This window comes from Pteronotus mesoamericanus, unplaced genomic scaffold (assembly GCF_021234165.1).
Source record: "Pteronotus mesoamericanus isolate MK-2021 breed Mesoamerican mustached bat unplaced genomic scaffold, CSHL_Meso_final scaffold_31, whole genome shotgun sequence".
NCBI classification, from domain to species: Eukaryota; Metazoa; Chordata; class Mammalia; order Chiroptera; family Mormoopidae; genus Pteronotus; species Pteronotus mesoamericanus.
In genome coordinates this window covers 7,755,981-7,900,159 of record NW_026555312.1, presented here as the reverse complement: position 1 = coordinate 7,900,159, position 144,179 = coordinate 7,755,981, and the positions used below count along the sequence as shown (strand labels likewise).

Genomic DNA, 144,179 nt, shown 5'->3' with positions numbered 1-144,179 from the left:
CATATATCAAAAGGTTGCAGGTTCAATTCCCAGTTAGGGCACAAACCTGGATTGCGGGTTCTATCCTTAGTTAGAGTGCACGTGGGAGGCAACTGATGTTTCTCTTACACATTGATGATTCTCCCTCTCCTCTCTCTCTCTCCCTTCACCCCCTGCCAACTCCTTTCTCTCATATCAGTAAACATATTCTTGATTGCAGATTAAAAATAAAAAGAACTGATGTATGAGTAAGTGAGAAATACATGTATGCGTATAGAGGCATCTCTCTGTATTTAAATATTTTTACATCATGTGTTCACATATCTGTGTTTCATACTAGAAATTCCCTTGTAATAAAGATGCTTTGTTTACTTCAAGCTCTTTACACTCTCATAATACTTAGTTTAGTGCCTTCACTATAATTAGTGATCAGTGAAGATAATGATAGAGAAGATATATATGACTTGCTTTTAAGGATCTCAGAGAGACCTAAAAGTCCAGATTGGTTAAGTTGGCTCTATTGACTCCAAATGCCCATCCATGACTTTAATAATGTATATTGCAGATAAGTTCAGTCTTCCTCCAAGAAAGCTGGAACCCCTGCCAGAGTGTAGAAAGCAGATATGTAGTCCTGACACTAGGGACTGTGTTGCATTTCTGGGTTAGATGTTCATTAAGGGAAGGTGATATGAATGAGCTTTATACTTAGGATTTACTACTAATGTTTTACAGACCGGCAAGGATCTTCTCCACTTATTTTTCTACACTAAACTTAAGAGACTTAACAGCAGTTCTGGGACGTCTGAGACTAGTTCTGAGTCTCATTGATGCAGCAAATTTGTCACCTAATTTTCTAACTGACTTGAAGCAGAAGAATAGCCTAAATAAAACCTTGTTCGTGTTACATGTGTCATTTACCCTGAGCACAAAGGTGTAATCCAGAAAAATAGCTGCAAGCACAGCATTACTCCCACCCCATATTACTGCAGTAACACTGCAGTGCAACAGGCCAGCAAGGACTTGGAGTTCATGGGCAAAGTGTTTAATTCCTCCAAGTCTCTATTGCCTCTTTGTCTTGTAAAAATAGAGAGAAGATGGCTGAAGTGTCTTACTGGACTCTTGTGACAAATACCTAATAAAAATCCAAGCAAAAGCACTCTATAAGTACAAACAGTGCTATATGAAGCATGCTGTGTCATGATGATATGGTCTATGAGCTTAAATGTTTTTAGGATAAATAGTAGATTTTGGCAATGTCATCAATATCACTAATGTCTGCATAATCTTATCTTCGAGAAATCCATTCTGCATTGGACCCAGGTGCAAGACTCTCCCAGCTTAACAAGGGTCTACGTTATTACTTTTTGTGTGGCAAGACCAATGTTGTTTAATTGAGTCAGGTTGCATGGTGCCAATGGAACATAGTGAGTTAGGTAACAAAAAAAAAAAAAAAAGATCCAGACCATTTTAGTCACACTGACAGACTTTTGTCCCAATATCTTTTTACTCTGCCCATTTGAATCCTTTTGAATTCTGCTTTGTGAATGATGACACTTTGCCTTTATCAAGTAGAGAAGATTATTGACTCTCAGCCTGAATGTTTTACAGATGTATCTCTATACAAGGTAACCCTTGAGTGACTTGCTTATGCACCTCTATACCCCAAAACACAGGCAGATATGTTGGGTTGAAATATTTTAAAAGTTCTGTTTAGGAAACAGAATGGAGATGGAAGGTTTTGATCATATTTGATTTTGTAACACCCTAAACTTTCCTGATATATATGTTTTATGACAACATATTTTTACTAAACTGAAATTTATTTTATTCTGAAGTGTTGGAAAAGGGTTAGGAAATGGGAAAGAATTGTGTTAAACTGTCTACAATAAAAGGGAATTTTTCAGAAAGTAGCTTAGTAACATGGAAGGACATCAGAATTGGAATCCCAGTTCTGTCGACTATTAACTGTGTAAAATGAACAAGAGGCTTATTATTCTAATTTCATAAATAAGAAAAATGAGACATAAATGTGAACATCTACCTGTGTAAGGATTAAGTGAAATAAATTTGGTTCTCTATTTTCAACACTTTGAAATCAGCAATAAATTGGGGCTTTTAAAAAAATTAAATGGGCCCATCCACATGTGTGATTAGAAATGCTCAGAGGTATATTTTGTGCTATTTACAGCAAGATAAGAATGCATTTTAAATTGATCCTTGATCATATTTTCATTTTTTAGGCCTTGTTCTGCCTCATTCTCTCTGTGATAATAACTATAATTATATCCATTCCTCATTATAAAGATGTTCTTTTTTTTTTCTTGACATTCTGCCTCCATTGACTAATGACGGTGAAGCTTTTCCTGAGATTATTTATAAAATTCAGGAGATTGTGCCAGAATGTTATATGCAGTCTGCATTATATGCATTGTTCCACTTTTCTTGCCTACAAAATAAATTTGTCAAAATTAAGCTAAGTACCTATTTCTACATGTGCTAGCTTCTGAGAAGGAAGAGGAAGCTGTCCTGCCTAATTTGATCAATGCTTCACCATCATCTGTCCTTAAAACATCAAGATAAAATTTTCTTCTTCTTCTTCTCTCTTTCTTCCCTTACTCTTTGTAATGATAACTGGAGTGTTTTTTGTTTTGCTTTTAAACCCCTTTCCTTTTCCTTTCTTTTCATGCACTTACGGTCTAGCATTTTGTAGTTAAAATCAAATTTCATTAAATGGAGAAATGTAGAATATTATTCACACTTTTAAGGCTTTGGGGAGTTAGATTGTAGATAGAAATGACTTTTCATGTTTGCTTATAAATAAATAACCATGTGTCTATAATCAATAGAGATCCTCTATATGTAATGTATTCTTTTCTTATGCACTTCCCATTAAAGATGACCTTGTGTTTCCTGACACATTTTCAAGTGAATGATTTTATAAGAATATTTCTGTATTCCTACATTATTTCATTCAGTTGCATGACAGTTTGGTATTTTCTCTCTTATAATCGTAACCTTTCCTTTATTTGAAGTAATTGTCTAGTTCATGTAAAATTATTTACTTTATTTTAATTACTTTAAAGGGAAAGAAATTCTAATGTACATTGATTTTTTTTTATCTTTTACACTCAATATACACTTTACTATTATGAAGGCCTTTCCCTACCTAGCTTGTGTGACCTCCCACTCCTAATCAATGACCCCCTAGCTTATTGAATGTACTAATATTATTGTAATCCTTTTCAGTGTGTATTGTCATTATGTGTTTTTCTACTCTCTTCCCCATAGTAACTATGAATTCTTTGAGGGCAGGGATCCTATTTAATTTAACTATTTTTAACATATGTCATTGTGAAATGACCATAATTACTTTAATAAATGTTTGTTGATGTATAAATAAATAAACCAGCTTATTTTTATTTAAAGTTTTATTTATTGCTATTGTTGCCTTTATCTAATCTCATTGTTTTAGTTTGTTTCTAATAACTACATCAACCAAAAAGTGGCAAAAACAAATTCCTTTAAAGACTAATACTAAACTTTAGAACTAGTATTATTATGTAGTTAATTTTTTATTCAAAACATTTATTTCTGTATTAATTTCCTTCAAAGAAATCTTTGAACTAAATGTTGATTTATTAAAGTTATATTTAGTTATCTTTAAGATATTCTTAAAATCCCAGAAACCCATCTCAGTGGAAATTAATTGAATTACATCCAAAAACATTAGAAAATCCTACTATTTAAAGGTACCTTAGAGTCCATCTAATACAGTTTTTCAAAAACTGATAATAAAACTCATTTAGATTGATGGATATTTATGCACCCAGGAAAGATAGGTAGAACCATTAGTCCAGTTTATTCATTCCAAAGAGAAGCTGTGGAAATAAACTAGGGCATATCCAAGTTTTCGGAAGTAGACTCATGTTTACAAGACTGAGAAATGTGTACCACAGTGTGATACGGTAGTGTAATATTAGTGTAGATAACAAGCCTCAGCTACTTACTATATAAAGTTTATTTCTGCTTCACACAAATTTGATGCATTTTGCAGAGGAGCTTTTCTCTAACCCAGGCTAAATCCAAAATACATCCCCCAGTGTGGACGTGGCAATGTAAGCGACCATGTAGGTGGCGTGCCAGCCTTTAATCACCTTGGACAAAAATTATACATGTCACTTTAAGTCGAATCATTTTTCCTGGTCACCATGCATAAAATAAATTCTATGTACAGAATAGATTGATTTGTCTCCAAGGGAGCCAATACAAAAGCTCTCCAGTTTCTGTATTCCAAGGGCAGTGTCACTCACTGTGCCCAGTAAGAAGGAAAGGTCGAGAACTGGGAATTCACTGGCAGTCTCTACATGTTTGCTCAAGTATGCTACATTAAATGTTTTCCACAATCAAAACACTGTACTAAATCAGGGATCACAATATCTGACCTCAAACTATATTACAAGACCACTGCAATCAAAACAGTCTGGTACTGGCATAAGAACATAAACATAGATCATTGGAACAGAATAGAGACCCCAGAAATAAACCCATGTCTGTATGGTTAATTAATATTCAACAAAGGGGGCAGGGGCATAAAATTGAGTAAAAATAGCCTCTTCAACAAATGGTGTTGGGAGAGCTGAACAGCTACATGCAAAAAAATGAAACTAGACCACCAACTTACACCATACACCAGAATAAACTCAAGATGGATAAAAGACTTAAATATAAGTCGCAACACCATAAAAGTCCTAGAGGAGAACATAGGCAGGAAACTCTCAGATATTCCACGCAGCAATATCTTTACCAATATGACCCCCAGAGCAAGGGACATAAAAGAAAGAATAAACAAGTGGGATCTCATCAAAATAAGATGCTTCTGCACGGCTAAAGAAAACATCAACAAAATGAAAACGGAACCAACCTTATGGGAAAATATATTTGCCAATGATACCTCAGACAGGAATAGATCTCCAAAATGTATATTGAACTCACACATTCCCACTCCAGGAAGACAAACAATCCAATTAAAAAATGGGCAAAATACCTGAACAGACACTTTTCCAAGGAGGAAATAAGCAGGGCACAGAGATGTATGAAGGGATGTTCATCATAACTAGCCATGAGAGAAATGCAAATTTAAACCACGATGAGATACCACTTCACACCGGTCAGAATGGCCATCATAAACAGATGAAAAAACAATGGGTGTGGTAAAGTTGTAGAGAAAAGGGAACCCTAGTACACTGTTGGTGGGAATGCAGACTGGTGCAGCCACTGTGGAAAACAGTTTGGAATTTCCTCAGAAAGTTAAAGATGGAATTGCCTTTTGACCCAGCAATTCCACCACTGGGATTATACCCTAAGAATCCCAAAACACCAATTCAAAAGAACCGATGCATCCCAATGTTCATAGCAGCACAATTTACAATAGCCAAGTGCTGGAAGCAACCTAAGTGGCCATCAGTAAATGAGTGGATCAAAAAACTCTGGTACATTTACACAATGGAATACTACGCAGCAGAAAGAAAGAGCTACTACCCTTCACAAGAGCATGGATGGAACTAGAGAGCATTATGCTAAGTGAAATAAGCCAGGTGGTAAAAGCAAAATACCATATGATCTCACTTGTCAGTGGAACCTACTCAACAAAGCAAACAAGCAAGGAAAATGTAACCAGAAATATTGAAAGAAAAAAGAAACCAACAGGAAAGAGTAGGAAGGAGGGAGAGGGGTAGCGGGGAAAGGAAGGGGCAGGGTCAAATTAAGTAACATGTATGAAGGACACACAAACAGAGCCAAGGTGGAGAGGGATTGAGGGAGCAGGTGGGGGTGAGAGGGGCAGGGGAAAGTGGTAGTGGGTAAATGGAGACAAAAGTATTTGAACAATAAAAATAAAAAAATAATAAATAAAAAAACACTAAACTAAATCAAATTTTTATATATCACAATTCAATTCTCTGTAGGTACTAAAAACAAAAACAAACAAACAAACAAAAACAACAATAGCACTGCTTTTTAAATCAATTTTTATAGGAAAATGTCAGTATTATTGGTTCATAGCCTAAAAAGAACTAGATATAGTCAGCAAAATTTAATATCCTTTGAATTAAGACCTTTGGCTTGCTTAACTGTTTTTTTTTTTCAGTAAAAACTCAATGTGCATTTTTATTAACTAAGAAAAGAGTAAGCTCATATCATCAGTCATGAAATGATCCCAGCATCCCTCCATGCACGTGCTGCTGTCCAAAATGAGAGAATGAAGGCATAATTAAAATTCATACTTCTTTTATGGACTTTGAAGTAATAAAATTCTCCAAAGTAGCCTGAAAATAAATTGCTTCATGGTTTTTGCTTTCCTTCACTTTCAATCTGATACTCATGATATCTGGGAAAATCACAGGCTGCAAACTGAAGCAAGAGATGGCTCCACAGCAGTGCATGTTTTAAGGTTTATCTTCTCTCAGCTTTTTGAGGACGAATAAACATGGTTAGCAATGGAATATTTCTGAGCTTACATTTGACTAAAATGTAGACTTAACCCAATCAGCAAAAATCAGCCATACATTGGTAAGATTAGAGAAATGACTACAGGGCCCTTTGACTCCTACTCAGGAAAACAGCAGCTATCAGCCCATATTCACCACATAAGAGGACTTTTCTAAGAATAACATCTAACACCAAATAGAACAATCTAAATGTTTAGGTGTAACAGGTTCTCCTTTAAGTCATCAACTATATTTTTAAATGTAAATAGAACTCCTGCATTGAATTGAAAAGCTGCTTAATTTATTAAGGTGGCAATAGTGTCCCCTGTATAACCCAAGAAAATTTATTTTATTTTCTATGTCTGCTTTTGTTTATTCATATGTAAAAAGGCATTTTTTAAAACATAATTTTCTAATTGTTATAGCATAATTGGAAAAAATTATAGGGCCTAATTCCAAATTGCACAGAGTTTTAAGGACTTTGAAAAATGAAATACATTCATTTAATAATTTACATTTTGTCTCATTTTACAAAAATAATCAAATAAAAATTAAAGTGAGGGTCTTTTGAAAAGACATTCAGAACCAAAAAGGCAAGAAATTGGGATAAATATAAAATATGATGTACCCAGGGATTACGTTAGTCAAGCAAATGTGTCTGCAAATTTAGGTCTTTGTTCCTTTGTTCCACAGCATCCGTAAAAGGAAAAAAATTTCAATTAGTACATAATAATTAATCAACTAATTAAAAGTGAAAGAAAAAAACAGAGACAGAAAGAGGAAGAAAGAGAAAAGAAGGAGAGAAGGAAGGAAGGAAGGAAGAAAGAGAAGGAGGGAGGGAGGGAGGGAGGGAAGGAGGGAGGAGGAAGGGAGATCCCGCTGAAAAAAATGTTTGCCATGGATGTACATACAGGGAGATTGAATTAAGTCTCTAAAACATCTTGGTAATAATTGTGATATTAAGTTCCTATGACTTGTTTAATGTCCCATGTTTATAATCCTAATGTATTATAATATTCCATAACCCATTTATTCAACCATTGGTTGCATATATAATTAGTGTTTGATGTTAAGGGAAAATGCTGACGCCTTGTCCCTAACCTCATGACTCACAGCCTAGAGAATATATGGAGATACAGGCAATTAAATCATATTGTTAGAGAAGCCAATCAGAGAAGACAAAAGAGAGTGGTGATCAGAAGAGTCCTCTAAGCCTCTGGGCAAAATCTGCAAACATCTTGAATGGAAAGTCATGGCAATTCTGAGAACTGAAAGTATGAACAGTGTACAGGGTACATGGAGGACAGATAAGAGATGAGATTACAGATATAAGCAAGTAATTAATTAGATTTTGAAAAGCTTTATAAGCCATGTTGAGGAATGTGGCCTGCATTGTGAAGACAGTGAGTCAAAGTGAAATTTGTGGTTTACCAAAAATAAATAAATAAATACAAACCACAAAACACTGAACTCCAAACTTGCCATTGTGAAGACCTTTAATTAAAAAAAAAAAAAAAAAAAAAAAAGGTTTACAAAGTGCCAAAACGTCAGGGGAATTTAATGGCTGTTCCATGTGCCCTCTACCCAGTTCCAAATGGAGCAGTTCATTCCTACTCCAGGAGAGACTGAATTGCAAGGACATAGCAGTTCCCTTATTGTCCTGAGTCTCTTATAACAGATACACACTATATCATACTGACACTGGTCACACATCTGTCATGGCCTTCTGCCAACCAGGCAGATGATTTGGTCCTGTCTAAAATGCCCACATAGACCTTTGGTAAATTGCATAAGGTCCTTTATAGTTGATTGTGTTCAAACTGTCCAGGAACAACTTGGTCTACAACAAAAATATTCTCACCTGGTCTAACCAGCCTAGACTATAAGGGTTATTATAGGCATAAAGGTTTATTGGAAATACAGCCACAACACCATTAATGGACCAATAAATCATGATAGTATTTCTTATGTATTAATCTTGCAAGACAAAAATACAAATACAGGGGTTTCTGATTAAGATGGAAGAATATGTAAATACTGTACTCAAATCCTCCCTCAACCACATCAAAATTACAACTAAACTATGGGACAAACATCATTCAGAACCACCTGAAATCTAGCTAAACAGAAGTCCCACAAATAAAGATATAAAGAAAGAGCCATAGCAAGGCTAGTAAGAATGTCAGAGATGAAGAAAGTCTGGTCTCACACCCAGGTGTGTAGGATAAAAACCAGGAGGCATATCCTGGCTTCAGTGGTCCACTCTGAGAATCAAGGGTCCCAGTCCTTCACCAGGCCCCCGAGCCCAGGTTTCCAGTGCTGGGAAAAGAAATCTTCACAACTTCTAGCTATAAAAACCAGCAAAGATTGAGGCTAAGATGGAGGCTCCTGGAGAGGCACTCCTTTTAAAGAGCCCACACACAGATTTATACACACTTACCTGATCTGAGTCCAGCACTTAAGTAGGAACTCGAAAGGTCCCAGGGATATACAGGGCAGAACTTAATTGTCTGACATCTTGGTGAGAGCTGGAGGGACAGACGCTTTCTCCCGGACAGAAGTGCTGGCACAAGCCATTGATTCTTTTCCGGGCCTTTCCCCCATGGAGCCAGCAGGCTGAGGCTGTATCTTAGTTTCCATCAACCTAGCTAACACTGTTGGCCCCAATCTAATGATTCCTTGAGACCCCCTGCAACTTGCAGCCCCACCCAAGCCATTTCCAGTTGCTTTTCCATACAAATAGCTTGTCTTGACTCATGCTTTAAACTTTCCTAAAAATCTCCCAAACGAGTAGCACCTGGCTTCACTGTACCCCATACATTTTGTTAAGTGGTCTCAGACCTGGCATTACCAACTGCCAGAATTGGCTTGCAGCTGAGTCTCTCCTGGGTACCTCCAAGCCCAGCACAAATAGCAGCCATCCTTAGAATGATTTGTAGCTCAGGTGGTGGTGACTCCTGGGCAGAACACAGGTGGCTGTTGATCTTGAGCCATACCTTCCAGGAGGCCTGATAGCCACCTCCACTAGAAACACACCTAAGAGGCAGACCCAGTGAGCACCAGAGCCTCACTAATGTAAGTCCTGCTCCATAGGGTCAACCCCTGCACAGCTGATCCTCCACAGCGGTTATAGCATGTTCTCAAAGTTGATCTTCCTGGGAGTAAATTCCTCCCATTTATGTGCCAACAGCAATCAAAGCTTAATTACAGCAAAAAAGTGTACACAGTCCAGATGGGGTAGGGGGGCACACCTTGAGTGCCTAATTCAGGTGCTTGAGAAGACTATACCACTGGACCCTACAGAATACAAGGCTATTCTACCAAGCCCAGGAGACATAGCAGCTTAACCTAATACATAGAAACAAATACAGGGAAGCTACCAAAATGAGAAGACAAATAAACATGCCTCAAACTAAAGAACAGAACAAAACTCCAGAAAAAGAGCGAAACAAAATGGAGACAAGCAATCTGCCAGATTCAGAGTTCAAAACACTGGTTATAAAAATGCTTAATGAACTTAGGGGAAGAGTAGATGAACTAATGAAACTTCAAAAAAGGTGTAGGAAATATAAAAATAGAACAAGGAAACATAGAATAGAACCAGTTAGAAGTGAAGAATATATTAACTGGAACTAAGAATTTATTATAGGGAAAAAACAGAATTAGATAAAGCAGAGGATCAAATCAGATATTTGGAAGAAAAATAAGCATAAAAAAACTAAAAAGAACAGCAAAAAGAAAAAAGAATCCAAAAAAATAAGAATAGTGTAAGGAGCCTCTGGAACAATGTCAAGCACACCAATATTCTCATCATGGGTGTACCCGAAGAAAAGAGACAGCAAGGAATTGAAAATCTATGTGAAAAGAATAATGAGAGAAAATCTCCGTAACTTGGTGAAGTAAATAGACAAGTCCAGGAAGCACAAAAGAGTCCCAAACAAGATGAACCCAAAGAAATTCACATCAAAACATATAATTAAAATGATGTCATAATTAAAATGATGTTAAAGACAAAGAAAGAATCTTAAATGCCACAAAAGAAAAGCAGTTAGTTACCTATCAGGGAGCTCCCATAAGACAGTCAGCTGATTTCTCAACAGAAATTTTGAAAGCCAGACGGTAGTGGCAAGAAATATTCAAAGTAATGAAAAACAAGGACTTACAACCAAGATTACTTTACTCAGCAAAGCTATCATTTAGAATTGAAGGAGAGTAAAGAGTTCTCCAGACAAGGAAAAGCTAAAGGAGCTCATCACCACCAAACCAGGACTACAAAAACTGTTACAGGATTTTCTTTAAGATAAGAGGGGATTTTGGGGGAATGAGTAAAAAAGGTGAAGGGATTAAGAAGTACAAATTGAAAGTTACAGAATAGTTAAGGGGATGTAAATACACCATTGGGAATATAGCCAATAATATTGTAATGACTATGTACAGTGTCAGATGAATAATAGAGTTATCAGTGTCATAACTTAGTAAGTTATGTACTGCCTAATCACTGGGTTGTACACCTAAAACTAATATTATATTGGATGTCATCTTAATTGAAAAATAAAAAATTATTTAAAATAAAAAAGTATAAATACATATTATGGGTTGTTTGAATGCAGGGACACTCTCTAAGACATTTTTGACAGAACCAAATATCAAAGACCATTTGGCACGAATCAAATATGCTCATAGACAGGACCAAATTTCAAGAATCTTTTGCCATGGACCAGATGTTCATTAATTGGTTACTTATATCCACAACAGTAGTAAAAAATATACTGTGGACCCAGGAACATCTGTTTGTCTTGATGGCTTATGGTGATATTGGATGATTTATGTTTGTTTGTTTGTTTGTTTTCTGCCTTAAGACAACAGCTTTACAAACTAACAGCAAATTATTTGTTATAACTATATGTTCAGTGAACTGACACAGAGAGATTTTCTTTCCTTAGAAGACTTGGCAACTTCTCTACCCTGTATGTCAGGAGAGAGGTAAAACACATGACTTCAATAGGTGAGCCTCATCTTTCAAAGGACGCAACTAAGTCTCCTCCATAGAACAACCCCACCCCTGCCCAGACACATCCATCCAAAAGAGATTGCTCTCTCACAGAGCTGGAATATAATTTCTTTATACAATGAAATATTAAAATGCTTAAGTAATAACATTCCCTAACATTGTCCGCTGTCTGATAATGCACAGAAATGGGGCAATTATGCTTCACCTCGGGTGGCTGATGAGTCACTTCAGACTGCAGGCATTATCTAATAATATCCCTGCCTGTATCTAAGTGCATTGCTATAATTATTAGCCATAAAGAAAGTGGAGTGTATGTTCAGGGGAAATAGTTTTAATTATTTAATTTAATGGTACAACAATACAGCCTTGCCATTGTTATTCCTACAGATTCACATTTCACAACAAGCACATTGCACTTCAGTAGTGTACTGTTTCTGTGCATGGATTCTAATTTAAATAAAGGAAACCATATAATTAGCACTGAAGAGGGCTTCGGGGTACAACTGCTCTCAAGGATATTTTAAAATAAAAGTGAAAACACACTGAGGGATCAGAGAGAGTGTCTTGGGCAGTAGGACTGCATCAGGAATTTCAGTTTGAATCATTCACAGATTATTTTAGAAGCTTTCTTTTTCATTCATAGACAATGCTTCTCACAGATGTGTCTTTAATTTCTCTTTTAGATATGGTTTTGGGAATGAGTGATCTTTAATAAAGTGACCGTATGTGCTAAAGAGAACATGTAATAGTATAAAAGCACTTGACTTTGAAACCAGTAAGCATGGTTCAAACCCTACCATGATCCTCTCAATGGTCTCAGAAGTCTTAGGACTTTAGAGTATTTCTCCAGGACACTGAATTTTTAAATGCAGTCTGTCCCACAGATATCTGAGGTTAAGCTATTTGGGTCATACAAAAGAATTGGAAATAACTAAGTTATGCACATTAAACTTAGAAAAAGGGAACTTAAAGGATATAATTCTTGTCCTCTATCATCTGCCAGTTCAGTCAAAAAGCATTTGGAATTTGATTTATTGATCTTCACTGCTTCAGTGTGCAAACTATTTCCAAAAGGTAAAAGATAGCAAATTTTTCATTAATATAAGATTTATATATTTTAATTTGAGTCATGTATCATAATTATGTTATAGAGAAGTATATTTTTTTCCCTGAATGGGAAGTTGCTTAGAACAACTGTAGCACCCTTTCTGATTTAATACAATTCAAAACTGTATAGAACGGAGAGGGGACAAATAGAATGGCTAGTGTTCAAAATGTGTTAGCAAGTTTAAGTCTATTTGATTGAAATGAGTCTCTGAAGGATAGTAACCCAACTTTCCCCATCTGTACCTCCACTCCCTTCTCCCACTACACATCCCACTAATGATTTCCAGTGGCAGAAGTCCAAGGTACAGTAATCCTGTTTGTTTGATGACTAAACATCGTTTTATGTCTGGAGGATCAACTCTTACAGTCAAACAAACTAAATTAGTTCCTAATGCTAAAACCAGAGCACTCTCTGGACTTTAAAGAGTGGCCCAGATCACCCATAGTCCAGGCTGATTGGTGTCTCCCTAGAGGAGCAATCACTTTGTTTCATTTTAGTTGGTTGTGACAAACTTTAGGGGATGTAATTGACCAAAAGGACACTAAATTTAAAATGCATGTTGAGGTTTTTGGGTAGCATGAATCTGCAACTAGTGTACATAGAGGCCATGAACTGACATATGTTTCTCAATTTCGAAAAGCAAATGTTTGATTTGACTTGATTTGCATTTGGGGTAAGTAAAGTTGAAACAGAGATGAAAGTCTAAGCTTTTGGAAAGAAGAAACTAAGTCTGATTTGAATTTTACCTAATGTAAATTAACCCTCTAGGGAGAATAATTTAGTATAATTTATTTGTCCTGCTTATAGCTTTGCTAGACTTTATGGTTGACAATATAACAATATTTCACCAAATAACCCTTATACTATCTGCAAATCTTTCATCTGTTATCCTTATACTATATGAAAATCTTTCATCTGTTAAGATTGCTGTCCTCCCAGACATCAGTGAGATAACCTCTCTGGGAACATGGCAATGAATGAAGACCTGACTTTGAGGGATTCCATTGCTGCCAGCTATTAGAAACTCACTGGCTGTCTGTGGGTCTGGTAGATGAAAACAAAGTGTACACTAGGAGTAAAAAAGATAGGATGAGAGGAAGCCAAAGACCACAATTTCTACTTCATAATATAGCTGCAGACAGACTTTCATGGTACAGTCCTAATAGAGAGATTAAAGATTTATAAAGGGGAAGTATTTGAATAGTATTCCTTTCCTTACTCTTCTTAGGTGCTTTTCAAATTCCAGTAACTCTAGCATCAACTGATTATTCATTATTTTAAAAAAATGAAGACCACATAGACAGAAATAATATGATCATGGCTGTTAGCATAGTAAGATCAATATTCAAGAGAAAACATTTATTTTAGATATCAGACTTTATCGCATTCCTTAATATGCAATCAACAATATTTAGAAGAGTATCATACATCATCACTTGCTACAGACTCAACCTTCACTACTGTTAAAAATGGTGGGACTCCAATTGAACCTGTTCTAAATTAGTCAATTTTTATTGAAATACAAAACAGTGCTTAATAATCTACGTCTGGTTCTTGCCAGAAGAGAGCACATTAAGGAAGTTTCATTTTTAGTACAGGTAACCCTGAATGTGTTACATCCTATTAACATTATGTTATACAGTATGTTTGGAATATATCTTCCTTCAGTAACCTTTCCAAATACTCACTCTGCTGTGAACTATCTTTACCACTCCAGAAATTTGCATAGTATCTAAAACTAAGCAGATCTGTTTTGCTTTGTTTGTCTCTCTGTATTCTGAACTGAGTAGTTTGTTTAGTTATCAAAAGGAGAGGTATGTAAAAAATTGAGTCAGAGTAATATATCTAAGTATCACCTTCATTTATAATATGTTGCTTCTTAATTTCCAACTTAATATTTATTTTTAATTAAAAAGAAATAGTGCATGTGTTATATTACCAGATCAAGGTAATTTTTCTTTTTTTTCTTTATCCCTATCCATTTTAGAATAAACTTTGTACTCCATATTTTTGATATTAAATTAATTGGACAAATCTAAAAAGCTATTAAAATTTAGCTTTGATTTGGGAGAGTGAGTGTGATAGGGAAGTAATAAAACAAATGGAGTGCAAAATGGAAGGAGTGAAATTCTGAACAATGCACTTATCTCTTTAAGCTGTGTCAAATATCTATTTTAAGTACAGAATATAGTTAAGCATTTATGAATATCATTTTATGAGCACTGCTTGCCACAGAAGCCAAATTCTGAGTTGCACCCATCCATTTCTGTATTTATGTATCTTCTCTATTACCTTACAGACAGCTCGAGCATATGTGCATGTATGGTCTGGTTGAAAAGTATTATTCATTCGTTCATAATTAAGGGTTAATGAAACCACAGGGTACTGTTTTTTCTTTATTTTAAAAAGTGAGATATCTCATTGTATAGCCTTCTTCATTTTCCTTCAAGAGAAATAGTATTAAAATATGAATCTGATTAGAACATGGTAATTTTAGACTTAGTTTGAATTCAATATTAAGTATCAATAAGTGACTCCTCGTGTTCGTATGCAGCCTGCAGTGTAGTTTCAGGTTCAGTTGTTGCACAATTCTGCTATTGTATATTTGGACAGCTGAAATTTCCAAAAATATTTTAAGTGATTGACCAAAATGAGTGTTTTTAAGCTATTGCATAAAATTTCTAAATATAATGCAGTAAATAATAATCCTTATCATTCAAATAATCATCAAAAATATATAGTGAATATAAACAAAGAGTTTTGGAAATTCAAAAGCACTTATAGCAAAGACATCATAATCCATTAAATTATTTCTCTCTCTCTCTCTCTTTCTCTCTCTCTCTCTCTCTTTGGTTTAGCCCTCATAGAGTTTATTTTTAATTTTTCTTATTGTTTATGCAATTAAAATCGTCTCAGTTTCTCCCCTTCCCCCATCTCCCTAGCCATTCTTTTTATCCACTCATCTACTGTTGGCACTTAGGCTGTTTCCACATCTTGGCTGTTATAACTAGCACTGCTATGAACATAGGGGTGCATAAGTTCTTTTGAATTGGTGTTTTAGGATTTGTATGGTATATTCCCAGAAGTGGAATCATTGGGTCAAAAGGCAGTAAACTACTAGACCTAATAAATAAATTTGGCAAAGTAGCAGGATACAAAATCAACACTCAGAAATAGATGGCATTTCTATACACCAAAAATAAACTGTCAGTAAGAGAAACTAAGAACAATCCCATTTACTACTGCAAAAACAACAACAAAATGAGGTGTCTTGGAATAAATTTAACCAAGGAGGTAAAAGACCAAGGAGGTATTTGGAAACTATAGGGCACTGAAGAAATTGAGGAAGATACAAATAAGTGGAAGAATATACTGTATCATGGACTGAAAGAATTAACATCATTTAATGCCCACACTACCTAAAACAATCTACAGATTCAACATTAATTCCTATTAAAATACCAATGGCATATTTCACAAATAATCCAAAATTTTATATGGAACCAAAAAGACCCTGAATAGCTTCAGCAATCTTAAAAAAGAAAAACAAAGATGGAGGAATCACAATACCTGATATCAAGCTATACTATAAGACCACTGTAATCAAAACAGTCTGGTATTGGCAAAGAACAGACACATAGATCAATAGAACAGAATATAGAGCCTGGAAATAAACCCACACTTTAGTAGACAATTAATCCATTTATTTTCAGAGACATAAGGATAAATATAAAAATTCTCTCTTATCTGAGATGGTTAATACAGTTGTAATAAAAAGATATTTAGGCTTGTCCATCAGATTAAAAAAACAAACAAACAAGAAATCTCACTCTGAAATGTGACCAGTCTTTCATGTTTTGCTTTGAAAAGTTTTGTGACAAAAAAGAAGGGGCCCCCCAGAATCCCAATTTACCTCCCATAGGCCAGGCCCCTTGTAGTACAGGCTTTCCCTGCTAGGTGAGTGTTCTAGGAACACACCTGTATCAGTGTACCAGTTGGCATTGTTGTGAGAGGCCATGGTAGGCTTCAGTGAATTTTTTCTGAAGACTCTTTCAATGTGTTTGACCATTTCATGATGGGTGATTTATGAACACACCTGAGCACACTGTCCTGAGTGTTTAGCAGCTTTTAACCATAAATGGCATGATCCCTATGTCCCATCCTTTCTATCCACCTGATCACCCCAAGTGACTTTTTTGTTTTTCCCAGATGAAAAATATCCTCAAAAGGAAATGTTTCACTGATGTGGAAGAAGTCAAATAAACAAACAAAAAACAGCAGAAGCACTAAAAGACATCAAAATCAACAAGTTCAAAAACTGTCCTGAGCAGTGGAAAAAATGTCTCGATAGGTATTTTACATCAAACAGAGTACTTTGAGGGTGACTGAAGTTTAAACATGTAGGAATAAATATACATTTTTTATAAGCAAATTCTGTTTTTTGGAGGGTCCCCTCTTGTAAATTAACCAGATTAATAAGTCAAACTGTTGTCTGGGCTCTGAAGAAATATGTCATAGTGAAGAAATTAAGAATGAATATGTTCCTTCTCCTTAATCACTTCGGTTGTCTAATGTCAGGTAATGTTGCCAATAAAATTTTCTTGAGCCAGGTTCTCAAAAGAGATCCAACCTGTTTTGTTGTTGTTATATTTTGTTCCTTAAAAACAAAAAAGTCCCCCATTGAGAGCAAATATTCTCTTAGGATTAATGTTTCTATGCTGAATTATTATGTTCCATCTCCCTTTCTGTCTACAGGCCATACATCCTCATTCTTATTTCTTCAGCCTGCCTTTACTAGATATTAAAGGTAAAGGTAGAAAGAAACAGTCATTTACTTAGATGGGCAGATACTTTTGAGAAAGGCAGAAGAGAAGGGAATACATTTCACTTTCCAGAAAAGGTCCTGAAAAATGGCATGCATTTCTATTCAATAAGTAGATGATTGATTGTGAAAATTACAAGGCAGTTGTGGTTTGTGAGGGGAACAAGAGATAAGAAACTAGATATTGTCATGGTCTATTTGTTTCCTTTATTTTTCAAAAAACTCAAGAAATTTATTTATTTTAAAATTACTTTTTAAACTGTTGAACCATGTTTCTTGAATATGACAGAGATTAAAATAAGAGAATATAATTTATTAACATTACAACTGTAAAAGTAGTCCCTGATACTGTTTATCTTCTAGTAAATTTATGGCTCATTTGTTAAATTGCATAGCATATTTATAAATAGAATGCTTTGCATTGTATATTATACAATTTCTTGATTTTCTTTCAGAATTTTGTTTAATGCCTTGAACAATGCCTTGTACATTATGTTCAATAATTACATACAACTCTTTATTTTCACTTTTTTTTTAGAAAGCCCCTTAAAAAGAACAAGTATACATTTCAGTGAGTTTTATTTCTACTAAAAATTAACAAACTGATTTAACTCAGCTTCATCCATTTATTTAAAAGATAAAAACCATTTCTTGTTCATTTTTTTTGGTTGTTTTTTTTGTTGTTGTTCCTCATCCAAGGTTTTGTTTGTTTGTTTTAGTAAGAAATATTTTAAGAAAAAAAAGCTACATATCCTCTGTAATTTTATAAAATGTATATGCCCATCTGTTCAAATTAAAGTCATCAGACATATACTATATATTGCATGTATCTATAATGTATACTATAATATTCTGGATGTTGTTATGTTTATAGAAAATATAATGCAATATATTTTTCAGTAAATACTGTACTTTTTAAAAAATAAGCCACTTAAAATGAGAGGCTATATAATTTTTTATATTTTACATAAGATATATCATTTGTAGTTTGTTATATGTGTCAAGATTATAAATTACTAAAAAATAAGAATAAATATTTATATATACTTATTATTTAGATAACTTAAATTTATATTATATATATAAGGGTATTTATGTGTATACATGTATATCTTATATATGTATATATAAATTTAATATATACATGAAGATATATCTGCACATATATATATTTCAAAGATATGTTTCTGTATATACATTATTTGAATATAATATTGAAAAATAACACTTTTCAAAAGCCTTGAAGTAACACATTTGTGAGTATCTGTACTGTAAAACTATTTACCAGGTGCTCATCTACATACATTGAGTGAAAACAAATATCTTGATCTGACATAGTTATTTCATTCAAGCAGGTCTAATAAGTGAGCTGTGAAAGCTTAGAACCATTTGGTTTGCTGAATTTAATTTCTATTTCTTAAAGTTTGACACAGTCCTTCATCTAAATGAAAGTTATACTGAAATTACATTTTTAAATACGTTGGCATCTTAACAACATGTTTTATAAGAAGACTTTTGTTTGCTGTATTTTTTTTAACATCAAGAACTATATAGAAGTGCTCGTGGTGGTGATAAATTGAATTAAGTTATAATTGTCTTTGGCTGGCGTCATTTGATAAAGCCATATAGTTTTATTTCTTTCTAGTATAAGTATCTAAAAAGAAAAAAAAGCACAAAGAAAACCAAGGGCAACTGCAGAAGTAAACAATCAATAAAAAGTGTTTTTCAAGTGAGTTTATTTTTTTATTGTTATTCTATTACGGTTGTCCGAATTTTTCCTCCTTTGCCCTCCTCTACTCAGCCCGCCTTCCCCTTGTACTGTCAGTCCCCAAAGGGCAGCTGGAATTGCTGATCAAAAATACCAACAACAGTCCTGGCCGTGTGGTCCATTTGGTTAAAGCACTGTCCCAATGCACCAAAGATACGGGCTTGATTCCTGGTCATGGCATATACAATAATCGATTAATGAATGCATAAATAAGTGGAACAAAAAATTATTGTCCTTCTCTCTCTTTCTCTGTCTCTAATTAATAAATTAAAAAAATAAATACCAATCATTTATATTTTTGTATAGTGCTAAATATCAAAAAGTCATAAACTGAAGTGAAAATCCATTAAACTATTAAGCATTAATTAAGTGTTCACTGGATTTTCTTAAACATGTGGATATTTTATATTATATAAACTTGTAATACACTTCCTACTATATCCATTGGAGTTTAGGAATTATTCATTTTATTGTTACATTTTCTATTAATTTTACTGAATTGAATATAAAGTGCTTTTATGCCATTTCTCTAAGGGTCTCAGTTAAATTTATTATAAATTTATTTCAGAGGATTTCAAAATGCTTTTCAAAGGACTGAGGTCTATGTCCAAGCATTTTAGCTCTTGGTCCTTCTCATCACTGCTCCCTGTCACCTGGATTAAACCTGTAAATTCATAATTCCCACAGATACGAGGCTCTGACATCAACTCATTACCTAGTTTTTTCTAACACTACCTGAATGTAACAACTAATATAAATTCTGATTTTAAAAATGTATTTAATCATGAACTCTGTTGTTAAATGCTAAATAATAATTTAAAAGAAATTTTGTTTTTTAATCCATTATTTTTGCAGCATGTAGTACATTTTAAGAAGGATAGAAAATTGTTTATGCATCATGAAGATTAAATTATAAAATAATGATAAGATAGTAATTACAATTGATGGGTTATTGACTTAATTATTCCAAATAAATCACTATTTTCAATAATGGAACAAACTTCCAGGTTAATGTTCATAGTGCTCATGCAAATAGTTTCTGATATTGACAAGGGAGTGTGAGTGTGTAAAAGAATAGAGGGATAGAAAGAGATTTCAACCAATTGGTGTAATGTAAGCAGAGAAGATTAAAATTAAGTTTTATCTTATTTACCAGTGTTTTGATACATACAAGTATGAATTCTTATTTTCTATATGTTTACCTTTTATCAGGGCAGATACAAAAGTTATATCTGAATTTCAGATATAACTCAGAATTTTTTTCCTGGAAAAATTTTATGATCTCTGCCAGAACACATAGAATGTCATCTAAGGATGATTGCATTTATTGTAGGCTGAATTGTGTCTTCCCAAATTCATGGGTTAAAACCTGGACCCTCAGTACCTTAGAAAGTGACTGTAGGTAGAGACAGAGTATTTATAGTGGTAGTTAAGTAAAATGAGGTCCCTAGAGTGACTAGTGTCCTTATAAGAAGAGGTTAGGACACAGGTACCAGTGTCAATCATATAAAGACACAGGAAGGAAAACTGGCCATCTATAAGCTAAGGAGAAAGACCCCAGAAGAAACCAACACTGCCTAAAATTTGATTTTTGAAATCTAGCTTCCAGAACTGTGAGAAAACAAATTTCTGTTGCTTAAGCCACCCTGTCTTGTACTTTACTATGGCATTCCTAGCAATCTGTTGATAAGACAGTGCCAATTCTAAATCGAAACCAAGGTAGATAGACTTGTGCAGGAAAAGAAGAATAGAATCTTAATAAAATCATCACAATGATCTAAGTTCTTCTGACAGATGAGACATTAATAATTATTTTCTTTCTGGTTTATGCTATATTGCCTCAATTATATCATGCTGAAATGGTAAGCCTACCCAATGATCTATAATTATTGCTCCTAAAATATTCATCTCCTTGAATATTAAGCTTTGGGTATTTCCATAGAGTTAGAAATGCCTTGATATCGATCACTTTGCACCACTAAAACTTCAAAGCTTGGAATGATGTTTAATGTAATGATTTTTTTTTCTGGCTCTACTATAATATGAAAGAAATAGGAATACCTGCCATGAAATCAAAGACAGACATTGATTTATGCTCTGGGAAGAATGAATTGAAAATTGAATAAAGACAAGAGAAAATAAAATTTCCTAGCCCAAGAACAAATGGAAATTGATTTAATTTACTGAAAAGAAATCACCTCTTTGAGTAGTCGAGAAAAGCATTAGGATCTTGCTGACTACCAGGAAAGGGCAAATTAGAATTAGAAGAATCTATGAGTATGTGGACTCCAAATTACTGTAGTACCTTTCTGGTAAATTTCTCCATTTTAAACAAAACATTATGAAACATTTCAGGGAATGTTTTTCCCACCAGTAAAGTATAATGATGTTAAAATATTTCCCTTGCCTTGCCTTTTAAAGAGATATTAAATTATATTCCATTTTACAGACATACAATACATGCTTTTTTGATAGTGGTACATGAAACATAAGGGCACTTACTGCCTATGGTTTTCCTAATAATTTTTGATTCCCCTGAAATAAACTTCATTCCAAGAGGCATGGATTGAAATCTTTGGACAGTGAGAGATGGGGATGGTTGCAGGCAGATGATAGACTTCTCGATAGTACAGGACTGACCTAAGCAACACTTTTAGACTGACAACATGAAAGGGTCAGAGCAACTTGGCAGCCTGCAAACTGCAAGAAGACAACACCGGAAACTAAAGAAAAAGTGTAAATTTAAATACTCCCTGTTCTGAGGAATTATATGGTACAATTAAAGTACATAAAAATCCTAATGACTTGAACTTCTTTTTTAATTACACCTTGGAGGAAAATTGCAAAAAGAAACTACACAGGACTTAGCATAGTACAAAATGTATCGAAGAGTTGGCATCAAGAGTGTGGTGTAATTTTAGACAGAATGGGGCAGGCATTTGGTACACATATGTTTCTATTTGAAGGCCACCCCCAGGCTCTTTGTTTTGGGGTAACTCTCCCTTCGGGAAATGTCTAGTCTCATGCCAGTCATTTGGTCGGAAAGGATGGAGGGAGATCAGCTTTAACTGGTTGATTGGAGAATCGCCTCTTCTCCTGGTTAGATGCAGAGGACAGGTCCCAGCATTTATAATCACCCTCTGTATTTTACTTTTGTTATTCCTCGGCCATCTTTAAAGTGATTGTATAGATAACTTAGAGAAAGCTATGCGTTGGAGAATTAAGGGACTAGTTACACCCATGGTTGAGGCAAAGCAATTTCTGGCAGAGCAAGTGGCAGAAATGTGGAAGAATTCACCCACAAGTGTTCAAAATGAAACGATTTTGCAGAGCGGGAGACTAAGATGACCGTTGACCACCAGCATGGACTTTGAGAGTTCACAGTAATTACTTCTCAAGAAGACTCTGTAGAAGAATGAGCTTTTGAAATCTGTGGCATTGAAGCTGGCATCCCTGATCTCTGGGCATTGCACAAAAATCTTCCTAAAGATTTTAGGAAGGCCAAAGATTATTAGCTTAATTTATATGTTTATACAAGAAGATCATCCTGTTCCCCGAGAACTTAGAGAATGGAAAATAATTTACCCTCAATTAAAACGTAAAAGCTAAGCACAATCTCTTTGAGCCAAGTGAAACAGGGATGGTCAGTCTGATGTAAGGATGGACAAGCTCTGAAACTGAATTCATGGTAGTGCCCATTTGAGGACTGTTTCAGATGAAGAAAACCTAAATTAAGATAAATCTTATTCTGGGTTTATATATGGTCATCTTAGCCTGACATACTTGGGAGATTTTACACACACACACACACACACACACACACTTAATTCATCCAAATATTTTTCTTCTAAATACATACTCACCAAACAACATTTCATTATGTATTTTCTTCTCATATACATTTATAATATTTCATTAGTACTTTAAAATTTCAATATAAAAAGATATTAGAGGTTATGATATAGTTGGAAGTATAGAATTAAAGAGATTCAAGGCTGGGCTTTCATAGTGTACATATCTTTAATCAATTTATTGCATTTGTAATTAAGGAAAGCTGCAGAAGGACTAATAAAAATTCTGGTAGGCTAAAGCTGTCCCTCCTACCCTCTACATGGCATTACCTGACACTGAAATTATTTACAAAGAGAGAATGGTTGGTCCTATCCACTGACACTTTATATTCCCATTTATTTTTTACTATTTATCCTTTGTTCTTATCACTGTTCCATGTACTAAACATTTTATTTAATAATTCTGGCATTGTTGTTCTCTTGCATTAGAATACTGGCACCATTAAGTCAAGGAATTTTGTCTGTTCAATATTTCCCTAGTACCCAGTATTTTACCATGGACATAGTAGATGTTTATAAAGATTGGTAATTTTGTAATCATATACCTTTTAGCAATAGGTGTCATCTGTGATATGGGGAGATTTGGACAAGGTATTCCAAATATTTTGGTTTCAAATAGGATCTCTCCTATTTTGAGGTGGTTCAGAATAACCTTAACATTTTTGTTATCCAATGTTGAGATATTATACCCACCTTGTGGTTACATAGAGATATGTTTAATTTTATAATTCTAAATAATATTTATTGACTGATATGTCTTAATTTCTTCAGGCCAAAGATCTTTCCTGCTTTCTTTTTCTTTGTTTTTATCCTTACTTTTACTTACTTTAGATTGAAGATGTGATTATTCCAGACTATATTTGGAAAATACCTCTTGTCAATCCAAATCTCATTTTCCCAATAATTTTGAGGGGATGATGTTTCTGTTATGACTTCTTAGTTATTTCTCATTCTTTTTGCCTTCTAATTACTTGAGAGTTTAATTTTCATAATCTCACAGGAAACTCTCAATAATCTATGTATCTCAATATTGATCTATAACTGTTAATTTAGTATTTAAAGACTAAGATGCCTACATGGAAATTTATAGAAATATAAAGATAATTCTTAAGCCTTCTTTAGCTTACATAAGGTGGCTGTTACCCCAAAGAATTCAGATATTGAATACAGCACATTCTTCTTCCACACCTCCCAAAAAGTGCTTAAGTCCATGCCATCACATCCCTAAATTGAAAATCACCTTGAGCATTTCTTTTGTCAAGAAACATATTACTCCCTAAGTAGTCCATTTCATCGTCAGACAGTTCTGAAGGATAGAAAGTTCTCAATATTGAAACAAGATCTCTTGTCCTTATTCCTCAAGATAACATAGTCTGTTTTTGTCCTCACAATTTCTCTAAATTGGCCACTTATGACTCTGATGACAGTAAATCTAAAAGATCTATGCCAGAATCATCTTATTCACTTAGCAGCATTTGTCCCAGTTGTCATGACTTCCAGTTCTTTACTTCTGGAATGTTCCTTCTGCTTTTTTTTTTCCAAGTATAGCTTACATTCAATATGATTCTACATTAGTTTCAGATGTACAGCAAAAATGGTGGGAAATCATATACTCTACAGAATGGTCTCTCACTGCTTCATGTTCCCACCTGGCCCCATACACAGTTATCACAATATTATTGGTTATATTTCCTATGCTATAATCTACTTCTCTGTGATTATTCTATAACTACCAACTTGTATTACTTAATTCACCCACCTTTTTTTTCTGTTTCTTTACTCTATGTCCCTTTCCCCTGAATGTTTGCTTGTCTCTGGGTGTTGCCTCTCAGTTTCTTTTGCCAGTATATCCAATTCAGTTCAAAAATAAAAATAATAATAATTTCCAAATATGCTTTGGTACCACATAGGACACATACCAAAATTTTAATTTTTTCTCTAAGTTTAGATGTAATTGACTTAGAAAAGCATCTAATATTTGATCTGGAACATACAAGGAACTCAATAAATTGAAATAATTCATTTTTCTACTTGGAAGGGTAATATAATTAAGATGATATTTTAAATAAAAATATGAAAGCAAAAAATCAAATCTAATTTTCTATGTTTGTTACTGAATTTTATTGAATAATATTTAATATCTGCAACATTTTGAAGTATTTATCTTGGCTAGCTGTTGATTTAAAAAACTCATTGATGGTTAATGATTTAAACAGATTCAAGATACATGCACTTAAACATTTTCTCAATTTTCAAATATAGTCGTATTTTAACTGTAGTGATTAAAAATAAAACAATCCTTCTGTAATGAAGAAAAACTATACCTGTTTTATAATCCACAAATGTGGCCAGATTTGCTTTAATGGGCTATATGTCTTGAGAAGATAGCTTAATGCAAAGTACGTGAAAGATTTAAAGGCAAAGCAAATTCCCTTGTCCTTTTCTTTAATAAACACCATCACAATTGACCTTTAAAGCTGATAAAGCTATAAAGAAAGACAAGAGCAGATGCAATATTCTGCCAGACCTCTTTGAATATATTTAACAGATGGCCAAGGCAATGATTCTTTATCCAAAGAAATTTCAACTTGAGTTTCATGGCTGTACCGGTACTTCATAATATAAAGTTTTTTTTTAATATAAAATAAATTGAAACAGGAAGTTAACTGAAAAATAGAAGTTTTCCTTCTGCTGGTCTTAGAGAGGTTTATAGATTATGAGAACTATTGTTTCTAGGGGCATAAGGAAGTGAAATATGCAACCAAGCATCTGTGTTTGTTAATTCTATGTCAAGCCTTAGGAATGATCTCAACACTATCCACAAGGTATGGGAATTAGGTTGCCTTTTATGTGACCTCTATGTTTTTGATTTGTTATATTGTCATTTAGTCTGTGAAAATATTCAACCCAATCTTTTCAGGCTCTTATAATCAACTAGAGTGGTATTGATCTTCCTATCATTCTCATACCTTTGGAAATCATGTGAGTAAGATGTGCACACTCTTACAAATGATCTAAACCTATTCAATATGTTCTTAGTTATAAATAGCTTCTTCCAAATTTACTAAAGCTATAAACATCCTATAATGACATATACATATATATCTTTTCTCTTATCTACTCATGCACATTTATATTCATACTTTTATAGTCACATATGCCACAAATTTCACTCCCAGATGTCTCACTGCCATATCTATCTACTCTGTACTTACCTTCTAAACAATCTGAAGCCATTAATAGACCCCTGGCTATGAATGAATTGCACACACATCTCCCTGAGAAACCCTGGAAGGAGGTTTCCCTAAGCTGGTTTCAGTTCATTTGTTTTCAAATCTTTCAGTTATATGTAGGAGATATCACTCAGGATCTAATAAATAAAATGTTGAAATACAACATTCATCTGCTCTTCACTATTTTTACAAATTATTGATATTTTGCCATTATTACATCCCTTTTATCTGTATGTTTTAATACGTTTTGTTGATGGTGATGGCTAACCCTTTGTAAGTAATTTGCAGACATTATGACATTTCACTGTAAATACTTTATCATGCATTTCTTGAGGATGAAAATATTTTTCTACATAATTACAATACAATTAAAACATGTAATTTAAATAAATTTAATTATACCCCAGTTTAATCCATAATTTTGATCTGTGATATGAATTTTTTAAAGAATGAGGCCAATTTTCATGTATATTGTCCTATAGTCTGGCTCTCTTTGTTTCTTCATGGCTCATTACATTCATATTAATTTTTTCTTTGGCTAAAACATTACATAAGGGATGCTGTGTTTTTTTTTAATTGCTTCACATAGACTGGCAGTTAAGTTTTATTTCACCATTAGTGATGCTAAATTTGATCACTTGGGTAAGGCAGCATTACAAAGTATGTCTACTATACAGGTATCCATTTAATTTATTATAAGTAAACAATGGATGATGACATTTTAAGCCCAGTAAATATGTAATATCCAGACATTATTCATTCGATGGTTTTTGCATCAACTGATAACTGGTAATTGTCTTTGTCAAAAAAAGTTTAGTTTACAAAATTAATTCATTGACACAGTTTAACAACAGACATAGATACACACATGACAAATAAAAAGATTAGCATAAAGTTCTTAATTTATTCATAAAACTATCTACTCCAAGACCACCTAAAATACAGAGGCCAAAAACACATTTAGTTGTTTGTTTGTATATGGATGAAGATGGGAATGGGTAAAGACTTGGGGACTAGAGCTGTGTTGTTTATGGACCTGCTTTAATTAGAAACCAAGCATATGCTAAATATCAGTCTATTGATGAAAAAATACTGTTACCACATTGAAATCACTCAAAAAGTGGTGGGGGGAAGGCAGAGATAAGTGTAGTTGGAAAAATAAATAAGTTAATTTTAAAAAACCCCAGCAGATTACACATTTTTTTCTCATGTGCAAAGGGAACATTTTCCAGAATAGATCACATACTAGGCCACAAAACAAGACTTAATAAATTTAATAACTTTGAAGTTATGTGAAGCATATTTTCTGAATACAATAGCATGAAACTAGAAATCAACTAAGGAAAGAAAACTGGAAAAAACACAAATATGTGCAGATTACACAATATGCAACTAAACAACCAATGGATCAACAAGGAAATAAAGCAGAAAATTGAAAACTACTTTGAGACAAATAAAAATTAAACACAATCTTACAAAATTTATGTGATATAGCCAAAATAGTTATACAAGCAAAGATCATGGCTTACCTCAAGAAGTAGGGCAAATCTCAAATAAAAAATCTAACATTATACCAGGAAAAGAAAAACAAATCCAAAATTTAAAAAAAAAAACAACTTAACTTTATACTAGGATAGAAGGACAAACTAATATGACAAACAAGAAGATAGAAGAAAATAAAGATCAGAGCAGAAATAAACAAATTAGGAAAAAAAATGAAAGAAAGAAATCACTCAAAAATTACCTGGATTGTTTTCCTTTGTTTCTCACTTTCTCAAGCCCTGTCCAGATTGTTTATTAATTTAAACAGAAAATGAAAACAAAAGTGGAGTCAGGGAGGGGATGAAGCATCTCAGAAGCACAGCTATAATGTCAAGGCCCTCTATAAACCATTTTTTTCCACCCAGCATAACTAAATAATGTATTTGAAATCAGAATTAAAGGACCATTTGACAGTTGTGAAATGTATGTCTATTTTGATACTTCTGATTATTTGTACAACTCCTCTAGGACAGATTATGAGATTAATTATATATTCAAAACTGGGATTTTTCTGTGATTTCAAAATTGGGATCTTCAAATATGAAGCTAGGGAATGTCTTCATGTCTGTTTTACCATACATCATGTCTATTTAAGCTTCAAAATGCTCCCTCTCTAGCTCCAATACCAGGTCCTCCACATGACTATTGCTTAGATTTGTATTCTGTAGTCCATGAAGAATTTATATAGGATCAAGTTCTTATCAAATGCCACCGTTGTAACCAATGCTACTCTGCAAGTGAACTCAGACTGCCAAAGGAATGACAGAAAAGAATTTGAACAGCCTCTGAAGATGGCTCCTCTATTCCTTGCACTCAGTACCAAGCTACCAGGGCCACTGTTTCTGCCTACTTTCTGATTTTGGCCCTGGCTCCACCTACCCATCTACTTGCCTGTCACAATACATTATGGACCACCACTTCAGTCCATAGGCACTCAACAAAGAGATAACATCTGGGAGACAATCAACTTCCATTTTTTTAATTGAGGCATTTTTAAGAGCCGCATTAGAAATGATACCAAATGCATTATCTTACCCAAATATGAAAAAGTAAGAAAAACGCTATAGACAAACACTTCTTAAGGAGATGTCATAAGCAACCTTATTGGGGTTGTTTAAATTTTCCTAGAGAAAGCAAATATAATTATTAAGGGGTTGAGCAGTAAGAAATTACACAGAAAAATGAAAGGGAAAACTTTCATTTTGTAAAGTCAAAGATTAAATGAAAAATATAACAGCAGCACAAAACATTATGATAGGTGACCAACTCCAAGATTATTAAAAACATTGGCAGGACAGCAAAGGAGGCAGTTTAAGGGTCAGTAAAGTTTTGAATAATTGCAAGTAAAAAATCTAAAATATATTACATCTCAAAGATAGGCTTAAAACATAAATTTAGAGAGAGAAAAAAAGATGGCGGAGGAGTGAAAGGGAGTCACGCTGACCTCCTCCCAAAACCAAACTGGAATTGCAACTAAATAATGAAGTAATCACCTGGAAAGCAGTGGAGCGATAGTGGGAGAGGAGCCTTGGTGCCGCGGACAGTGGATTCGACTCTCACACATCCCAACGGGTGAGAATTGCGGTGGAGGCTCGAGAGGGTGGGCTGGGTGCGCACGGGCACTGGCACCAGAGGGACATTGAAACGGCCAGTTAGCGTCCCCCCGAGAAGAACGGGGTCTGAATCATAAACAGGAGCCCCTAAACTACAGCAGCTAAAGCCGAGAAAATACACACAAAACGCAACCCCAAAAAGTTTAGGGGCGCTCTCTGCCAGAGACAGGTGGCTGGGGATGCAAAAAGACATTTAAAGGGCAAACGCAAAAGTTGCAGCGGCAGCCACCCTCCTTGATCGCTGGGTACAGGCGGCAGCAGGGCTGGTGCCTGGGAAAAGACTGGTGAGGAAAACTTTGTGAAGAGAACTGACACGGTGGCCGGTGGAGCCCGGGTGATAACGCACTTCCCACTCTGCAGCTACCATCTCGCTCAGGCATAAGGGAATCAATTAACCTGCCTTTTGGGCGCTCTGCACACAGCTTGTGCATGTGAGCTGGGGGACTGAGTGCAGACTGGCTGGGAGAGCCTTGAGGAGAGACTGGAGACGGAGGCATTGGGGAAAGAACGGGAGGAGGAACCGGGGAGTCCCGACTCCCTCCCCGTTCGGTAGTCTCCATTGCGGGCTGGAAAGGCGCGACCCCAAAGAGGCAGAAGCGGGGCGCGCATGAACCAGACTGCCTGCGATTGAAACGCAGTCCGCACAGGGCTTGGATCTTCGGCCGAAGGGGTCACAGAACTGCCCAGAGGCCCCTGAGGGGAGACTAGAAACGGAGGCATTGGGGAAAGAACGGGAGGAGGAACCGGGGAGTCCGGACTCCTTCTCCTTGCCGAAGTCTCCATTGCGCGGGAAGAGGCCACACCCCGAAAGAGCCAAAAGCCGAAAAGCAAACATAGACACCCCCAAAACACCCAGAGCAGGCGCGCACTCTTGCGCCGAGTGACTGGCGAGGGTTGGCGAGCGTGTGTGTGACCCACGCGGGCTGGTGAACGCTTGCACCTGCCGGCAAGGCCTCACACAGACTGGCACCCATACGGCCTGCGAGGGATTGCACAGAGGGGCAAGGGCAGGCATAAATTGACCTACCCGCCGCGATTGCGGAGCGGCCCACAAAATAAGTAGAGCTGCCCAGAGTCCCTGGAAGAGAGACCAGAAACAGGATTAACCGGAGAGTCCTAGAGCTGATTTCCTCCCATTTCCGTAGTCCCCATTTGGTGAGGGCAAGCAACGCACCCAAAGAGCCAAAAGCGGGGAAGACACACAATAGAAGACCCTAAACTGACCAGTGCCGCGAAGCTCGCGTGCCAGGGAGGCCAGATGAGCACGGGAGGTCGCGAATAAGCCCCCCTGGTCTGGGGCAAACACATGCGAGCCCAGGCAGGTGGGGGGACCCTGCCGCGCTGGGAACGCGCTCAAGGAGCTCTCGTGAGAGCGCAGAGAGATCCCCAAAAATAGCCCAGCCCTGACCGAAGGGGTCACAGAGCTGCTCCAAGCAGGAGTCAGACACAGGCATTAGACTCCTGAAAGGCTCAAACAAACAACCCAAGGCCCTATAGGGTCAACAACTGACATCATCAGAGGCAAGCCCAGAAAGAAAAGTAAAGGACAAAAATACTTAACAGACTCTCACAAAAATGGGAAGAAAAAGAAGTTCCCCCCAAATGAGTGGAAAAGGGGACTCCCCACAGAGAGAGCTCAATGAAATAGAGGCAAGAGAACTATCAGATATGGAATTTAAAACAATGGTTCTAAGGAAGCTCAATGAGCTCAGCCAGCTCAAAGAGAACTATGAGAAACTGCAGAGAAACTATCAGGATCTTAGAGCAAACTATATCAGCCTGGAAAAGGACATAGAAATTATCAAGAAGACACAAGAGGATATGAAGAATACCATTTCTGAATTGAAGAACACAGTAGAAGGAATCCAAAGCAGGCTGGATGAAGCTGAGGATCGAATCAGTGAGATGGAGGACAAGGTAGAAAAAAGCTCCCAGAAAGAACAAGAAATGGAAAAACGGCTCAAAAAGAATGAAGAAGCATTTAGGGAAATGCAGGACAATCTGAAACGCAATAATATCCGTATAATAGGGATACCAGAAGGAGAAGAAGAGGAGCAAGGAATAGAGAACCTCCTCGAAAAAGTAATGATGGAAAATTTCCCTAATTTGAGGAGAGAAAGGCTCTCATGGATCCAGGAGGCACAGAGGACCCCACTCAAGAGGGACCCAAGGAGGTCCACTCCATGACACATCATCATTAAAATGGCAAATGTCAAAGACAAAGAGAGAATCCTCAAGGCAGCAAGGGAGAAGGAGAAAGTAACATACAAGGGGGCCCCGATACGCCTAGGAGCTGACTTCTCAACAGAAACACTCCAAGCCAGAAGGGAATGGCAACAAATATTCCAAGCCATGAAAAGCAAGGGCCTACAGCCAAGGCTGCTCTACCCAGCTAGGCTCTCCATTAAAATAGAAGGAGAAATACGGAGTTTCCCAGACAAAAGAAAGCTAAAAGAATACATCTCTACCAAACCAGCACTCCAAGATATGCTAAGGGGACTGGTTTAAGCAGATGAAGGAAAAGAATGAGAGAGAGAGGAACACAGGTACAAAGAGAAAAGATGAGTAAGTTTCTATCAGTAATATCTCTCAATGTGAATGGACTAAATGCCCCAATCAAAAGACACAGGGTAGCTGAATGGATAAGAAAACATGACCCATACATATGCTGCCTACAAGAGACCCACCTCAGAGCAAAAGACCTACACAGATTGAAAGTAAAGGGATGGAAAATAATATTCCAAGCAAATGGACATGAGAAAAAGGCTGGCGGTGCCATACTTGTATCAGACAAAGTCAATTTCAAAGCAAAGGCCATAAAGAGAGACCCAGAGGGGCACTTTATCATACTTAAAGGAAGAATCTATCAAGAAGACATCAACATTGTAAACTTATATGCTCCCAATATAGGAGCCCCCAAGTTTATAAGGAAATTGTTGGATGACTTCAAAAAAGATATAGACAGAAACACACTGATAGTAGGGGATTTCAACACCCCACTGTCAAAAATGGACAGATCTTCCAAACAAAACATTAATAAACATATCGTGGCGCTGAATGACACACTGAATCAAAGAGACTTAACTGACATATATAGAATCTTACATCCCAAAGAAGAAAAATACACATTCTTTTCAAATGCTCATGGTAGTTTTTCAAAGATAGACCACATGATAGGACACAAAGCAAGCCTCAGTAAATTCAGGAAAATTGAAATAATACCAAACTTTTTCTCAGACCACAAGGCCTTGAAACTCGAAATCAAACTCAAAGAGAAACTTCAAAAACTTGGAAACTCATGGAGACTGAACAGTACACTATTAAACAATGAATGGGTCAATAATGAGATAAGAGAAGAAATCAAAAAATTTCTGGAAACAAATGAAAATGAACAGACAACTGTCCAAAACCTATGGGACACAGCAAAGGCGGTCCTGAGAGGGAAGTTCATAGCAATACAGGCTTACCTTAAAAAGATAGAAACATTTCAAATAAAAGACCTAACACTACAACTTGAAGAACTGGAGAAACAACAACAAATAAATCCCAGAGCAAGTAGAAGGAAGGAAATAGTCAAGATTAGAGCAGAACTGAATGACATAGAGACAAAAAGAACAATTCAGAGGATCAACCAATCCAGAAGCTGGTTCTTTGAAAAGATTCATAAAGTTGACAAACCTTTAAGCAGACTCATCAAGAAAAAAAGGGAGAGGACCCAAATTAATAATATCAGAAATGAAAGAGGAGAAATAACAACGGATACCACAGAAATACAAATGATTATCAGAAACTATTATGAACAATTATATGCCAAGAAATTTGAAAATCTTGATGAAATGGACAAATTTTTAGAAAAGTATAATCTTCCAACACTGAAGGAGGAAGAAACAGAAAGCTTGAACAGACCGATAACAGTTGGGGAAATTGAAGCAGTAATCAAGAAACTCCCAGCACACAAAAGCCCAGGGCCAGACGGTTTATCAGGAGAATTTTACAAAACATTTAAGGTAGAGCTAACCCCTGTCCTTCTCAGACTATTCCAAAAAATCCAAGAGGAGGGAAGACTGCCAGACTCCTTCTATGTGGCCAGCATCACCCTGATCCCCAAACCAGATAAAGACCCTACAAAGAAAGAAAACTACAGGCCAATTTCGCTGATGAACATAGATGCTAAAATCCTCAACAAAATATTGGCAAACCGCATCCAGCAATACATTCAAAAGATTATCCATCACGATCAAGTGGGATTCATCCCAGGAATGCAGGGATGGTTCAATATACGCAAATCAGTAAACGTGATACACCACATAAATCAAAGAAAAGACAAAAACCACATGATCATCTCGATAGATGCAGAAAAAGCATTTGACAAGGTTCAGCACCCATTTATGATCAAAACACTCAGCAAAATGGGAATCAATGGGGCATTCCTCAATGTAATAAAGGCCATATATGAAAAACCTACAGCAAATATCATACTCAACGGGCAAAAACTGAAAGCTTTCCCACTAAGATCAGGAACACGACAAGGATGTCCGCTCTCACCGCTTCTTTTCAATATCGTATTGGAAGTCCTAGCCACAGCGGTCAGACAAGAGAAAGAGATAAAAGGCATCCAAATAGGAAAGGAGGAAGTAAAACTATCATTGTTTGCAGATGACATGATAGTGTACATAGAGAACCCTGTAGACTCTACCAAAAAACTCCTCAACCTAATAAGTGAATTTGGCAAAACAGCAGGATACAAAGTCAACATTCAGAAATCAAAGGCGTTTTTGTACACCAGCAATGCAATAGAAGAAGAAGAAATCAGGAGAAATATACCATTCGATATAGCACGAAAAAAGATAAAGTACCTAGGGATAAATTTAACCAAAGACACAAAAGACCTGTATGCAGAAAACTATACAACATTGAAAAAAGAAATTAAGGAAGACACAAATAAATGGAAGCATATACCGTGCACATGGATTGGAAGAATTAATATCCTTAAAATGCCCATACTACCAAAAGCAATTTATAGATTCAACGCAATCCCTATTAAGATACCAATGACGTGTTTCACGGAAATAGAACAGACATTTCAAAATTTATATGGAACCATAAACGACCTCGAATAGCCCCAGCAATTTTGAGAAAGAAACACAAAGTAGGAGGGATCACAATACCGGACATCAAACTCTACTACAAAGCCACTATACTCAAAACAATCTGGTACTGGCACAAGAACAGACCCGTAGACCAGTGGAACAGAATAGAAAGCCCAGAAATAAGCCCAGGTCTCTATGGACATCTAATATTCGACAAAGGGGGCAGAAGCATAAAATGGAGCAATAACAGCCTCTTCAACAAATGGTGTTGGGAGAGTTGGATGGCTACATGCAAAAAATTGAAATTGGATCATCAGCTGACACCATACACAAAAATAAACTCAAGATGGATAAAAGACTTAAATATAAGTCGCAACACCATCAAAGTCCTAGAGGAGAACATTGGCAGGAAACTCTCAGATATCCCACGCAGCAATTTTTTCACTGATATGTCTCCTAAATCAAGGGACATAAAGGAAAGAATAAATAAGTGGGACCTCATCAAAATAAGAAGCTTCTGCACGGCTAAAGAAAACATCAGCAAAATGAAAAGGGAGCCAACCGTTTGGGAAAATATATTTGCTCATGATACATCAGATAGAGGTTTGATCTCCAAGATATACAAAGAACTCACTCGACTTGACTCCAAGAAGACAAACGATCCAATCAAAAAATGGGCAAAGGACCTGGGCAGATGCTTTTCTAAGGAGGTGATACAGAGGGCCCAGAGGCATTTGAAAGGATGCTCAGCATCACTAGCCATCAGACAAATGCAGATCAAAACCACCATGAGGTACCACCTCACACCGGTCAGAATGGCCATCATAAACAGATCCACAAACAACAGGTGCTGGCGAGGCTGTGGAGAAAAGGGAACCCTAGTCCACTGTTGGTGGGAATGCAGACTGGTGCAGCCACTATGGAAAGCAGTGTGGAATTTCCTCAAAAAGCTGAAAATGGAACTGCCTTTTGATCCAGCGATTCCCCTGCTGGGACTATACCCTGAGAACACCAAAACGCCAATACAAAAGAACCTATGCACCCCAATGTTCATAGCAGCACAATGTACAATAGCCAAGTGTTGGAAGCAACCTAAATGCCCATCAGTAGATGACTGGATCAAAAAATTATGGTACATATACGCAATGGAATACTACGCAGCAGAAAGAAAAAAGAAGTACTAAACTTTGCGACAGCATGGATGGAACTAGAGAGCATCATGCTAAGCGAAATAAGCCAGGGGGCGAAAGACAAATACCATATGATCTCACCTATAAGCGGAACCTAACCAACAATGCAAAGAAGCAAGGAAAATATGACCAGCAACACTGAAAGGAAAAGAAATCAACAGAGACAAGAGGGAAGGGGGGGGGCAGGGAAAAGGAAGGGAAGGGGAAAGTCAAGGAACATATAGCAAGGACTCATGGACAAAACCAAAGGGGAAGAGCTGAGGGAGGGAAGGTGGGAGGGGGCAAGGGAAAGAGGTGGGGGGAAGGCAGAGACAAATGTATTTAAAAAGTAAATAAATTAATTAAAAAAAAATAAAACATAAATTTAAGAAGTTCGACATATATTAATGGGTGATGTATTCAAATCTGGAAGTAAATATAAACTAAGAATATTTGAGAAGAACTGTGTGAAGAGCAACTACCTTTTTTCACAAGTGCTGGTGAGGATGTGGAGACAGAGGAACACTGTAGCGCTGTTGTTGGAAACATATATTGGTGCAGCTGCTCTTGAAAACAGTATGGAGAGACCTCAAAAAATTAAAACTGGATCTATCTTTTGACCCAGTGATCCTAAGTCTGGGAATATATGCGAAGGAACACAAAACACTAATTTGAAAGAACATAAGCAACCTTATGTTCACTGAAGCATTATTTGCAATTGCCAAAATATGGAAGCAGCCCAAGTGTCCATCAGTAGATGAGTGGGTAAAACAACTAGGGGACATTTCCACAATGAAATACTACTTGGCCATAAAAAAAGAAGAAAATTTTACCCTTTGTGACAGTATGGATGGACATGGAGAGCATTGTGCTAAGGAAAATAAGCCAGCCAGAGAAACGCAAGTACTCTATGATTTTACTCATATGTGGAAGCTAATGAACAAACTGAACTAACAAACAAAATAGAGACAGACTCATACATAGAGAGCAGGATGACAACCAAAGATGGGGAGGCGGGTAGAAGGTGGAGGTATTGAGCAAAAAGGAAAAAGGAGTAAAGGATTCGTGCGCATGGAGAAGAGTGTGGTGACTGCAGGATGGAGGGGGGTTTATGGGGACTAAATGGTGATAGAAAAAATACAATAAAAAATTAAAATAAAATGAAATTATTTTTCTATATTCAGAGATAGGCTTCTATAATAGTTAAACATGGGTGTAATATAAACAACATTAAAAGCCCTGTAGTTCTATATTTTAGACCATGTAATTTCCTATTTTTGAAATATATGTTAGTCCTGCTTTCAAAAAAAAAAGAAAAATCACAATTATTCTTTTGTGTGTTTTTTCCAATTATTAGTATTTTATTTAATTCTAAAAATAATACATAATTCATTTATGAGAATAATAATAAAAAGGTTAATGAATTATCACTTAACTAAACAATTGCTGCTAATATTTAGTGTTTTTTTCCTATTTATTTTTATATTTGGTTTACACTGTGTAAGTATTTGTAAACTCCATCTCATAATTTTCTTTTTCATTTGTGAATTTAGAATCTATAAAGGCAATATCTGTCTATATCACATATCAGGACTCTTGACAAATAAAATTTAAAAATGGAACAAAACCTCCCTTAGGCCAATATTATAGTTCTCGTGGAAAGTAAACTCAAAATCAACCTACCTCTTCTCTATTTATCACTATGATTGAAGATCACCTGGGTTCAAAACTTCTTTGACGTATTATAAACCTCTAAATGATCTTTTCCAATTATGAAAATGTAAATTTAGAAGGCATCATTTGCCCTCGTGAAAGTTCTGTAGCTTAGCCAATGTTATCATTCCTAACTATTCTTCATTGGCATAGTTTTCAGCAGATAAGAGGCAATTTTTTCTTGGATTCAGGGGACCTTGGGGGTGGGAAACTTCAAAACTGACTTACATTTGGAGAATGGGTTGGAGTAGCCATGACTGAAATCTGGAGGCAGGAAACAACAAGGAAAGCCCTGGAGAAAAGTCACTGTGAGGAGATCTGGGCCACCTGGGTTTTCTAGCAGGCCTGAGCATTTCACAGAGAAGGCCTGATATCAGAAAAGTGGGTGGCGGCAGCTGGTTTCCACCCAGGATTCAGCTGCCCTACCACATTATCATGTTTGAGAGGTAACAACCAGGCCTAAGAATATGAACTAAAAGACCTGCTTCTGTCCTACCCAATTCTGGGGCACTGCTGGGGCCCATACAGAGCTCTGGGTTGCCAAAAGCACTGTAGTGCACACATCAGCACACACGGCACCAGGATGGAAGCAATGGAAGCAAGACCGCTAATCACTGATTCCAATTTCATTTTCTCTTTCCTCTGGCTTTTGAAAACAGGCCTAACTCCTTTAAACTGAGTATGACACCAACGGTCTTTGACACTTCAAGTGAGCAGCTTGAGAAGGAGATCTTGGACTGCCTGCCAATAACAATTAATTATTAAAGGTGTAAAAACAAAAGCAAACAATTCAAACAACAGCAAAACAATGTCATGGAACCTCAAGGTAATATATCCAATGATGTAGATTACACGATTCCCCTCAGGCATGAAGCAGGGCCAAGAAAGCCGACGGCCCCAAAGAGCTATGCTTTTCTTAGTCACTACTGCTTGGAGTACAAAAAACCTAACCAGGTAGAACCACCGGACATCATGAACGATCCATTCTCTAGCTTACATTTACTATTTATTTTAATCTTGATTTTTTTACAGAAAGAATTTAACCATTCAATGCACAGAAAGTAAGATTTTCATTTTATTTTGCTTTCTTTTTTAAACATTTTTTGAAGACTTTTTTTTTTTTTTTTTTTTTTTTTTTAGAGAGAGAGGAAGAGAGGGAAAGAAACATCAATGTATGGTTGCCTCTCGCACATCCCAATTCAGGGACCTGGCCTGCAACCCAGGCATGTGCCCTCTGGTTTACTGGCTGGCACTCAATCCACTGAGCCACGCCAGCCAAGTTATTTTGCATTCTTATTGTTAGCTAATTAATGTAATTATTTATGAGGAGGAATGCCTAGTATTTTACTTTTTAAGGACATAAACAATCGTTGCTATACTGTGATGTTTAAATCCACTTGAATGAGAATATATATTTGCCAGTACATAAAAATGTGGCACTGGTTTTGGGGCCAAGTAGAACCCTAAGTTAGAAGAAGGGGCTTGAAGAGTCTGCCCTGTCTTTTTCTATTCACAGTCCTCACGAAGCACTCATGAGTGTCTGTGGCTATGATCATGTCTTGTGCTTCCTGATGTGATGGGAAATAGGAAGATGGAAGTTTGGGCATTACACAATATATACAATATATATAAAATATATACAAATACGTGTTTGCCAAAATCTATACCACACTAATTCTGAATCTTCATTTGACTGATTCACAGAGTATTGGTTTTAGCATGGCCAATGATCTATGTATGTTTTATTTAAGGGTAAGATTATAGCCTTGCAAATAGCTCATTGTTACCTTTGCTTACTGAATGATTGTCTTGGTAAATACAACTCTTACTTTTCAGACAATTAAACAAATATTTCCCTATCAATAAAGCCTTGAAGTTAACTAAATTTTTAACTCGTACAAGTAAAAGACTAATATGTTTCTATGCTCCCCTACCCCCTAGCCTATGTGAATAATTATTGTTTAAGGAAAAAGAAAAGAAACTCTCCTACACACTTAATCAGGCTAGACTAGCCCATTTGGTAGCTGTCACTTGAAATGGATGTGGTGTCACCTTTTTGTAAATGGATGAAAATGTACCACTGATAAACATGAACCAGCAGTCACAGAGTGCAAAGCAGTGGGTGAGGGAGTAGGGTGGGCATAATAAAAATAAATAAATAAATGAACCAACAGAGTTTTTACAAAGTGCAATGATAAATCTCTCTGGGCCATTCTTGTGTTTATATGAAAGACAGGAGGCATCATTTGGGTGCTCCTTGAACCCTTTTATTTTTTCCTGTACACAACTGCATTTTTACTTAAAAGACAGAGAAAAGGATGGAAAAGAAAAATCAAAATAAAAGAAGGTAATAAATCAAGCGACAGATCCTACAAACTTGAGTTATTGCTAACATCATAATAATGTCCCTTTCAGCTAGCCATTTACTAAGAGAGGATCCAGAAACTGGGAATCTGGTGGGAGTTTTGTATCCATTGCTTCTGCAACTTTTAAAGGTGGAACAGTCAAGCTGAGTTACTATTTAGATAGAAAGAAAATGAAATGTTTAACTGCAAAAAATGGTAAAGCTGATCAATTATTTTATATCCCTACCAGCTATTTACTTACTATAAACTCTGGGACTGAAGTAGATTTGTTCATAGGGTAAGAGAGCACAAAGAACTTAAAGGAGATGAAAACATTTATTGGAAAAATGGTGGAATCACATATGGGAAGAGATCCCATCATTTGAGAAGGCATTCAAAATATTATGTTCTTTTTTCCAAAATAATGATTAGTTTAGAGTATTAATGTTATTTCTCCTGTTTGTATTAAATACTATAACTTTGTACCAAAAGTAGACAAAACAGAGAACCCCTCCCAGTGGGACTCTCCATTTGACCTCTTTACAAGAACTAGCCTGAGCTTCCTTTAGCATAATGGCTGAATTTCAAGAGAAAATATCCCAAGAGAAAGAGAGAGTACCAAGAGGAAGCTGTATTCCCTTTTCAAACCCCACTGTGGAAATCATGCAGTATTATTTGTGCTACACTTTATTTATTGGAAAAGTCAGAAACTTGCTCAGGTTTAAGCAGGAGAAGGGGAGGGTGAGAGGAGGCTTTGTCTCTTCATAGGGTTCTGGAAGAGAATGAAGAACCAGAAATATTGCTACGACATTTTTGAGGAAATAAAACTTGCTCCAATAAGGAAGCTAAAGTACAGAGTAGTTAAGGAATTTAGTCAACAGATCTATGTCTGGCAGGGGGAGAGGGAGAGAATCAATCCCTCTTTCTCATACTCAAAATCCTTTCTTCTTTCAGTTCCACAATAGTGAGGAAATATTAACCCCAGCTTGAATGAAAGTTGCCCCCAATGGGGAAAGGGGGATGACATCTTCAGAAAAGTAAAGGTTTATAAACAGACAAGAATTAAAATACACTGTGCTACATCACAGGACTGGCATCATACCAGCCTGGCCTGCAGGGTTGAAATATTATTTGAATGTAATTTTGTAAAGTAAAACCATGATGAAGTCTTCAATTGTAAAACTCTTGAGACATTGATAGACATTATAGCAAAGGTAACTGAAGATGTAAACTGTACTACTGATTTTAATAGGTGAATATAAAAGAAATAGGAAAAGTATGTATTGTAACAAATCAGGATATCAACAATATAATGTGATAGGAGATATTTGCCAGTTTGAAATGAGTTCCATTAAACAAAACAGAGAATGCTGTGGTTACTTTAACAAGCTCTAATATAAATCATGCTGAATTAAATCTGACCTTTAAAAAGCTGTTAGTGGTTTTCGATTATGACTCTTTTCATTATATATATCTGAACTATATACATAAGTTTTAATCAAAGTATTATCCATAAATATTATACTATTAGGACAACTTCTTTATTAGAAGTACTATACTGTAAGAGTCAACGTTAAGAAAAAAAATATGTATGTCTCTCTCCAAAGAGAAGGAGTTAAGATGATGTCTTATCTTGACTTCTCCCCAAGCAGAGCAGAAGACAGAGTTTTGTATTCAGTTAGTTTATGTGAGAATGTATTCTAAAGAAGAAGGTATAGAAAGAGTGGAATAAAATTTTATTGGGGGGAAAAAAGACCGCAGGATTAAGTTTTTTCAGTAGCCATCCAATCCCAACAGAAACTCCTGAGAACACCTACAGAATGGATCTCACATCTCTCTGCCTGAAGAATGAAATCCCATCCTTCATTGATAATGATGTTCAAATGGGCACTCACACCCTGTTCCTCTCCTGGATTTCGCATGTTGAGAGTAGGACAAGTTCCCAAAATGTCCCACTCATCATTTCAGAGAAGTCAAAAGACAGGGAGTGAGAGGGTTGTAGCACTGGTGTGAGGCAATGTGCTGTCCAAATATACACAATCAAGGTGAGCAGCATACTGAAGTATAATTTACATTAAATAAAACGCACAAATCTTAAGTGGTTGCTTCAAGGAGTGTTGACTCTTTCATAGGCAAGTGAAACCATCACTCTAAACAAGATTTGACTGTTACTATCATCCTCAAAGATTTCATGAAGTGTCTTTCTCATCAATTCTCCTCAACATCATGGCAACTACTTTATTTCTATCACATTAAATTGGGAGTTTAACTTAAATTTAAATTAATCTGATTTATAACATTATAAATATAATAAAAATATATACTCCATTATCTGACTTCTTTCACTCAACATAATGTTTCTGAAGATCATCCATGCTGTTGTGTATATCAGTTTTACATTTGTTTTTATGGTTGGCTAATATTTTTAGTTGTGCTACTCCACTATTTGTTTATCCATTCACTCACTGATGGTATTGTGTTTTCCAGTTTTAGGAATTATGAATATGGTTATTATTAAAATTCTTGTACAAATATTTTGTGGACATATATTTATATTTCTCTGGGATAAAAATTTAGGAATGAAAATGTCATAAAGTATTTAATTTTATTATAATGTTGTTGAGATGTTCTACACGTGAGAGTGACATTTTATAGTCATACGAGCTGTTCCACATCCTTGTCAATTATCTCAGTTAGTGTGGGCTTCTTACTATAGAAAATGCCATGGACTGAGTGGTTTAAAAACAAATATTTATTCTCACATTTTTGGAGGCCAGGAAGTCCAAGATCAAGGTGTCATTTCGCTTGGTTTCTGATGAAAATTTTCCTCCTGGTTTGCAGACTGATACCTTCTTGCTGTATCCTTACATGGCAGAGAGAGAGGAAGAGAGAGAGGAAGAGAGATAAGGGGAGAGAGAGGGACAGACAGAGAGAGAGGGATCATCTTCACCCTTATGATCTAATTACCTGCCAAGGGCTCTACCTCCAAGCTCTCCTATTAGGGATTAGTGCTTCAACATATGCATTTGGAGGAACACAAACATTCAATCCATAGCATCCACGTTGTATATTATCTTCTTTGTTTTGCTGTGTAATTATACTCATCCTAGTGGGTATAAAATGGAATTTCACTGTGGGTTTAGTTCGCATTGCCCTAAAGACTAATGAAATCAAGACTTTTGAGGTGCCTCTTGGTCATTCTTTTATGTCTTGTGAAGTGTCTGCTGGAGACTTTGAATGTTTTTAACTGGTCGTGTATTACTTTTCTAATACTGCTGTAACAAATTAACACACAGTTAGTGCTTTAGAATAATGCAAGTATATTTGCTTAGAGTTCTGTTAATTATAAATCTGACACAGGTCTCTTTGGGTTAAAATCAAAGTGTCACAGGGTTGTGTTCCTTTTGGAAGCTCTAGGGAAGAACAATTTTGCTGTTTCCAGCTTCTAGATGCTGCTCTTATATCTTGTCTCATGGCCCCTTTCTCCATCTTTAAAGCCAAAAACAGTGCACTATCTAACCATTCTTTGTAGTCACACCTCCTTTTCTCTCTTACTTCAACACTCAGAACATTCTCAGATTTTAAGAACCCTTGTGATTATACTGGGCCCATAACCTAGTATAACTACATAATGCAGCATAATCTCTTCATTTGAACCCTTAATATAATCACACTTGTGAATTCTTTTTGGTGTGTAAAATAACATAATCTCACATTCCAGAGACTAGGAGATGAGTATCTTGGTGGCCATAAGTCGGCCATACATTTTCTTACTGTTGATTTGTAGGAGTGGTTTTATTTTAATATATTTAATTTTCTAAGTCATTTTTGGAGACTAGAAATTTTTGAGTTTGATGAAGTCTAGTTTACCATTTTTTCTTTTATGCCCTTTTCATTTTTGTGCTTTTCCATTGTATAAAAGCACTTATTTACTCTAATACTGTGAAGATATTTTCCTATGTTTCCTTCTAGAGGTTTTATTTTTCCAACTTTTATGGTTAGGTCTATGATTCTTATTGAATTAATTTTGTGTGTGAAGTGACATAGTGGTCAGAGTTCTGGTCTCTAATAAAAATATCTACTTGTTTCAGCACCTCTGGTTAAAAAATACATATATCCCTACTAAATTGCATTGGTGCTAAAGCCATAATTTAGTTCTGTAAGTCTATTTGTGGTCTGCAGTTCTGTTATATTTATCTATCTGTCTATGCTTACTCCATTACCACACTCTCATGATTATTGTAGCATTAGAGTAGTTTTAGATGCAGGAGTGTAAAGCCTTCAATTTTGTTCTTCTTGTAGAAAGTGTTTTGGTTATTCTGGGTTGTGTACATATTGATGTTAATTTTAGAATCAGCTTGTCAATTTCTTAAAAAACCATGTTGAAATTTTGATTAGGATTACATTGGATCCCTAAAGAAATGTGAGGTCTTAAATAAAATCCTCAGTCCACATACATGTACATAGTGTTTCTCTCCATTATTTAGGACTGAGAGTAAACACCTTTTCTTATTAACGAATTTGAAAAAACTTTCAATATTTCACAATTATGAAGTTAGCTGTAGGTTTTTCATAAATGCCCTGAATTTTATTATGAAAATTTCCATAATTTTCTAGTTTTCTGAGAAGTTTTATTACTAATGGGTGTTGAATTTTGTAAGGGTTTTTGTCACCATCAGTTGAGATAATCATATATATTTTTCTTTTTTTTTTCCAGTTTCTTTGGTAAATCACATCAGTTTATTTTTATAATGTTAAACTAAGCACACATTTATGAGGTAAACCCCACTTGTCATGATATATTATTCCTTTTCATTTATTGGTGGGTTTAGTTTACTATTGTTTTTATAGAAATTTACATCTGTATCATGAGTGTTTATGATCTGAAATTCTGAAATCCTTTTCTTTGCCTGAATTGTCATTATCAGATTTTGTTTCACAGTTACACAAATCTCATAAAAAATGAGTTGAGAAGTTTCCTATCACTTGCTAACATTGTTCTCACTTCTCACTTTTTAAGGTAAAAACAGAGATATTTGTTTTTACATCTTTCTTCTGTCCTAGTAAATATACTCACAGCTAAAAATTTCCTCCAAAGCATTAATTTATTATTCTACAATTTGTGATATGTTCATTCATTTCAAAAATAGTTTTAAATATTTTTTGTGATTTCTTCCTTGGCTATAAATTATTTAAAAAGTAATTTTGTTTAATTTCCAAATATTTGAAAATCATCTGCATCAGTACAATATACAATAGAAATATAATGTGAGCTGCGGATATATTTTTTAAATCTTCAAATAGCCATATAAAAAGTTCAAATAAAATAAATTTAATTTAATTTAATAATGTATTTTAACTCAATATGTCCAACATAAATCATTTCAACATGTAATCAATATAACATTATTAACAAAATATTTTACATTATTTTTGTACTAAGTCTTTGAAATTTGATATGGACTTTGTCCTTACAATACATCTCAATTTGGTTTAGTCACATGCAAGTGTTCAACTGGCACGCAGGCACGGATCACCATATTGGACCTCATAGCCCTAGCAGCATGGTCTTTTCCTGAGAATCCCCATCTTAGGTCTTTGTCTATGTTAAAATACTTGATATGAAAATGTTAGAAGAGGAACATGAAAATAATAGTCTATCTGTGCTGGGGGGTCGACCTAGGAATGAGTCTTCATTTTCCCAAATAAAGATGAAAATAAATGCCTCTGTAGACAGTTGAATGACAAAGGTATCATCTGCAACTTAACACAGGAAGTAGAAGATGGAATCCGTGCCTCAAGAAGTCGAGCCTGGCTCATTCATGGCACGCTAAGAATCCTCATTCACCCTTTCCCAAAAGATAGAGATAGTTCTCTATTTTAAAATAATTCATGAATCAATTTTTCCTGATAGAATCTATCATCTATCCATCACTTACTCATCTGTACTTACATCATATGTGAACACATGCACTTATTTATAGATACACATAAGTATATTTACCAGCATATCTCTATCTCAGTGTGTGTGTGTGTGTAAAAGATTCTCAGACTCACTCACTTAAATATGACTATTTCAGTTCCCAGGTCACATTTTTGTCTTATTAAAGCCCTGACTTTTACCATAGCTTCTCTCTATGGAGATTATGTTTTCAGTTACTTTTCAAGATCTCCCAGACTTACGATTAGATCATGGGTTATATTTTCAGCAGTCAGCCCCTTGACTGTATGATACAGGGATTTGCCACCATGGAAGCACTTTGGTTTTAAAATATAATATTTGACTAAACTTGGCTTATCATTTTCTTTTTTTCAGAGCTTTCAAAACAATAACAAAAACCATCTAGCTTCATAATCCTACTTATGAATACCCCTTTACTTTTGAAGTGCCACAGCTATCATGTAACCTAGTGCATCTGAATCACCTAGATGATATATAATGCTAAAAATGGCTGGACTCTACCCCGCAGAGTTCCTGATTCTATAGGTCTTCTGTGGGACTACTTAGGAGGGACTCCAAATTACTGACTTAATTCTTATATCCCAATGGAGAAGAAACATACTAGAGTTAGGTTATTGCCTTGGATGGTATAACTTACTGGCCCCTAAGTACTTTGAACCTATAATCATGTTAGTATATGCCCTATAACTAGTGAAGCAATTGCATTAACAACCTACTATTTATTAATTTATAAGTATAGTATATTTACCAAGTGTTTTTAATATTTTCTAGAACACCTGGCAATGTGCTCAAACTGTAAGAAAAGAATGAACCTCTTTTCTGCCTTCCTTGAGGTCACTGTCTAGTGTAGGTGATATCCCCCTTAACACCTAATTTTAGAACAATAGTGAGAAGTAGAAAGATGTGTGCATGCACAGCAGTTATGGGAGATCAGTGGAGGGTGAACAAAAAGTTAAGGGCATCAGGGACAATTACTGGGGATTGGGATGTACGAGGTGAAATAGGATTAGATGATGGACAAATTGGTGAGAAGAGGAAAAAAGGAAAGAGAAATCTTCCCAAGAAAAAGTATACTTAGCAAAAATTGGTTAATAGTAATTATGTAAGATAAAATATAAGTGGTTTAGTTCTGTAGATTCTAGTGTGAAGCTGGAGTTACGGTGGGTTAGGGTGACGGTCTAAATGTTCCTTTGTCTGGGAGCTTGGACTTTATCCTGGAGGCAAGGGTTTGCTGAATGGTGTGAGTCATCACAAAGACAAATATTTGCACTAATGTCTGCACAGATCCAAACTTCCTATCACAATATCTGCATCATACACAATTTAGTCACCTTAGTCCTGGGTTCTAGTTGTGACTATGACTAGCTAAATAGTAACTAAAAGTGTTTAGTTACCATTTAACTTTGTTGTCTGTTACTTTAGCAGCTAAAGATGAGCCACTTTACTATGTTTCAAGCCATTGTTGGACCACATATCAAATAGAATAGCAGATGTGACAGCAACTTCTAAATGCATATTAACACAACACATATTGTTCATATTATTTCAAGTTCTTAGAAGATGGATATTTAATACACAAAAACATTACCTTCCCATGCAAATGCTCATTCACTTACATAGAGTTTATAGGAGTGCTTAAGTAGTAAAGTAGGAGAGCACTGACATAAGCTATATACTACACTTTCAGGAATAAAAACATTTTTGTGCTTTTCTTTTTGTACGACTGAGCTAAATATTCAGTATACATCTCTTATTGATGCTGATACATATAAAAACAGGCACACACATATAAATGACACACAGAAAGACCCCAGGATTATCTGAGGAGTAGGCCTGTTATAGTACAGGGTTCCCCTGTCAGGTGAGTGTTCTAGGAAGCCATCTTTAGCAGTGTACCTGCTGGTGTTGTTGTGAGAGGCTGAGTTTGGCCTCAGTGAATTTTTTTAAGACTCTTTCAATGCATTAGCCCATTTCATGATGGATGATTTATGAGCATACCCACCCACACTGCACTAAGTGATCAGCACTTTTTAACCAAAAATCGACATGTTTTTCATGCCCCACCCTCCCTACTTACCTTACATCATCCCCAGAACAACTTGTTTTTGTTTCCCTGGGTGAAAAAAGTCCTCAAAGGGAGATATTTTGCTAATGTGGAAGAGCTGAAGCAAAAAAATGGCTAAAAGGCATCAAAATCAATAAGTTCAAAAACTGTTTTGAGCAGTGGAAAAAATCTCTTGATAAGTGTATGCATCAAATAGAGGGGACTTTGAAGATGACTGAAGTTTAAACATGTAAGACTAAATACAAACCTTTTTTTAATACATAAATTCTTGGTTTTTTGGGTCCCCCCTTATATGTGTATGTGTATGTGTATGTGTATGTTTATGAATGACACATTTTAGGAAATATCCACAACTAATAACAATTGACTTATGGTTTATACTTTCTTAAAGACACTAAATCCTAAATGAATGTTTGAAGTCAGCTACTCTCTGACTGTATAAGAGGAAAAGATTAAAACCAAGTCTTCACTTTCTTCAGCTTTGTGACTTTCAACTCATCATGCTCATTACACAATTTTATTTTTTATGTGCATTTATATTAGAAAAGAAAGAGCTGGCAATTCTAGTAGTTCAATATCACTTTCAACCTTCTCTCACCTCCATAGAGAGTCATAACTTTTGAAAGTCTTGTTTATTGAGTCATCCTACCTAAGGCATTAGGGGTTTAAACAGGTCACATTTGCAAGTAGCATACATGCAATTCTGGGGCAGCATGAATGTTTTAACCTCCTCATCTTCCACTCTCTGTCCTCACTACACAATACAGCCCTTGGCTTCTAATGAGTTTAATGACTGCTCTTAAATGTTATAGGAAAGAGAGCAGAGTCAGGGAAAAATAGGTGCTATAAAAAATGTGCAGGGGAAGTCACATTGTCACTGATGATACTCTAGTGCAGATCACAGTGTGATGGCCTCAGTGTAAGTTCTTCCTGGGCCCAGTAAAAACAAAAACAATGTTGTAATAAATTAGCTGGAACTGCACTTCCCTAGGGTTCAGTGACAGCATGATAAATAACCCTATGCAGGTACGATCTGGTTCTTTCCCTCTGCCAAGGTTTTCTACCACAGTATTTTCAGACCTACGTCAGGTCATCAACATTTTATTAATATTCCAATACAAAGAGGGAAAGTTAAGATAACACCTGGGATATGTTTCCTTGGACAATACAAGATATTAATGGTATTAATATTATATCTGGGTTGTTTTTATTGATCACCATATGGATTATTATTTTTATATATAATTAGTAGTTGGAATATTCCAATGCTTCTCATAAAGTAAGTACATTGAATAATCTGAGAAGCACATCTTAGGTTTGTTTGTCTCTGATTTTTGAGGTGTATTTCCTGGTTTTATTTTCTTATATTTGTGAAGGAGGTGCTTAAACTTCTCAGCATTATTTGTGTTCAAAATTTATTCCTTAGTACATTTTCCATTATACATATGAAATATATATGTATATATATAAATTATGTATATAATACAATTGTGTTTTATAAATATTTATATCACATTCACTTAACCTCAATCCATCAAATAAATTCAGTTATATTTGTATAACTTTCATAAGGAAGGAATAACTTAGCATATAACTTTTCTCACTAAACTACTATTGTCAGAAATAAATCTGTATTTACTCTCTGTATCCCAATCATTTTTTTTCTGATGAAAAATAAGTAAGCCATAAACATCTCTTTGCGATTAATTATTGCACCAGAGAAAATGAATGTTCAAGTGAGTAACAATAAAACTGATTTTTACTGAATAGCATAGATAGATAAAGGAAGAATAAAACATTTGATTTTATTTTTTGAGGGTTGGCTTGCATCATTAACTTGACTCCATAATACTGAGCATAATTTAGTCACTATACATACATTCACATTTTGTAGCACTTTTTGTCTCTTAGGCCCTAAATTATATCATGAGTTCAGATGCTTATAGTCCTCTCTACTCTCTATTTGGTCTGAATGTGTTTGTATGTGTGCACAGCGGTGTGTTTCTGGTATGTGTTTTAAAACAGCAATAATAACAGCTATTATGTATTCAACACCATATACACACACACACACAAGTGTGTGTGTGTGTGTGTATCCACTACTGTTTTAAAAGTTTTACTTTTTATTTTATTTATTTTGCAAAATGACTATATGGGTAAATACTATTATATCTCCTTTTAAATATGAGGACTATGGACCAAATAATAAGTTAACTAGAACTATTCACTGAGAAAATTGTAGGATCACAATTAAAAACCTGTAAGTCTGTCTCTGGAGCTTCAGCTGCTAACTAGTATGCTATAGTTTAAAAAGAAAACCTTTGGCATCAGACACAGGGAAAACAGCATAATTATCTCCAGTGATCTTTCCTCTCAAATATATGTGTGTGTGTGTGTGTGTGTGTATAAAACTTTCTATGTCTCAAAGCTAAGTATACCTAAATTTCATGGAACTCTTGCAAATCCTCTTCAAAGTCCTTCTGATTAAATTTACCATGTTTCCATCTTTCCTTTACTATGTTCATTTCCTTTTATTTAAATAAAAAGTTGAATTAAAATTGGAAAGATCTGAGAATAATAATAAAAATTGCCACTGTACATCCAAGCTTTATTAATATGGAAATGCACTGTTATTGAATACTGAAAGTTTATCAGATAAAAGAAAAGACCAATGAAGGAGAGTTTCTCTTGTCTGACCTAAAGTAGGACCTATGTTCAACTTCCAAAAAAAACCAATAATTCACCAGGTAGAAACCACATCTTATTACTGCTTATAGCTTTAGTTCTGAGTATGATGCATAACAGGCACTTGTTAAATATGTTACATCAAACATGTCTTATTGACTCCAACATTCTTAACAAAATATTTTATTTTGTAATTTTGATAGGAGGAGATTCCACATGGAATAATTAATATCTTAGAAAAGCTTTGGGTTTCAAATGACAAAAAATTCTTTATCTAAAATAAGAATTTATTAGAAAGAACAGATGGACCCTGTCAAGATGGCAGTGTAGGTAAACACGGTTCACCTCTTCACACAACCACATCAAAATTGCAACTAACTTATAGAACAACCATCACACAGAACCATTAGAAATTGTGCTGAATGGAAGTCCTACAACTGCAAAATTAAAGAAAAAACTACAACAACCTGATTGGCAGCACCTGGCTTCAGCAAGCCCTTCACCTTTCGCTAAGTTGCCCCAGACATGGCACTAGCAGCAGTGGGCTTTAGTTCACAGCTTGGCCTACCTGAGCACGTCTAAGCCAAGCACAAGTAGCAATGATCTGCAGATCATTTTGTAGCTTATGCTATATAACCCTGCATAGAACATAGGCGGTGGTTGACCTTGGACATGCCAAGAGCAATCATGGCTCAACTAAAACAGGACCCACACAGTGGGTACCCCACAAGACCAAGCTTAGGTAATAGGGAGGCTGTGGCACTAGACCTTACAGGACACCAACTATATTAAGCCATTCTGCCAAGCCTGGGAAACATAACAGTTCTACCCAATACATAGAAACAAACACAGGGAGGCTGTCAAAATGAGGAAACAAAGAAACATGGCCCAAATGAAAGAACAGAACAGAACTCCAGAAAAAGAGCTAAACAAAATGGAGACAAGCAAGCTATTAGATCCAGAGTACAAAACATTGGTTATAAGGATGCTCAGTGAACTTAGTGAGAACTTAAAAAGCATAAAAAAGGGCATGGAAACCATAAAAAAAACTATCAGAAGTTAAGGAGGTACTGATTAAAATAAAGAACAATTTACAAGGAATCAACGGTAGAGTGGATGAAGCTGAGAATCAAATCAAAGATTTGGAATATAAGAAAGCAAAGAACACCCAATCAGTAGAGTGAGAAGAAAAAAGAACCAAGAAAAAAAAAATGAGGATAGTGTAAGGAACCTCTGGGACGGTATCATCAACCACACCAACAATTGCATTATGCAGGTGCCAGAGGAGAAGACAGACAGCAAGGAACTGAAAACCTATTTGAAAAAATAATGACAGAAAACTTCCTTAACTTGGTGAAGGAAAGAGACATACAAAACCAGGAAGCACAGAGAGTCCCAAACAAAATGAACCCAAAGAGACCCACCCCAGGATGCATAATAATTAAAATGCCAGAAGTTAAAGACAAAGAGTATCTTAAAAGCAGCAAGAGAAAACTGTTCATGGGAGCCCCGAAAAGACTGTCAGGTGATTTCTCAACAGAAACACTTCAGGCTAGAAGGGATTGACAAGAAATATTCAAAGTAATGGAAAGCAAGGACCTACAACCAAGTTTACTCTATCCAACAAAGTTATCGTTTAGAATCAAAGGACAGTAAAGAGCTTCCCAGATAAGAAAATGCTAAAAGAGTACATTACCACCAAACCCAGCATTATATGAAATGTTAAAGAGTCTTCTTTAAGAATATCAAAAATATGAACAATAAAATCTCAACAAATACATATCTATCAATAACTGAATATAGAAAACAAAATAAACAGACAAACAGAACAGAAAATCATAGATACACAGAAAATTTAATAGTTGCCAGATGGGAAGGGGTCAGAAGGATGGGCAAAAAAAGGTGAAGGAATTAAGGAGTACAAATTGATAGTTACAGAACAGCCATGGGGATGTAAAGTACAGCATAGGAAATAGAACGGCCAATGAAGACATATACATGACCCATGGACATGGACAACATTGTAGGGATTGCCTGAGGGAGTGAGCAGTGGGCTGGGTGGAAGGGTGCAAAGAGGGGAAAATTGGGACAACTGAAATAGCATAATCAATAAAATATAATTTAAAAAGAAAGAACACATGGAACTCAAGCTCAAAAATATAAAACTGGATTTTACCAGGTGCTGGAAACAAATTGGAGTGGTCCCAGTAAGCCCAGCTGATTATCTCTTTCTCTCTCTAGTCATCTGTTTGTTTTATCACCACTGGCTTCCTCTCAGCATCTTGTCAGTCTTTTCTTTCTTGGGAATTTAGATTTTTTTGTTACTTCTTACATGTGACAGAAAACTACAACTCCAGCCCAATTTTCATTTTTAAATACTTATAAAATGTTATCTACTCAGTACAAAAATCTCCAGAAAATTTAGGGGAAAAAATCAACTAAGTGTTTATCTGAAGGACAAATATTCCAAACTCAGAGATGTAGAAGTGTGTTACTTCTGTTTTCATCAGTCATCTATGTGAAACTGAATAAATATAAACCACTGAAATAGTTTAGTCATTCACTCTCCACTACAGGTAGAATTATTCAATATATATCAAGTCAACATATTCACATAAAAATTACACACATATTAAATCAAACTGCAAACTTGCTTATCTGCATTTTAATAAAAGGAGAAATATAAGCATACAGATAGCTAAATATTTTTTGGTGTTCTATTTTCTTTGAAAGAAATTTCTTTTATTCTGTGATCATGTTCATCCTCCACTTTGTTTTGTGCTAAAATTTGATTTGACGTTAGTTCTGTATTTTAACATCACTACTTGGCAAACTAAAAAGTTTAAGTATTAAGTAGGCATTAATACTATTTTTGTTTAAGTCTTTTGTTAATGAAAGGAAAAATAAAACAACTAGTAGTTTGTACTAAAAGCACAGGTACATTGAGGATCTTAACACAATAAAATCAGAAAACAGTCACAAGGTAATGGCAGAAAAAGGTCAAGAGGGGAAAGCATAATTTGAAATTATGACAACTGAGAATATTTTGTAGCTCTGAGTTTTATAAAAAATTGAATCAGGAAAAGCATAGTTATTTTCTTATTCTTACTGTCACATGCTGTGGTATGCCAGATAATGGCCTCCAAAGCCATTCATGTCCTGATTCTTGGAAACTTACTTGGCAAAAATGACTTTGCAATTTTCATTAAGACGAAGATCTTGAGATGGGCATTGTCTTAGTGGGCCCATTCTAATCACATGAGTCCTTAAAAAGTGGGGAAATCTTCCTAGCTTCAGAAAAGCAGAGGGATCACAGCATGAGGATTTGAGGCCATGTTGCTGATTCTGACATGCAAGGAATAGAAAGAGGCCTCTAGAGGTTAGAAAAGACAAGCAAATGGATATCTCCCTAGATTCATCTTAAGGGGAGAATCTGCCCTTGATTTTAAGACCACTAACTTCCAAACTGTAAGATAACAACTTTGTGTTGTTTCAAGCTCCCAAATCTGTTACTGTAATTGATTACAGTAACAATGAGAAAGTAATACAGATAAAGAGGTTCAAACCTGTTCCTAGAAAAAAATATTTCTTTTGGTTTCCTTCATTTTTAAATGCATGAAAAAACTTTACACATAAAAACTTTATAAAGGGTAAACAGGCATCCTAATGAAAAATAATCCCAATTGCAATATTGCAAGAAAGAATTGCAGAGAGTCTTTATATGATGTCTCATTTATTTTATTCATTAATTTTAATGTTTTTATTTTTATATTTTAATTTTAACAACAGTTTTTCTAAAGCAGTATGAAGAGAGAGGAACAAAGTTCATAAATGAAACCTGAAGAATCATTAGGTTTAATATCTCTTTGCCATTTGTTACAGTAAAAAAATACTGAAAAATAATAGAAATACTTTAATCTCCATTGGGGTCAGATTTGATACCTGGACAGTAATTTTCTTAATTTGAATTATTTGAAACATCAGTTACATAGAATGTGTTTAAAAACTGGCCTCAGACCCAATTATACTCCTCATTTGTGTCAGTCAATTTGTCATTAAGTATATGGTGTTACATTAAAATTCACTAAATATTTCAAATACTTAAAATTATTGATCTAGGAGACTGAACTGACAGAACTACAACTTTCCCATACAGTCATGTGTTACATAAAGACATTTTGGTCAATGAGGGACCACATATACTGTAGGGCTCCCATAAGACTACAATGGAGTTCATAAATTCTTATCACCTAGCGACATCATAGCTGTCATAATGTCATAGTGCAAGACATTATTCACACATTTGTGCTGGTGCTGGTCTAAAAATAGCTGTGCTGCCAATCTTATAAAAGTATATCACATACAATTATATACATTACATAGTACTTGATAATGATAATAAATGACTATGTTACAGGTTTATGTATTTTCAGACACTCTTCTTATGTACACTTTCTATTGTAATTGCAGAATGCACTCTTTCTATTTATAAAAGAACATTTTACAGCAGCCTTGTACCTCTTTTGCTTACCATGTCTTTTGATGGAATCATTTTATCTTATGTTTGATTTAGTCTCATGTGGTTTTGTGCAGTAACATGCTATATAGGCTTGTAGCCTACGTGCAATAGGCTATACCATATGGGCTAGATGTGTAATAGGTTATGCCATCTAGGTTTGTGTAAGGGCATTTTATGATTGCACATAACCAAATTGCCTAATGCATTTCTCATAATATATCTCAATAATTAAGAAGCTCATGACTGTATCTTAGACTTTTAAGTAAGGCAGTCTTTGCTTTGCACAGCAGTGTTGCACTGTAAAAACGACTGTGTAAGCTAAAATCATGCAATGTGATTATAATAAGCAATGAAGAAAAAACACAACTGTTCTGTGACCTTTAAAAATAGTGTCAAAACATTAAAAACTCTCCTAATGCCAGCTATAAATGTGTAGTGAAATAAAGATTAGTAAAACAAATATGTACTCAGTATATTGTCATTTCAAACATTAGAAACAATGAAAATTGGTGCTTTTGTTCTTCATAAAGCGATGATCAAGGCTCAATTGAATAGTACTTGCTTTTTTCCTCATAGTATAAAAATTAAATAAGGAATAAGAATCTTTTCTATGCCTGGTGAACTGTCACACTCCTCTCTAAGTATCCATCAGCTTTCAACATTTTATTTTTTGTTCTCACAATGATATGAAAGAGTTCTGAAAGTTCCTTTTATATGAAGTTATATGTGAGTGTCATTTGCTCTGGGACATCTTCATCCTTTTTATCACAACACTTTTCTTATTTATGTCAATAAATTTGCCTTCATGAAGTTTCCCTGGCTGCACATCAACAATCTAGGCAGCTAACCTAGAGTCTAGCATCTAGGGCCGCTGGGTCAACATTCCTGGATCAGCTATTTCTTCTAGAACTCTGTTTATGTTCAATTCAAATTTTATTCCCAGAGTTATTATGTTTGTTTCTTTGCTGCAGTTTCATCTCTGTTGGCCAATTCCCAACTTCAAGTATCTACTGTTGTACAGTGCCACCTGATTTTAGCACTCAGAGAAAACAAGTAGAAACACAAGTACACACTTCACTGTTTGTGAGTGAACTGAACAATAGCTGTGCAGGAGCCAATCATCAACACACTGAATGAAGTGATGTGATTGATCATTAGTTCTGATCCTCATCAATTATCGAAGAGGTGATTTGTGGGCTGAGTAGCTAGCAGTGAAGTTTTTACTTTATGCAATTATTCATAGTTAATATTCCATGGTAGTTGAGGCCTAGTGTTATTTAACTAAGACAGGGTAACAAATATCACAACCAGGAAAAGAAGAACTGCCTGTATGGGGAGTAGGTATACAGGAAGGTCAAACAATTAAAACTGCTAGTTTTAAAAAGACATGGGAAAAGGGAGAAGAAATGATATTAAAAAAACAAGTAAGATAACGTTCTATAAAACATATTAAAGGAAGTAAAATGTTATTCAATGCATCTCATATAGATAATTCCATGCAATACGATATTGAAGAGTGCTAGGAAATTGGAAATGATGTAAAAGAAATATTCTTCTTATCTTGAATTTACAAAAGTGACAAAAGGAGACCCTTAAAAAATTAATACAGAAGGCTGCAGAGAAGGGGATTGGGGGAAAAAGCCAGCCAGCAGATGCACGAAGAATATAAAGACAGTTTTATAAAGGCAAAACACATGCTAGATTTTCCCCATAAAGCTCTTGAATTATGATAAATGTGAGTGCTGTGTATGTATATTTGGAAAACCAACTGTGCCTTCTGCTTTAGTTGCCTTTTTTGCACCAATAATTCCTTAAACAATATTTCATTTCTACAGCATAACTCTGTCAGTGTAGTGTAGCCAAGCTTTTCTTGGACAAATCAAGTCCTAAATAATTCATTGGTGCTCCAAGGGGAGAAATATCCACAGCATACTGCTACAGAAAGTTTCCCTTCCTCATAAACAGAACAGCTTAACACAGATATGCAGAAGCACGTCTTCTCCTTGTGTAAGTGCCTTCAAAATGAATCAGGATGGAGTGCGTACATCAGGAAGGAGCTGGCCCTATGGTCAGCAGCTTGCTCATCTTATTAAAATATTTTGCTGCCACTGTTCTTTAACTGAAGTTAATGACATTATATTGGCTCAATTATCTGGGCATAAAACATGTTCTTTTACTAAAGAAAAAGATAATGATTTAACTAAGTGAGAACCTAATAGGAATTTATATGGCTTATTTTATGTATTTCCACTTTTTAATAGGTTGTTTTCTTGTATATTCTTAAGAGATGAGAGACTATAGGATGGTAGGGAGAGAACACATGTGCTTGAACAAAAAAAAGTAATCTTGAGACATAATGTCTGTGATGACCAATTTCAAGGGTTTTAAAATATTAGATAAAGGAGTATGTAGTAAGAATATGTGTATCATGTAAGTCACCGATGAGGACAAATAAAGGTAAAAGCCATTTTTTAAAGAAATTGCTTTTCTCAAAATCCAAAAGATGTGGTCAACAAAATCTGATTTTATTTTAAAAGAAATATCAGTAAGTTTGCTAGATAAATGCATATATTTTTCTCTTGCATTTACCAGGTACAAATCAAGCAGAAGAAATAATGTATACGATCATAAGATATTTATGTTGCACGTCTTTAGGAGTCTTGCAATGCTTGACAAAATTCATAACATTAATTATTCCTCTATCCCTTTGAGATAGGAAGCATGCAGATATTATCAGACAATAATATAACCCGTGTGCCTACGTAGAAGCAGGAGGGCTGGTGGGTCTTCATAGGAGCCCTGAATGAGCTGGTTTTCTGCCTTTGGGGGAAGGAGAATGGCTGCAGGGAAACTAGGCACTTTCCAAGTCTACCAGTCCCTTCCCTTGCACAGTGAGGTGTTTTTTTGTTTGTTTGTTTGTTTTTGCCTCCAGCTCTTCAATAACTGAATTTATCTAAGCAACTCCCTAAAATGAATACCAAGATGAATCTTCAAGTAAGTGACCTTTCTGGCTGTCTTCTACTCAACTTTCTCCCACTTCAAAATAGCAGACTGTCCTGGGGTTTGAGTTCCTTTGTCTGTAACCAATTTCTAAGCAATAACTGTTAGTAAATTGTACATCTCAAGCTCTATCTCCAGAAGCTCAGAAGAAATTCGGACCTACTTTACTTTATCTCCACAGTTCCTGCAAATTGCCAAAAGTTGTCCCTCTCATAGTGAGGCAAGTTCAAGTCTTTTCAATTTCTATTAAAGAACTCTTAAAATTTTGTACACTTGTATCACAGCTGTCTCACCAATGGATCATAGAAGTTTGACTGTAACAAAGGAATGTCTGCATATATAACATAGTGTTTTATTCAGAATCGTCTCTGCCTTGACCTTGGTCTTTAAAGAATGGTGGTATTAATTATCTTTACAACTGAATCACTGTGATAACAACCACCTAAAGATCATGTTACATTTACCATGGGCTTTTCAATGTACTGAACACTTTACATTCACTACCACGTAAAATACTTATGAGGTTGCTGTTTTTATTATATGCATTTTTAGCTTCATCAGACTTTAAGCTCAGATTGCATCTTGTTCATAAGCATACAACTCAGGTTTGGAGTAGAACCCAAACCCATAATTCTTTCTCTACAAGTCATGTGTCCTGAACCAAGAAATTTTAGTACTGCTAAGCATTGTGTGTGTTAAGCAATGCTAAGGTATACATTTTCATTACCAATAAATAATTTAAAAAAAATAAATAATTTCAAGAGGGCAAGAAGAAGGATATTTAAAAGACTGAGGTGTTATGATTGTTGAATAATATGCCAAATTTCTCATAGTTTTACTTTTTTCATCTTAGAAAAAATTATATTTTTACACTGTAGCAGAGTGAACTTGACTTATGTTTCACTGCCTATGTAGCTGCTTGTATATATTTTTGATAGCCCTATCATATTTCCAACAAATACATTTGCTCCCCACCTCACATGCCACTTGAGACCTTGTAATATTAGAAACAGGTTTCACGTCATTTTAGTGCATATGAGGTGACAGAAGGGCACATAATGAATAAGTATAAGAGGTAGGAATATGACCCCAACTTCCTGACATTTTGATGAAGACTCAATATATCCCTATTGTTTTTCTGCCAAGATAAGTATACCAGATTTCTGTGGTAGTGCTATTCCAGAAATATATATGGAGGTAGGTATTGCTTTGCCCCTTCTTTTTTAGTATTGAATTTGAAGCTTTAGGTAAAATATGAGAATAACATTATCATTGTGTCAGGAAAATAATGTATTGGGTATCACAGTTTCTCTCATCACTTAAGTAGTTAACAAAACATAAGCTTGGTGAATTTTGACTGTGTCCTGTAATTTATTTAAACACGCTTTCACTGTTCTGGAAGACTTACGGGATTATTTGCAGAATTATTGTTTTGCAATATATAGGTAATGTTGGGGTATTAGGAACTCTTTTTTTAGAGATCTTCACCAGTTTAATTTCATATAATAGCAATATAAGTGATTGCAGACATGCTGTGTCACAGCTTCCATGTATATATTACAATAAATCAAACCAAGGATGAACAAAGTGGGTGGCAGGGTGTTTGTCAAAACACCCACAACTATTTTCAAACACTATGAGTTTATCCCAAATAGAAAGATGTTTACTGATTGATATCACTTTTGCTTGTAATTTTATGTCCTTCTGAACGTTATCAAAAATAAATCTGTGTGTTAGCTACTTTTTTTTTGTCCTTATTTCTATCACATTGGCTTGTTTATAATTTCTAAGAGCTCATTTTATCTAGAGGAATAACAGTTTATCTTATACCTAAAAATAATTTTCATGGTGTTTCCCTTTATAAGAAAAGTCATTTTTCATATTTCAGGATTTCATTCTTTTTAAGGCTGAATAATATTCCCTTGTGAGTATGTGCCACATTCTTTGCTATCTTTTTACCTGTTGATGGACATTTAGGTTGTTTCCACAGTTTTGCTATTATGCACAGTTCTGAAATGAATATGGAAATGCTAATATTTTTCTGAGATCCCAATATCAAAGAAGGAAATCCTGCAATGTTGTTGGAAAATGACTTGTCTGGTTTCAGGAACTGTAACCCCACCTACAGGCTGGGGGGCCCCAAGGCTGGAAATACGCAAGGAGGCCTTGGAGAAACAGACCCCTGAGGAGACAAAACCTGTCCCCCCTGGCAGGGACACAGCTCCTGCCTCTCTCCTTGGCCCTGTGATGGTCGCGTGTTGATGATGGGTATGTTTTCTCATGCAGAGATAACAACCTAAGAAAGACATAGACTGGTATAGGAAGTAGAGAAGAAATTAGGGGACACCGAGAAAGGGCAAAAAGTCCCGCACCCCTCGGCTCAGCTTGGACATGGCTGGAGTCCTCATTCTATCGGAAAGAAGTCTCCTTGTCTCCTGGCGGCTCCCTCCCCATGCCTGGCTCAGGCTGGAAAAAAATACCAGAATCAGTCCTAAACCAGATCTGGTGGATCCCAGGGAAATCAGGCCTAAAAGTAAATTCTTAAAGTGTGCTTTGTTCTCCCTTCAGAAGATATAGCCAGCTTATGCTGGGAAGGAAATTTACATTATTCACAGACCCTAACCTTACACCCTTAGGCACTCTTATGCTTACTATGCTCTCCTGTTTAGTTGTCTCTCTTGTTTACTAGTCTCCTATTGTACCCGTGTAAATCGGTGTGTTCCTGCCATTTGTTTTCTTCAAAACATCATCTATTCTCTGTAAACCTTAACATACTGATGTAATGAGATAACCTGTGCATTTCTGTTACCTAACCCCACTGATAACCTTTTCAGAAAAAGCCTTTGGAAAAGGGATCAGAGGGCTTCTCGACTAAGAGGGAAGTACCCCTGTCCCCTCTTCTGGCAAACAGAGAAGTATTTGCTATGACTCTTGTTTATTCCCCTCATCCGGGACACCCTCCAGACGGGCTCGGGTGGGATTCAGAGTCCCCAATCCCATCTCAGCTGGCCCCGGACAGTAACTGTCAGACCCTGGAGTGCCGTGCTCCCCGAGATGCCCTCTGTCCCCCCACATTACACAATGTGTGATAACATGGATAAATCTGGAGAATATTATGTTAATAAAATTAACCAATAACCAAAGAACAAATACTGCATGATTCTGCTTTTATGAAGTATCTAAAATAATCAGACTGATGGAATCAAAGAAGAGAATCACGATTACTCAGGATTGGGAGGAAGGAAAAACCAGGAATTGCTATCAGTGAATATAAAATTGTAGATATGCAGCTAAATTCTAGATTTTCTGTGCATCGTTATACCTATATAATAATGCTCAATTGTACACTTACACATATAAGATGGTAGATCTCATGTTGACCATTCTTACCACAAGAACTTTTTTTAAAAGATTTTTGTAATGCAATAAAGAAGAGCAAGTCATGGAAGTTCAATTAATCTGCTAATTACTAATTACACTGATTACAAATGAATAATCATACATGAAAATAAATAATGAGACATAGTTCACACTATAATACAATTTTAAATTTATTCAAATAGTAACTACCTATCAGTTACTATGTGTTAAGTTATATGTAAGACACTAGCACTATGAAGATAAAAAATTATTGTCATTGGTTCAAGAAGTTTAAGTTGAGACACAAATCACAGCAGATACTCAAAGAACTAAGTCATCGATTATGCTTGGGTTGGAGTCAGGGAAGGAAAACAGGGCTGTTGACAATTGAGTCTTAAAAAGTAAATACTAGATTAAGAGATGAAAAAGGGACTGGCAAGTGAAGAAATTTCTAAGCTAATTAAAAATATTTTTAAAGGTGTGAAGATATGACATGATTAGGGGTCTTTATATAATACAGAAAAACAGATATAACTGGAACAGCAGGAAATGAAGGGAGGAAAGCTATAACAATGACCCCCAAGTGATGAAGCTGATGGGGACAAGCTAGGTCTTAGTTTTGTAAGGCAAGCCAAGGAATTTAATATTTATGCTGTGATTATAAAAATGCACTGAGGTGATTAAATCAGGGGTATTTGATATTCAGGTTTTTGTATCTATAATAAAATTACAGCAGCAATACGAAGGGTAGATGAATGGCAGAAAACAAAAACTAGATTCAGGGCTACCCCTCATGCTACCTTTGCAATAGTCTAGGTCAGAGGTGATAAATGCTTGCATGAAAGCAACAGAAGTAGAAATAGAGAGAAAGAGAAAGAAATATGACTTATTTGTAGTATAACTTGAGAAGAATTAATAACCGATGATATATAGATAATAAAAAAGGGAGAAAGATTAATAATAATGGCTGAATTAACTGGTTTTGATTGTAGAAGTCATTTTAAAAGGACATAAAATTTTAGGATTAAACAGATGCCAATAAAAATAATGAATTCAATTTTGGAAAATTTATGATTTGAGAATCATTATTTAGAAGTAAAGTCATCAGAGTCAGATTTAGCAGTCATTAGCATTTGTATTGTAACTGAATCACTTGAATAGATAAGATTGTCAAGGAGGCAAATAAAATAAATAAATAAATAAACAAACAAACAAGGACAAATATTAGGAACCACCAAAGACATAGAAAAGGGAAAGTGTAATGGTCAGGAAGACAGGTAGAGCCAGAAAGAAGAGAGTCAGTCACAAAAGGCAAAATGTTCTAAAATGTAGGCCAAAAGAGTCCAAGATGTCACAAAAACTAAGCAAGGCAATTGAAAGTACTCATTGGTTTTAGCAACTGAGAGATCATAGATTATCAATATAGTGACATTGGTGTGGATGGAAACCAGGTAGCCTGAAGAGAAAAACATGAGATTGAAACCTGTGGTGAGAACAAAGATAAATGGAGGAGAGCTTTGTCTGTGAAGGAAGAAAGGGAGGCTGAAACCAAGAGGAGAAATATTATTTAGATAGTAAGAATAACTTCATCACATTCAGCATTTGTGAAAAAAGCTAGAAGAGAGCAAATGGATTAAAATACAGGGGAAATGTAACACTCAATGAGAAAAGGTCCAAGAGAGGCTGAAGAGGAATAGAATAAGATATAGTTGGAAGTCCCAGCCTTGAAAAGGGTCAGGAAAGGATAAGATGAAGTTACCATGCTCTCTTGATGTGTACAGGCAAGAAGATGAAAGAGTTTTTGCCTAAAGACCTCTATTCTCTGTGAAGGTGCTTTCCAGCAGGAGAGAGGTGAGAAAAGGGAAAGGATTGATTAGACTGATTAAGGTTTAGGCTTCCACTGAGAGAAAAATGCAAGTGAAATTAATCAAGAAAGCATAGGAGGCTTCACTGAGATAGATTTAATAATCATATAGCAACATTTGTTCATTTCTGTGCGTGTATATATATCAATTTAGTCAACAATTATTTATTGAGCATCTAGTATGCTAGGGATTGGCCAGGTATTGAGGAATTATCAGTAAATGATAACAAAAAACAAATCTTTACTCACACAGAGTTGGGGGATTAAATAAAAAGCACAATATATAAGTAAACTATCTACATTATATTCTGTCATCATTCTCTGGGTTTTTTCTAATGGGGAGTATAGTTCCTTTCTTTACAGGTTGAAGTCAGCTCTAAATAAGGTAATTTATTTTGAAAACATTTGTTAAATTATAAAGGATCCCAAGGTGATGACCCATGACCCAGATCTTGAAACCAAAGGCTGTAGTTGATGAATGGAAACTTACAGACATGAGAAAAATGATAGAAGACAGAAACAACACAGATTCACCACAGGATAAAACTGTATTAAATATAAATTATGAATGATTATAATATCAGTAGAGTGTTTTTTATCTGCCCACTAAGCTTTGCATGTGCCTAAGAGACATGACTGTATTTCAGCTATTGTAGAATAGGCAGACCAGTGTTTAGTCAGGCATATAGACACTTTCACAAATAATTCTAATACAACGTGGTAAGTGACATGGGAGAAATATAGGGAGAGTGCTCTGGGGCCACAGTGGCGTGACTAGCTCTCCTTGGTACAGCCAATGAAGACCTTATAGCTAATATTCCTAATGCTGATTCTTTAACAATGAAAAGAGCTCCACAGAAAAGAAGTAAGCAAAGAGGCAATAGGAATAATAATTTATGTGCTCAACTACCCAATTATATTATACAAAGACAGAATATTAAATATTCTGATTAACAAAACTGACATCCCTTGCAACAAGCTTTGACCAAAAGAAAATGTAGTTCGGCGTGAATGTAATTTCATCGACATGTTACAGGTCCAGTTAGTCAGCTACTATACTACATTAAAAGGAGGAGATCAAGTCACATAGTATGAACAACATTCATCAAAAAAATCAGAACTGTTATGAAAGTATTCGTGATTGAATTTCCTCAGAAGACTATCCTGGGCTTCGTGTTTATCAAAGTACTTCATTTAAATTACCATTAAAATAAAATTAAGTTGGTATTAACCTTGTCTATTCAAATGATGTCACTGAAAGGTAAACACACCATTCTGTTATGCGTGAAAATGAGATGATAAATTGATACATATAGCACTTGAAATGGATGGAGTCCTTCTAATGAGTGATTATCTGTGGTATAACTATATTGATTGTGTTTCTACATGTCAAGTGAGGCTGGCAACAATTAACTTAAAGAAATCAATCTTGGAACTTGCTAGGATAACAGCCTCCTATTTTCACAGGTATTAAATCATGAATTAAAATAAAAAAACTACAAAAGTTTGTAAGGTACCAATCTCTTCCCGGCACCTTATGGCTTGGCAAAGGATTTTTCATCAAACCAAAAGACAAATATGTGCTCAGATAATGATTTGTGGAGGACAAATAATTATAAGAGTTCATTTGAACACATACACTATTCCAAAGCCTATCCTCTTGGTACTAGGAAGAGTATTTCTTTTTATTTCTGTTTGATTCCTCAGAATTAAACTATACATTCTAAAGCCCATATTATTCTAACTCTCCACTCAATGTAATGATGAGTTATTTATGTGCTACATTCTATATTTTAGACTTAAGTTCTATTAGAAGGAATATGTGAAAACAAAGACATAAAGTGTATATTTTTATATATTTTTTTGGAACCAGGAGTAGGTGGGGATATGCACATACACATAGATACAAACTGCACACACATTCATACACAGTGTGATGGAGTGTGCTGTCTGGCAGTGATTTGCTGGCAGAGTGAAGAAGTGTGACTCTCCACTCTTACAAACATCAGAATTCATATTAAGAGAGGATAAAGACCTGTGGAACTCCCGTCGGCATGAAATAATGTTCGCATCTATTCTAAAGGAAAATTGTTAAGGCAGTTTTGGAGTGAGGACTGCACTCACAGCAGATAAAACCATGCAAGACCCACATCCCAGATGCACTCCATCACACCTGAAACATGCCATCCCCTTGGTTTCTGAAGAAAAGCTTATAAGACCTGGGCTACAATGCCCATTTACTGACCCTAATCTCTACCTTATTGTAGAGAATAATTTTCCATGTTTTTTTTCTTTTAAAAAAGAAAGAATGATATGCACAATGTCTAGATCATCCAGACACAGCAGCCTGGCAGAGCAATTCATTTCTAAACATGCCTGATGATTTTTCTTCCACACAGTAGTAAAATAAGCCAGTTCAAGGACACAAGGACTTTACAGTAGTACCAGAATGTTACCTTCTTGTATGTTACTTTCATTGCTTTTAACTCATGTTTTTAAATACTTTATTTAAAAATCCTTATTTCACATATCTCTGGTAAAAAAAATTGACACCATTTATCTTCCCTTATTAGTTATTAATTTAACTTTAGTGATAGTTATAGAAAAAAACTATAGAAAAATGGGATATTTTATATAATGAATTTGCCAGTGACTCCTGTTGCTCAACATCTTGTCATCTTATGTAATGCTAGGTTAAAGAGGGAAATCCCAGTATAGCCACTCTCCTGTGGGGTGGGACAGTCTTGTAGGAGGCTGACACACAAAGACTCTTTGGGTGGTTTTCTGAACCATCTGCCTCAAGTGGGCAAGGGATATTATAGGCTGTAATATGAACACAGGAGATCAGCATGTTCATCTCCTTAGCTATCTATCTCTAGTCCTACCATGATTTCACATCATTTCTACTCCACCTTTAGCTCTGAAACAGATGCAGTTAGAGTGAACATTTCTTCAGGAATGGTGCAATGTCTTGGATGCAATCTGTATTTTGATTCTATAATTCAACACATGGTTTTTAACCAAGGATGATAATCTAAAGGAAAATTATACTAGATGCACCTCCTCCTTACTCCCTTAAATATATATATAAATTATATTTCAGCTGGAATGAAATTTGAGAGCTTCTCTAAAAGGGAAATTTAACAAAGGACACTGCTCCATGCGTTAGGGCAAAGGGAGGATAAATCTTTCACGAGGATGAAGGGTTTCTTACAACAGTCTTCCTTAATGTAGAGAAAAAAAAATATATGTGTTTTATTTGGTTTTACCAATTTACAGCCCTATTAATTAATCTTAAATTCATTAATAAATAATATTGCAATTTAAAAAGATTGTTTGAACTCCTACATGTTTAAAGATTTCCTATCTCTCCTTTCCCTTTCACCTTAATGAATATTATGAATACTTTAAAAGATGATAACCAGCTTCCTGAGTGAAGTAATGTTCATATGGATTAGCTATCAGGCATAATTTTTTATCATTTTAAAATTCAGCTAAACAGCTGAACCAAAGTTTCCCATTTTCAATTTTTTGATCAATAAGGTGTTTTTAAAACATAATTCATATAATTAAATTATTGTGACTATGGATTTTCAATTTAGTCTAATACTTTGGCATACTTCAAGTGGGGTTGGCTTATTCTTAAACTTATATAATTTTATTAACTAATGTCACCCCGATAAACGTGATAAAGAAGTATATTAGAGTTTTAGTTTTAAGGGAGTTGTATGTGTGTCTGAATCTGTACACATTTTGTAATTAAAATTAGTACTAAAACTTTACCTTCTTGAAGGCTGCTAGAGAGTACTGGTCAGTCTTGGAAGCATTGTTAAAATATTTCTGAGATAAAATTTTCAGCTGGGAAAAAAATAAAAATAAAATTAAAAAGGTGAGAACGCTCACTGAAACCTAAGATTTCAAAGAGCTTTAAAAAGTAGTCACTGTTGCATGAAATGCAGGTTTCACTTTCCTTTCCACTTGGATAATAATAACACTACCAGTAATATATTCTCATTAAATAATGATATATTACAAAAGTAATTTCCAAATTGTAGAAAATTTAGAAAATGCACAGAAGCATTAAGAAAACATTAAAATCACCTCCAATCCATCATCTACTAATATCATGCATTCCATATCTGCTTCAAATGTTTTTGTATGCATAATATCCACAGAATTCTGAAAACTATAAAGGGGTATATTCTGCTCTTTCACTAAAGTTATTATGGAGACATTTCCCATGCCACTGAAAATTAGATAATTGATTCTTGAATTTCAAAAATAATGATAAAGAGAGAGAGAGAGAAATGGAAATGAGGGAAATGGTTGTTAAGGGCACTACCTCATCAAGTATTGGATTTTGTTTTATTGTGTGTGTGCATGTGTGTGCTCTGTGTTTGTATGTGTGTCACATTCGAGACACGCCTTGCGTGAATCTTTTATTTTTGTTTGAATGTCAAAATTAACTCAAAAATAAATGTAGGACCATAAAGGTCAGTCATTTGGAATAAAAGACATCCCATAATAATTCATGCTGTTATAAAATATCACATCTAAATTCAAAATGCTATACCAAATATTTTTTGGTATGTACTGTAACACCTATGAAGTGCTTTTTGCACATGGATCAAATCTTTTCATCACTTGGCCATCGCCATCTCTTTGTTCTGCGTTCTCCCATACCACATCTTTACCTAGAGAAAATAAGCTATGGATTTTCCTCACAAGCTAAAGCTCATCTGCTTGCCCTAAAAACCAAAACAGACTAAGATTAATTTTATAGCCACATCGTGTTTAATAATGTCATTTATTTTGATGACTAACTTTCAAAATAACTTCACTGTTGAAAAATTGAATTCTGCAACTCAATGTCATTATAGTGGAATCCAATAGATCTACTGCTTTCATCTCCTAATCTAGTTTTTTTCCTCTCTTCTTTTATGCCATTCTTATTTCTCCCACCTTTGCCATTCTTTTCTGCTTTTCTTTTTCTTCATTCTCCCTGTATTCCTTTTCTTTTTCCTTTGTTTACACTTTTAATCAATAAATTTATTTGATTGTATTGAATTTATTGAAATGTATTGAACGTTAACTACACATGTACAATGTTTTCCATTGTATCCTCAGTCTTGTACTTACTTCATCAGAATTGCAAACATTACTCTGATACCAGGAATGAAGTTATTAGTGCACTAAATTCTCTACTATAAACTCAACTTCCTTTAGAGACAATAAATGAGCTGAAAATTCCATGAACTTGAAGAGCCCTTAAGGTGTTATTGCTTGATGGTCAAGATTCTATACATGCTGCCTGACAAAGTAATAAAAGCCTTAAATGATTTGGGGACCACCAGTCCCTGCTTTGTAAACTATTCATGAAGTGGAATTACAATGACCTACTACTTTACCGTGACTTCTCAGCTACCCCAAGATCTCTGCATTCAGTTTGACCTCCTTTGCTACCTCTGGCATTGATCTATTCTTAAGATTGCACCTATAGGCTTTATGTTTGAACCTAAGATCAAAGTTGGAAATAAAAGTCATCATAATGTCTCTACCTATAAGTTGATATGTTGTATTGCAGTCCTTTGTACTAATCGGGGTGACCACTGAAGAATCCATTTGGGAAATAAGATCTTCTGGGACTTGAATTGTGGAAACTGCAGCAGAAGGTTGTGGGAAGCAAGGAAGAAAAGGAATGGTTGTGATACTAAAGCCAGCTCTTGAATTAAAGAAGGAAATCAGGGGGAGTTGCTAAAAATGGCCACAAACATTTCATATTTCATATTGGCTCATCCAATACATTCAGCTAGAAATGACCAAATCCATTTTCCTTCTCTTCTGGGACTTACTAAGATGCCTCTCTGGGTTTTATTTCCATTACTCTTTTTAATCTACTTGCTTTACTACCAGGTAGCTTTTTATTCTATGACCCATCCCTAGTATAGTCTGGAGTATGTTTATTTCTCTGTGCTTTATAATAATTTTCTAACTTCTTCTGTGCCCTTTGTGGCTTTGTACAATGATTAGCAGCTTGCAAAAGATTTGTCTTGTTTTTTTTTTCCCTCTTGATTTTGTCTTTGTTCATCCTCTCTTCCTTTTTCCCTTTTTTGGGGGAGGTGGTATCCTTCAGTTATTAAGAATAAAGGGAAAAGGCATAATTAAGAATGTAATGCCAATAGAAAAATACAATTATACCTTTCAGATACTAAAAGAAGGAGCAGAGGAGAGAGGAAAGCAGCACAGCAAGTTTGATAATGTGAGTGCCCTGCCTTTCAGGCAAAGGGTTTCTTTTCTCTAGCTAATTTCTACTTAGAAACAAAAGGTTTTTCAGAGAATAGGAAGAGAGAGGGGACTGAATGATGCTTCAATTTGCATTTCTGTTCACATAATATTCTTGTTCAATTGACTAGAGAAAGGTTCTTTTTTTTCCTTTTACAAATGAAGCACCTGTTTAAAAATAGTTGAATCAAATTTTATTCACAATTACTATTTTACTCAAACTTGTCTCTGATAACCAAGAAATAAATTCTGAAATCTATTAGTTTTTTTTTAAATATGTACTAAATAACTTGAAGTGGCATGGCATGGTAAGAAAGAACATTGTTTCAAGGATCAGACATTTAGGCTATAATCTAAAATCTGTCATTAACTCTGTGATATTAAGTAAATTGTTTAATGTTCTTGGTCTCCATTTTTTTTCTTTCAAAATTAGGATTTCACATTAGACAATCTATAATGTCTTTCTACTTAAAAATAAAAAGCATTTGGTCTTCTTTCACCTTTATAATTCAACAACCTTATCTCTGAAGTAGAAATTGTCTGTCCCCAGGTCTGTTGTTGGAAAGCCACCCCTATCCCCGCTAGGAAGAAGGTACATGCTGAAGCTTTACCTGCAGAGCTTCATCAGAAGGTTCTTTTTGTTGATGTTTGTTAGTTTGTCTGTTTTTTTTTTTTTACATTTTTGCTGATCTAAACAAATTGGAATAGAGAGGCTTTGATTGCCACAGAAATTCTAAAGAGATGGCTGTAAATTATCCAAAGCCGTCTGTCTGAAGCATCACGGTCTTAGAACCACATTTTCAAACTCCTGTGTTTCTCAGACTCTTTGGGCTGCTATCTGCTGTGGCTGTTGGAAGTCTAGAACACTCAGGAATAGCAGCGGCCATTTGCTACAAAGTGTTTGTAAATGTTTAGTCTTGCTACTATCCAAAACTCAGAGCAAAACAGAATTCTCACATTTGTGTCCCATTTCCCCTTACTCTATTTCCTTTCACTGTCTGGCTCATAAGCATAGGAAATGGTGAATATGCTGCAGAGCCTGATGCCCGTAAGACTGAACACTTCCCACTCGTGTGGCTGCATCATTGAAGGCCATGCTACTAAGTCTCCTGCTTCTGTGAACTGCTCTTTCTTGCCCAGATGCATAAGCATTCAGGCAGTCCTCTCCCACTTCAAGATGGTCACATTCTTCTGTTTCTTCTCATCCTTTGAACCACAAGTGCCAAGAAACTTGCAGCAGTCTCAGTCTGTTTAAGAAGGTATTAAATAGAAACACACACATGCACACCTTCGAACTTCTCTGATGACCATTTCTCATATCCTGGAAATTTGCACTGAAGACTTGCTGAAGGCTTTGCACATGAAAATAAAATAACCATAAAGGAAAGAAAATTATCTCGTTAGGTGGTTTAGGCATACATTTGTCTAGAGGATGAAATAAATCAATTTTTAAATTTTCTTTTTTATTTATTTTTTAATGCTAACATGACTCATTTTTCCCTTTTGAATTTACTGATAATTGTGAGATATATTCTCATGTCTAATCCTGCTGCAGTAAACACACAGCTGGGAGAAAACATTCATATATGCTACTAGAAGGATTCTGCTAATTCAAATCGTATGGGATTGCATAATGAACTCATTTCCAAGTATTCTAAATTGTATAATAAAATACACCTGAAATATAAATTAAAACCATTTATAATGAGGCATACATTGCAAGGAACCCTTGACATTTCCAATAAATAAAAGATGCATGTTTGTCACAGTTTTAACAAGTGGATGTTCAAACCATATATTTCTATACATATGCTAATTACTGTACTATGAATAGCCAACAATTGATTAAGAATTACTTTGTAGATGTTAAATATGTGCAAATACATGATCATACTAAAAATTTTAAAAAACCAATAGCCAAAGGCAGAGAGGGTGAAAAAATCACATTCCAATTACTTTAATACATAAAAAATATATATTTCCTGTGAAAACTAAAACAAAATGTATTTTCATTGCATTTAATGAGACTGACTGGTAATATGAGAATCTAAATGTTTGGTAAATGTTTGTAGTGATAATTTTGAAATTTATGAAGTAAATTAATAAAAATATGAAGTAGTGTTGAAACCAAACATCTATATTATCTATGAAAAAATATTACTGAGTACTTTTAGTCTTTTGTTTGATATGTTGAGGTATTTTAGATTAGTGCAACAATAGAGTTAGCGAAAAGAAAGAAGAAGCGCTTCTCTATTAAGCACTCTCAATGCTAAATATTATCACTTAGAAGCCACCCCATATTTATCTAGTAATCTATTTATATTTATATATATGTGTGTGTGTGTGTGTGTGTGTATGAATTATCAATCTACTGTCTCATATCGGCAAGGTAAATATTATTTCCCAAAGACTACAGATAACACAGCAGAGCAAGTCCATCATACCTCGCCCAAGGCCACCATAGCAAATTGGGATCTTTAACCCATATCAGCTGATTCCCATCGGAGGGGTCTTTATCTGTGATGTTGGCTTTGTTTACAGTGATGGCCACATTGTATCACAATAGGTTTCCTGGTACTATCATCTCCAATAGGCTATAGGGTGGTAATTTTAGGGTTCATAGTATAATTATTATCATTATATCCATAGCCACTAACAGCACACCTAATGCACAGCAGGCCCTAAACAAATATATGTTGAATTGACCTAGAACACGTTAACTTCTCTGGTTTAACTACTTTATAATTCCAGGTATTTCAATAATCCCCACCATGTACAAAACAGTAAAATGAAAATAAGGACTGGTGTGAACTGACCTAATACTACCAGGCTAGTTCTTTTCTTTCCCAATGTCCTCACTATAAGGTTAAATATCACCTGATATTAACTCAATTCACATGAGAACAAAGGAAACTTCCACCTCATGACTTTTTTGTTTTGGCAAGCACAATTTCCATGTCCCTTTTTCCACCCAAATATTTCTTTCCCCAGAACTCAGGAAAATTTTATTTCTCCCGTTTTCAGAACAATAACAGTCACTGGTTCAGCCTGTTACAAATTCGTGTCTTCACTGTGTGTTAGAATGCCTGACATTCAACACAAAGTAAATAAGTTCTATTAGCACATGGTTGTTATTTTTATCATCATAGTCATACATGTAAGGAAATGTTACAATTCACAGTGAACATTGCTGGCATGAATACAAAGACCACAGGAGAGAGATATATATTTATAGTGACAGATGCTTTGTGCCTTAGGCTTTATCAGGACATACTTGGGAAAGTCCCCTTTTCACCAGAGTTCATTGTCCTGACTTGCACTTTAGTGGCCCCTGCAGGCTACTAAAGTAAAACTTGTGCTCAAATAAAAATGATCACGAAGGCCTGTCCCAGACCTTTGACTACAGCAATCCTGGGTTCCCACTGGTCCCCAGTCTCCTACTTGATTGTGTACTACCAGTCAAAGCAACAAAAGAAAGTGCTGAAAAGTAAACAAACGCTTTTCTCTTCTTCCCTTAAACTAACAAACCCCATTCTTTTAACACATGGTGAGGGTATTAAGTAGACAGTTCCATAATGCTAATAAAATAAAAACTCCATTGTGTCTGTCGGGACTGAAGCCTAGAAATGGCCTGGAGTAGGGTGTGACAAGCCCTGACTTCAAGCCAAATCCGGCCCTTCACCTCCTTTTGTACGGTTCAAAAACTAAGATTTCTTTTTCTTTTAATTTTAAAGGGTTTAGTGAAAGAAAGAAAAAAATGCAACTTTAAGACTTTCGGGTAACTACATTTAATCTCAGCCTAAACTCTTTACAAAGGATAGCAAGTTGGGTTTTTTTTCTTTCTTCCTTTTTTTTTCCTGTAAAGGGCTAGATATTAAATATTTTAGGTTTTGTTAGGCTTATACATTTGCATATATTTCTGTTTTTTTTCCCTACAACATCTTAATATAAAAATGAAATAAAAATCATTTTTACTGTGGAGACTTACAGAGACAGAAACACATTTGTGGGCCAGATTTGGCAAGCAGGTAGACCTCTGCCCTAGGGGGCAGTTGACCCAGAAGATAGAATGAAAAATGAATCACCAAGTGGAGAAATATATTCCATCAACCAAAAATTCTTCCCACTAGGTTCACCTGCCTTGTGCTATTATAAGTCTAATAAATAAATGTCCACTGTATGTGAGTCAGGACATATGTTCAGGTCTATGGAATCTACTAACTAGCTTAACCTAACTAATATGGAAAGACCAGCTAAGGCAAATTTTCCCAAAAAAAGTGACAGTTAAACACACATGTGAAGGAGAGAAGGCCATACAGACTCTGCTCCAAGCAGAGGCCCTGAGTCAGGAACATATCTCTAGTGTTCGAGGAACTGACAGGAGGGAACTATGGCCACATTAGGATGATCAAGAAGGAAAATACCAGTATTTGAGGTCATAGAAGAAAGAAGAATTAGCAACCAGGTTGTCTAAGACTTCATGACTTTATGGGGTTTTTTGTTGTTTTTTTGTTGTTGTTGTTTTCACTCAGAGAGAAATGGGAAGCCACTGGAGAGTTTTGTGTTGAGCAGTGAAATGATAAGACTCTAGTTATAACAGTTTCTTTCTGGCTGCTGTACTAAAGGCAATCAAGTGGCAGACTAGTTTGTAGACTAGTGCAATCACTCAAGTGAAAAACGATGAAGAGTTGGAATAAAATTGTAGCAATGGATAAAGTAGAGCCCACAGGACTTGCTGAAGAATTTATGTGGTGCATAAGAGAAAGACAGAAGCTTAAGATGACTTCATATATTTTGTCCTGAGTAAAGTGAATTTAAGAAGGCTAGAAAAGGAGTAGATTTGGAAAATATTAGGGACTCAGTTTTCTACATGTAAAGTGTGAGATGTCAGACATCAAATGTAGATGTTAAGTTAGCAGTTGAAAATAAATGTCTAGAATTCAGGGGACAGATTAATGGGATCCGTCTGTAATCTATATTCTTTCTGTAACAATCCTATGATCATTTTTATAGCATACATATATAATTTTTTGCATTATTCTCCTCTCCTTCTAGTTTGTCTACTCATTAAAGAAAGGACTAATGTTTAAAAATAATTTTGTGTCCTGAAAATTATAGGACACAATACAGTCTTATAATTTTCTGGCCCACAATACAGTCAACAAATAGTTTTAAATGAAAAAAAAAATGCGTGTGTTTATGTGAGTCTACAAATGCCAGAGGCAAAGTGTTGCTCAGTAAAGTTGCCGTATTTATTAAATATAGGCATTGTCCACAGTGCTTCTACTCAAACAAACAAAGCAAATATTTTTAATGAGGAATATTTAAGGTTTTTACAAAATAGTGAAGAGCTTATATCTAAAAAATTCACAAATTCTGTAGATGATTGCAGTGCTAACTAAAGTTTAAGACTCTTGCTATATAACTGATTACAATTGTACATATTTATCTGTAAAATATTAATAAAGATTATATTCAATATCAACATTTTATGGGAAACTACCACCAATTAAATATTGTATTCCCTCCTTTTTCCTTGAGATCTGTTTGTGAACGTTATGTCACTTAAATAAAGAAAAATATCTCAAATTTTATTAGTTTCAAAGAAAAATAACTAAAAACTTCAAAGGGAGAAATCACCATCATGCAATATCATAAAAGGCAGTATCTGCTAAAGTAAGTTCACAAAGTGAGTTACCTATGAAATATTTTTAGCAATGCTGTATTTCACAAATAAATTATGGGCTATAATGTTCCTTAGAGAAATACATTATAACAGATATTAGGCTATTTATTTGGATTTAGAAGTGAATTTCAGCATCTTTTTTCTAGCTTCTTAATGAATGCTGCCAGGAACCTTCAAGCAATGAGGTGTTTGCCACCATTTGCACCTATGAGTATGCTGCAGTGGGTGGAAATAAAGCATCATGTTTTAAATAGATTAAGGAGTAAGAAGGGATCTTTAGCAGGTTTAGGCAATTACTTGGTTTTCCTGGTGGTGACAGATTTTCATTGTTCCCAACCATAACTCTCCACACAAAAGGGAGGTACATGTTTATTTGTTTTTCAGCTTTTGCAACTGACTCTTCTGTCCTTCCCCACCCTCTACAATGCATGTGCACAGCTCCTCACACATGAAACATCAAAACAGCTGCAAATTAGCAGTTTCAAAAATCTATATAAAAATATTTATATTTCCTGGATTTTAAAATAAATAATGCCAGTGGGTTTGGCATATAAATTTATTGTATTTTATTTCATTTTTAAATGACGTTTTATGTTTTTAATTTTATTTTTTAATTAAAGTTGACATTCAATATTATTTTATATTAGTACCATGTGTACAAAAAAGGGTTGGATAATTTATATATATTGGGTTATATAATTTACAGAGCGATCCTCCAATAATTAAAGCACCCACTTGTCACCTGATATAGTTACTACAATATTATTGGCCATATTACCTATGCTGAACTTTACAACTCTATGTGACAATTTCATATTTACCAACTTGTACTTCTTAATCCCATTATCTTTTTTATCCCTCCCTCTAGCAACCATCAGTTTGTTTCCTATACCTATGAGTTTATTTATGTTTTGTTTGTTAATTTTGTTTTTCAGATTCCATATATAACTGAAATCATATGGTATTTGTCTTTGTCTGACATTTCACTTGGCATAATACCCTCTAGGTCCATCCATGTTTTTGATATGGTAAGAATTCATTCTTTTTCATGGCCAATCAACATTTCATTGTATATAGGTACCACAACTTTTTTATCCATTACTCTATCAATGGGGCACCTGTGTTGCTTCCATATCCTGGCTATTGTAAATAATGCTACAATGAACATAGGGGTTCACATATCTCTGAATTAGTGTTTTGGATTTCTTTGGATATATACCGAGAAGTGGAATTGCCAGCTCATAAGAGTCCCATTTTTAGTTTTTGAAGAACTTCCATACTATTTTTCATAGTGGATGTGCCAATCTGCATTCCTACCAACAGCGCATGAGGGTTCCTTTTTCTCTATATCCTCACCAACATATTTGTTAATTTATTGATGATAGTCATTCTGATAGGTGTGAGGTGATATTTCATTGTGGGCTTAATGTGTATTTCTCTGATGATTAGTGACATTGAGCATCTTTTCATATGTATACTGGACATCTGTATGTCCTTTCTGGCATAGTGTCTACTCAGGTTCTCTACCAATTTTTAATTGAGTCATTTGGGATTTTTTGATGTTGAGTTGCATGAGTTCCTTATAAATTCTGGAAATTAACCCATTATCATATGTATCATTGTCAAAAAAATCTTGTCCAAGTTAGTAGGTTGTCTTTTGATTTTGTTAATAATTTCCTTTACTGTGCAAAAACTTTCCAGTTGATGTAGTCTCATTTGTTTATTTTATTCTTGTTTCCCTTGCTCAGGGAGACATATCAGAAAATATGTTGCTAAGAGAAATGTCAGAAAGTTTGCTGCCTATGTTATCTTTTAAGAGATTTATAATTTTGAGTTTTATATTTGTCTTTAATCCATTTTGAGTTTATTCATATATATGCTATAAGAAGGTAGTCTACTTTAAATTTTTTGCCTGTGTCTGTCCAATTCTCCAAACATCATTTTTTGAATAGGCTGTCTTTACCCATTTGTATGTTCTTGTCTCATTGCTAATATATTAATTAACCAATAGGTGTGGGTTTATTTTTGGACTATTCTGTTGAATTTATCTATATATCTGTTTTTGTGCTACTACCATGATGCTTTGATTACTATATTCTTGTAGTATAGTTTGCTTTTAGTTAATATAATACTTCCAACTTATTCTTTTTTCTCCCAAGATTGCTGTGGCTATTTGAAATGTTTTGTGTTTACATATATATTTTTAGATTATTTGTTCTAGTTCTGTGAAAAACACCATTAGTATTTTGCTAGGGATTGTGTAGAATCTATAGATTGCTGTGGGTAGTATGGACATTTTTATGATGTTAATGTTCTTTCCTTCATGTTTAGGTATAAGGCTATATTGGTAGACAGTTTTCTTGTTTCTTGAGATAGGTCTATAACGCTGTGAATTTCCCTCTTAGGACTGATTTTGCTGTGTCCCATATATTTGGGGCAATTGTGTCCTCATTTTCATTAGTGTCCAGATACAACTTGATATAGTTATTGAATTTACAATTAATGGCTCAAAATGGCTATGTCAAAATGTAGAAAACTCACAGCCCCTATTGACACCCATTCTGTATCTCTTTCTACCTCCTTGGTCAAATCAGGATTGGATAAATCACCATCATACAATATCTAATAGAAATACCTACCTTTTGTACACAAAGCATTAATCTCAGGTGGAATTTTGATGTTTTTATATGAATATACTAGGTCTGTTGAGAGAGTATCCAACAATGTACTATGAAAAATAGAGACATTTATTGAAGATACAAGAAATATTGTACATAGGAGAATGTTTCTTGTATGACACCTCAGTCCCCTTCAAAGTAGGCACCTTGAGACCTCACATAGTTCTCCCAGCATCTCTTCCACTGCTCAAGACACTCTGAAAAACCCTTTGTTGGAATTGCCATCAGCTGCACCCTTGTATTTTCCTGAATCTCACAGACGGTCTGAAGTATCTTCCCTTCCAAAAGTGATTTTGGTTTTGGAAAAAGCCAGAAGTCACAGGGTGCCAAATCTGGGCTGTAGGGCAGGCTGAGTCACCTGGGTGATTTCATGTTTCACCAAAAATCTCTGCACAAGACATGATGCATGAGCAGGTGCATTGTCATGATGAAGCTGCCAATCACCAGTTGCCCATAGCTGTGGTTGTTTTTGCCACATTGCTTCTGTCAACCTCAATAAAGAACATTGAGGTAGTACTCTTTATTAATAGTTTGGCCTGGAGGAGTGTACTCATGAGGGACAACACCTTCCCAATCAAAAAACACGGCTAACATGGTTTGGATCTTGCTGCGACTTTGCTGCACCTTCTTTGGGTGTGGAAAACCAGGCAACGTCCACTGGGACAACTGGACCTTCATTTCTGGATCACAGCCACAGACCCACAATTCATCTCCAGTTATGACCTTCTTGAGGAACTCTTGTTCGTTGGTAGTGGTTTGAATCAAGTCATTAGCAACTGCAGCATGGTGTTCCTTCTGCTCTGGTAGCAGAAGATGCGGAATTAATTTTGCCATGACATGTTTCATGCCAAGAGTCTGCATCAAAATCTTGGACACAGTAGTTTTTGGAATCCCTAGATCTGCTTCTAGATCTCTCACTGTCAGTCACCGATCTTTGTCGATTGCAGCCTGTACACATTCAACATTCTCAGGTGTTCTGCTTGTTGCAGGCCTTCCAGAATGTGGATCACTTTCAACAGATTCTCAACCATCTTTGAAGCGTTTGTGCCACGCTTTAATTTGTGCTGCACTCATTGCATCGTCCCTGAAAGCCTTCTGAATCCTCTGAATGTTCAAGCTGAGTGCAATATTTGATGCACACTTGTCGTTCTACTTGTTCAGTCATTTTGAATGCAATGGCCATGCAGTACACATGCTCACTCAAAGGTGTCTACCGCCCCCACTGACTAGTACAGTGAAGTTGTCATTGTTCACACATGTGCATTCCAGTGCACTCTCCTTGGCTGCGAGGTCACATCAATGTTGGGCAACTGTTCTTGCTATATTAACAATGGCTGGATTTTCTCCTGACAGACCTCACATATTTAAAAAGACAGTGTGATTAGAGTGCAATTGTAATGAAAAATATTAGAAATAATTTCTTTGGGAATATAGAATTTATAAGCCCTTTCACTTACATTTACTTTATTCTATTTTTAAAGATTGTTATATTATATTAAATTCCTTAGGTAAGTTTATAAAACCATTTGTAATAAAATGGGTTACCCTATAATAAAATAACAGTGGTTGTTGATAGGTTAAAATGATTTAATAAGCTGTATTTATTTAATATTTTCTGTATCTATTTTTTGTAATTTATAACCATTCCTTGTAGGAATTCAGGAATAGAAATGAACCATTAGGGCAACTTGCTCTTTCCTGCTTTTTCTATTCCTAATATATGGGCTTTGTCCATCCTTGGTTTCAATAATTCTAGGGTTGGTTCAACTATTATATCCTGTGGGAAAGTAGACCACACACTGATAGCTCTAAATGTTTAGATATTTTCTTTTCTAATAACATTAGAAATTATTTTTTAATGTATATAAAATATGTTGGTTACAATTTGTCCAAAACATCTCTAGAGAAATAAATGCACAATATATTTTCCAATTTATAAAATATTTCTAAATGCCTGCCAAATCCATGGCAATATGTTTTAAATTGTTTCATAAATATGACCAATCATTGAGAATTAGATCCTTAAAACTCAATTTTATTGTTTTATATATATATATAATATATATATTTTTTTACTCAGCGCATTATATCTACCATCAGTCACCTGGCGAAGTATAAATATAAAAGATTACTTTAGGGACTCTCCATCATTCTGCCTTCTTATATCTCTCATTTACACATGTAACACTTTAAATGGAGATATTGGCTTTTTTTTCTGCATGAGGCTCTATGTATTTATTTGTATTTGTCTTATCTCTGACATCAAACATTAATCATTACAAGGGTCACCCTCTCATGTCCAATAGCACAATTAGAGAAAAAAATTTTTCATACAATTGTAATTCACCTTAATAAAATCTAAATGGAAACAAGTACACTGAACCAAAACTGCATTTGAGATTTCAAGATGATTTATTGCCTTATATGCTGTTTTGCATTCTTTTTGGAAAGCAGCTTGTACTGTAGGGTTAAAAAGTTCTGTATCTGCAGCTAGAAACTCTAGGTCCAAATTCTATTCATATGTCCTTTGGAAATCTACTTGTGAAATGTCCAAGTTTTCTTATCTGTAAAATGGAGCTAATTTTTTTTGTAGAGTATAAAGATTTTTATACTACTGAATGAGATTATGTACTTCGAACACATTATAGTAACTAGTTTATGGTTGGCATTCAATATAAATTATTCTTTTCATTTGAAAATAACAAAAGTAATAAATTACTAGTCATGGTCATGAAGATGTGCCAGGCAGATCTCTTTCGAAGAAAGATGTGGATCCTCATGGCTGTAAATGTGGTCAGGAAACTGCATTCGGCTGGCAGTGCCACCTGGATTGTTGCAGCTGCAGATAGACACCTCCCTTAAGATCACAACTTTTAGGGGAAGCCTTGTGCATTGATGATCACAGCACAGGTATAAAAAGTAAGCTCTGTTGGTCCAAAGCAAGACAACTGTGACAGGACAGTTACCTTCAGAGCACTGAGCAAAGGTGGCTGAAACTGCCAACTTTACCCTCTGCGAACACCTGCTTTATGTCCCTAACTTCCACAGAGTTTGGTCTAATGGCATGGGTGCTCCTTTAGAAAAATTTTAAACACTAAACTCTATTTCAGAGAATCCAGTCTGAAGCCTTGCTTTATAAAAAGATTTTTTTAAGCACCATCTTTTATAACAAATAAATATTAATTTCAAAAAATAATAAAATTAAAAGATCTTCATAATGACAAGTGTTCTTGCAAGACCACCATACCTTTCTATAGCATCCAGTTACGTTCTCTGGAAAAGCAGTAAGTTTAAAGAGTTGAGTTTCTTTAATAGTTTTATACCATGAAGACGCACTCAACCAAAAGATATGATGTCTAAAATTTTATAAAAATTACCATAAACAATGTGTGTATTAGTGTATTATGTTATAATAGATACAATTGGTCAGTGGAGTATTTAATTTTTCAAATAATATATATTAATGACTTGTTCTGTAGGAAAATATTTATTTAATTCAGTTGATAGAATAGATTATACTTGGGATATCTGGCAATTGTGTGATGACTACCAGAGTCAAAAGAGTCCAGGGAAAATGTAGAGCAAGATCTCCTGAATAAATAAGTTTCTGAAAGAGAGAACAGGCAAATTTTAAGCCAAAGAGAGTGCACTGGAATGCACATGTGTGAACAATGACAACTTCACTGTACTAGTCAGTGGGGGCGGTAGACACCTTTGAGTGAGCATGTGTACTGCATGGCCATTGCATTCAAAATGACTGAACAAGTAGAACGACAAGTGTGCATCAAATATTGCACTCAGCTTGAACATTCAGAGGATTCAGAAGGCTTTCAGGGACGATGCAATGAGTGCAGCACAAATTAAAGCGTGGCACAAACGCTTCAAAGATGGTTGAGAATCTGTTGAAAGTGATCCACATTCTGGAAGGCCTGCAACAAGCAGAACACCTGAGAATGTTGAATGTGTACAGGCTGCAATCGACAAAGATCGGTGACTGACAGTGAGAGATCTAGAAGCAGATCTAGGGATTCCAAAAACTACTGTGTCCAAGATTTTGATGCAGACTCTTGGCATGAAACATGTCATGGCAAAATTAATTCCGCATCTTCTGCTACCAGAGCAGAAGGAACACCATGCTGCAGTTGCTAATGACTTGATTCAAACCACTACCAACGAACAAGAGTTCCTCAAGAAGGTCATAACTGGAGATGAATTGTGGGTCTGTGGCTGTGATCCAGAAATGAAGGTCCAGTTGTCCCAGTGGACGTTGCCTGGTTTTCCACACCCAAAGAAGGTGCAGCAAAGTCGCAGCAAGATCCAAACCATGATAGCCGTGTTTTTTGATTGGGAAGGTGTTGTCCCTCATGAGTACACTCCTCCAGGCCAAACTATTAATAAAGAGTACTACCTCAATGTTCTTTATTGAGGTTGACAGAAGCAATGTGGCAAAAACAACCACAGCTATGGGCAACTGGTGATTGGCAGCTTCATCATGACAATGCACCTGCTCATGCATCATGTCTTGTGCAGAGATTTTTGGTGAAACATGAAATCACCCAGGTGACTCAGCCTGCCCTACAGCCCAGATTTGGCACCCTGTGACTTCTGGCTTTTTCCAAAACCAAAATCACTTTTGGAAGGGAAGATACTTCAGACCGTCTGTGAGATTCAGGAAAATACAAGGGTGCAGCTGATGGCAATTCCAACAAAGGGTTTTTCAGAGTGTCTTGAGCAGTGGAAGAGATGCTGGGAGAACTATGTGAGGTCTCAAGGTGCCTACTTTGAAGGGGACTGAGGTGTCATACAAGAAACATTCTCCTATGTACAATATTTCTTGTATCTTCAATAAATGTCTCTATTTTTCATAGTACAGGACACAAGTATTTTAATGAAAATGAAAATAAAAATTAGACTTTGAATTTGGCATAGTCTTGAGCTACAGATTATTTCTGTATCTGTGCCTGTCTCCCATACACCTTCTTTTTTGGATACCTATAAACACTTCTCTTCTGAAGATTCATGATACTGTCATGTGCTGGTAACAAGTATATTCAGGAATCAAGAGCTGCTAGGAGATAATGATTGCTAAAACCTATTTCCACCCAAATGCCATTAAGAAGAGCATGAAGGTTCTGCTTTAACCATGAGAAATTGCCACAAAACTTTTTAGAATATATATATGACTACTTTGTACTTCTACATAGAACATTTCTTACATACACTATAAGAGCATTATTTTAAGGGATACAAAAGAGAAGGCCGGACAGCTTTGCCTCTTATGTGCATGTGCATTTGCTTCTCTTTCACTCATTTTTCAGTCATTGCAAGACAATTTCCATGCTCCTTTCTGTTTCCTGTGTAATCCTGCAGTGCCCCACTCCCCCCTGTGCTTTTAACTCTTACCTTATAAATTTAGGTATAGGTTGAATTACTTCCAAATCAAACTTTATCTCAAGGCTATTTGGCAACTTCTCAAGAACACTTCAGTCTAAACATTACTACAGCTTTCTCTCTCCCTTCAATATCTGCATAACAACAAATGACATCCTATTCTCCATGTTTCTCTTTTTCTTTGGCTACTTTTCAATTCATTTTTTATTAAAGTATGTTGACATACAATATTATATTAGTTTCAGGTATAGAACAAAATTGTATATTACAATATGATCACCACAATATGTCTAGTAACCATCTGTCACTGTACAAAGTTACTAGGATATTGACTATATTCCCTATGCTGTACATTATATTACCATGGCTTATATATTTATTACTTAAAGTTTGCACCTCTTAATCCTGTTAACCTTTTTCACCAATCCCCTAATGCTCCTTTGGCCACCAGTAGTTTATTCTCTATATTTGAGTCTGTTTCTGTTTTGTTTTGCTTGTCTATCTGCTCTGCTTTGTTTTTTAGATTCTACATGTAGTGAAATCATACAATATTTGTCTTTCTCTGACTTATTTCACTTAGCATAATAACATCTATGTCCATCTCTGTTATCACAAATGGCAAGACTTCATTATTTTTATGGCTGAGTAATATTCCATTGCATATATGTACCGCATCTTTATACAGTCATCTACTAATGGGCACCTAGGTTGCTTCCTTATCTTGGTTATTGTAAATAATGCTTCAGTGGATATAGGCACAAATGTATGTTTAAGAATTTATGTTTATATTTCCTTTGAATAAGTATCAAAAAGTAGAATTGCTGGGTTTCATGGTAGTTTTATTTTTAATTTTTTGGGGAAATGTTTGTACTGTTTTCCATAGTGGTTTCTCCAATTTACAATCCTACCAAGAGTGCATATGGGTGTCCTTTTCTCTGCATCCTTGCTAACACTTGTTTGTTGACTTTTTCATAAAAGCCATTGGCACAGGTGTAAGAGATAACCTCATAATGGTTTGTATTTGCATTTTTATGATAGCGTAGTTGAGCATAACTTCATAAGTCTGATAGCTATCTGTATCTCTTCATTGGAAAAATGTCTATTGAAGACCATTTTGATTGGATTATTTGTTTTCCTGAAGTTGAGATGTGTGAGTTCCTTATATATTTTGTATATTAACCTCTTATCAGATATACTGCTAGCAAATATTTTCTCCCCTTTTAAGTTATGTTTTTCTTTTGTTGATGGTTTCTTTTGCAATTCAAAAGATTTTTAGTTTGAGATAATCTCATTTGTTTATTTTCGCTTTAATTGCTGTAGCCTTGGGAGGCATATCCAAAAATTATTGCTCAAAATGATGTCAGAGTTTACTGCCTATGTTTTCTTTTTCCAAGAGTTTTATGTTTTCAGGTCTAATAGTTAAGACATTAATTCTTTTTGAATTGTATATTTAGCCTGTAGTATGAAAATGTGGTCTCATTTTTATTTCTTTCATGTACTTATCCAGTTTTCCCAACTCCATGAATTGGAAGAGACCGTCTTTTTCCCACTATATATTTTTGCCTTCTTTGCCATAAATTGAACATATAGTATGAGTTTATTTCTGATATCCCTATTATCTGCCATTGATTTATATGTTTCCTTTTTCTCCCAGAACCTTTCTCTTTTAATTGTTATGCATACCTTTGTAGTATGCTTTAAAAACAAAGAGGATGATATGTCTATCTTTATTCTTCTTCCTCAAAACTGTTTTGGCTAGTTGGAGTCGATGGTAATCTTAAGTGAAATTAAGGATTTTTTGTTCTAGTTTTGTGAAAAAAGTAATTTGTGTTTTAATAGGCAATGCATTGAATCTGTACATTTCTTTGGGTAGTATGATCATTTTAACAATATTAATCCTTTCTATCTATGGCAAATCTTTCTGTGTCATATTTAATTTATTTCATCGATGTCTTATAGTTTACAGAGTATAATTCTTTCACCTCCTTAGTTAAATTTCTTCCTAGGTATTTTATTCTTTTCGATGCAATTTTAAATGAGACAATTTTATCAGTTCCTCCTTTTGACAGTTCATTATTAGTATATATAAATGCAACTGCTGTTTTCATATTAATTATGTATCCTGAAATGTTTGTCTCCTGGGAAACTCTCTAGCTCCCATTTAATTCTTATATTTTTGGTTGTAGATTATTGTCCTTCAGCACTTTCATTATATTCTACCACTGTCTTCTGGTCTGAAAAGTCTCTGCTGAGAAGTCAGCTTATTGACTCATGGGGTTGCTCTTGAATGTGATTAGCTGTTTTCCTATTGCTGCCTTCAAACATTCCTTTTTCTTTTTTTACCATTTTAATTATACATGCTTTGATGTTGATCTCTTTGGATTTATCTTCATTTGGACTCTTATAGTCCCCTACTATTTGGCAGTTGCCTTGGAGTTAGTAAATGGTTTTTTTTCACGTATAGTCTAGGTGATCTTTAAAATGTTTTATTGCTGTGCTTCAAGGCAGGAGAGTATGCAAACAAATCCCTTTATGGTATCATTCCCTATTCTAGGTTAGCCCTTCTCTATGGAATTACTCTCTCATTTCTTGTGCTGAAGCTGTTCAATCTATTTTCAGTTGTTTTTCAGGAGGAATTGCTTTATATGTAAGTATATATTTGGTGTGTACGTGAGAAGAGTTGAGTTCTGGGTCTTTCTACCCTGGCATAATGGACATGATCTCTTTTGAGTTTCTTTCTGCATCAGTGATCTTCATCATAAGTTTCCCAAGAATAAAGACATTTTAAACTTAATTTATTTTGCATTAGATTTAATTCAATGGTGCTAACTCTTACTGTGAATAATAGAAAATACAGTAAAATTTTATTTCCTAAAGGATCTCAACTTGTGTTTGTGTTCTCAGTAGTACATTTTAATAGTCATTCAAGAGTAAGCCAAATAATTCCTTTGATATTAGAAACATCTTATTTGTCAATTTAGAGTAAAATCTATAGATTCTCCCCCAACCCACGAATTTATATTTTCAGCCACATAGTATGCCTCTAATTTGCTGCCTGGACTATAAAAATATCATATTATTATTTCTAAACACGTGCAACAATTTAAAAAAATAGATTTGTGGATGACAGAACACTGCTGTTTGGATTAAACTCTGTTGGAATGACTCTGTGGAAGCCTGTGCAGCTGGTAAGGGTAGAAATTTAATTTTTGCCTGAATGGAACCATAGGTAGAAGTGTATCTCTGAAAATTTCAGAGGTAAAAAGCTGATGATAAGTTTATTCAGGTGGAATATTTTTTTAATCCCCCCAAAATATAGAGTAGAATGTAAAGAATTTAAATAGTTTAGTCTCATTACAAGTGTTATACTCAGGAAGTATCACACTTCTTCAACATTGATCTGTATAATTGAACAAAACTCCCAATTTTCTTAGAAATATTCTTTATGCAATTTGACAACAGAATGCCACAAAATAAGGACTTGTAAACAGAAGTACAGAAGTAAATTTTTCTTTTTAGAATATCATCTATTTCATCACCACCATGACTATATCATTCCTAAAATCAAGTGTTCTTTTTATTACTATTATTTTTAAATTCCAAGTGTAAGACATCTAAGTATGAGATAGGTAAAGATAAAGGTGCTTTGTTTTTCTCTCCTTCCTTAAGTTTTCTTTTTTGAGTTAAAACATAAGCAGTTTCATGGAATAAAAAAAAAATCTCTAACATATATGATTTATTACATCAAAAATCTGTTCAAAGAGCTGCTTCTAACATCATAGAAAGCAAAGAAAAAAATAGGTAAATGAATGGGGTTGAAAAAGTTAGACAGTTTGTGCTGAGCTTAGCTATTTATTTATATGTACACAGTGTAAAATTGATAAAGATATCTTTGATGACCAAGAGTTCTATTATTCTGAAATACTGTAATGTAGGTAAGTACACAGGAGAGTACTTTAAAACACTATTGCTGAAATCTTGTCTTTTTAGTAAATAAATTCATATTTATTTGTTTCATTGATGAGAAACATTATCTCATTTAAGACTGTTCAAAACATACTCCAATGATAAGGTTTATACAGTGGTTTTGCTCCATAGAAATTTAATTCTACATCATAAAGAAAATACTACTTAAAATGCAATCATTCTAAAATTTCTTAACAAATTGTTTCCCTAAGTATTGGCTCAATTTCTTCATAAATGCATTTAAGTTCCCAACTTTATTAAAACTTTAAGCAATTTGTTGCAAAGAAGAAAACCCACTAAAAAACAAACAATGAGAGTTGTGTTTATAAATAAATTTGGGTTTGCTTAGGTTGTTTAAAAAATTGTTTGGAAGAATTCAAACATTGTTCAAGCTTTGAGAGAGATGATTTGTATCAGAGTGCCCCCTTTTATGTGCTTTCAACTGAATTATTTCCTTTGGACTGGAAAAATTATTTTTATAATCTTTGATTAACCATTTCTTTTATTATAACTAAGGTTTAATAAGTAAAAAATAAAACTCAGCCTGATTACTTAAGATTTTTTCTATAAAAACTATTTGGAAAACAATAAGTGTAAGATAAATTGCAATCCCTGAGGAAGTAATTTTTATTGCCAATCTGGCTTCACATGCCAAAAGACTATACATCATCTACCCATGAACTATGAAATACTTCTTAAAGAAAACAATGTATTCCTTTGTGATACTTTGGTATGCCTGATTATAAGTGAATACAAAATACTAATCACTTAAAATTCAATCTGTAGAGATAATTAATGCTGTATGAAAATTAAAGATGAAAGGGAAAAGTGCAAGATTTCCTATTCAAAATTTACACTAAAATTATTATGAAACATGGCAAATGCTGAATAATGCCAAAGGGTCACATATCTGAAAAATATTTTGAGAAATCATCTGGTGCTATAGCCTATAAAAATGACTGATTTTAATTTTCTGCTTTTGCACATCAGCTGTATCGGTCTCTACTCTATTTTTAAAGGTTAAGCCAAAAAGAAATCATATCATACTTTGACCACCCATTCTATCTTCAAACTCTAAAAATTACCCCTTATTGTATATTTAACCCAAATCTGTCAGGTAGCATGTTTTTCCCATTTCTTCTCATTATGGAAAATAGCTAATTACTATCATCAATTAGCTAACACTGTATTTTTTAAAGCTATTATGAAACCACTTTTTAATCACCTCGCTTCCAAACTAAATAATCCCAATTCCTTTAACCTATCCTCAAAGGTTCAATTTTATACTCTTTAATCATCCTTGTGGCTCTTCTTTAGATTCCCCACAAATTCCCAATGTCCCTAAGAGGCTTTGGAACCCAAGACTCAGTAATAATTTGTCTCTCTTTCATGTGTTGTCATGTGGTGGGAGTTGTGGGTTTGGCTTCTATTATAACCTAGATTGTAGACAACCTAAGGGTAAACAGTTTCTTTGTTTAAAAAGCATGTTTTTTTTTTTTTTTTGCTGATTGTAATTTTCTACAGCGTTATGTATATCATGGATGTTTACCCATTCATTTTAAATTTTGTCTCATTTCATTTACTGTTTTACTCTCACTATTGTTGAGTAGAGAAGAACCAATTTTTGGCCCTTATATAAATTTATTGAGACATTCCAACCCCTTTTCTTATTTTTGATTTTTCATAAAAAAGTCAAAGGCTATCCATTCTGTTTAGAAGTCTCTTGACCCAAGTTCTATATAGTGTGGTAATTGTCAATTATTACTACAAGTTTTATAGTTGTCTTTGAATTTATAAAAAAGGAAAGAGGTATTTGTAATTAAATATTTGCCATCTTTTTTTCAAAATGGAAATGCACAATCTTGTAATCCAAGCTACAATAAAGACATTTGAATAGGGAGAAAACCCCAAATCAATTCATTGATTTCACCTTGCATTAAGTGCACTTGTACTAAAACCAACTAGTTGGAATACATGGCAAAACCAGTACATGCCTAAAAGTGGCATTTATTAATGTTGAAGAAGGACTAAGGGAAAAATAAGCAGCCTATTGAGCATGGATTCTAGACTCTCAATGTAATAATGATAAATCATAGAAGATATGTATTATGGAGTTTCATAATGAATTTACCCTAGAAAGAACTTTGGAAAAATTGATGAAAATGTTGGTTTATGTTAAAGACATAAAAATAATAAATACTTCATACATCTTAAATTATTTATTAAAAGTACTTTCCAAATTTATATTCATAAAAGTCAGAAATTTGTAGATGTTGAATTTTTTATTAAAAATTTATGTACTGAGTACTTGTGATATACAGAGACAGCTCTAGATTATGGAGCTATAGCAATAAACTAAACAGACAACAATCTCTGCCTTCATAAAAGTCAAGTTTTATTTATTTACTAACATTTTATATATATAATTTATTAGTAGATTACATATGTCAAAAATAAAGAAAAAGGTAAAGCAGGTAGGAGGAGCTTGAAATGTCAGGATGGGCCAGTTGTTTTTACATAAGGAAGTTGGGAAAGGTCTCTCTGATATGACGCCACATTAGCAGAGACCTGAAAGAAGTGAGGGAGTGAATCTTTTTAAGTCCTGGAAAAAGATAATTTCTAGCTTGAGAAATAGCAAGTGCATAAACTATGAAGGTAGTAATATTTAAGATGTTCAAGAACAATCAAGGAAGCCATTGTGACTATAGAACAGTCAATGAAAGAGAGAGAGTATTTGAGAGTGGAGTGATTGTAGAAGCACGGTTAGATTGTGCAGGATCTTCTAAACTCATGGTCATAACTTTGATTTATACTCTTAATGAGATGAGAAGCCATTTGGGACTGAGTCAAAGATTGATTGATGGATCTTTATTTTTAATACTCCTTTGGCAGCTGTTTGGTTCGTAGACTACAGAGCAGGAAAGTGTAGAAGTATTGAGATCAGTTACAAGTCTATTGCAATAGTTTAGACAACAAATGACGATGCTCCATACTGTGATGACAACAGCAGAGGAAGTAAGATGTAGTCAGAATCTGGGTATGCCTCGAAGAGAGTTGACAGATTAAGCAAAAAATGTTTAAACAAAGTAACTAAAGGTGTAATATAAGCCAGGCTTGAGGAAGAGCAGAATCAAGGATTATTATAGTTTGGGGCTTGAACAATATTTTGTCAGTCTCAGCCTATTGATAGTAATGCTCTCAGCTGGGAATGCTTGAAGCACTGGCCTGGTCCATATACTCACGGAGAGACTCCACGTATTTCTCCCACCAGAGCCAGCCCTGTGCTTCTTATTGTGACCACAAGGTGCATTTCAGCAGGGAACTTTGAAAAACAAAAGTTATTATTCATAGGTTCTGGAGGGTACACTGAATGCCTGAGGACCACAGAGAAATCTTAGTGGTGGGAGTGAGGAGGAAGTACCTGGGTTTCTGCCTTTATCAGGGTGTGAGTAGGAAGTCTGGGTTTTGTAGAGTCAATAATTAATGGCTAATTTGAAGCATAAGAACAAGAATTAGAGCATAAGAAAGTGGAAACAAGTTCACACAAGCAGTCAATTATTTGGGTTGCCTAGGTTTTTCTGAAAGGGCAACTTTGTGGATTGAGGGCAGAATTTTTGGGTGTTTTACTAGTAGCTGTGTCATACAGCTGGAAATATATTATTTAAAATGATGTCTTTTGAAATGAATGCCTTGGTAAATCAAGAGGTTAATTAATGTCAGGCACTTACACTACAACCAACTAAAAGTTTGAAGATACAATTAATTGTCATAGGAAAGACTGGGTGAAGATCAGTTCTTTTCTTTTGAAAATCAGTTATGTGTACTCATATTTATTTACTCAATTCCATTGGTCCACCTGTCTGTCCTTCTGCCAGTACCACATGGTTTGGATTGCTGTAGCCAAAAATAAGTCTTAACATTGAGTATTGTGACTTTTCTAAACTTACTGTCCTTTTTCAAGAATTTTAAACTATTTTTTGCCATTCCATATCCATTTTAGAATCATCTTGTCTATATCTTCAAAAAATCCTGTTGGGATTGTGATAACAATTGCATTAAACCTATAAAGCTTTTTGTGGAATTTTACCATCTTTATTATGTTGAGTATTTCAGTCCTGACTACACTGTGTCTCTCCATTTATTTAAGTCTTTGAATTTTTATCATTGTTGTATAATTTTTACTATACAGAGCTGTACATGTTTTGTTAGATTTATGTGTAAGCATTTAACTTTTTGGAACTATTCTAAATGATATTTATTTTATTTTTTTTAATTAATTTATTTACTTTTTAAATACATTTGTCTCTGCCTTCCCCCCCCTCTTTCCCTTGCCCCCTCCCACCTTCCCTCCCTCAGCTCTTCCCCTTTGGTTTTGTCCATGAGTCCTTGCTATATGTTCCTTGACTTTCCCCTTCCCTTCCTTTTCCCTGCCCCCCCCTTCCCTCTTGTCTCTGTTGATTTCTTTTCCTTTCAGTGTTGCTGGTCATATTTTCCTTGCTTCTTTGCATTGTTGGTTAGGTTCCGCTTATAGGTGAGATCATATGGTATTTGTCTTTTGCCCCCTGGCTTATTTCGCTTAGCATGATGCTCTCCAGTTCCATCCATGCTGTCGCAAAGTTTAGTACTTCTTTTTTTCTTTCTGCTGCGTAGTATTCCATTGTGTATATGTACCATAATTTTTTGATCCAGTCATCTACTGATGGGCATTTAGGTTGCTTCCAACACTTGGCTATTGTAAATTGTGCTGCTATGAACATTGGGGTGCATAGGTTCTTTTGTATTGGCGTTTTGGTGTTCTCAGGGTATAGTCCCAGCAGGGGAATCGCTGGATCAAAAGGCAGTTCCATTTTCAGCTTTCTGAGGAAATTCCACACTGCTTTCCATAGTGGCTGCACCAGTCTGCATTCCCACCAACAGTGGACTAGAGTTCCCTTTTCTCCACAGCCTCGCCAGCACCTGTTGTTTGTGGATCTGTTTATGATGGCCATTCTGACCGGTGTGAGGTGGTACCTCATGGTGGTTTTGATCTGCATTTCTCTGATGGCTAGTGATGCAGAGCATCCTTTCAAATGCCTCTGGGCCCTCTGTATCTCCTCCTTAGAAAAGCATCTGCCCAGGTCCTTTGCCCATTTTTTGACTGGATAAATGATATTTATTTTAAATATCAGTTTGTAATTGCTTATTATTCATGGAAATATGTTTGTAATCTTCAAATAGTGACAGAAAACTTTTTTTCTTTTTTATATGCATGCATTTTATTTTCTTTCTTTACTGTGTAGGATAATATTCCAAGAATATGATTTAAAAAATGGTGGGAATGGACATTCTTGACTTGATCCCTATGTGAGGAAGAAAGTGTTCAGTCCTCCAGCATTAAGTATGATGTTAACAATAGGATTTTTTGAAGATGGTTCTTATCAGATTAAGAATGTTCCCTGCCATTTCTAATTTACTGAGAAACTCAGTAAATTATCTCACTCTTACCCTCACCCATTATCTCACTCCTACCCTAGCCCTAGTATGTCTCTGACCTCATGAGATTATATCATGAATGAGTGTTAAACTCTCTCAAAAGCTTTATTCTATCAATTGATATGAGCACATGTTTTGCTCCTTTTCAATTCTAATTTGCAGATCACTTGGAATGATTTATAAAATATTGGATCATTTTATAAAATAATAAAAAGTTATTACTGGAATAAATTTCACTTGATATTAGTGTACTATTCTTTTTACATATTGTTAAATTCAATTTGTTAATATTTTGTTAACAATGTTTGTATTTATGCTCATGAGGAATGTTGTTCTATAGTTTTCTTACATTTATTGGCTGTCTAGTTTTGTTATTAAAGCAATGCTGACCATATAATATGAATTGGGATGTGACCCCTTCAATTCTCTTTTCTAGAAGAGATTGTATAGATTCAGTGTTATTCTTTACTTAAAAAACTTCCTATGATTATGTTTTAAAAGGTCACTCAGGGAGAATACATTGAGGAGATGTACAAATAAAGCAGAATTACGGGGGAGGTCTTTGAAGTTATTTTCCTGAGACATAAAACTGTCTTGGACAAGTAGCTAATAATAGGGATGGAAATAGGTAACTGTGTGTATATAATACCTGGAATGAAAGCTGGTACATGATAGATAACCAATGTTGGTTTCTTCTCCATTCCCCTTTAGCATAATTTTCATGGAATAATTATAAATAAATTAGACTAATCCTCTAGGTTACAGGTTGGCAAACTATATAGCCTGTGGGTTGCTTGCATGTTTTTGTAAATAAAGTTTTATTAAGACACAACCATGACCATTTTATACATATCGCCTACAGCTCCTTTTGTACTACAGTAGCAGAGTTGAGTACTTGCAACAGATACCATGTGGCCCACGAGCCTAAAATGTTTATTATCCAGTTCTTTATGAAAGAAAAAAACAACTTTGCTGTAGATAAGTCTACATATGTGAATGATACACTATTGGTAATTTATATGCAGGGACACTTAGTAAAAATTTTCCTTAAGAATAAAAGCCAATATCTTTACAGTTTCTTACAATGACCTACCCCACCTATTATTGCCCTAATATCTCTCTGATCTCATGACTTATTCTTCTGGAATCATTCTGCCTATCTCAGCTTCCTTGCTCTTTAAACACCCAGACACATTTCCTTTTTGGGATCTTTCTCTAGAGATTCCCTCTGGCTGAAATTTTCCTTCATATGTCATATGTTCCCATGATTTTTCCCTCATTTCCTTCAAATCTCTATCGAACTGCCTTCATCATTTCTTCATGAAGTCCACCCTGACCAACCTATTTTTATTAGATTTAGGAAATTCTATTCTCTAAAATTTTAAGAATCCCCAAGTCTCTATATAATTTGAGTTTTAATAAATGCTTTAAAATTAGAATAGAAATGCTATGTATATATATGCCTAGACTTTATCATCCTCCAGCATAAGACTAACCATTTTAAATTGTTCAAATCCCTCTTTGCTGCACAAAACCTAAATTCTTCAAGGACTATGCAACTGCTAAAATATGAGTTGATCCTAGTGAGAAAACAAGTCATGGTCTTGAATTTTTTCTAGTCATTGTTTCTGTAATTCTTCTATTGATAACTCTAAAATATGAATTGCATTTGCACTAAAGGAAAAAACTTAGGACAAAAAGGCCAAAGGAGTTGATGATATATTTTTGTACCAAAAAACTATTTTTTCATATGACGCCTGACACATAGTTGGCTAGCCATAACAATTAGCTTTGTTCCACAAAACTCACCACATTAGAAAAGCATCATTTCCATCCCCACCTCGTCCTTGAATTCGACACAAGCATTATCTCCTTTAGCTAAATGTCAGTTTCATACTGTGAAGTATAGAAATGACCATGATGTTTCTATCTGAGAATGCCAGTTGAGGAATGACAAGAAGGGAGAATGGAAGATTTCAGAAAAATAAATCGTACCTTTATTATCTCATTTTGAACTTGAAGTTCAGGAGGCCATTGTTAATATTTTCTCATTTCACCAAATCACCTTATATTATAATGTCAGCCTTAAAAAATGATACAGTGAAATGTTTTGCTTTCATGAAGACATCACTTTTTCTATAACCTAGTTCATTTTGTTTAAGTTGTGCCTTAAAATATTCAGAAAAACAAAAGATCTTGACCTATTGAAGAAAGAGAAACACTGGGATATCCTTAGACCAGTGATTTTCAGCCGGTGGACCGCAAAGATTTTTAAAACATGCAATATCTATTTAGTCAGGGGCACTGACCTCTTTTCCATTACATTGTCAAATGTAAAAAATGACAACAGCCAACACAATAGCCTTCTGGTGTAAATGAATCAAAATTATACCTATTTTTTTGTCAGATCAGGAAAAAATGCAATATATTTTTGGGGGCACTGCGGAATTTTAGTAATTAATTTGTATGTGCCATGAGATGAAAAAGGCTGAAAATAGGTGCCTTAGACAAGCCAAATTGTAAAATGTAGAATTATAGTGAATACTTTTCTTCAGTTAGTCTATGTAAACTAACTTGTACTTCTTGGTAGAGAAAATGAAAAAAAAAAAGTGAAGCTGGTTGTTACAGTAACCATGTCCTGATTGGAAAAGAACCAGTCATGGGCTTTGATATCATTGAAAGAAGCCACTCCATAGTCCTGTTTTATATCTCATCTGCTTGGAAATAAGGAGTAAAATCAGAGAAAGGTTGGAAAGATATTATTTAAAGCAGACCACAGGAAGAAAATAATGTGCAACAGGAAGTCATATAATCTTCTTAAAGAATTGCATGGGTAGGTAAAATATTATGATAAAGTCTTGAACTAATAAGCACATTCCAGTTGACTAACATTTTGATGTCTTTCACTCTTGTAACAATTTTCCAATGTCTCCTCTCTAAAACGACTTCCTACCCGTTCTCTTTCAAAATGAGATCACTTTTATTTCTAATGTTTTTCACATTTTCCTCCTTCCTTTCCATTCCCACTTCTATTTATCACACTCCAGAGCTTCATCAATTCGCATTTGTATTTTGGCAACAGATTGCTAGCTGGTTTTCTTGATCCTGGCCCACTGTCTACCCCAACTGTAATTTCTCTTCCATTTCCACTATATTTAAATTATATAATATATATGAGGATTTTAGCACAGTGTCTGAATTGAATAAATGTTAGCCATTTTTATTTTTTAGTTTAGCAAACATATCAAATAGCATTTCTTGTAATAGGACCAATCACTGCTTATATTGTATCCACATAACCATAAAGGTATGTGTATGCATGTGTGTGTGTGTGTGTGTGTGTGTGTGTGTGTGTGTGTGTGTAGAAAGAGAGAGAGAGAAAGAGAGAAAATGAGGGGAGAGTGAGAGAAACTTTTAAATAGAAATCCATTGATTAGCTTCAAGGGGTTTGGATCTTTTGAAATTATGCATTCATACATACGTACATTTTCACTTATATAAATGAATGGCTCCAAAACGTAATGCTAGCCACAGCTGCAGTTTCAGACCCTAATTAGAACTTCTAGTTGTAGTTGTAGCCCTAAAACCTATCTTGCATCTCAGCAGAGACCTTGACTCTCAAATCCCAAGTGCCTTCCTTCTTTCAGTCAGGAGAGTTTTTCCCAGTTTTACAGGCTCTGCCTGTTCAGGTGTGCAACTTATCCAGGCTGATTTACTAAGGATACATCTTCTCACAGCAATCAGACTGGTTTCTTCCTTGTTACATGCATCTTTTTTCTCCCTGTCTCCATCACTTTGCTCATGCTTTTCCCCCAGCCTTGAGTAGAACCATCTTTCTACTCCCCTGTCTTTAAACCCATACTGTCCTATGACACCGACATCAAATTTCTTCCAATGGAAACTCTTCTTATTTCGGTCAATACTGATCTTGTTTTTTCTTTTTTCTCTGGTGAAAATTCACTACCCATCTTAGGAGATGAGAAGCTTGCCAGAAAGAGTAGACTAAATAATTGGAACTGATGAGTAAGAAATTGGATAAATATAGAAAGATAAGATGAGGAGATGTAGAGATCATTTACTTAAAGTGTCATAAACTCACTATGACTTAATTGCTAGCTAGTCTAGGCCAAAGAGAATTATTATTCTATCACCCACTCTGCATATAGAACTCTACATGGAATGAAATAGCTAAGAAATGTTGGAAGTTTTCTATGTGCCAAGAACTGAGGTAAGACTTTTTCTACATTATATCATTTAAACCTAATGACAACACTGTAATATGCCATTATTGTATTATTTTTATGCCAATTTAGCAGATAAGAAAACAAAATTTTAAGAAGCTAAAGCACTGTCATACATTTAATAAATGGTAGGGCCAGGAATAAAATCCTAGGTTTCAAAATCTATGCTTGTAATTATGGATTCTATTTATGTACCTTTCCAAGATCTACAAATGATAACACCGTTTTCCATTCTACATTGGTTTTACTATAAATTCAGTCATATATCTTTTTAATTTTTCTAGAAACATCCTGATGCAGAGGTGTTTGCTCAAGACAGAGATGTCCCAAGATGTTTGCTCAGAGGCTATCCTGAATTACATCAGCTTTATGATAAGTCCTTGTCAGTTGGTCTGCCACAGAAGTCTCCTTTTGCCACCTTTTATTATCCTGAATTCCATTGTCTATTAAATAAGGATGCTTCTTTCTGAATGTTTTGATTTTACAGCATTTAACTTATATGAAGGACTTTCATTATTTTGACTGATTCTTCATCTTCTGATCCTGAACATAGGCAAAAACAAAAAGGAATAACTGTGTTTCCAAGATTTTTTAGGAAAGCCCAGACCAAAGCTAGGATGAGAGAATTTTTGTACTTTTTTTCTTTTCTTTTCTTTCTTTCTTTCCCTTTTTTTTTTTTTACATTTAATCCCAAGTCAAAAATACTGACTCTTTGAGCTAGTGGTATGAAGGCATCAAGAGCTTTCATTTTTTCAGCAGCCCTCAAGGAGGAGACAGAGAGCAGGAAGCACATGCTGAACTTGGAGGACAATCTCATTACTGCTGGTGCATGATGTTAAGAAAAACCAGACCTACACTTCCTAAGCTTACTGTTGTCTTTAAATTATCTACAGACAATGTACCCCCTTATTGCCTAACCAGGAGTGGCCCACTTCCTCTAATCCTACCACTGTATGCTGATGTCTGTTTAATGCTAGGTCAGGATCTCAATATCATGTCTCAAGGTTAGTTGAACAGGCAGGCCTACATCTTTTGTATTATACAGGAGAACCCAAAGAAGACACACACAACAAAACAGCCCTGTAACAACTTGAAGGCATGAAAATGTTTTTTTCATTGAAAATTCTAAAGTCGATGTCCTGAGATTCTCCCATTTTCTTATAAATTGCATTGTTACTGAGGCTGCTTTCCTCTGGACACTGGAATATATGGAAATGTCATTGACAAGGGTTAGAAGTCAAGGAACAGTTGCTAGAAGAAAAGGTTAGTAGAGTGATTCATAGAATTCAGGGAGAGAGAATGTGAACATAACACCTCGCAACTCTATGAACTGTTTCTTATCAAAATTAATGAGTTGTGATCAAGTTGGATAAATGAGTAGCTAGCTAATAAAATAAAAACAAAAAACAGTTTTCCTTGTTCCCTCCGAGTTGGAAAATATATCTACTTAAAGTACACTAACTTATCCAAGAAGCTGTCAGCTGGGATTATCAGGATGGCCTCTCAAGACTTGACCTATTGCCCGGGAGTCCAATGCATGACCTTGATCTCATGGTAAAATAGTATCTATAAATAATGCATGAAGCATTTTCGCATGCAAGCTGAGTAACATTCTTCATATTTGCTGTTGAGTTCATGCTGCTCCTTGTGATACTGCTCCAGGTTTCTGGGTAGTAACCTTTAAAAGGTGATTATATTCTTTCCTTTAAAATGAGAGCACAGTGCCTGTGAATTCCAGGATAAAGCCTAGGCTGTGTGAACTGTGAGAGTGAAAAAATAACATTCCTGTAACATCAAGTTAAATGTCTGATAAGTTTGTTTTGATAAAAATATTTAACTGTTTTACTACGTTATTCTCAAAATGAATTAGTGCCAATCAGAGTAAAGCCATTTTTTTTTTTTTTTTGCATGTTTTTCTCAGACATCTCTCACTTGATAAGGCATTCTGGGGCTCTGGATTAGCTGACCATGAATATTTCACAGAAACTGAATTTGTCTCCCTCCAAGTCCTCAGCAGATTTTTAGATTTACACAAACACAATGAAAAAGGGTCCTCCTTATACCAGGAGCTTTGGTGTGGTTTTGGTCTCCTTCTAGTCATTCTACTCATTGTTAATGGGCAATACACACAGGGCTCTAAGCTTGCATCTGACCATCTCTGTCTGGAAAATCCAGGTTAATGTTGCATAAAAACAGAGCCAATCTGCTGGAAGAAGCATAGCATTTGAGAAAACATAATCGACTGGCATGGCTGAATTTCTTTCTTTTCTCAGAAATACCCTTTTACCTCCTCATTTAAGCTCATATTTTTGGCCCAACAAATTTCCTTTTATAATTAAACTATATCTAAAAACCAGTAACAAAGAAACAGACCAAAAGACCTCCCCTGAAACCCCCTACCAAAGAAAACCCCACAACACCTGAGTTTTCAATATCATTTAAAATGTTTTTTTCTTATCAGCCTTAATTGTATATCAGCTTTTCTGAATGAACCTTGTTCAAAATGAAAGAATTTATCTGCATGTTTTATTCCATGTTATTTTGGACAAGAGAGGGTTGTGCATGGGGGGTAGAGGAGAAGTGAAACAGACTCTTAAGCTAGGGTATTACTGCCATCTAGTGTGATGTACTGTAACCCAGAGGGGAAGAAAAAGAGTATCTAGGAGACAATACTATTTAACATTGCACAGTTTAGAAGGAGGGAAGAAGACACTGCTCAGAAGACATTTTCACCACACTGGTATAGCCACCATGTAATGAATTCTCTTGCTATAAAGGCATTAGTATGGTCAAACAATCTAAAGTAGTCTATTTCTCCCAGCAAAATGGGAAAACTCCGGTCAATTCTGAAAAGCAAGTTTTTTATGAGAAGGCACGTTCAGACTGTAAAGGTTGTTAAACACCAAGAATGATTTATTCAAGAGAGGAATGTCCACATCCTTTGAAAACAGGCCAGATACTCATATGTCCACAGCTTTCTGTAAGGATGGTCACGTCTGCACACAGCTAGGCAGACAGTTTTGATGGCATCTTAGTTTTCTTCTCAAGCCCTCCGATTATATACAATGAAAATAATATCTGTCATTCATACCCATAAGCCATGCATAATGTATTTGTTGCTGACAGATATATGCCATTGGCGAAGATTCACTGTATAGGATTCTAAACGTTAAAGCTAACCACAAAACATGGGAAATGATACATGCAAACCCGGCCAAATACTTTTATATATTTTTGCTTCTCATGGCACAAGAGTATACATAAAAGGCCAGAAAGATGAGGGGAGAAACATTGTCCTTCTATAACCTTCCATAATTCTTACTTTTCAAAGTTTTGTCCAGTCGTAATACAGATTTAATCCGTTATTAGCTGGTGTCTTTGTAGCAGATTCCAGCACCATTTATTTGATTATTCATGAGGCAATTCTTTTCTTTTTTTAATCTTCACCAGAGGATATTATTTACTATTGATTTGAGAGAGAAACAGAGAGAGAGAGCAACGTTGATACGAGAAACATCAGTTTGTTGCTTCCCATCTGTGCTTGGACTGGGGATCATACCCAAAACACAGGTATGTGTCCTGACCAGGAATAGAACCTGCAACCTTTTTGGTGCATGGGGCAATACTCCAACCAACTGATCCACCTGGCCAGGGAATCATGGGACAATTCTTCATCGTTTATTTCATTAACCATAACCCCCGCCACCCCGGCTCACACACACACATCCCCACCCCCACCCTGCCGGGATTTATGACCTTAAAAGCTAAAGACTTTTGTGCCATGGTTATATTAGAAACTTAAACTCTAAAGGCTCAAAAGGCAGAAACTTGCAGAGTTAACAAGAACTAACTTGGAGAATTATAAGTGTAAAATCTAAGCTCAGAGGAATTTTTAAGTTATTACTGATGTCAAAGTTTTTTTTTCCTTGTATTACTGACTTTTGCTGTACTTTAAAATCATTTCAAAGGTCTCCATTTAATTATTTTTTAATCGCCAATTCCTTCTTTAAATTTCAATTTTGTATTTTCATTGCTTGGATGCAGTATGTGATTAATCCGAACAGAGTCTGTTTCTCCTCTTTTCTCTCCCTTGTTCTTCTGTTATGACTCATTCTCTTGTATGAATGGCAGGTGCTGAAGGCTCAATGAGAACAAGTCAGAGAGTAAAGATCTTGGGGGAATCCAGTCGCAAGGGTTCCCACAATGCTGTGAGATTAACCACCATTAGCTACACCATGCTCTATAGTAAATATTTGAGAAAAAAGCAGCCCTTAGCTGTGGCAGGGAGAGGGGATGAGGGAGCATTTGAAACAGCCCATAGTTCCATATTATGAACGTGGCCTGTTCTCTGGAGTAACCTAGAACTGCAGGGAATTTTTGGCCATTTAAAAAGTGACCTGTATCTCCGGGTATCTTGAATGAAAAAAGCACTGCTCCCTACCCTGGGTCCAAACATGCTGAAGGAAATACATTGCCACCCATGCTCTTGGCAGATAAAATGTATCTAGGGGACCCACTGACACCATAGCCCAACTGGCAGAATCTCCAACTTCACAGGTCATCTTCTGAACAGAAAAAAATATAAAAGGGATTGTGTATGTGACTCTTTTCAGGTTTTCGTAGCCATCTGTCTTTGAGAGGGCAATTCAGGTAAATTGTCTGCAGGTGCTGTCTTGGCCTGTGAATCAGGAAAGCAATGTAGGGAACAGGAGCTACCTGGTGAAAGGAGACATGTAGTATTGGGTCATGAGGGTAATGCATACTTGACAACATGCATAAAAACCAGGGAGCAGATTTAACTGGTTCTGAATATTATTTAAAATATTTGTATTAAAATAATTGTATAAAGATTAAGCTCCTTTTCATCTGGCAAGAAGAAGAAGGCACAAATAAAACTGTAAATCTTCAGTCTGGATAACCTGGCAGTCTTCCTTTTGTTTAAACTCAACATAAATAGCTGAATATAAAGGCAAATCTGTTCATTCATCATTAAAACATAGATGAGAAATAAATAACATTTTAATCCTAGTTACCACAGGATTCAAGTCTACCTGCTTCATCAGAGACTCTTGAATTGAAAGTCGAGCTCTGCTAAAAAAAAAAAGTCACCCCTTTTCTCTAGTGCCAAAGCCCAGATTCCCTCTTTCCTTACTTCATTTTTCCTGCTGCTCTGTATTTGTTCGTTTGCATCTGACATGAATAATGCTACAACCTGGAGAGAACACAGCCCTCTGGTAAAGCACTCACCCAGCTTCCCTAGGATTAATCACAGACTAAAACCCTAAATAACATACTGATATATTAACTCCATTAAAATCTAATTCAGTGGCAATAACTTTTAGAAAGCCAACAAAGGGCTTATGGAAAACAAAGTGAGAAAAGACTAAAACAAGGTAGATCAATGCTCTGACTGAAAGTAAATCTGAATTAAAGACAGAAGTATGAATTACAGAAAACCAGGTTATAGTCCTAATCCTTGCTGTAAACTCAAATATTCTTGAAAAGTTTACTTTTGTGTGTGTGTACACACACACACACACACACACATACATATTTAAGCAAGTAATATTGATGAGCTCTTAACTGATAAGAGACTCAAATGTTAGGGTGTCCAATTCAAAATTTAGGAAATGCAAAGTCACCAAAGGGATTCAATTTCTGCTTTCAAAGACCCTTATCTCAGAGTTTCATTGTTAATATTCATTAATCCATTCCTTTGAAGCTTCTATATGAAGGGCAAGCTCCTATATTGGGGCATGAGAGAGTAAAGAAAATAGATGATATCTTAGCTCTCATGGAAGATGCAGAGATGAAGAATACATGGGATAGACTTGTTTTTAAAGAAGAGAACAAGGCATTCAATTCGGAAGGCACAGAGAGATGATGTGAAGATATAGGGAGAAGACTGCCATCTCCTAGGCAAAGACAGAGGCCTGGAAATGATTCTTCCCTCAAAGCCCTTGGAAGGAACCAACACTGCTGATATATTGACCTCGGATGTCCACCTCCAGAATGATGAGACAGTAAATTTGTGTTGTTTCAGCCACCCATTTTGTAGAACTTTGCTACAGCAGTCTTACAAAAGGAATAAAGATTCTGGACCTGTATTGTTGAGTGGATCTGGTACCTGATGCATCAAATACAGGCTAGGACACCAGTGGGCAAAGAAAAGACACTCTAGGAGGCTGGGGCAGGATAAGCAGGGGCACGAGGTGGGAGTCATGGTGGACTCCTGAGTACAGAGTCAAGATCCCAGAGGTGCTACTGCATCACTCCTGTATTCCAAAAATTGTCATTACTGTGACTTTATTCCTGATATTACATGAGAGAGAAACCCTTCAATCCTTAATTGCTTTCCACTGAAAATCTCCCCACCCTACCCGAAACACTCACAAATTTGGTATATAAACAAGTTTTGGACACAGGTGAAAACAAAGATAAAAAAGAAACAGGTGAGATAAGATATTTCTGAAAAAAATTGTTTCCATTGTACATGACATTTGGCTAGCTTTAAGGAACACCACACTTCTAAAAACTAGGAAACTCTGTAATATAAGCATTATTTTATTTCATTTAGCTGCTGCCTCTGCTTTAGCATTTCATAAAGAAACAAAAAAATTAACATCAATGTTAAATGTAGGAAAATAGAAATACTAGAAGAATATTGCCTTTTTTTGGTACTACAAGTTGCCTGTGTGTATGTGTACATATGTATGTGTGTGTAAACCTGCACTAATTTTCCCTGGTCTGATTAATTTAGTCTGTGATACTAACAAATGCTAATTTGCAAAGAAGTGAAAAAGTATTTATGTAAAAATCACATGTTGTGATTCAGGCTTGTATCATACCGTTCACTAACGTCGTATCTTTGGGCTGCTTCTTCCTTCTGAGCCTCAGTTACTTTGTCTGTACAAGTGTGAATTTCAAATACTCATTCTACTTATCTTAAAAGGTTATTATGTGATCCAGGTAGTGTTCTGTAATTGAAAGTGTTTAGTAATAGCAATAGTATGATATTGATAGCAGGTCAGCTGGGTCACTATTCTTTAAAGAGTATTTAAAAAGGCTGCCAGTTTTAATTTTCAAAGAGTAGTGCATTTCAATATCTTTCTTGTTGATGGTATCAGAACCATTGTGCTGAGCTCTGTGTTCTTTAAGAAATGCCATGATATAAAATAAAATGTGTTACATAGATACAAATAGTGCTCAGTGTTATACAAAAGTAGATCAGTAACTTTGGGTAGGTATGATAAAGTTCCATATTTATCCAAAGGGAAAAAAAAACTGTCAGTGTTTTATACATTCAAGAATACCAGTCACCTGATATCATTAGCTAAGGGCAAGGTAAATAGCAACTTGGGGGAAAAAAGTGTAGAATCTATGACTTTAATCCACAAAAGGCAACTTAAAATGTTCTTGTGAGAATCCCTTGACACTCTGCTAGAAATGCTAGAGAAGGAAAATAACAGATTACAGTGACCAGAGTAATGTTTATCTTGGACTCCGTCTCAGTCTCCATTTCTCCCTTACTAGTTCACTCACATTCTCCTTTAGATGACTGTGCCTTCATTATGTTCATCAGGTTTCAAAACATCATAAATTCTTTTAGACTACTTTTTTTTTAAATCTGGCAATTGTTATTTGAAAATACAATCTTAAAAGCACTATGGCAAGAACAATTTAAAATATAGAATTAGAGGTCAGTAGTTGATGTATATAGGCACAAAAGTTTCTATGAAATTCTCAGTGTAGTTGTTGGGTTGTAAATCAAATTCCAATACAATACTTGAAGTGAGAATTTATCTCCATCTATATCAATAGGAAGATATTTTATTTTACTGGTGTTATTGAGGCTGAATCTTACAGAATAGAAAGAAGTAAGTCTTAAAGAAAATCAGAAACTTTTAGGTTGAGAGAATGGCATAAATGATTCATGGAGACTAGATAATGTAAAGTGGGACTGAGAAATGGAGACACCTTTTTTTAGATCATAAATTAGAAAAGAATGGATTGAGGCCAAGTTGTGAATGGCCTAAGGGAGCTTGCCTTCTTTCTTTTAGCCAAATCATGGAAAAGTATTGATACAAAATATTCATCTAGCATTACTTTATGTGGGGAGAGGCTGAGGTTGGCAGTCAAGGTTTCAAATGAGAAGTCATGAGGACTTGAAGCACGTACGTGGAGCATGACAGGAAACAGGAGATACAAGAGGGCTATAACAGATAAAATCAAGATGGTGTATTGATGAATGAACTTGAGCACTGAATAAATGGGACAATGAATGTGAATGGCCACAGAAATTCCAGACTGTGAACCGAAGTGAAGGCAACTCTCAATCAGAAAAGAGTATGGAAAGGGCAGAACTAAGCATCCACGTTCTTATTCATTAATGTTCTAATGAAATAATTCAGTTTTTTATTCCTGGGGTGGAGATAGAGGTATGTGAATGAAGGGCAAAGAGAAGTCAACATCTTCAGTCTAATTAAAGTCCTACAATATAGAAACAAGACAGGGGAGCTGATTCCCTGGCCCCCAACAGAATAAGAGAATAGGAGTATATTGGTGGAATGAGGCTTCATACAAGAAGGAAGTAAAGAACTTAATAATAAGAGCAGGGATTCATCCTGAGAGGAAATGATCCAGTTCTTTTGGATCGAACACGTGCCTGCACCCCCTTGGGAATCTGCTCTTTGAAGTGATTCATTTTGCTGCACTTGAAAGCAACACTAGGGCCAAAAGGAAGTGTCCTGTTGACAGTCACTATATGTTTAGATGTCCCTGACATTGGCCCCTGCATTCTCAACATCTGGGTAAGAACTAATCTTAGCAAAGAAGAGTTTACCTCTTCCTTAATACACCTTTAGGCAACACACATGATCAGGGAATAGCTGGGCCTAAGACAGATTGTTCACTAGCCTCGTCTATCTGTCAAGGCCAGGTGATTGAGTTTAACAAGTGAATTATAGGATATTATTTTAAAAGGAACCTCAAAAATCAAATGAACCACCCAACACATATTACAAATGAAGAGAAAAGCCCAAGAGATTGACTAAAACTCTTCCTCTTATACCTAATTTTAAGACTATTCCCATGCTTCATGCCATAAAAAGAAGCAAAAACTTTGCTTGTCTCTGCTCTTCATTCTCTCACTAAGAAGGTCCTAAATTGTGATATAAGCTGGCACACGGTATGGTGGAAATCACTTTTGTGGAGGTCTGCCAAATGACTTGAGTGTTTTCATTTCAAATTCAGCCAAACCCAAGGAAATTCTTTGCCAAGTTTCTCAGGTCTCCGTCCTTTTTCTTGGTGTACTGAGTCATACACTTTCCAAGGCTGCTCTGAATACATCCTCCAGTGAAAGCACAAAATATTGGCAGGCTGGTGCAGCCAAGCTATCCACATATACAGTGCAGTAATAACACTTTCTGATTCATTTTTCATGCTTAATCCAGCTTTTAGGGTTTTCAGATACAACAATTATTCTTTGTTCTCAGCAGTTGTGATTGTGCATATGATAGGTACAGCATTAAAAAAGCATCGTCCATATATTTCCTTTGTCACCTGCACAGAATCTTCGGGCAATCAGGACTTCTTTCTGAATGCAAGAAAATGTCTCCTCTCTCCAAGGAAACACATCAAAGACAAAAACTCCTCCTCCACAAATAATCATCAAAATCTAAATACAGGCAAAAAAAAATGAAATGGAAAAGTGAGATGCTGCTAAATGGATGGGGCATGTGTGTGTTTTTGGAGCACCTATCTCTTGCTGTTTTCTCTCCCACAACTGCTTTTTGGAAGGTTGACTAACAATGAAGAGTGATACCAGGGTATGAAGTTCTGAGCTGTCCAATTTATCAACTTTCAATTGCATGGTGGAAAAGCAGAGCTGTTTGTCCCTTCTGCCATTCTCTCCATTCTGCCCTTTCCTACTTTATTCTGAATACAAAAATATCTTATTATCTTAACAATCTTTGCTGCTGCTTTTTTGTGGTGTTTTGTCTGCTAGAATCTGATTGAAAAGTGCTTCTGTTTCTCCCCTCCTTCTAGCCCCCCCAAAACTGGCAGTCTTGACACTTTTCTGACATTTCTAAACAACTCAGTCTCTTCCTGCCAACTTCCAGTTGCTCTCTAAACCTTTTTAATCCTGTAGAATGCAAACTAATCTACAGAGAGAAAGGCGCCAGGCCTGGTCTGGCAGCTGCAGCTAGGAATGTCAGAGTGGGGAAAATGATAAATACACCTGCCACAGAGGAAAGGAGAGACATGGCCAGGCTCAGCACCACAATAAGGTTATTTAGTGTACAGAGATAGGCAGGACACTCTCCAGTACCCTTGAGTGAAAACTGCATGGAGGTAATTTGTTCAAAAAGAGAAATGACAGCTATTAATAATGTGCACAGTCTGGAAGGTAGCCGTATTTGAGGAGACATGAAGATAAGGAGCAGAAATCCTCCAGCATCCCCTCAGACCACTCTCAGGGTTTCCCTGTTGGGGTTACAGAAATCATTAGTGCCTGTGATCTACATGTCCATGCCATGGGAGGAGAGGAACGGCTGCCTCTTACAGAGAAGCCACTGGATTAAATTAATATCAGGCTGGTCCAGAAGCAAAAAGGTGACATGGGAAAAATAGATCTTTCTGGATTCTCAACTTCCCCCTGGTCCCAAGGGGTGTACTGGTAAAATCATTGAGTTTCAAGTTAGAGTTGAATTGAAAATTTGCGATTATGTTCCTACCATCTTTTTTCCTTAAGTCAATCAATTATGTCAGGTCTAAGGCCTAATAAAATGTTTCTACATAATTAAACTATAGACCCATGACTTCCCATGTGCATGAGAGCACAAGCACACACAGGCACACATAAACACATGCACACTGCTACTAGCCTTTTTGATCTTTCAGTTAAAGATAATATATCTGGAGATAGAGACTTGGAAATAAGCTCAGGAAAAGAATCAGAGGTTAAATCACACACACAAAAAAAAAAAAAATCAGAGAGAGTTCTGCAAATTTGCCTTTACCAAATTTTTCTAAGATTATAAACTAGAGAGCAGAGACGATATCACTTTACTTAATTTTAAACTCCAAAATACAGAACCATGTGCAGTTTAGATAGTTACAGAATTATCTGGATGACAATGACACCAGTGACAAGATAGCTTAAATTGTAAAACTCAAATGAAATTATGACACAGGCAATTTAATCAATTTCTTAGAACAAAATGAGATTGGTTGATACACAAATGGATAATGACAGACTGAATACTGGAAACTAGATTGTTAGACACCACAGGAATTTGAACTTAAATAAAAGCCAGTTTTTCCTTTTCCTTCAACGGAGACGAATCAACTAGCCACTAGGTCTTCATATGGAATCAGGGATTCCATATATTTTTCATCTTTTCTTATACAGAGAATATGGCCATGATTTTATCAAATTCAATGAGGTTAAAAATAATATAGTCTAATGAATAATATGCACTTATTTAAAAAATAATTTGGCCTTGTAAAAAGCTATTTAAAAATGTAACCTGATATTCTATAATACTTTTTTTCATGGACAGTGTTAAAGCCACAACCTCAAAAGAAGTATGTGCGCGGTACTTTATATTTCTGTTCTACTCAGTCAGTGAGACCAGTCTGTTGGCCACTGAGGTCAACATAAATCAGCATCTGATGCAGTGTATTTGCAATTATTAAAAATTTCAGAACCAAACATTGTGAGTTTTGATCAACGCTAGATAGATAGCAATGGGCTATTGAACTCTTTCTAATGTTTTCCCTCTTTGAACTTTTTCCAGAAATGTTTTTTGCTGAGAAAAATAAATCATACAGACTCTATACAAAGGAGAGAAAAAAATCTTGAAAAAATATATTTAAAATAAAGGAAACCTGTCCAGAAAAAGTCCAGCTATTGTTTATATAACGAGAATGGTTTGCGAGACATCGATATAACCTGGCAGCCAAGAAGACTGGACTGGAATGTGCAAGTGTGAACACTGATGACTTCACTGTACTAGTCGGTGGGGGAAGTAGATGCTGTTGAGTGAGCGTGTGTACTGTGTGGCCATCACATTCAAAATGAGCAAATAGAACAACGAATCTGTATTAAATTTTGCATTAAATTTGAACATGTTTCTGCAAAAACTATTCAAATGATTCACAAGGCCACAGCCTACAGAAAATTGGTGATTGGCAGCTTCATCATGACAATGCGCCCACTCATGCATCTCACATCTCATGCAGAGTTTTTTTGTAAAACATCAAGTCACAAAATGATTTTTTGTTGAGAATGCAGCCCCCTTATATCCCAGATTTGGCACCCTGAGACTTCTGGCTTTTCCGAAAACTAAATTCACCTATGAAAGGGAAGGATTTCAGACCTTCAATGAGATTCAGAAGAATACAACAGGGCAGCTGATGGCAGCTGGGAGGACTGTGTGAGGTCCCAAGGTGCCTACTTTGAAGGGAACTGAGGCATCATTATTTCCTGACCAATATTTCTTGTATTCTGTATCTTCTTCAGTAAATGTCTCTATTTTTCATATTATATGACTGGATACCTTCTGGACATATTATGTTTTTTCCCTTTCTATTGGATTTATTAGACATGTTCCCCAAGTCAAGTTTGATTTTGTGAGTTTCAGGAAAAAAAAGAGGGGGGAAACTAATCTTGAGCGAATTAAACAAGAGAGAGTTAAACAATCTTAATAACATTAGTCCCCATAATCCAGAGAAGATAAAATTTATCTCATAATACACAAGACTCTGCCCTCAAAAAGTCAATGAAGAGGGTCCATGAATGTTCTGTTTCCACAACTGAATTTGTGAAATTTTCAAGGCATTTTATTAGACTTAAATAAGATATTTGTTAGAGAAACATCATGAAGCCCATCAAACTCAACTTTGAGGTATTGAGCACTTATTAAACACCCAAACTAAGTACCAGAATGCCTAAACAAAGCTTTAAAAGACAAATTTCACCATAATGCTTTAGAACTATCATAATATCTCACATATATATCTAGAGAGTCAACTCTTAAATGTCAAAATAATATACATCAACCTCATATAAATCTATTTCTGCAATAATATTTAAAAATTAACCAGTAAAAAAGAGCATTTCACTTTAGGTCATCTGAGTAGCTCAATAGTCTTCTGTTTACTAAGACAAGTTTTTTAAAGACATCAATAAAACTTTTTTTTTTAATCCAAGTTAGAAGAATATCCAGACATTCACTGCAGGAATGAGAGTGTCCCAGAAACTCAGAACAGACATTAGGAATACCAAATACTTATTTTTGATTTATGAGTAATAACATATTCTTGAAAAGAATCTGTCATCATTCCCTTACCTGCTTCTGTAGTTTCATATCTCCTACAGACTCCATAAATTTCTATTGTACATTTATTGAAGTAATTTTGATCAATGAAATCTTCTTAAAAAGAGCAGGCATATAATCATAAGACAAAGTAGTATTTAAATTGAGTCAACGCTTCCTTCTAATGACATATGAATTTGAGTACAAACTTATTTATCTCTATTAAAAATGAAACAAATCATTCCTCATGTAAGATATAAAAGTTGATGTAGAAGCAATAATAATCCATATAAACTGTTTGAAATTGACAAAAATTTGATCTCACAGTGTCTACTGCAATAAGCAAGTATTATATTGCTTTGGGTGAAGTTCATTCAAATCCATAAAACATGAATCTATAAAACTTGAGATTATACTGAAATAGTCTATTCAACTCACCCTACATCGTAATCATTAAGAAACACATTATCTTCACAAACATATTATGGAATGCAACAATAACTATCTGTATGAAGTTTATAATTTTATGAGGCCAGGAACATAATAATAATCATTTTCTATTAAAGGCACAGGTCAATGATTTGAAGAGCATTTTCCATATTCAGATAATACTAGAATAGGAGTAATTATTTGCCTTGGCCTTTACTCATCTCTGACATAAGGTTATTAATATTTTATTTACCGTCCACTTTTGGTTACACAAATGTGTTATTTTTAATGTATAATAGACCACTCTCAAGGTTTTAATTAGAACACACTCAAATGTTACTCCTCAAATGCTGCTCTGCATTTGTAGGCATGCTATCACTTCTTCAGTTACCTTGTTATTAAACTAGAATGGTCATGGAAAGGACTGCTGAGAATTAAAGGAGATTTAAAAGAAAATAACATGAGAGGATGCCTTTTATTTAATACTAAGTGAAAGAGTAGAGTACACCTTGCATATATTATGATTATAATTATATTGTCTACGCATGAAGTATACTTGAAAATAGACAAGAACTATCTCAGTTGTGCAAAGTTAGTAAAACAGTATAGTTTCCATATTCTTCATCCTGTTGCTTAATATTGTCAGTTTGCCTTATTTAGTGTTTATTATTTTACATATAGCCATTTTCTTAAAAAATCAAAACTGTTCTTACCCTTTGTGATAGCATGTAAAGACCTGGAGATTATTACACTAAACAAAATAAGCCAGTCAGAGAAAGACAAGTACCATATGATCTCACTCATATATGGAATCTAATGAAGAAAATAAAATCAGAAGTATAGATACATGGAACAGAATTATAGATCTCAGAGTGTAAAGGGGTGGGGAGGACTGGACAAAGTTAACCAAAGAACATATATGTATATATGTATAGCCCACAGCACAGACAACAATGTGGTGAAGGTGGAGGAAGGCATGGCTGGTGGAAGGGGGGAAAGGGGGAATTGGGGAACGTGGCAGAACATCTGTAATAGTGTTAATAATAAAAATAAAAAGAACACAATAAAACTTAAAAATATTATATCATATATTAAGGACATATAATTTGTATATATAGATATATATAAAGGCATCTGTAATATTCTCAACAACAAAAACTAATCTAAAAAATAAAATAAATAGTAATATATGTATATATGCATGTATTTATAAGTATAAAGCAGTGTTAATGTGTTTCAATTTTACTAGTTTTTGGATGATTTTTATTTTCAATCTTCAAAAAAGCTCAAAAGTAGCAGTTAAAACGGTTGGTTTTAAACATCTCCGTAACTGAAAGAACAAGAAAATCTTTCATAAAATTCAACAGATAAGAAGGATTTACTTGTTTCAAACATTAGAACAAAATGGCAAGGGTAAAATATGTTTAAATTTGTTTTTGAAACCAAAGGACAAAGTGATCAAGAAAGAACAACATCTTTATAGAATATTTGGAATCATCAGACTTTGAGACAGACAGTCTACTTTGCCACAGAAATAGTGAAAGAACAAACAAGCAATCACAGAAGCATTATAGAGAGTCAGTTATGTGTTTTTAAATCTATGGAGTGATAATGTTAATTCAATATGAAAATCTTTCCAATTAGCCATTTCAGTAAAATGGCAAATTAACCAATCCTTTATTATAGAAAGTGCCATTTTCACAATTTAATAAAACACAAATCCATTATGGCAAATAAGGTTAATGGAAACATGCCATAGAAAGTTTAAAAATGTGACTTTGTAATGTGTTAATGAGTTATAAAAAAACAGGATATCTTGGTCTGCTGTGCCATTGTTCTGAAACTAGTCTAGGAAGAAATATAGGGTAATAACTTCTAAAAAATAGAAACAAACAATAATTTATAAATTCTTTGATACTGATAACACACTTAGGATATCCTTATAAAATATCCTTTGAATGAAAGGAGTTGTTCATGGCCCATGACTTGGAGGGAGAAAGGAAAGATTGTTATGTCTCTTCTGTAGTGAGGTGATTACACAGCAAGTGTCCTTGTCCTTCTCTCATGTACTGAACTACCTTCTTATATGTTAGCTGTAGCTCCTACTGAATTTTTATTCCATGTCTATAGAGGCATAACATATGTTTGGGGCACCAGCAAAACAGGGATTAACAACAACAAAAACAACAACAACAACAAGGTTTGATTAACTTCCAAGGCTGTTGCATTCTTTAAAAAGCTATTTTTTATGTCGCTCCGTAAATTTATTTTATTGTTGTTCAGTAACAGTTGTCCCACATCTTGCCCCATTGCTTTCCCCTGCCCCGCCTATCCCCCACAGTCAATCCCTACCCTTTTGTCCATGCCCATCAGTCCTCTATAAATGTTCTTTGACTTGTCCCTTCTTCTACTTCGATTCATTATCCCTCTTCCCCCTCCCCTCTGGTCACTATCAGTTTTTTATTTATTTCCATGGCTCTGGCTCTATTTTGCTTGTTTGTTTTGTTCACTAGGTTCCACTTACAGGTGAGATCATGTGGTATTGTCTTTCACCCCCTGGCTTATTTCACGTAACAAAATACTTAGCATACTTGTTCTCCAGGTCCATCCATGCTGGCACGAAGGTTGGGAGTCTTTCTGCTGCCTAGTATTCCACTGTGTAAATTTGTACCACAGTTTTTTGATTCATTCATTAACTGATGGGCACTTAGGCTATTTCCTGCACTTGGCTATTGTAAATAGTATATATGGTGATACATAGGCTCTTTAGAATGAATGTTTGGGGATTCTTAGGGTATAGTCCCAGCAATGGAATCAATGGATCAAAAGGCAGTTCCATTTTTAGTTTTTAGAGGAAATTTCATACTGTTTTCCACAGTGGCTGCACCAATCTGCATTCCCACCAACAATGCACTAGGGTTCCGTTTTCTCCACATCCTCACCAGCACATGTTGTTTTGTAATTTGTTAATTCTGAGCATTCTGACTGGTGTGAGATGGTACCTCATTGTGGTTTCAATTTGTATGGCCAGTGATGTTGAGCATCCTTTCATATGTCTATTGGCCCTCTGTACATCCTCCTTAGAGAAGTGTCTGTTCAGGCCCTTTGCCCATTTTTTAATTGGACTGTTTATCTTCCTGGTGTTGAGTCATATGAGTTCTTTATATATTTTGGAGATCAAACTTTTGTCTGGTATATCATTGTCAAATATGTTTTCCCATATGGTTGGTTCCCTTCTCATTTTGATGATGTTTTCTCTAGCTGTGCAGAAGCTTTTTAATTCGATGTAGTCCCATTTGTTTTTCCCTTGCCCTAGAAGGTATATCAGTGAATATTGCTGTGTGGGATATCTGAAATTTTGCTGCCTGTTTTCTTCCAGGACTTTTATGGTGTCACAGCTTATGTTTAAGTCTTTTTTCCATTTTGAGTTTATTCTGGTGTATGGTGTAGTTTGGTTGTCTAGTTTCATTTTTTGGCATGTACCATTCCAATTCTCCCAACACGATTTGTTGAAGAGGCTATTTTTACTCCATTTTATGCTCCTGTCCCCTTTCTCAAGTATTAATTGACCATAGAGACATGGGCTTATTTCTGGGCTCTCTATTCTGTTCCAATGATCTATGTGTCTGTTCTAATGCCAGTAATGGGCTGTTCTGATTACAGTGGTCTTGTAACATAGTTTGATACCAGGTATTGTGATCTCTCCTACCTTGTGCTCCTTTCTCAGGATTGCTGAGGCTATTCAGGGTCATTTTTGATTCCACATAAATTTATGAAATATTTGTTCTAAATCTGTGAAATATGCCATTAGTATTTTAATAAGGAGTGCACTGAATCTATAGATTGCATTGGGTGTAATGGGCATTTTAATGATGTTAATTCTTTTAATGCATGGACACAGTATATGCTTCCATTTATTTATATCTTCCTTAATTTCTTTCTTCAGTGTTTTGTAGTTCTCTGAGTACAGGCCTTTTATGTCCTTGGTTAAGTTTATTCCTAGATACGTTATTTTTCTTGCTGCTATAGTAAATGGTATTGTTTTTCTCCATTTTTCTTTCTGATATTTCATTGTTGGTGTACAAAAATGCCTTTGTTCTCTGAACATTGATTTTGTATCCCAAATTTTGCCAAAATCACTTATTACATCTAGTAGTTTTTTGGTGGAACCTATAGGATAGTCTATGTACACTATCATGTTGTCTGCCAATGTTTCACTTCTTCCTTTCCAAATTAGGTGACTTTTATTTCTTTTCCTTGTCTGATCACTGTGGCTAGAACATCTAATACTACATTGAATTAAAGTGGTGAAAACAGACACCCTTGTCTTGTTCCTGATCTTAGGGAGAAAGATTTTAGTTTTTGCCTATTGAATGTGATGTTGACCCTAGGTGTCTCATTTATGGCCTTTATTATGTTGAGGTATGCTCCCTCTATTCCCTAAAAAAAAAAAAAAAAAAAAAACTTTTGCTAAGTGTTTTTATCATAAATGGGTGCTTGATTTTGTCAAATGTTTTTTCAGCATCTATTGATATGATCATGTGATTTTTGTCTTTCATGTGATTTGTTATGTGCTATATTATGTTTATTGATTTGTAAATATCATACCATCCTTTCATCCTTTGGATGAATGCCACTTGATCATGGTAGATAATCTTTCTGTTGCATTGCTCTATTTGGTTTGCCAATATTTTGTTAAGGATTTTAGCACCTGTGTTCGTCAGTGATATCGGCTTGTAGTTTTCTTTCTTTGTTGTGTCTTTACCTGGTTTTGGCATTAACATAATACTGGCCTCATAAAAAAGAGTTTGGGAGTCTTCCTTCTTCTTGCATTTTTTGGAATAGTTTGAGAAGGATAGGAGTTAACTCTTCCCTAAATGCTTGGTAAAATTTACCTGTGAAACCATCCAGTCCAGGGCTGTTGTATGCCAAAAGTTTTTTTTAATACTGCTTTGATTTCACTAGTTATTATCAGTCTATTCAGGCTTTCTGCTTCTTCTTGATTTAGTTTTGGAAGATTATGTGTTTCTATAAATGTGTCCATTTCACTCAGATTGTCAAATTTCTTGGCATACAGTTGTTCATTGTAATTTCTTAAAATCCTTTGTATTTCTGTTGTATCAGTTGTAATTTCTCCTCTTCCCTTTCTGATTTTATTTATTTGGGCTCTCTCTATTTTTTCCTTGATGAATCTTGTTAGAGGCTTCTTGATTTTGTTTATCTTTTCAAAGAAAAAACTCCTGGATTTATTGATCCTTTGAATTGTTCTTTTAGTCTCTTTTAGTCACTTAATTCTGCTCTAATCTTGATTATTTCCTTCCTTCTACTCACCCTGGGTTGTTCCCCTGGTTTTGGTAGATGTATGATTAGGTTGTTTATTTGAGATTTTTCTATTATTTTTAGGTAGGCCTGAACCACTATAAACTTCCTTCTCAAGGCTGCTTTCACTGTCTCACAGGTTTTCAGCTGTTTTGTGTTCATTTTGATTTGTTTACAGAAACTTCTTGACTTCTTCCTTGATCTCATTGCTGACCCACTCATTATTTAATTATGTTATTCAGTCTCCATGAATTTGAATGTTTTTGAGTTTTTTCCTTGAGGTTGGTTTTTAGTTTCAAGCCATTTTTATCTGAGAAGATGTTTGATATGATTTCATTGTTCATAAATTTGTTGAGGTTTGTTTCATGTCCTGTCATGTGTTCTTTCTTTGAAAATGTTCCATGTACGTTTGAAAAGAATATATATTTTGCTTCTTTGGGGTGAAATGTTCTGTATATATCAATTAAGTCTATTTGATCTAGAGTGTTTTTCTATGCCATAATATCCTTGTTGAGTCTTTGCTTGGAAGATCTATCCATTGTTGACAATGAAGTGTTAAAATCCCCTACTGTGAATATGTTACTGTCAATCTCTTTCTTGAAATCCTCCAAGATTTTCCTTATGCTCCATAGGTGCTCCTATGTTGGGTGCATGTATGTTTACAAGGGTTATATCTTCTTGATGGATTATTCCCTTAAGTATTGGGAATGAACTTGTTTGTCTCTTGATATGACCTTTGTTTTGAAATCTATTTTGCCTGATATAAGTATTGCTACCCTAGCTTTTTCTCCATGTCTGTTTGCTTGGAATATTGTTTTCCATCCATTCACTTTCAGTCTGTATAGATCTTTTGTTCTGAAATGAGTCTCTTGTAGACATGTCACATATGCAGGTCATGTTTTCTTATCCACTAACCTAACTCATGTATTTTGATTGGAGCATTTAATCCATTTACATTTAAGGTTATTATTGATAGGTCCCTATTCATTGCCATTTTTCCCCTTTGTATCTGTGTTCCTCTCTCTCTTTGTCTTCATCTTAAAGCAGTCCCTTTAGCATCTCTTACAATGCTGGTTTGGTGGAGATGCACTCTTTTAGCTTTTTTTTTTTTGGTCTAGGAAACTCCTTATTTCACCTCCCATTTTAAATGAGAGACTTACTGGATAGAGTGGTCTTGGTTGTAGGCCTTTGCTTTTCATTAAAAATGGCTAATATTTCTTGCCATTCCCTTTGGCTCGTAGTGTTTCTATTGAGCAATAAGCTGATCGTTTTATCAGAGCACCTTTGTATGTTACTAGCTGTTTCTCTCTTGCTGACTTTAAGATGCTCTTTATTTTTAAATTTTTCCATTTTAATTTTGATGTGCCTTGGGGCAGACCTCTTTGTGTTTATATTGATTGGGATCCTCTGTGTTTTTTGGACTTAAGTGACTTCTTTCATCAAGTTAGGGAAGCTACTGTCATTACCATTTCTAACAGAGTTTCTATCCCTTGCTCCTCTTCTCCTCCTTCTGGTATTCCCATGATATGAATATTTTTATATTTCATGTTTCCTGCACCTCCCTTAACCTCTTTCCATTCTTTTTAAGTCTTTTTTTTTTCATTTTTGTTTCTCTGACAGTTTTTTTCTACCTTGTCCTCCTGTTTGCTGATTTAATCATCTGCTTCATCTAGCCTTCTTTTGATTCATTCTACTGTGTTCTTCATTTCAGATATTGTATTCTTCATTTCATCCTGGCTCTTATTGATTGTTTCTATGTCCTTTTTCATGCTGATGTAGTTCACAGTGAGTTCCTTGTAGCTTCTCTGGGGTTTTTTGTAGTTCTCACTGAGCTCATTGAGCATCCATATAACCATTACTTTGAACTCAATGTCTGACAGTTTATTTGCCTCTATTTCATTTAACACTTTCTGGGGATTCTGCCTTTCATATCTATTAGGGTTTTTTTTTTTGTCTCCCCATTTTAGGTGACTCTCCTTGTTTGTTTCTCCTTCTTAGATTGATCTTCTTGGACTCCCTGTCTTCATGGTGTGACTTTCTGTGATAGGAGACCTTTGTGATTTAGTGGTGTAGTCTCCTTGATCTTTTGAAGTTGATGCTTTGGTATGTGCTTTATGCTGTTTATGTGGGTTCTTTGGTTGTAACTGGGTTTTAGTTGGTGTTGGGTCATTTTTTGGTGGGTCCTTCCCTCTGGCTGGCTGACTGAGAGTCACTCTGCCCAACACGTCTTGTATGCTGTTGTACAGGTCCTGCCAGAACAAAACCAAACAGCTCAAGAAACAAACTTACACCTGTGAAAATAGTCCCCACATACAATCACACTATCAACAGCAAATGAGCCAATATTAATAATGATGTAAAGAGATTAATACTACTATAAAAAAGGAAAAATGAATATGAGATGACTAACTAAAAGAAAAGATGATTTTGAGAGGGTAGAAGGGGGAGGAATAATAAGAGTAGAGATTAGAGACAAGGTGAGTAGAGAAAGTTACATCATAAAAATGAGAAGGAATAAGGCATAATGGAGTAAAAGAAGGGAAGCATATAGTATTAGGTTTAAACAGAAATTAAAATATATATAGTGAGAGAGAGAAAAAAATATAAACCAAACTGGAGAAAAAGATCAACCACAGCAATATAACCAACAAAGGAACAAAGATCAATACAGGTGATATGGAAATAAGAAGGAAAAAAGAAAGAAAGAAAAGCTTAACAGATTTCCAGAGGAAAGAGAAATGATTTTGAGGGGTGAGAGTGCGAAGGAATACTTCTTGAGTGAGGAATGAAAACCAGGCTAAGACAGGGAAAAATTAAAAGTAAAAATAAAAGGGCAGGAGGAAGGCAAAATGGAGTAGGAGAGGGGAATGGTAAAATTTGAGATTTGAAATACAAAAATAGTGAAAATCTAGAAATAAAATTAAAGAAATACAACAATCACCATATTCACAACCAATGAGCAAAGACTGATAAAGGTGGAGAGAGAATAAAGGTATTTTAGGAATGTGAGATGAATAATAACAAGAAAAATGGTTTTGAGAGGCTGGAGCAGGGAGAAATAATAAGAGTACAGAATGGAAACATGTCATAGCAACAGAGGAAATAAAATTTAAAATGAAATAGGAAGAGAAAAGAAGGAGGTAAAATGGAGTAACAGAAGAGAGGAGCAAAATATGAGATTTGAAATAAACTATAATATAAAAACTAGTGACCTAATATGCACAAACTTGAAGGACAAGAAATGAATGTTGAAAAGCTATGCAGAGAGAAAACAATGCAAATCATGAAGAAGACTGCAGTGCAATTAGTCTCAGTAGAATCTAATGTTAACCACTGTTTTCTCTTTCTGGATCTACTCCTGGTGATGTCAGATGGTATCCCAGTCTGGTCCTAGGCAACCTGTTCAAGACTATGAGTGATCCACAGTCTGTGGCTGTCTCCTTGAGTTGTTAACCCAGTCAATCTGTAATCAGCAGTCAGGCTTAAGTGCCACAGGGTGTGGCAGAGTAATTCCTTCAGGCAGGGCTATTGTTTCCCCTCAGGCTAATGCCACTTGGATGGGACTGCTCTGCCTGAGCAAGATAGCTCCTGCCTTATGGGAAATGACTCAGCACAGGGATCCTGATGGCTGCTCCCTCAGTTCTCTCTGAAAGTCACCATCCCCAGACTCTCCTCAAGCTTCTCTAGTCTACTCTGGCCTCCTTTTGCTGAAGCCCAAGGTAAGGGGCTGTAAATGAAATCTTATGCATTGGTCTTTTAAGAGGCTCTCTGTGTCTCCAGGCATCTCTCCCTGGCAGACAGAAATCCTGCCACTTTCACAGCTAGATGTTATTTGTGTTCCTTTCCAGCTCTGGCACTGTAGGCTGGGAAGCCCACCTTTGTGGTTTAGACCCTACAATCTCAGAGGAAACCCCCCTGGTCACTGAAATTTCCTTCCAGCACTTCAGCCTCCACCCATGGGAGCCCAGCCAAGCCTCTCCCATCTCTGCATTCTGTACCAGTCATGTTGTGGTGAATCGGTTTTTCCTGCCTGTTTGTTCTTATAAGGCTTCTCTCCAGCTATTGTTCAGTTGGTTATGCCAAATGATTTCTCTGAAATTTAGTTGTAATTCCAGATTAGTTCTAGGAGGGGTTAGTGTAGTCCCCATTTACTCCTCTGCCATTTTGGATTTTCCCCTAACTTTGATAATCTGAAAGCACAGACCAAGGTATCTAGTTTAAGCTCCAACATATAGAGAGCTTGTAAATTGTTATTCCCAACCTTACAACAAGGAAACATCTGAACTAACTAAAAATCAATAATTTTTCTTGAACAGAACCAAGAACCATGGTTATGGGATAAACCACCAACCTGATATCTAAAGAGACATGTGCATCACAGAGATACAGCTTCTGAAGTCTGCTTTTCTGGAGCAGAAACCACTGAATTGATAGCTAGTAGGAACAGGTGAATGACTGTTTTGATAAGTTGGTGAAGATGGTGTTAAGACTAGGTGAGGGTGAGAAATTCTTGGGGGAAGCAGTCTTAGGGAAGTCCCACACTTATGTAAACTTTCACTCCAGAAACCCCACCAAGCCCTCATGATGAGTACTTGAGAATGATCTTCAAGGTCCAGGCTCAGGGAAGAAAAGAGTAGCAATCTTAATATCTACACTGAGTCTCCCCCTTAACAGAAGCCTGGTCTCCAGGGAGAAAGAATTCACCAGAGAGCAAAAAACAAACCTTATCCCAGTTCAGGAAAGGGATTCCTACCCAACTCCAGCCTTCCTTTCTCACTTAGGGAACAAAAAACGTCGACAGGATACTAAACTTCAAGTAAGTAGATTGGAAAAGCTGCAGTCAGAGAAGGGAAGAGGAAAATAAGGGATAACATTTTTACTCCTAGAGGAGGAACAAAAATGTTTGTAAAGCTTTTACTTGGAAGACAAGTGCCCACTGAAAAGACTGAGACAATGAGAGGATTAAAGAATGCCCCCTACTGCTTCACATCCTATCACAACACCAAGTCTCCAATATAATAACAGTAGATGACAGCTGAAACACACATAGCTATAGTTGGGGGCTTCAACATCCCTGTCAGTAATTGAAAGATCAAGCAGGCAGAAAATCAGTAAGATAATAGATAACCTGAATAACACTATCAATCAACTTGATATAATTGACATTTATAAAATACTTTATTCAACAACAGCAGTATACACATTATTCTAAAGCTCACATGAAACATTCACCATGATAGACCATATTCTGTTCCATAAAATCACCTTAATAGACTTAAAACAATAGAAATCACACATAACATGTTCTCAGGCCACATCAGAGTTAAGTTAGAAATCAAGAACAGAAAATAACTGGAATATTCCCACATATTTGGAAACTAAACAGCACACTCTTAAAAAAACATGGGCAAAGAAAAAAGCTCAAAGGAAAAGCAAAAGTATTCTGAACTAAGTGAAAATAAAACTATACCCTCCAAAATTTTGGAATGTGGCTAATACTATATGATAATAATATTAATAATAGAAAGACATATCTACAATCAATAATCTCAGCTTTCACTTTAGGAAACTAAACAAAGAAGAGCAAATCAAACCTAAATAAAGCAGAAGACAAGAAATAAAATTTAGAGCAAATCAATGAAAGTAAAAATGAAAAACAGATTAGGAAAAATCAATATATTCAACTATTGCTCCTTTGAAAAGATGAATATCAGTGATAAAACTCTAGCCAGGCTAACCAAGGAGAAGAAAGTAAAGGACACTGCCGTATCAGGAATCGAGCATAGAGTGATCACTACTGACCTTATGGACTGTAAAAGGAAAATAAAGGAATACTACAAACAACTTTATAAACATAAATTTGATAATTTTGATGTAATGAATCAATTACTTGCTAATGCAAACTACCAAAACTTATTCAGATAAATAGAATACCTGAATAATTTTATATTTATTGATGAAGTTGAAAGAAAAGTTAAAAATCTTCCAAAAAAACTGTTGTCCTAGATGGTTTTAATGGTTTTATCAAACATTTACATAAAAATATTTTAATTCTACACTATCTTTTTCCAGAATATAGAAAAAGGAGCACCTTACAACTCATTTTATGAGAACAAGATTACGCTAATAGCAAAATCAAATAAAGCTATTAGAAGAAAATAAAAACACGGACCAATTTTCTCAAGATGATAAGGACAAAAATCTTTAATAAAGTATGAGCTAATCTAATCTAACATAAGAAGATAAGGTGTCATGACCAACTTGTTTCATCCCAGAAATGCAAGGCTGGTTCAACATTCAAAAATCAATCAACATAATTCATTATACTAATAGACTAAGAAAAACAATATGACCACATAAATTCATAAAGACCATTTGATAAAATCAAACATTGATTTGTAATAACTCTTTCTAATAACTAGGAATAGAAAGGTTATGCATGACACAATAAAGGTTATATACAAAAAAACTACAAGTAACAGAATACTTAATTGTGAGAGACTGAACACTGTCCTACTGATAATAGAAACAAGGTTAAAATGTTCTGTTTCCATTACTGTTCAACTTCTTACTGGAAGTCATAGCTAGTGAAATGAAGCAGAAAGAAGAAATAAAACTGCATTCTCTTGCAGATGACATAATTGTCTATGTCAGCAATTTTAAACCTTTTCATTTCATGGCACACATAAACTAATTACTAAGATTCTCCAGCACACTAAAACACATACTTTTGACCAAATAACATAATCTGACCAAAAATATGTATAATTTTAATTCATTCACCAGATGGCTATTGTTGTGTTGGCTGTTGTCATATTTTTTATTTAACAATCTAAGGAAAAGAGGTCAGTGCCCCTGACTAAATAGTCAAGTGTTGTATATTTTAAAAATTCTTGCAGTACACCAGTTAAACATTGCTTGTCTATGTAATAACTCCAAAGAATGTATTTTTTAAAACTCCTGATAACTTAAATTCATATGCACTCTAAAACTCTGTATTTTTACTCTCTAACCACAATTTATGTCTTTGATGTCACAATGTTCACAACTCTACCTTGCATTAACAAATTATTGTAGTTATAATTATTTTTACTGTTTGTCTTTTAACCTTCATTAAAAGGCTTCAAGGACCTATAATAGTTTTTCCCAGCTTTTATGTTTTCTAAGAGAGAATAAATTTGGAGAACTCTACTTCCCCAATTTCATGACTTATTTTAAAGTGACCAGAATCTAGATAGTGTGATACTGGGAAAAGAAAATGCATTAATAAATGCAACAGAATATAGAGCCCAGAAACAGACCCACACAAATCTAATCTACAGGTATTTTCCAAAGGTGCAAAGACAATGCAATTTTTTTAAAAAGGAGTCTTTTGACAATTTGAAGGATACCCCACAGAGTAACTGACCAGGAATCCTCAAAACTTTTAAGTTCTTCAAAACCAAACTAAGGGTGACAAATCTTCCAGTTACAGGAGCCTAAGGAGCATGATGACTAAGTACAGTGTTGGGCAAAAGTAGGTTTACAGCTGTTAGTATAGAAAAATAATATAATAACTAATAAGTAATAATACAAGGATAAATTGTGTTTTGGGTACTCACAACTGTAAACCTATTTTTGCCTTACCCTGTATAATATGGTATCCTGGATGGAATCCTGGAACGGGAAAAGGATATTCAGGAAAAAATAGTGATATTTGAATTAAGTATAGTCTTTAGTTATGACAATATATAAACACTGGTCCATTAGTTGCAACAAATGAACCAAGTAATGTCGGAAACAGAGGAAACTAGCAGCTGAGTGTACAGAAACTCTGATGTTTTTGCAACTTTACAAAAAAAAGCATGGAAAACATACTAGCTTGCCTCAAGTATTTATAAGACTATAAATTCAGGTATTTTTTAATGTGTCAACGTAGCAATATATATTCATTTGATATTACATTTTATTCTTTCCTGAGTGTTGGGTTCATAGTAGTCACTCAGTAGCAGAGTGTCTGTCCTTCCTTAACTTCCCAGACCAAAGAAATGTGTGTGTGTGTGTGTGTGTGTGTGTGTGTGTGTGTGTGTGTGTGTGGTTTTAAGGGAAATAAGCTAGAGACACTGACAAAATGAAACCTTTTTATCATTATATTAATTTAAAAGTATCTTTTAAGATTTAGCTTATTTGAAAACAGAGAAATTAATCTCTTTTAAAGAATGATGACGTAGAGGCCTGAACCATGTTCTTTCACAAAACTTTCTTTTTGATCCTTTCATACAATCAAAGGCATGGGACTCTTTTACAGTGGAGAAAGCAAAATTTCAATACAAGTGAGTGTACAATATGCTGAATTGAAGTGTTCAGGACGGTCTTTCAATTAGAAAATTAATCCAGGGGTATAAGAGAATTACAGATCCTGGAGCTCGTGTCTGAGAAACTTCTTTTTCCCTGGAGCTTGACTCTGCCAGGCAGCTGTTCTAACTAAGTGGCTTCAAGTGGTTGAGGTAAGTAGAGGAGTTACAGGTTTCACCTGCCTCAACGAAATCCCAATTCACAAAGGGCCAAGAAGAATTAGAATTTCAGTGCATATAATCACAGAATAATTGAATAATTCAAGTGGTCAAGCTCAATATGCAGATACATTTCAGGAACATTTGTCCCAAAATTTCATATGGACAGCAGGATATTTAAAAATGGTCAATTCATTAAGTTCTATTTTGCCAGTCTGGAAAAAAGTAGAAAATAAAAAAGAATATGACCTTCCAAATCTTTCATGCACAATCAAATGTGGGAATATTGCCCTTTGGAAGGGGCAGAAGTAGGAAGTCACAAATCTCTATGTATTGCTAATGGTATTAGCACAGCTGGCTTCTATTTTAAACTTGGAGATCTTGCTAGAATCTTTCCTCTCATAGCTCACCTCCCTTCATGACCATTTCCTTTATGAGAACAGGGTATATGTTGAATGAAAATAAGCACGAAAGGGAGTTTTCAGAATGCATTAGAAATTTCCCAGTTTATATGGTGCATTGTATTTTCATTTCCTAGTTATATACTTTAGATGCTTACATTTAAACATTTTATAGCTTCCTCTTTTAAAGCCCTCTCTCTTTTAGTGGTTAAGTATCTTCAAGCCAAGATCTTACATTAAAGTAGAATCTAATTAGACCTTTCAATTCAGACAGGCTGCTGAGCTCTTTTAGTTCCATTATAGAAATATACAGTAGAGCCTTTTTTTTCTCTCTCTCTGTGGTGAAAATAGCAGTTATCTTCAAGGAGAAAAGGAAAGACGTCCCACCTCAATTTAAGCATCAGGCACAAGCAGGTGACCCTATCTCTTTGTCCTTTTACATAAGAAGGAAGGTGATTTTCAAATTTTAAGGCAGAAACTGGCTGTGGAGATGTGGAGAGTGTGCTGTTGCTGATTTTAAACACTTACATACACCACATCTAAAATGCCTTCACATTAAAAGCATGAAAATTGCAGTAACCACTTCAATAAGCAAGCAGTTTAAATATAATTTCTGGCACCATGTATGTATACAAGAGGATATTCAGAAGGAAAATGAGTTAAGAAAAAGTATGTAGTTTCAGAAAAAAGAAAGCATAAGATTCTAAATAGTTTTGCCAATGTGTATCTTTGAAAGTCATTTTTTAAAAAGAACCAGCTATTAAGTAGAATTTATATTGCTTCCTAGTCTACATTTGGCATTGAGTGAGCTTTGAGAAGAGGGTAGAAAAAACTTTATAACAGACATTGACACCATCAACATCAGATGGAGCATGTCAAGCTTGCAACCAGGAACTAGAAAGAACTGGGGATGCAAAGAAGGAGGAAAGAAGACGATTTCAATATGGTTAGATCAAAGTGGCTTACATCACCTCTGAATGAAATAAAGTTGAAGATGATGCTCATAACAGTGACATGGCAGATAATGAAGAATAGATATGACATCCTCCAACAGTCACACAGCACCAGAGGAGCCATAAAGATGTTGCACCTTTTCCTGTGACACTGGGCATTATTTAGAAAAAAATACAGAAGATCAGAGTCTGTCTTTATCCAAAGATGCTAATGGACTAGAGATCTCCTACTGCAACTGTGTAATAATTTGCTCCTTTACTGTGTTGGGCAGTGACAATCTTGCAAAGTATTGACAAATTATGTTTCTCTTTATCGTCTACTTGAACGTTGAAAAACCCAGCTTTTAAAAGTTATTCATAATTGTTTCAAAGCTGTGATGTACTTTAAAAGAGCAGAGCTACCACTCTCATTATCTAAGCCAGGTACTTATAAATTTCACAGAATCAAGTTGCTTTCAGTAATTGATGAACACACTTGGAAAAGTAGTCATATGCCTTTGGATTAAAAGCCTTCATTTTGGCAAATTACTTCCATATTTTCTCACCTCCCTTGGAATCAGAGGTATAAATGAGGAGATCGGGAGCATTGGAGCATGGATTGAGCAGTGGCAAGGTAAAAGCCCAATTAGAAGGATACCAGGAATTCTTTAACAACCATTCAACCCCCTCTTCAATCCTCCAACGCTTTTCAAACTTTTGTTTGATCAGAGATCTTATTAAAAATAAATCTTACTAGGACCTTGCCATATAGATGAATAAGATGCTCATTTAGGTAAGGTGGAATGGAGTGTTTGGGTGGTGTATGGGGAACTAAGGTGAGGAGATGCTTCTCAAGATCTGGAGACAATTAGGAGCATATTTGAAAACCACTTCTCAGTTCCACCCTAGCAACTCACCTCCCTCTTTCCATTCCCTGTTGGAAATGAGCACCTAACACTGGTTCCACAGGTTTCTGGCTGTACTATTTCCTGTGGAACTAGGCACAGTGACAAGATACCACATATGTCCCAAAGTATATTTTTCCGATATCTAAAGATATGGAAATCCTAAAACAAGATACATCAAACAGCAGGATATTAATGGAGATAATTATATATGTCCAATGTTTATAGCCAACTTTTCTCCTGTAGCTCTGAAATATATAATTAACACATTTTAACTTTGTGAATATTTGGTTCAGAAAAGTCCGACAAAAAACAAGAGAACATGATGGTCATTTCCACTCTGTGAGGTGGGAAGAAAGGTGGCCATTTTTTTTAAGTTGTCATGATGCAATAGAAAGAAAACATGATTTAGTAAAAATACCTTGATTCAAGTCCTGATATTTACAGAAAATGACTGAGTGGTTATTTACAAGTCATTTATGCACTCTGAATTTTAGAGTCATTTTTCTCAAGATGAGGAGTTGAACTGGCCTTCTAGCATTGGTTCAAAAATAGCTGAGATAATGTAATAATGGTGTAGCATTCTATGCCATATACACATTCCTGAGGACCTCACATCCTTTGTACCTCACAGTGTAGAACACTGACAAGGGTGATCTCTACTTAGGGTTGCCTACTAATGTGCAGACCTGATGCTGCAAGAATATTAAATAGAATAAAATTTACTTGATCCAAAGATCTACCTGAGACTTACGAAATGTTTAATTTAGAAAGATTTGAGAGAAAGAATTAGGCGATTTGCAAGTGATGACAGATGCTAATAATTGTGAATATAGCATTTTTACATTCATCCACTTCATTTTCTTAAACTCAGTCTAAAGTCAGTATTTCCAAGTATAAAGCACAAGGTGGGCAAGTTAGTGTCATTGGAGATGTAAGCAGGACAGAGAGATAAGACAACCCCAGGAAGCCCAGATGTTCTCCTTGACATATCACAGAAGTGTCTTTTTTCTACTATATGAATAACTGTTTCTGTATGTAGGCTATGGCTGTTGGTTTGAATGACCATCTGTGCTAGACCAGCCTTAAGCATGGAATCTTCAAAAAAATTAGAAAAGTTTTCTCACTTTTTTGTTTCTGTGGTCATGGTCGTTTCTCCTCCACAATTACAAATGACATTATAAGGCACTTTTAGAATGGAAAGAGGTATATAGATGAATATAAGCAATAAAGGATATGCCACTTTTGGAAACAATAAATTAAGTAGAATTCTTTGTCATAAGGCCATAATCCATGCACCACAAAGCCTATTCTATTTAGCAACTTATTTGGCAATAACCAAAACTTTCAAAAATGTCAATATACAGAGAGAAAATACCAGAAAGACAATGCTCAGGTACCCCATAAAATTATTTTAACATGTGTTATTCATTCTTATAAGATCAGTGATAAAAATATTTATATTTATATACTTTCAAAAACATTCATATAATCCTTGAAAATAAATTATTAATGCATTTCTACAAGTACCAATGTTGCCACTTCATCCATTAAAAAAAAAAAAACCATATTTTAGCAGGATCTGGCCAATTTTATTTCTGTTTCCTTTCAAATGAGGAAATTGATTATTTACTTTAGAAAGCTGAGACTTAAATATGCCACATGAAAGTCATGGTTCAGTCAGAAGAGACAGTGAAAATAAGAGGAATTAGGGTGAGTGGTAAAATTATAACCACATTGTGGTTAATGTCATAGGACTATCTGGCATTTTTAATTTTCTAATTTTGCACAAATTCATTTTTCTTTCCTTTTAGATTTGGATTAAAAGGCCAGCTTTGAAGATTATTATATCTTTCAAGGGTCCATCCTAAAAATTGCTGTAATAGGAGCAGTTAGTATACTATTAATAGAGAAAATACGTGTTCTACACTATATGAAGACTCTCCCCCTTATCTCTTCAACCTCTTCTCCTACTATTCTCATTCCTCCCTCACCTCCAGCCAGACTGGCTCCCTTGCTGTTACTCATATTCCTGTTATGTGTCATTTAAAAGCCTTTGCATTGGTTCCTCCCTCTTCTTGCGAATTTCTTTCCCCCAGAACATGCAGGCCTATGTCTTTAACTTTCTAACTTCCTTCAAGTCTTTAGAAAGACTTCCTTCAAGTCTTTCTAAATGTCACCTTTCATTGGTGCCTAATCTAAACACCCTATTTAAACTGTAACCTCCCCTCCAAATTTGTGGGGAAACATATATTTACAGACTTTAGATGCCCACCAAATTTCAAATAGGATATTAAATGAAAAACACACCTACATGTATTATCCTGAAATTGATGAAACCAAAACAAAAAAAAAAAAGGTATTAAAAGTCTTCAGAAACAGCCCTGGCTGATGTGGGTCGTTGGATTGAGAGCCTGCGTGCGAACCAAAGATTTGCCAGTTTGAGTCCCAGTCGGGGCACATGCCTGGGTTGAGGACCAGGTCCCCAGATGGGGGCGCATGAGGGGCAACCACACATTGGTGTTTCTCTCCCTCTCTTTCTCCCACCCTTACTCTAAAATTAAATAAATAAAATATTTTTAAAAAATTTTCCAGAAATACATAATAATAGGTGAAAAATTATGTAAATAATCAAAGACTTCTTAGTTGAAACACTGGAGACCAGAAATCTTTGAAGAGTGAAAGATTTAAAACAAAACAAAATGAAATGAAAAACAACTGTCAACACAGAATTCTATATGCAGCAAATATATCACTCAAACATTAAGATAAATACATTTTCAAGCATTGCTGCCTGTAGATCTGTACTACAAGGTGTACTTAAGGAAGTTTCTTAGGCTGAAGCAAAATAATGACAGATGAACACTCAGATCTGCTGGAACGAATGAAGAGCACTGAAAATGATAAATACATGGATAAATATAAAGTATTATTATTTTCCTTTTAATTTAGAAAATATACTTTGTCAGAGTTTATTCAAATTATGCTCCAGTTTTCCAGGATGGTCTTTCTGCTTCTCTGTACAGCTACACTGCCAGGAGTAGCAGATTGCACTTTATTATTTTTTATTTGTTTATTTAAAATACAGGACATTTCACAAGTGCGTGTGTTATCCTTGTGCAGGGGCCATGCTAACCTTCTGTATGTCATAGCAATTGAAGGATATGTTGTGCTGAAGCCAGCCCAGCATTCTCTACTTTAAATATCTGTTACTATCTTCTTATCTAAAAAGCTTATTCCTAAATTCCAGTTATATTGGTGTTTACCTAGGGGCAATTCCCAATAAAGCAAACAAACAAACAAATGGCATCTCTAGTCAGAGAATAACATGTGTTTGTTTGTTTGTTTGTTTGTTTGTTTAAGTCTCTTTAGGCACAGAGTTGTCCTAGAAAGGTTTCAAGACTTTTATAATGGATCTTAAAACAAAGAATATAGGTAAAAAGGCACAGAGGTGTATGTCTCTTATATCTGGTGGTTTATAACGCTGGTAGCTATAATATAAAGCCTTTGAGCCTCCTTGCCTTAACACAACTTTATTACTCCATCACGTTTAGTCCAGTGGGCTGGGATAGGGAAGAACTGTCCATTCCTTCAGGGGAGTAAGCTGACAGGGACTATTTCATCTTCCACCAGAGAACCTTCTAAAGTCATCCTTTGCCTTCGTATCCAGCAAAAAAAATAACATAAGAAAATTCGGGTTCTTCTTTCTCTAAAGTCTCCAGAGTCATGATTTTTTTTAAGAGACTAAGGAGAAGAAAAAAATAGACATGCGGTAGGTTGATTATAAATGATGGAAAATGTTGAGATTTATAAGCTGCTCTCTAGGTCAGAATTTCCATAATAACCCATCTCATTCATATCCTTCTTTAATACCAACAATGCTTTCTCAATCCAATTAGTCTACATAATTGAAAGTGCTCATATATATATGAGGTAAGCAGATAGTTGATGGACAGTGGGGAAGCCAGAATGATTAGAATGAAGGGCATCACACAAGCTAAGCAATAAATGAAAGACAAATTGGACCAGGACTAAGATATGAAGATAAATTATAAAATTGATAAAGAAGAAAATAAAGCATGAATATATTAAATAACAGTGAGATTTTAGAGAAAGAGGGCTCTTTTATTAAGGTAAAGATCAGCTTGTCTATTAAACTTATGGTTCAATAGATGGTTTTTTTAATATAAAATAGTTGGCTTATGTCAGCCATGTTCAGTTCTCAAACTCTTTTTTTCTCTGTCTTTCCCTTTAGGCAATCTCCTCTCTGATGTCTTCAGGGAAAGTCTCTAGACCTTTAAGGGCTGTATATATAAACCACTGACTGATATGTAACCTGTGACATCCTGCATATAATGCCCTTATCAGAATGCCTACTGCTACTACCATTTTAGTTTGGGTAAAATCCTACTTATTTTTATAACGACCAGTTTTAAAATCACTCCTTCTCTGACCCTGCCCAAAATCCAGGTAAATTGCACCACTCTTCCTCTGTGAGCCCATTGTATCACCTTATCTCACTACTATGACAGTATTGCTTTGTGTTTATGTTCATTGTCTAAGAGAATTTTAGCTCCTTTAGTGACTTTATTTTCTCAGTGACAAGCACAATGTCTGGTCAATAAATATCATTTGCTCTGTAAGAGGGAACTGAAATGTCTGTAACTTAACTAAATTAATTTGAATTGACTTGAATTGTGTTCAGTAGAGTTGAGTTGACTGAATGGAACAGAATTTAAAGAACTAGAAAAATTATTTTCCTAAGAAGGAATGTAAACTCAAGGCAGAAATGGTACAGAATTGCAGCGAGATAAGTTTCTGGATTTCTTGCAGAATTCTTTAATGAAGCATTCAATTGCCAAGAAAAACAGAAATAACTTTTAAATATAACATATCCCAACTGAGCCTAACTGGATTCAGTATTAATAAGTTGAGCTGGCTATTGGATATCTAAACGCAATTTTCATGAAATAGAAACCTCACAATAAGAACTAAAGTCGATTCTGTGCATTGAGAATTATGGATCTCAGAATGTGCTAAGATTGGTGCCTTAATATTTCTCAGAGTAGGAAAAGTGATGTGTTACAATGGGAAACCACCAAACAGGAATGTGTTACAATAGGAAAAACACCTACACAGGAATGTGAGGAAGAAGCAATACACCAGATCATGCATTGTAGCAACAAAATTATAAAGAAGGAACAACAAAATGGGAAGTTAAAGAACATTGTGAATACCCACTATGCCAGGCACTCTTGTTAGATATGTTTAAACATTATCCCATTATTTCTCCCAACAACCTGGAGATTTTATAGAGGAAGAATATAAGACTTATGTAAGTTAGGAAACTTGTTCAGGATTGTGCATCTAGCAAGTCAGAGGTATCTTCAGATTAAAACACATTCCCCAATGAGGATTCCAAACATAAGTCTACATGTCTTGTTATTATTCTTTTATAGAGACAACTGTACTTGCTCTGCCTAGTTTCCAATACCAGGATCTCAGCCACAGTTTTTCTTTAGCTTTAGATGTTTAAGATTAATAATTCTTGACATTCTTTGAAATCGTTTATATATTAGTTTGTATATCACTTGGGAACATAAAATGTCATTATAAAGGATTATAGGTAGCTACAGGAAACATCAGATGTATAATAAACAACTTCCCCAGATCTGCTCCTCACAATATGAAATATTTTCACATCTATGAAAATTCAAAGTGAAACCTCAAAACTACCTGAGATCATCAAAATCAAAAACAGCAAAAATATTGCATGTAAAAAAAATAGAAATAAAGACAAATGCCACAGTCTCAAATGCTCCCATCCCTTCTCTGCCTTCTGTTTGACCAGTAGCACAGATTAACAAAAAGACAAAAAACACAAACAAAAAAACAAAAACAAGATCAGAGCAAGAACACTAGCTAAGGGGCCTGAGTGTGAGGTGATGTGATCACCAGATAAAGTAAACCCTCTCAAAACATGGAGGAAAAAAGTAACTGAGGAAATCAGAAAAAGAACTTCAGAGAAAGGATTTTAAAGTATAAAATATCTTGAAGGAGAAGATATCAAACATTAAATAACACAATTCATATGAATACCATTCATATTTAATAACACATGTTCAGTCATGCATTAGAATATCTGATTACGTTAGTTTGAATTAGCTTAACCCCAGTTTAAGGAACATCTGAAAAAATAACTGATCAAAAATCTTTAAAAGCTTCAAGGTCATGACTGTGAAATAAAAGGGGCCACATACAAAACTTGACAAGTTCAGGGGAGCCCTTCATGGCCACCTTACACACTCAAGAGACCTAAAGTAGCCACTCAGGATGGTCTGAAATTAAAACTTTCTAACTAAGAACAGTTCATGGTGGGTGGTCACGTCCTAGGTCAGTGTTTTTCCCTAACAAAGGTCACTGTCTACCTTCATGGAGCCTGTCTGTTGCCTTTTTGCGTCTGGGATACTGCGCTTTAGCATGTCAAATTTCCTTCTTCAGGGCCCCTCCAAGCACAGGCACCGCAACAGGGGACAACTACGAATCTCTTCAATGCTATTGTTACCATATTAATTGACTGTTAACTATCCTGTACCAACCAGTGTAAAAGCAGTATGTGTCTACCACTTTATTTTTTTTATCAAGTCCCAGAGGTTCCCCCAAACACTGCTTAGCTGTCTCACTCCTCCCTAATCTACCACCGCAGGAGACGAAGAAGAAATAACTAATCACAAGGTAAAAGTCTGGATAGGATACTGGAAAAGAACAAAATATGTTAGAAGAAGTATTGGTGATATTCAAATACAGGAGTTCGATTAGTAACAGTGTTGTACAACTGTTAATTTTCTGGTTCTGATAGTTGTGCTTTGGTTATGTTAGATGGTAGCAATAGTGGAAGCTGGCTGAGTGAAATTGTTCCATTTTTTGCCATGTCTCAATTTAGTTCAAAATAAAACTTTTTAAAATTGAACACAAAAAACTAGATGAAAATAATGCAGTGTATTGGACAGTTGATTTAAAACAGACACATACAAAATCAATCAATAATGCCAGAGGGTGAAGTTCCACTCCCTCTCTTCTTTCTTCTGTGCTTGGTGAGGAAACATACCCCACAGTAGACTGTTTGTTCCACCTTGTTGTGGTCTCAGAACACTTTCAAAGGCCTCATTAGGAGGGTACAGGAAACAATTCTCTGATTAACATCAAGCCTGGAAGTAATTTATTTCCATTTGACAAACAATCTCTTTTCTCTTAGCCTGGTTTAACTCGGCTGCTCAGACTGTTCCTGTTGGGGGAAACTGTAATCAATAGCTATTTACTTTCACTAAGCAGAGAAAAATAAGAAAGAAACATAAAAATGGAGAGAATGTTGCAATAGGGATAGATTTTTAAGAAAGAAAAATCCCAGTAAAAATTTATTTCAGAAGTTTTTTTGTTTGTTTTAATACTTATTTATCATAAAGTGAGCAATGTGCAATAATTATCATAGATTTGTGGGAGGGGGGGCCTTCAAATGTGCAGTCTTTGAAATAAATATTAGTAACAGCTTTTGTCTTATTTATAAAATTTAAATCAAGATCCATTATTCTTTTCTGTCCATCAATGTATTTGTGGCAAGCTGAGGTCAAGTATCTGTTTATACCTAACCACTGTAAGACCACCTCACTATCACCACTGCTAGCCCCAAAACAGTCTATATATGGCCTTACTCACTGCTCGCAATGCTCTAGCCACAATCAGATAAAGCAGAGCAATGGCATAGGCAAAAAAAAAAAAAAAGAAGAAGAAGAGGGAACTGTTTTTCCTCCTGAAGAAAAGAATAATCTATTGCCAAATGGACTATTAAGGAAGGAAGGCCTAATCTATCATATCATATAATTACAGGGTCATGTCAGGCATTTTTCACGAAGGGGAGCAAAGGAGACAAAGGAATTAATGGAAAATAATTTAAAGGCCATGTGCCATGCGGCAGTGGGAAATCACTGTGCAAATAACCAGAACACTTGGGGCTGTGGTCCTTAGACAAGTTAACTGTTTTAAATTTCATTTCCCTCCTTTAAAATTAGGAAGCATAATTATATTGCAAATTTTTGACCAGATCTATAAATTTGTGTAATTACAATGTATGTTGAGTTTGACTTCATGTTTAGTCATAATTTATTCATTCATGAACTTGATTCTTTAAAAAGCAAAACTGTTTTTATGTGTAAGATTTAGTTCACATATTTTTTCTTCCTTTAATCATCACACTGTAATTGAGAAATTCGATTTCTAAATAGAGTGAAGGCACATATATAAAGTGCACTTACCTAAGTATTCTGAAGAATACAACTTATATTTTGAGTTAGATTCTTGAAGATCAGAAATCACAGCTTTTGATGAGTTTCATCTGAAAGAAAAAAAAGATTAGCAGGGGAAACTGATATCCATAAATAACCTCTTATCTGGCTTTGAATCTTATCATACCCATGAAACGCCTCCTAAAGTCATTAGTAATAACTTCAGTTTGGAAACCAGTGGACACTTTTTCAATCCTTACTATCACTGATGTGGGAAACAGGTATCTTTATTCAGAAATAATAATGCTAAGAAGGCCTAGCTCTTCTGGTCTTTCACTTGTCATTGATTCTGTTCTCTGCTGCCCTGATCCTCTCTGCTCCCCAGGAGTCTATTTTTTGACCATCTCTGCTGACTGCTTGTTTCAAGGTTTATACCCAGGATTCATTTTCATTAGGATTTCATCAGAATTATTTTCTAATCAGTAAGGTGGAACACATGGAGACAACTGCCTTTGAAAGAATTTGTTACTCGCATTTCCACTCAGGGCCACAGGGAAAAGCACAGACAGATTTTGTTAGGAGCGAGAAGCAGGAGTGACGTGAAAACCCAAATCGGAGCTTTTGTTGGGGTGATCGTGGGATAAACAGTTTAGGATTGACGAGTTTGAGTAATTCTGGTTGGCCTTCAGGTATATGGGCTGTCTCTAATTGTCTGGTAGCTGGCCTTGGATTGACTGAGTGCAAAGGAAATACTAGCTTCTTATGTGAGTTAGGCAAGGAAGAGTTTCAGAGTCTGAGCTCTAGATCGCAAGAGACATAAACAAAAAAAAGATACAAACAATGTTAGTCATTGTAATCAATTAATAGATGCCACATAGACAAATAGACCCTAAGAAAACACAGAACACTGCTATCCTGTCTACTTCATTATTTTTTACTGTAAACAAAAATCTATTAGATATCTCTTTATAAATGTAAATGAATACCTCAATGCCAAGAATTCAAAATTCGAGTTGTTCATGTTCTGCACACTGAGCTTCATCCTCTAGTCTCTGTTTCAGCTGTTACTATCTTTAAACATCCAATCATCCAAATCATAAATCTAAAAGACAGTGTTGCTTTTTCAATGTTCCTTTTCTGTAAGGGCCATCATTATCCCTTCAGTCTTTATCTCTTAAATATTGTTTTTATTCTTTCCACTGCTTCAAATTCATGATATCTTCATTTATCAGTCTAACTTTTATAGCAAAATCTTGTTGAAGGTCTCTCTCTCCATCCAGTCCCACAAGATAGGAACTTCAAATCCTCACTTACCAGTTTTAGTGGCATTTTATAGTCTCCAGGACAAGTCCAAGCAAGCTGCTTAGCATAAAACCCATAGCCTTGGAGTAACATAGAAAATTATTTTTTCCAGTCTTATTTTCAAATAACTTTGTTTTTGTATTTTATGCTACACAGTAAAATACTTGTGGTTTCTTTTCAAAAATTATGTTATTCTATATCTCTCTGCTATTATTTATGTTGTTCTTATTTGAAATGTCTCTTACTCCCACCCATCAGCTTGCAATCTTTCAAATGTTCTTCAGAACATGTTTGGACACTTATTCCTTTAGTTAGCAGTTAAGTTCAAATATTTTTCTTTCTTACGTGTCTTTTGTATTTTTCTTTTTGATTCACTATCTGTGAGACAACATACAGCTCCACTACAGCACACAAAGCTCTGCTTATTAATATGTAGCACATTTTACTCTAAACCAAAAGCACCCAAAGAGCTCCCTCTTAGAGAACATATAGAGAGTGAGAAAAATTCTGAGGAATAGTTTGTGAATAAAACAAACAAAAATTGAAGAACATGCTGCTATAATAAACTTTAAAATCCTCTCAAAACAGAATTTCAGTGACTTAAGAATCCCCTACCAAAAAAATAAGGAAAAATTCTTCATATGAAAAGAAATCAGGTTTGAAAAAAATCCTACATTATCGTACTTATTAAATAAATTCCATAATGTAGTGTAAACTACAAGTATCAGTTACCAGGTATTTACTTCTTTGAAATATAACTAAATTTACTTTTTATCTTAAGCTGTATTACTAGGTAAACAAGGCAAATATTCTTGCCAGCAATAAATTCTTTAAACCAGTTTTCCAAAATATTACTTTTCTAATTCTCTCTTTAGGTGATTTGTCATTCCTTCAAGCTGAGTTTGAAAAAGAATCACTATAGGGAGCATTGTGTTTTTAAAAAATGTATATATAAAACAAAATCAAGATGGATAAGTTGATAATAATGGTGAAATTACTTTCTTGATATTGTTTTTTAGAACTCTAAATTTTATTTTATAAGTTTATATAATCTTTGGAAACAAAATTATAATATTTTAAAAAGAAAATTATAGCAGTAACATTTGCATTCAATCAATATGCTAATTGTAAATAAAGGACATCTACAAATGGATAAAATTAATAACATTTCCTAGAATTAATAGTCTATTATGGATTTTATAGTATATTTGATGTTCTTAAATATAATGGAAGTATACATGTTCTTAAATGTTCTGTAAATTTGGTCTTCCTTTGATTTTGACTAAACTTACTACCAATAGGTAATATTACATATCACCACTTCTGTAAATCTTGAACTCTGTAAAATGCCACAACTACATTCAACAGTGTGAACACCTGATTGACTAATAAGAAGCATATTACAAAACATATTACAGTGACAAATAAGGGGGTAAGCTCCTAACTACCTCACTTCCATTAGGATAGTTATAATAAAAAATAAATTAATTGAAAAAATGAAGTAACAGTAATCCTTATAATCCATAAATAATCCCTATTTTTCCCTCAAAAAATTTGGGCAAAAAAGTACACATTATACACAGCAAAATATGGTAATGAGTATAGAGTTTCAGATTTTCAATATGAAGAGTTTTGTGGACAAATGGTAACACAAAAAATGTGAATATATTTAATGTTACTGAACTGTCATTTTAAAAATAGTTAATATGGTAAATGTTGCGTAATATATATTTTACCACAATTTAAAAAAATAAATAATCTATTAAAACAAAATAAATAAAGAAATAAAGAACCTGAGTAGCTACGGTAACAAAAACTTAGTATAGCATCTAGTTATAGTCTTTCAAGTACATCTGCTTTTCCTCACACAATAAAGCACTAATTAACAAAACAGATAAAATTTATTACAAACAAGATGAAGTACAATCTAGATACCACTGGCTTATTTAAAATTATAGAAAGTATTGACTGGAGGAAATAAATATGTACTCACGCATAGCAGGCTTTAAAATAATATTTAGAAATTTTATGACTTAGAGATCAGATTCAGGTGTTTGCTTTTTATATCTTCTTAATTTTTTAATGGTGTTATTCAAGAGTTCAGAAGATACTAGACAGCTTTTTAATGTTTAAAAGAATTAAACCTTGAAATGAAAGAATAATGTTGACAATCTAATTTCTTTATTAAAGTATTCTGTGTAAGTGCAATTTTTTTTTCTAGCATAAGACCTCACAATATAATGAAAAGAGTATGTAAGTACTCTTGAAAATAATAGATTTGCCTTTCATTCAACTTCTTACCAATGAAAAGACTCAGATACATGGCTTGTCTTCTCTGAGTCTTAGATTTTCTGTTTAAAGTCGTGGTAATAAAACTGGCCTACTAGAGTTATTAGGAATTTTTAAGGCACATTTAAATTGCACAGTGCTTTTTAACTACTTTTATAAATATTCCCTTTTAGCTAAAAACTAAAAATGGAACATCAGAGAATGGTAATGACTACATGTTTGAATACTGAGAGAACCTAGCTATAGAAGATCTCCAAAAATAGATGTCAATCTACATGAATAGTGAATGAGTTTTCTTATGAGGAATATAATAAGACATCCAATTAGTATGGTGAGAAGATAATACATATTTTTGAGTGGGGAGTAAGGTAATTAAAAAGTAACTTACAGATTAAAAAAGATGTTGATATGTTTGATTTCCTTCTTAGCAACGTTTCTTTGAAATGAATAGAGACATTGTGAGACATACCAGGTCAGCCAAGGTGATGACATAGGAGGCCCGTGAACTCCTCTCCTTTCACAGATGCATTGAATGTACAGCTATACAAGGGACGATTCCTCCAAAAGACATGTAGAATCTACTTGAGCCACTCTTACATGTTCAATGAATAAGAAAATACCCACATCAAACCAGGTAGAAAAGGATGAGACACAGTCTTGCCCTGAACACCACCCCCAACACCACTGTGACAACTGTACTTGTTGTACAGTACATACAGTAAAGAGGGAATCATCAGTGCTTAGTTTCTTTCCGAGGAACAAAGGGTTTGAATGCTGAATGTAGCACCTGTACCTTTAAAACTCCACCAAAAACATCAGCTCCAGAAACACCTTGCTCTGAAGACCAATGGACTTGTGTTAGAAGACCCACAAGACTATAGAAAACAATAAAGTACCTTTTTTGTTTTATCTTTATTCAATTTATTTTTTATTTAAGTATAGTTGGTATACAATCTTATATCAGGTATATCAGTTTCAGGGGTACAATATAGTGATTCAACATTTTTATACTTTACAATGTGATCACCCGCACTAATTCTAGCAATCATCAGTCATCATGTAAACTTATTGCAGTATTATTGACTGTATCCCCCCTCCATGTCTTAATAGGTGTGCAAGCACTCGAAGTCATGCCTTTTCCCTCTAGCCAACTCCAATAAAAACCATAGAAGGAGCTAGTACAATTGTCTGGTTCCCAAGCCACCTAAGGGACTTTGAGACAAAGAATGTTACATGAGACAAAGACAGTAATTAAATAATCATGGAGGAGTCAACTCATTAAGGGAATGTAAAATTGTACATATTTATCCGCCCAACATAGGAGTATCTATATATATAAAAATATATTAACAGATCTGAATGAAAAATACACTATATTAATAATACACTAATAGTAGGGGACTTCAATACTCTTTCAACAGTAAATAGATCATCCAGGCAGAAAATCGATGAGAAAACAGTGGACTTGAATAATACTGTAGACTAAATAGACCTAACACACAGATAGCACATTTCATTCAATAGCAGCAGAATATACATTCTTCTCAAGTCCACATGAAACATTTTCCAAGATAGATCATTTGTTAAGCTCCAAAATAGCCTTAATAAATTTAAGAAGACTGAAGTTATGTCAAGCATCTTTTCAGATCCAATGGTATGAAATTAGAAATAAATTACAAAAATAAAATCACATATTCAATGAAGGGTTGATATCCAAAATATATTAGAAACTTATACAACTCAATATTAATAAAACAAATAACCCAATTAAAAAAATACTCAGAGGACCTATGTAGACATAGTCCAAAGAAGACAGAGATAGCCAACAGAAAAATGAAAAAGTGTTCAACATCACTAATCATTAGGGAAATGTAAATCAAAACAACAATGAGACATCACTAACATTTGTTAGAAGAGATACTATCAAAAATACAAGCAATAATGAGTGTTGGTGAGAACATGGGGAAAAAAAAGGAAACCTTGTGCTTTATTGGTGGGAATGTAAACTGATATAGCCACTACGGAAGGAAGACACTCAAATTGGTAAATTTTTTCAAATAAGAAAAATCTCAGGGAATATAGCATATGTAAGCCTGTTGCAGAAAGACGGGAATGGGAGATGATGAAATTTATCCAACCAATAGCTAAATCATAAATAAAGAACACAGATATTGAGAAGCAGATAGGGAACATTCATTCTTTTAACTACAGAATTAGCAGTAAACTGGTGCTACGATTATAATCATAAGATTGATGATTATAGAATAAAATACAATTCTTATAAATACAAATAGAAAAACAATTTAAAAATACTAAATGTAAGAGTGCTGATGACCCATCTTTTACTTTACTTTCATTTCTAATGACTAAAACTGAATAATGCACTTTAAAAAATAAAAAATTAACATTACTTCAATTTTAAATTTTTTATGATCTTTTACCTTTAGATTTTATAGAAATAATAGCTCTTGCAGCAAAAAGGAAAGGGAAAAAGGTTTACTTGCAGTTTGGAGATTATGCCCTTTTATTATAACCTTTTTCTTCTGTTAAATGCAACTAAAAATGTTATATATCACCTCTTATTTTTAAAGACATAGGTAGTATCAATTGTTTTTATAAAGTTATTCCTATTTACCTATCCACCCATCTCTTTAGATAGCAAAACTGCCTTTGGAATCCTGTTAATAGTGATTATGTCTAAAACACTGAGAAAATCTATTGTTTTCTTTGTGTTTTTATATATTGCTTAATACAAAGGATAATGAGTCATTTTCATAAAAATTTAAGGCAGAAAACGCATATACTCCCTTCTTTGCAACAGTGATAAAAATTGTGTGAGGAATGGCAAGGAGTGAACAATGAAAAGTTTCAATAAAATTGATCACTTTGGAAAGGAAGTCCCTGTAAGGAGCTAGGACTTGAGAGCAAGTACACAGCATTGGTTAGGATATTAGTTTATCTTTGTTCATGCTCCTCTACAGTGTATGTAGAATATACACCTTGAGTTATGTTTTGAAATATTCAGTATGATGGTAACTAATTTATAAGGTTCCCACTGGCCTCAGGACCTATCAACACAAAACTGATTTACTAGGGAGGGAGAATATTTTTTACTTCTTTCGAAAGAATAAAATGTTTTTGGAGTGGCAAAAGGGCACCTATTCTTAGAGTACTTCTGTCAATTACATATGTAAAATTCAACAAGTACCTCAAGACTTTATTTGGCATAAGTGTGTCCATATGGTGAGGTCATAGCATATATAAGAGACACTGCTCTGCACTTCCATATGTTCTCTCAGGAGGAGAGAGAAAGTTGACCAACAACAACTACAATCCTTAATTTGAAACAAATTCCACTGGAGTTGATAAATAATGGGGAAAGTTTAACAGAATATCACATCCTTAAGCAGAAATGCATAGGTCATTGTTTGCAGTTATCAATGCATTATTTCTATTGTTGAAATATTGTGCCTTAGCTTCTTTGCCTTGCCTAGAGCCTATTACATAGGATAAGTCTCTGCACTCCCTTTCCCCGCCATAATATGTTGCTTGGATAGCATCATTCCCTTCTCCCAACGTAGAATAAACTCTTCCTTTCTGCTGCTTATCAAGTCCTTTCCACCTTCAAGTCTCTGCTTAAGTCCTATGCACTTATGCTAGCTATTTCTACCTTCCCAGCTAAGACTGACGCCTTCCCCTCTACGATCCACATTACACCAGCTGTCAGGAGATCGTAGAGTAAGTGTTTGGGCTCTGTAATCAGGTGGTTTAGATTTAAATCCCAGCACTATATTTATCAGCTTTGTGACCTTCATCAGGTATTTACTGTGTTTGTCTTTGACTCCTCAACTGTAGCATGTAGTTCAAAATTGTTTTCATAATTAAATGGAATTATATCTGTAAAGCATTGTTGATGTTACCACCATTTTTTAATGGAGGCATAATTGACACATAACACTGTGTAAGTTTAAGATGTACAATCTATTGATTGATACATTTATGTATTGTAATATAATTACCATTGAAGAGTTAGCTAGCACCTCTATCACATCATTTCATTATCATTGCTTTTGTGAGCGTGTGGTGAGAACAATTAAGATCTAGTCTCTTAGCAACTTTGAAGTTTATAATACAATGTTGTTGACCATGATCATGTTGTGCGTTAGATCCCCAAAAGTTATTTATCTACTAGTTTTAAGTTTATACCTTTAACATTTCTCTACTCCACCCCTCACCAGTCTCCGATAACCACCATCCTACTCTCTGTTTCAAGGAGTTCAGCATTTTCAGATTCCATATGTAAGTGATATCGCAGTATTTGTCTTTTTATGTCTGATTTAACCCACTTAGCGTAAACCCTTGAGTCCACCCATGCTGTCACATAACAGAATTTCCATCTTTCTTATGACTAAATAATAAACCATTGTATATATACACATAATTTCTTTATTATCATTATTCTATTACAGTTGTTCCAATTTTTCCCCTTTTGCCCTCCTCTGTCCAGCCCACTGCCCACTCCCACAAACAATTCCCACACCATTGTCCATGTCCATGGATCATTCATATATGTTCTTTGACTAGTCCTTTCCCCTTCTTTCCACCGCTTTCCCGCTCACACCTCCCCTCTGGCAGTTGTCAGTCTGTTCCATGTTTCCGTGCCCCTGGTTCTATTTTGCATATTAGTTTATTTTGTTCATTAGATTCCTCTTATAAATGAGATCATATGATATTTGCCTTTCAGTGACTGGCTTATTTCACTTAACATAATAGTCTCCAGTTTCAACGATGCTATCGCAAAAGGGAGGAATTCCTTCTTTCTTTTGGGGGCATAGTATTCCATTGTATAAATGTATCACAGTTTTTTGATTGATTCATATACTGATGGGCACTTAGGCTGCTTTCAGTACTTGGCTATTGTAATTAGCACTGCTGTGAACATAGGGGTGCATAAGTTTTTTAGAATTGGTGTTTTATATTTTCTTTGTTCATGCATGCATTAATGGACACTTAGATTATTTCCATATCTTAGCTATTGTGAATAATGTTGAAATAAACATCAGTACCGATATCTCTTTGAGTCTATTTTCATTTACTTTATATAGATGTGGTCTGTCCAAAAAATGTCCAGCCATTATTAGTACAAAGAGAATGGTTTGCACAACATTGACGTAACCTGGCAGCCAAGGAGAGTGGACTGGAACGTGAATGCATGAATGATGACAACTTCATTGTGCTAGTCAATAGGGGTGGTAGACACTACTGAGTAAGCATGTGTACTGTGTAGCCATCACATTCAAAATGACTGAGCAAGTAGAGCAACAAATCTGTATCAAATTTTATGTCAAGCTTGAACATTCCTCCATGGAAACTGTTCAGATGATTCAGAAGGCTGCAGCTATGAGCAACTGGTGATTGGCAGCTTCATCATGACAACATGCCTACTCATGCATCATGCCTTATGCAGTTTTTTGGGAAACATCAAATCACTCTGGTGGCTCATCCTCAATACACCAGATTTTGCACCCTGTGACTCCTAGATTTTCCCAAAACTAAAATCAGCTTTGAAAGGGAAAAGATTTTAGACCATCAATAAGATTCAGGAAAAT

At 35.1% G+C, this 144,179-nt stretch overlaps 1 non-coding gene across 1 annotated transcript; it reads right to left on the bottom strand.

Annotated features, from left to right (window-relative positions):
- Window positions 1–129,778: 129,778 nt before the first annotated feature.
- On the bottom strand, window positions 129,779–129,883 carry LOC129085820 (U6 spliceosomal RNA). The gene has a single exon (XR_008530755.1). It is a non-coding gene; the product is annotated as a U6 spliceosomal RNA (small nuclear RNA).
- Between the last annotated feature and the right edge of the window lie 14,296 nt (window positions 129,884–144,179).